The sequence below is a fragment of the Lynx canadensis genome, chromosome A2 (assembly GCF_007474595.2).
Source record: "Lynx canadensis isolate LIC74 chromosome A2, mLynCan4.pri.v2, whole genome shotgun sequence".
NCBI lineage: Eukaryota > Metazoa > Chordata > Mammalia > Carnivora > Felidae > Lynx > Lynx canadensis.
The window spans coordinates 110,061,610-110,205,788 of NC_044304.2; the positions used below are offsets into that span (position 1 = coordinate 110,061,610).

The 144,179-nt window shown below is 35.0% G+C and overlaps 1 protein-coding gene and 1 long non-coding RNA gene across 2 annotated transcripts; one reads left to right on the forward strand and one right to left on the reverse strand.

Annotated features, from left to right (window-relative positions):
* Positions 1–8,710: 8,710 nt before the first annotated feature.
* Positions 8,711–94,074, reverse strand: SNX13 (sorting nexin 13). The gene is given in 24 exon segments (XM_030308054.1): positions 8,711–12,253; positions 14,696–14,808; positions 16,439–16,507; positions 16,788–16,933; positions 19,883–19,954; positions 21,425–21,586; positions 26,190–26,300; positions 28,460–28,567; positions 39,484–39,623; positions 43,934–44,003; positions 48,690–48,727; positions 51,299–51,431; positions 52,028–52,132; positions 59,567–59,760; positions 61,540–61,639; positions 65,952–66,040; positions 66,406–66,544; positions 70,085–70,168; positions 74,836–74,924; positions 76,163–76,264; positions 76,357–76,478; positions 92,930–93,051; positions 93,987–94,041; positions 94,043–94,074. Coding segments are annotated over 24 exon segments (2,631 nt in total). The 5' UTR covers positions 94,063–94,074; the 3' UTR covers positions 8,711–12,005.
* LOC115508963 lies at positions 10,665–13,064 on the forward strand. The gene is made up of 2 exons (XR_003967173.1): positions 10,665–10,806; positions 11,671–13,064. It is a non-coding gene; the product is annotated as an uncharacterized LOC115508963 (long non-coding RNA).
* Positions 94,075–144,179: the final 50,105 nt, after the last annotated feature.

Sequence of the window (144,179 nt, forward strand, 5' to 3'; positions counted from 1 at the left end):
TCTAGTACGTAGAGACCTGGGATGCCGCCAAACACTCGATCACTCAAAGGACACCCTCCCACAGCAAAGAATTATCCTATCCAAATGTCACTTTGGTTGAAAAACCCTGACTGAGATGAAATGGACAAATTCCTTAAAAGATGTCAACTACCAAAATTTTCTCAAGAAGAGACAATGTGAATAATTCTCTATATAAGATAGTGAATTCATAGTTCAAAATTTTATACATAAGAAAACTCCAGGACTCTGACCCCACAGGTAATTTCTAACATTTTGGAAGAAATAATACCAATTTCACACACATTCTTACAGAATATAAAAAAATAAAAGGAACACCTCCCAACTCATTTTATGAAATCATTATCCTTGTTACCAAGACCAGACTTTGCAAGAGAATCAGTGACTAATATCCCTCATGATCACAACTGTAAAAAATGTTAGTAATAGCAGTTAAAATGCAACAATTTATAAAAAGGATAATAAATTGTGACCAACTGAGGTTAATCACAGGAATGGAAGGTCTATTCAACATTAGGAAATCATCTATTTAATTCACCAGTCTAAAAACAATAAGCATATCACTAAAAACCATCCATTTGTGATCAAACCTACCAAGCTCACCTCTAAATTTACTGGTGAAAAAACAGGCATGGACATCCTCTCTCATCATTCCTATTCAGCAAAATACTAAAGTTCTGAGCCAGAGAAGTAAAGCAAGAGAGAGAGAGAGAGAGAGAGAGAGAGAGAGAGAGAGAAAGAGAGAAAGAGAGAGAGAGAGGAAGCTTATAGATTAGAAAGAGTTTAAAACTGCCTATAGTAAAGAATATGTGATTATCATGTAGAAAATTCCAAAGAATCTTTAGTGAGTTTAGTAAGATCACAGAAAATAAGGTCAACATAAAACATCACATTTCTATATACTAACAATGAACAGCTGGAAGTTAAAATATAATACTATTTCCAATAACATTTTAAAAAAACATGAAACAGATTAAATCTAGCAAAATATGTAAAATACTTGGTCCATGAAACTATAAAACACTGAGGAGAGAAATCATACCATATTCATGGATTGGAAGATTCAATATTAAGATGCCAATTCTTACCTCAATGAGTTATTGATTAAATGTAATCCCACTCAAAATCCTAGTAGGGTTTTTTGTCTTTGTTTTGTTTTTCAAACAAGCTCATTCTAAAATTTGTAAGGAGAAGTAAAGGAGCCTAAATAGCTACAACTATTTTGAAGAAAACAAAACCAAGTCAGAGGGTTCATGTAATTTAATTTTGAGATTTACTCTAAAACTATAACGTATGATGTTGGCCAAAGAATATATGGATCCATGGAATAGAAATCTAGAAATGGAATCACATATTTATGGCCAACTGACATCCAACAAAAGTGCCAAGATAATTCAATGGGGAACAGGATAGTTTCTGCAGTGGTGGTGCAGTAATAATTGTCTATCAAAATGCAGAAAAAGAGGAACCTCAACTCATACCTCACATCATACACTAACTTAATTTGAGATGGAATGCAGACTGAAATATATGTAAAACCTAAAACTATGAAACTTCTGAAAGAGATTACCTTTGTGGTATTAAGGAAAGTTTTCTTAGATAAGACAGAAGAATAAAAAAGAAAAAACTGATAAATGACACTTTATTAAAATGTATTAAAATCTACTCTTCAAAAGAGACTGTTAAGGAAATTAAAAGATAAGCCACAAACAAGGAGAAAATCCTTTGAAAAATACACATCTGTTAAAAAGATTTGAGTATACACTTCACAAAGGAAGAGATAGGATGGCAAATAAGTATATGAAAAGGTACATAAAATATTAGTCAGCAGGGAAATGCATATTAAAGCCACACTAAGAGACAATGAGACACAACCAGTAAAATGCCTAAACTTAAAAAAAAAAAAAAAAAAGGAAAGCCACGGGCACCTGGCTGTCTCAGTCAGTAGAGCATATGACTCTTGATCTCAGTGTCATGAGTTTGACCCCATGTTTGGGTAGAGGGATTACTTAAAAGTAAAATCATAAAAAAAAAAAAAAAAAAAAAAAAAAAAACATTATAAAACCCAATGCTGACAAGGATGCAGAGAAACTGAAACTGTAACAAATCACTAGTGGGAACACAAAATGCTACATACAACCACTTTAAAAAAACAGTTTGGCAATTTTGGAAAAAAAAAAAAAAATATATATATATATATATATTTATCAAAGAACCTAGCAATGCCTCTCCTGGGTACTTACCCAAGAGAATGAAAGCATATGCACAAACACCTGTATGTGAAGGCTTATTCTGCCCCCAGTTGATATACTGCAATACAATTCTAACGCTAATCATTCAGAGTTATCATCATATTCTACAGGTTTAAAGGCACAGTCTCCAACAAGATTGCCCTTAATCCTAATGCCAACCACATTTGGGAGTGCCCAGGCCACTTGTACTTTTGATAAACTGGTTATGAATCCAGGAGTTCCAACAACCTCTTGTTTCAGTAATTCACTAGAACTATTCACAGAATTCAGAAAAGCACTATAATTATGATGACACTTTTACTATCAAGGATATAAATCAGGACAGTCAAATAAAGAGGCACATAGGGTGAGTTCTGTGAGGTTCCACAATGCCGTAGAATAAAGGTGGGTCAAACTACTAGCACAATAATATGTTTGCCCCCTTCCCGTAGAATAAAGGTGGGTCAAACTACTAGCACAATAATATGTTTGTTGTTCAACCAGGAAGTTCTAGTGAGCTTTGAAGTCCACAGTTTGTATTGGAGTTTCATGACAGAGTCATGGATGACTGAATCACTGACCATGTAATGAAACTCAATATCAAGTCCCCCCTCTCCTCACCAAAGGTCAGCTGGCTCTAAGTCCCAAACCTCCTCATCATGTGATTGATCTTTCTGGAGATCAGCTCCCTTCCTAAGTCAACTCATCGCCTTAGCATGACTCAGGTGCTCTAAGGGGCTCATGAATAACAAAAACACTCCTATTACAAGGGAAATTCCATGAATTTAGAGTCTTCCAGAGTCAGCAACAAAGGATAGATAGAGGTCAAATTCTTTATTATACAACCATGTTTATAGTAGCTTTATTTATAATTACCGAGGTCTTGAAATAACCCAGTGTCCTTCAACTGATGAGTAAATAAAACAATTGTTGTTGTCCATATATATATTATGGAACATTAACAACAATAAAAAGCATGAGTTATTGATACATGTAACAACATACATGAATTTCAAAAACAATATAAAAAAATTTTACATAGTCATTTTAAACATAGTAACTCTCTGTGTAACACTGTTTTATGATCTGAAGCCATCAGAAGATTAAAGTCTTTTTATAAAGCCATAATAATTTTGTTCAGCTCAGTGATTTACATCCTCAGTACTATTGATGTTTTGGACCAGAAAGTTCTTTGTCGTGGGCTACGATAGGATGTTTAGCTACATTCCTGGCCTCTACTTATTAAGAGGCTACTAGCAACTTCTCTGATCCTGACAATCAAAAATGTCCAGATATTCCCTTATGTTGCATGAAAAGGTAAACTCACTCCCATTTGAAAACTACTAAATTAGTCAAACACAACTTCTACATTTTCATAACCTAAAAGTTTTGTGGAGACAAAGATAACTTACTTGATCCATTAAATCAGCATAGGAAATTCAAGGCACTCAAATTGGGCTTTACATAGGAAAACATATCCAAATTTTTTAATAATTAGAAACTTCAGCGTAATATTACTTTTAACACTAAAGTGAAGACATGTAGATGTTTTAAACCAAAATTATTAAAACCAACATTTAAACCATAATTATTAAAATTATTTGTCTAATTATTCACTTCATTTAGGAATATTTTCTGACTTTTTCTACATTTATATACCTAATTATTAAAACAAGTTCTTAGCATTGTTCTTTTATTTGATAACTGATGCATGCTTTTGTTTCTTATCTTGTATTAAGGCCATTAACTTAAAGAATGACAAGCTTTTTGTACCCACCTTCTTCAGCAAGAATTTGAGTTTCCTTAAAGAACTAGCAAACTTATCCACTGGACTATTTGTTGACATTTTCTCCCTGAAACTTATTTGGTTCCTTTATTTTTAATTTATATTAAGTCCTAGTCAACTTATGCAATCAAAGTAGGAGCTTCATTAAATTTAATACTTTATAATTGAGTATCTTTCATATAGTCATCTGGTTCATTAAAGGTTTTTTTGGTTTTTAAAGAAATGATCAAGAGGGGCGCCTGGGTGACTCAGTCGGTTAAACGTCCAACTTCAACTCAGGTCATGATCTCACAGTTTGTGGGTTCGAGCCCCACGTTGGGCTCTGTGCTGATAGCTCAGAGCCTGGATCCTGCTTCGGATTCTGTGTCTCCCTCTCTCTCTCTGCCCCTCCCCCACTTGTGCTCTGTCTCTATCAAAAATAAATACAATATAAAAAAATTAAAAAAAATAATAAACATTTAATTTTTTTTTAATGAGCAAGAAAAATCAGGCTACTCAGCATTCTTCAGGTTGCATAGAAAGTCATGAAGCTCCTGACAAGCCAAAAGTAATCTTTCTTTCAATCTGCAGTCCCATTCTGTCATGCATACATACTCATTGAAATAACTGTTATAAAAACCAAGGAAAATTCCTAAGTCTCAACTCTTACCCTAAAGCCAGTGAAACTAATTTCCATTTTTTAAAAATCTTCGTATGTGTTCTCTCCTATTTGATGGTTAATCTGTATTTTTACATTAGATATTCCCAATAGTGCGATCAATTTTTATGCCCAATTAATTTCCAGAAGTTGAGGCAATGAAGTGGGTAAATGCCAGCGACAAATACAGTGTCACAAACAATTTGTAAAAGGCCAACTTTCTTTTATATTAAGAGAAAAGGCATTTTTCTTCTCCATCTACACACACACACACACACACACACACACACACACACAACTAGCAGCCTCACTTTTACTACTGCATCCTGAATCAAAAATAAAGAGCAAAACTCACCAATTCACTACAGCAGCTTTGGAAGGAGGGAGTTGAGAGGCAAGAAGGACTGCGGGAAGGTGCTCCCTTTCCCACAGGCACGAAAACATTTTCTTGTCTTTTTTTTTTTTTTCTTTTTTAAGCTTGTAGTACTGTATGAGTAAGACAAACAAGATGGAGTGGTCTACTTCTGCCAGTAGAAACACCTGTGGGCTTCAACAAGCTCGTCCTAATCTCACAGGTGTGACCAGCTCCCAGCCTTACTAAAATGTCAGTATGATACTAAGAATCCTCAAAACCGGCAAACAAAAAAGACAACTGGCTGCTTGATAGACAATCAGAAGATGAGACGGCAAAAACCAGCTTCTCAACATTGCTTCAACCAATGGAGAAATAAAGCAGCTGTGCACTTAATCAAAACCAGAACTGGACTTGACCAAGACCCAGAAAAAGAAGCAGAGGGAAAGAAAAAGAAAACAGCAGGGATAAAAGCTGTAATTGTTTAATGAGGTTCATCCCTAAAGGTGAAGTCAGTGCATTAGGTGAGTCACCTGGGCATCTCAGTGGGCTTTGCACCTGTCAAAGGAAAACTCAAGAAACAAGAGCATTAGGGAAAGGTGTTTACAAAGACTGCAAGGGAATTTTCAGGCCCTAGAAGGGCTGGCTCACAAAATAAAAAGGTCAGTAGGTATCTGAAAGAAAAATATCCCACAACATCAGTGTTCCTTAGTTAATAGCCTGATCATGGCAATTTTCTCATATAACCATTCATTTCACATCCTCAAGAAAAACGCTGTTTTCTCAGGTTGCAAAATCCCTTTATTTTCTTCCCCCACCCCTCAACTATTGGATGCTTCCTTAAGTAAAGTAAAATACTTGGTTTTGATGCCAGTCCCTGGCCTTCCCCTCCTCTTAACGCACACTTAGGCATCCCCTTTACAGTCTCCATACAAGGGAAGCCACACATTTGTTGGCTGTTTGCTTATGGAGAAAAGACTGTCTCTCTGACAGCATATCAGTGGCTCTCAACGGGGAGCAGTTTTGCCCCAGACATCACTTGGCAGTGTCTGGAGTCATTCTTGGTTATCATAACTGGGGGTGAGGGGTAGTGCTACTGGAATTATCAAGTGCGTAGGGCCCAGGGAGGCTGATAAAGATCCCATCGTGCACAGGACAGCTCCAACAAATTATGCAGCCTGAAGTATCAACAGCACTACTGAGAAACCGTGGCACACACTACAATCAGACCACCACCCAGACCACTACCGTGGAGATTTCATCCTCACACTTAACGGCTGTGAAATTTGGGGTAAATGACTCCCATCTATAAACTGGAGAACAGTATTACACCTCAAAAAGTCATTTTGATTATGAAATACTAAGTAACTGGGTGCTATGGGAGTCTTTATTGGAAATACACAAATCTGTTCCTCAATCTTCTTGGGAGTATATATCCATATTATATCATTTTGATCTTTTTTCCCTTTTATCTACATCTGCATTCTCTCTACTGTTTCCACCTCTAGGTATAGAGGCTTCTACAGGAGGATAAATCTTATTGACTTTCAGTGCAAATCTTTTTTTTTTTTTTTTTTTTTTACTATTAGCCATTTCTTTGCATCAAGATATATAGGTATGCAAAAAAAAAAAAAAAAAGTTAACATAGCAGGTAGGACTGCTGTCCTTTGAAAACCCTGCTTGCAAGATTGGCCCTTGTTCTCAGGTATCTGAGAAGTTAGATTTTGGAAGCATTCCTACCATTCCCTAAACTGATAAAAGTGGCTCATTATGCCTTAACTATTTGTACGAAATATATGGCTCGTACAGAACACGTGCTTTCCTGCAGGGAGTCCAGAATTTTGGTACATACCATGCAGAGGGTGCCTACAGGACCTCTCCCCAATAAAAATCAATCTTGAATGAGCAATGGTTCACGTGTTGTCACAATTCATTGCTGCAGGGGAATTAAGTGTATTCTGCAAGACTTCATTTGTAAGGGAACTTTCGAAGCTCATGAGGTTTCCCTCAGACTTTGTGCCAGGCATCCTTCTCCTTTGATCTTGTTCTACATAGCCTTTTGCTGTAATAAATCTTAGCTGTGAGTAGGACCATATGCTTGGAGTCCTGTCAGCTCTTCCAGTGAATCGCCAGGGGGTGGCCTTTGGGACTTCCAATTCAAAGTCCTACTTTTATTCCACCTGATACGTGAAAGGTCATGTTTACCCACTTACGTTAAAATACCGTATTTCATGCATTTCTCATACACTGTGAATTGGTAAATGAGTTAATTTTTTTTTAATGTTTTTATTTATGAGAGACAGAGCACAAGTGGGGGAGGGCCAGAGAGAGAGAGGGAGACACAGAATCCAGAGCAGGCTCCAGGCTCTGAGCTGTCAGCACGGAGCCCAATGTAGGGCTCAAAACCACGAACCACGAGATCATGATCTCAGCTGAAGTCGGACACTTAACCAACTGAGCCAACCAGGTGCCCCGTGTTAATTTTTTTTTTTTTTCTTGTGAAGTTCTGGGTTCTCAGCTGCTTCAAGTTTGCCCAGGCCAAATATCTGCCAGTATATATGGGCCAATGTCTGGTACACATTTTAAAAACTGAAATGTATCACATTCCTCTCTCCTCTCTGCACTTGCTAGTAATACCCTTTTGACCACACTAGCAAGATCCTTGGCAAGTATCTTTCCCACTCCTCACGGGACATACTATATTATCCCTTACTGAGTTCATTATTCTGGTACCCAGGGTCGAATTAAACTCTAAAGCTGCTATTTAACCACCTGTTAATTTTTCATATTCTCCTTAATCTTCCAAAGATTCAACTTTCCATTGGAATGATAGGCTACAAATAAAACTTTGTGGCCCAAGTCCACTGGTTTTTCTGTCTAGAGTTTATATTCCCTAATTAAAGATGCTTCACCTTTTTTTCCTCCCCATCTACGATTTCTCAAATCATGTTCCTTGGGAACATTATCCTCAAGCTATTAATTAAGGTGCATATGACAAAAAATTCTGTGGTTAAGTTTGGGAAGTTAGGTAAACAAAATTAAACAGACTCATTTATTACAGAAATTTTCAGAAACTTTGATATTATCACTTGGATTGTAAAGGAACATAGGGTTTTGAATAGTATGTAGACTTGCATAAGTTACATATAAGTATATTACTGCTCAGAAACATCGTAAAGGGGACCAATATTTTACAGTGTGCACTTTAACAAATACTATACCTGTCCCTAGTAGGGTAAAAGTACTCACAGTTGATGTCTGAGAAGTCTATACAGATATAAGAAGACTGAGAATATTATGACCACCCAGACATAGCCATGTTGAGTACTGAGTCTATTGCCTTTAGAACTGAAACATCTAAAATATTAGGAAGACTATGAATTAAAAATGAGATCAAATAAAAACTGTTAATGGATTACTTATTATAGATCTTTCTCAATGAGGAAATGACTTTCTAATTTTGTATGAAGTTTCCTTAACATTATGGTAGTAAATTACTTGCCCCATAAAATGGAAATATTAAATTCAATTAGTTGTTGGTAATCACTCAACAGCTCTTCTATCAATCTGGAACTTGAACTGCTTGGTTGCTAAAATGAAAAGAAAGGAAAATATACACAGATACTAAAAGACCACTGAGCAAGCATTTTTTTTTTTTTAAGTAATAAAAATACAACACTACTAAATAAATTCAACAAAAAGGTTTAATACTTTATTAGTATTTTCTAATGGACAGAACATAACGCAAACCAAATAAAAACTTTAATCTTCTTTTTAGTTCAATAAAAATAACTGACATTCTGATTGTTTCTTCTTTGTTAAAGAAGGAAAGTATTGATAGGTTAGGCACACAGTTGACATTTACTGTACAATGATATGCACAAGTTATCTTTTAACAACTATAATACTAAGATGTGCTCTTTATATTTTTCCCTTGTAGTACAGGAGCCATGCTCCTATAAGCAAAATTTACTAATAACAAAATAATTTTACAAGGAGTGACAAAAAAGACTTTTAAAACAAGTCCTTAAATAAAAGGATGCAGCAACAACGGAATGTAAGTTGTTGGGTTAAGAAACAGTTTAAACTAGATCTCAAAACATTAAAAATTCATTTATTTTACAATTACTCAAATACACATGCATTAAATGAAAATATTGCACAAAATTAAAATTTTAAATTGTGAAATTTATATTGTTCTTAATTTTTAAAAAATTGATACACTTTCTGGTAGCACTTAACTGATTTCCCCCAAACACCAGCAGCACAAACTTAAAATGAGCGAACTGAAATATACAAGAAAGTTTTTAACTTTTTTTTAAAAAAAAAAATTAAGGCTAACCAAGTGCATCCATTGGTCAATGGCACAATTTTTCAGCAACTATTCAGAACACCCTAATCATAGGAAATGCCCAGCTAAGCACTATATTTAAATCATACAATCAATTTTTAGGTGAATAAACTAGAAGTTAGTAGTGACGGTTTCTAAATAGTTTATATGTTACCTGAAAAATCAGAAAACCCAAACAAAATATGATTCATTTTGAAGGTTCTTGCCTAAAGGCACCACTGACTTAAAAACACATTCAAAAATCAAATATCCGAAGACTTAAAGCCTCTTCAGGTATATATTTATATATGCAATAAATGCATTAAATGTAATAATTTTATTAAATGTAGTACACTGTACTTGACATGGATTAAATATTTTACATACAGCTTGACCAAGTCATTAAAACGTATCTCTAATTTTAGCATGACCACAGCTCTCTCTGATGTAAAAACACAGATGTGCGTGGAGAAGACGCACAGCCATTTACATAGACTCTACCATTTGACATTTCTGCTTCTGAAATATAAACTCTTTCAACAAAAATTGTTTTAAAAACCCACTTACTCATATAGTTTTTGGTATGACTGCAGTTACCTTGCAGGGCTCTGTTATGAAAAGTTGCCATTTTGCACGACCTTTCTTTCCCTGGTTGATGGCCAACATTCCTCACATTATCTGGAAATGCTTTTCACAGGTACACACTAGGCTCTTACATGAATTCTTGTTTACTCTTAGACTTATTTATGTCAAAAATATACTTGAAATGGGCAAGGGTATATTTGAAAATCATTGCACTTGTGGCCATGCCGATGCTTCCCACAGACGTGTTTCACAAATCCTCACTTTGAAAGCCTGGGGCATCGGGAGGGACCTCAGCAGGGAGACACAATGAGAAGAAAAAATACTATTTCTTCCATCAGAGTCAATAAGGATCTTTTCTTATTTCCAAGTTGCAATGAAAGGGATTTCATTTATGTAATTCTTTAGACATGCAACACATACTGAATATATGCATACTGTAAGTATGCACAACAGCATCATTAATAAATATGATTATTATTATAAAGCTTTAAAGGAAGGCTTTATTCTGTTATTAGGCTTCACTCTGTAAGTAGGACCTCAGTGAAAACAAGACAGTAACATCTTGTTCCAATCTTAAATCTCCCAAATAACTGGGATACTGATACTCTGTCCCTTTATCTTAAGCACCCAGACGTTCTTTTAATACCAGGATCTTGGCTCAGTGGTCTGATGAGTAGCTTCACTATTTTAAGGTTGTAGTGTTAAGTATTTTTAAAACAAAAAATGCTGACATACCCAAACCCTTAGTCAGTGTAAGTATTTAAAACTATGCAGAAATCCTGCATACAAGGGATATGAAGACTTCCAAGATGGACAAATGGAGAACGAGAAACTATAAGAAATGCAGAGGCTCCAAAACTGGAAAAGGTAATTTGTTGTTGTTGGTATAAAATTATTTTAGGGATTTAAATGTATACACCCAGGGGTTTTGCCAACTTGCTTTATTTAGTAGAATTTTACATTATGCAAAATATAAATAAAAGCATATTTTAAAAAATATTATAGTTCTGTTTTCATTATTTATTTTCATATATACACAGTAATAGAATTAAGAATTTGTATGTTTACATATGACTACTAAGCTCATTTAATCCTTTGATTTGCTACTTTTGCAATCGCCTAAGGTATGTCTAGATCACACAATTTAAAATTATCATATTGTAACTTTCAAGAGTGTGTTTTTTTTAATTTCCATATTTTTTAAAACAACAATGTATTTGGCAGTTCTTTCAAGAGATTATACTCCCTATTGTATAATCCGTAATCTCTTAAAGATAAAGAAACCTGTAATAATTTTGAAACTTAAGTGAGAACGCCACTATACGCTTCTTTTTGCACACAGAATACCAGAAGAAAATTTATGATTGAGTACCATAAGAGCAAAATAGAGCCCCAAAGCACATAAGAATCAATTAAAATTTGTTTTATACCAATGAATAACAAATCCAATCAAATTCTGGTTTTGATTGGTTTTATTTTATGTCACAAAACTGTGATTAGGATATAAGGTTACTTCATACTTTAAGGGCATCCTGTCACTTTCCCCAGACCTGAAGCAGATGTTGCAAAGATCATTCGCCTGGCTAATCCACATTATATCAAAATTCTGATAAAGACCTATAAAATTATTAGGCAAAAAACAAATCCCTCCAAGTCATACACTGCTCAGTTTCCCAGTGTTAAACAAATTAGCCAGTTTATCTGTGAACCATTGTTTTGTGCTTTCCTTAGCTTTCGTATATACATTCTGGCACTTTGTCATTGCTGGAGAATGCTGATTAGGCTGAAATGGAAGAGACCAACGTCATTCTTGCTTGAGAAGGGGGCAGTATCCTCTCAATGCTGCAAAAATATGCACCAAATCATTTAAGACACAGAAATCTCTCTTGGTAGTGGCTGGATTACAGACGAGGATGAGAAGAACCACAGTCCTATGGATGTATTAATAACTATTTTGAGACACTGAAAGACTGGTGCGACACAACAGTATATGAGTTAAGCCCCAGAAGATCTGTCCATATTATTAGTCTTGGACAAAATGAACACCAGCTTCATAGATTGGAGTGTCACCTTTTCTGTAAAGAAGGCGCTTGAGTAGTCTGAAGTTTCTGTTTATATTTCTGTATCTGCTTTGACCGTGAATGCAGTTTGTTGAAAAGTTCACGAAATTTATACTGTGGAAATAAGGTTTCCAAAAAGCCTTCCAGGAAGACATAAACCATTCTCCTATTTAACTGGTTGTGCTGAAACATTTCAAAAACACGAAGAATACCTTTCCGTGTTGTCTCAGCCCCAATAATGTGCTTCAGTTCATCTAAATGAAGATGGGGGGAAATAAACATAATTCATTACTCATATAAAGGAAACACAAGGCCTAAACTATGCTCTAAGTTAAATAAAGTATATTAAATACACAGTTGAGTAATACAGGAGGTATTCAGTTAATGTGTTTTGGCTACATATTGTAACTGAGACTTAAAATTTAAACATCTGCAGGCATCCACCTACTTACTAGACACTGGGGATGATAGAGCAAAGGAAAAATCAGGATCTGGACTCAGAAACCCCACATTAGAGTTAGAATCCCTTAATACCTATATGGTACTTACCCATCCTGAGTTTGTTTCCTTATCTGTAAAATGGGGATTACAATAAGCAAACTCTTATAACTGTAAGAATTTAGAGAAGTTTAATGAAATAATGTGAAAAATAATCCACAAAGTCTTAAACACTGTACAAATAGTCTTAATGTATCTAATGCACAGTGAGAAATACTATAAGGAAATGATGTACAAAAGCTGATTAATGAAAAGCTTGCAATGGTCAAAGTGCCATGAAAATACCCTAAGTATAAAGATGTTTACAGAGGGGAGAATTTCACATGGTACACAACAAGGAAAGGCTCTCTTTGTGGAAGTGACGAGTGAGGTAGACTTTGCTACCTGAGCGGGATGTTGACAGGCACAAACAGATGACGGTTTACCTTTGGTGGAGAGAGCAATGAGCAAATGAGCCCTAAGTGGAAAAAAGAAGGCAGGTTCAAAAAATGGGAGTGCTACAATTCAGCTAAATTTTAAGATTCTTTGAAAAAAAAAAAAAAAAAGTGGAGAGAAGAATGGAAAAAAGTGCTGTGGCTACCGGAGTGAGCCAAGTTTGGAGTTTACTCCTAGGCAATGTGAAGTTATTACAGATAACTGAGTAAGGGAATATGTATGATTATCCTTAATGATTTATAATCAGGACCCTAATAGCAGTAAATGCTATGTAATTGTTTTTAAAAGAAACATACAACTTCCAAAAGGTATGTCTCTAAGTAGGAGTAATATACAATTTACAGCAAATGGCTTATGAATGTACTAAAAACAGGTGAGGGATTATGTATATATAAAAACATACACCTTTGTATTTTTCCTCACTTCCGTTGAGTCCTCACACAAGTGTCCTCTCCTCTCACAACAACAACTCACCAGCACTACTGGTCTCAGTGTTCAAGAGCTCACATCCTAGCTTTTCTTTATTGCTCTGCCTTCTGCCTGTGTCTCCCTAACAGAATGAAAGCTCCAAGAAGGCAGAGATTCATGCAAAGAAAGTGTGGCACGTGATACGCTCTTAATAAATATTTACTGAACAAATGCAATAAAGTTTCTTTCAGCTATGTAATTCAGTCTACAGCACAACTGGTTTACTAATAAATAGTACATTAAATAATATTTCATCCTAAGCTATTGTTTATTTCTATTGTCCTAAGATGTTATTTCTATGATTTGTTTTTTTTTCTCCAAATGCAATAGTATAATCTATAAGGCAGAATTAATAACCATTTGGCAGACCTCCAACTTAACTGATGGAAGAGAGATTTTTAAATCTATGATGAAAATATAGTTTTAAAGAAAAACAAAGAGAAAAAAAACGTTAAATGATGTTGAAGAACTTCACAAATACTCCTTCTCCATTCTCTATATTCATAATTAAAATGTGGAGAAGAAATATCTAAGTATTTTCAAAGATACTTGTAACTAAAGAAGGAAGCAAACATCCATCCAGTCACACAAAACTGCTTTTCATATGACATAGGCTCTCTTGTTGAGAGAAGTCAAAATGGGGACAAAGTGAGTCTAAGTTAGTGAGATAGCAGTGTTCTAAAGTAATGCAAATTAGAACAGAATGCCACTATGTATACTTTCTTTGGAATCATGTTTTAATAGAGATTAATGGACCAAACAGTTGTTACTATGTAAAAGGAATCTCTGAAAGAATTTGTTTTTTCTCTGAAGTAGGACAAATATTCTTCCTGGAAACCTCACATTTCATGTTCTTTTATTAGCCCTTTCATCTGTTACACAGGATATTTATCATCAACTTTATTCTCAAAATGGTTCAAGGTAGCAAATGAAGTGGTTAAAAGCACCACTATTTTTCATGACTGAAAGCAGTGGCTTTTCCAGTTGCTGAGCACAGAGCAGAAGCTGAACAGTCACTTATTATACTAGCTCTGAACCTGGGGTAGCTTCTTTAACCTCTTTGAGCTGCTGTTTCCACCCACAGAAAGCTGTGATGTTAACAGTGCCTAGCTTCTTAATACTGTTATGAGAATTAGTAAAGAATATATGAGAAATGCACAGCACAATAGCTGATATACGGCAAGTCATTAACTGGTAGTTACTATAATCAAAAGGCAGCTAAACCAGCATGCTCAATGCCAAAAATTCAGAAGAACTACAAATTAATAAGATTTTTATCAAACATCTTCACTCACCTGGCATAATTGAAAGTAATTTAGTTTTTCCTGCAACTCGTGTTCTCATTCGAATAGCTTTATCTCTGCATGGAACAGTCTCTGCTAAAATGCCATTTGGCCAAAAGGCATCTCTATTTAAGAAAATCAAATAAATCTTGTAAAAACTTTCATTTTCAAATGATACAAGTTAGCACAATTATTCCAATTTTCTACAGAAGACACAAATGTTAACAAAAAGTGGAAACATTATGAAATTTTATAGATGTATGATATTCAACAAATAGTAACTAAGAGCAGGGTTCAATTTTAAGTGTAAAGGGATATACATTGGAAAAGTAACAGATGAATTCTACCCTAGAATAACTTACAAACATTAACAAGTGATAAAGATAGCAAAATGGAATATATAGGTGACTACATTTAAACTCAAAGTAGGCCTTATCCAAATACAACCTCATAATATCTTGAATTTGGATACCTTATAGTTAATCTCCCTTGGTGCCCCTATAACTTAGCCAATTTGAACCAATCCTGCACACACACTTACAGCTAGCCTTTTTACAACATTCCTTTCACATTCATACCCTATTCTTCCTCACTTGGTGTGTCTGATTTCTATTCTCCAATTCACAGGCCAAAGATAGGAACTGAGCACAATACCTAAGGTTCCACCTGGGAATTTGGGCTGAGGGAGACAGACTTCCCAGAGCAGTTTTTCTTAACTTTGACTGAACATTAGAAACACATGGGAGCTTTAAAATCTTAATGTTTAGGCCTTCTACTGGATTAATTAGTAAGTTAGGCTCCTAAGATGGGACCCAAACATCACTATTTTTTAAAGCTCTCCAAGTGATTCCAACATGCAGCCAAGGCTGGGAATCAGTGCTCCAGAGTAAACATCACTACCCTACCCTGAAATGGAATGTACATGTGCCATAGCAGGTGGTCAGACTTTTCGAAACAGTGTGGGGTAGGGAGGAGAAACTCAGCTTCAGATTAAAGAAATTTGCTGTTCCCTACTTTACAGCATGTGAGCCTTTGGACAAGCCGCTGAACTTCTCTAATCCTCAGTTTCCACATAATAAAAAATGGAGACAAAAATTCGTATCTCATAAAATAGGATAAAATCAGAAAGTGTACATAAAGCAGTAGGTGCCAAGCAAATAATTAAGGTTCAATATTGACAGCTCCTTTCTTGCTTCTGTTACTTCAAAGTACATGATGCCATGAATATGCCTTATCTTTCACTTTTAGAAAAGAGGTTCATTTCTGGACTATACCATGCTTTCCTTAAAGGGACTGTATTTTATCTCAGTCCTGATGACTGGCAAATTACTAGGCACAGAGGAGAGGTGCAGGGTATTTGTGTAGGATGAACATATGAACTGGAGTACCACTGCTCTTGATTTATATTCTTTTCGGAGGTTCAAATAGTTAATAATAAGTCCAGAGCCAGAGATGTACATATTTTTTTTTAAGTTTCATTTAAAATCAAGGATTTCAATTATTTTCAAGTCACATTACTATGATAAAATGTAACCAGTATCTTAAAGATTATTCTTTAACACTTTTTTCAATTCTGGTTTTAAAGAAACACAGATCAAAGGGTCCATGGAACAAATGTTTATTATAATTCTCACAAGTCTTTCTGTTCATCAAAAAGGAAGAAAACAAAGAAAAGAAAAGCAGTGTAAGTTAATTAGTGATAACAATGCTAAACACTGTACTACCTGAAAGAAGTGACTGTGTCTTAAGATATACCTGAAACGTTTCACTAAGTCCGCTACTTGCTCAGGTGAGGTCATCCAATCAACATGGTCAACTATTTTTCTGAAAGTAAGGAAATTTAAATGAGTAGGGTGAAAATTTTAGAAAATATATAAAATAAGGAAACACTACTTTCATGGAGTAAGCAACTTAGTTTGTATGTAAATTATCTGTAAAAACACCAGGCTGTTTTAATGATCATAAAAGGCCCAGAGAAGAAAATTCTCCTACAAAAGTTGAGCAATCTACTTCCAGAAGTACAAGTTTAAAAGCTAAGTAAGAACAGTTCTAAGGGAAGAAAAAAAGAAAAAAGAAAAAAGAAAAAAACAAAAAACCCTGGTACCTGTTAATAGTATCACCATAAGTGGCTCTAATAAGCTGCTGAAGTAGGTTTTTGATATTCCTTCGCAACCACTGATTCCTCTCTTTTAAGTCAAATACTTCATCCATAAGAAGCAGCATTACTCTAAGTGGAATATTGTCATCCACCTGACAAAATATGGGAAGAAATAAAAAAATGTTTGAGTTACCTATCTATTATGAATGGCTACTTCTGCTGCTTTTACAAAATTATTGCCACTATTTCAGACATCAGAGAACAAGTTGTATTATAGTCTTCATAACCTAAGATTTCAGTCTAATTTTTAAAATATATATCTTTAATAGCCAAATTATGGAAAGAGCCTAAATGTCCATCAACTGATGAATGGATAAAAAAAATTGTGGTTTATATACACAATGGAGTACTACGTGGCAATGAGAAAGAATGAAATATGGCCCTTTGTAGCAACATGGATGGAACTGGGGAGTGTTATGTTAAGTGAAATAAGCCATACAGAGAAAGACAGATACCATATGGTTTCACTCTTATGTGGATCCTGAGAAACTTAACAGAAACCCATGAGGGGAGGCGAAGGAAAAAAAAAAGGGGGGGTTAGAGTGGAAGAGAGCCAAAGCATAAGAGACTCTTAAAAACTGAGAACAAACTGAGGGTTGATGGGGGGTGGGAGGGAGGGGAGGGTGGGTGATGGGTATCGAGGAGGGCACCTTTTGGGATGAGCACTGGGTGTTGTATGGAAACCAATTTGACAATAAGCTTCATACATTGAAAAAAATAAAATAAAATAAATGTTTTTAACAGTCATTTTGACACAATATAAAATTTCACAACCCTACAATTCCAAGGTGGTAGAGAAAAAAACTTCTTAAAGTGAATCTATGAAGTCCTGGGAAGAGAAAATTTGGCTCTTTTACTTTTAGTAGAGTCTGTACTAGTCTGATAAGGTAAATGCTATTCCCTTTGCCTATTTTCTGGAGCATCTTTTACAAGAGAACAAAATATTCTCAACATTTCTCCTTGTTTAATAGAACAAAACACAATCTACACAAAATAACATGTTTTCCTTTGTTAGTGAGTTGTCTGTATTTAGGTATTTTAAGAAGCTGAAATAAAATCCAGTATATAGCTAAGTTAATACTACAAAAAGCATATTTCACTACATTTCTAAAATTTTAACTTTTAACAAGTAAAAATCTGTACACTTTTGTTATGGGAATATGCAATTAATGGTATAAAAATAAAGGTAAAAGTAAAGACAACTAGAAAAAAGTTAAAAAAAAGTTTAAAAAAGGGAAAAAGTAAATGCAACTAGAATGTTTTGATTCCAAAAATACATACAAAGCAAAGATTTAGAACTATAATAAAACTGCATATAAATGCCAGTAATTTTATAATACTTTCATCACCAACATACTCTAATTATTTCCTCATCCATGTTGTAACTTAAATCTTTAGGAAATTCCATGAGTTATATATTTTTCACTGTCATGCTGTCAACATTTTCTTAGTGCACCTTTCCTTTCACATGTTGAAAACTCATAGCTAAACCAAACAAGGGGTGGCTGAGGTTGGTGAGGGGCATGGCTGGTGGGGAAAGAGACCAATTTCACTCCTGAGGTAAAATAAATATTGCTCTAGTCTCTGATCAAGTATACTCACGAGTTTGGAACAACATGGTAATTCTAATAAATACCTAAATTGTAAAAACCTCTAACAGAAGGTATGATGTTTTGGATATTATACCAGCATAAATCATAACAAAACATTCTAAAATGAATTTTAAAAAGCAAATAATAGATTATTTTTAATACAGTTTATTATAAGAATTTCAATGTGAAACTGAAGGGAGGTAATTGTAACTTGGAAATAAATCTGCCTAAGAAAACAGAATACAAAGCCCAGACTCAAACATATATGATAATCTGATTTGGCACAAGGGAGAAATATAGGACACATGGGAAAAGAGGGCCTTCTCAGTAAATGGTGCTTGGGTCAACTGGACCCCTACCCTCATTCCATACACAAAAATCAATCCTAGATGAATGGGGAATCTATATTTTTGCATGATAAAATAAAAAAAATATTTTTAAAGAAAATCATAGGTGATCTCTGTGACCTTTCAGTAGGCACAGATTATATATATACATTACACAACAGGACACAAATCAGAAGATATTCACAATACACAAATACTTATATCTAACAAAGAACCACTATTCAGATTATATAAAGCACTCTTGTTAATCAAAAAGACAAAGACAGCCAAGCCAACAGAAAAACAGAGGAAAGAGCTAGACACACAAGACAAGACACCCAAATGGCCAATAAACATATGCAAAAAGGTTCAACATTTCAACAGTCATCAGAGAAATGGAAACCCACATGAGATACAACCCGAGTGGCTAAAATTTAAAAGACATAACATATTGACTGTTGGCAGGCTATGGAGCATTGAAATTCTCATGCATTGCTGGTAGCAGTGTAAGCAGCACGAACACTGTGGAAAACTATTTGACAGTATCTATTAAAACTGAATTTATGAATACCCTCTAACCAAGCAATTCCATTCCTGGGTATAGACCCAACAGAAATGTGTACTTAATTTTTTAATCAAATGACATGTACAAGAATGTCCATAGGAGTACTACTCATAATACAACAAATAAATTATACTATATTAACAAAATGGAATACTGTAGGTCGACAAGAATGAAGAAACTACAATCACACAAAACAACATGGAAGAATATCACAATGTTGAGCAAAATAAGCCAGACTTAAAGGAGTACATACCTTACTGTTTCATTTATATAAAGTATAAAAGCAGGGTAGAAGTCAGGATAGTGATTATCCTTGGTGGGGAGAGGATAGTGACAGGAAGAGAGCATTAGGGGCTTTCTGGGGTATTAACATTCTGTTTCTTGTTTAGAGTGATTACATGGACATGTTCAGTTTGTAAGAATTCATCAAACTTAACACATATAATATATACACATTACTGATAGGTATACATATTATACTTTGTTAAAAAGTTAAAAAGATTTGCCAAGTATGATTTCAATTACAGTTGAGTACTACCAAAAACAAAATTAACTCACAGTATCATCAAGTTGAGCTGAGACCCGACAATGTTCAGGATCTGAATCAGTCTTCGGAATTAAAGGAGGCACCTAACGTTTAAAAACAAAAACAAAAACAAAAAACAACAAAGTAAACACACTAAAGAAGACAGTGAAAGAACACAATACAATAATCAATCAAAATGAGCACTAAGCATAATAATAGTGTTTAATTTTATTTTGGGGACAATACATAAGCAAAATTTACATAGTATTAAAAAGTATTAACAATCTACAATTAGAAACCAAATGTTAAAGTGTGATTACTTCTTTACCAAAAGATATTTTTTCCTTTAAAAGAAAAAATGGACTTTTGAGTTGGAAGGGGAGATTATTTAGTCAAACTCCTATACTTTTTAGAAGAAACTAAAGCTAAGAAAGGTTAAATGATTTAAAAACCAAATGTTCGCAGCACAGCCAGGGAACAAAATTCCAATCTTCTTTCTTTTACCATAGGGAGCTTAACAGTATATTAACAAGCTTAAAAAATGAATTAACCTGTTGTTAGATAATATAAGTTATGGGGAAAATGGACAAATTATCATTTGTCAGCATGACAGGAATCATCAAGATTACCTATAGCCCCTTCATGTTGCTAGTAAGGAAAAGGGACCTGGAAAAGCTCAGTGAGTTCTGTACAAAGTCATATGGGTAGTTATCAGCAAGACTGGCACTGGAAAATCCTCATTTTCAGTGTTAGTGTTATGTTCCCATGATTAGAAACAAAGATAAAGCATCAGAGAAAGTATGAGAATAAAGAGAAAAGTATGGATTGAGATACACATTATTTTAGGAGTTGTCTCTGAATGAATTTCTGTTATTTAAATATACATACATACATATATATATATGATATTTAGTTAGATCTGACACATGATCTAACAAATAGAAAACTCTAATAGTTACATCCTTTCTTTTATAGTCTTAATCATAACCTTAAACAAGTAGGTCAAAATTATAAAAACTATAAATGAGAAAGTAACAACCTATTTGGTCTGCTACCTGTATTTGCTAATGTAATGAAAAAGTTTCCTAGGAAACTCTTCTAATACCACTCACTGGTATATAAAAATAAGGTATGGCCTCAGAGATAGATGACTGTGAGACTTTTCCTCCCTCTGATCTAGCCACTTGATCATGTGAATCAGGAGAAATTAGGCTTTATGTTTCCTGATGAATACTAACATAGCTAATTTGCACAATAGCGCTTACTTGCTTTGTTTTAGAATTTAATAGCATCATAAAATAAAAAAGGCATAATAGAATATAACAGTATAAATAATGTTAACATTACTGGCTTTTACAATTCTACCACAGCAGAGCTTGAGGAATGACTGGATTATAGAGTATCCATTTCTGATAAGAATTCATTCTCTTTAGTTTTTTTATTATTTATAAGAATATATGTCTAGAAGGCTGTGGACTTCTGAAAAGAAATAAGGTAAATCTAAGCAGGAGCTCAATAAATCTTAGTTAACTTAAAAATAGTTTGCTGTAGTATTACTGAAAACATCTTCTTACCTTGAAAAATGATTGCTTTATGTCTTGGCCTAATCTTTCTGACATTTTGCCCATGTTGTCTGACATTTTAGTCATTCCCTCTGCCAAGCTATCAGGGAGGGATTTAACTGCATTTGAAACATTCCTCATAGAATTTCGAAGTGGATTTACAAAAGTGTCCATCTAAGGGGAAAAGATATCATACCATGACTTCATTTTATCAGATTTGTTACTTAACTGAGAAGCGTGGGAAAAACAGAATCAATACACAAGAAGAATGCAATCATTTTCTAGTCTATAGTATCTCATTGTATTTTAAAAGTACAGAACTGTTGTCTTCAAAATGTATGATCTTAAAGCTGTATTTTCACACATAAATATGATTAAAAGCTTGGGGGTGATGAGGCTATTGCTAGAAAATATAAGCTTTCACTTATATAAAAATAAAATACACTGTTAGAGATACTAAGTTTGGCTGCCTTATTAAGGAAATCCTGAAAAAAAAAAAAATTTCCCAAAGAGAAATTAACGCAAATGGAATTAGCCACAATGTACTTCTGCTACAATTCAAGGCAACAATAACATAGACATTTTGAAGAAACACTGAAAAATAAACAATTAGATAAAATAAGCAGAAAGCTCAAGTAATTAACAACTAAGATCTTTTTTTTTTTTTTTTAATAAGTTTTAGATTACATTACATGCTGTTTAAATCTATACAGGGAATATGGAATCCTTTAGTAAGACAGAATAGAAGAAGTATAAAAGAAAATGTGATGAGGAACATAAAAAGGAATAATCTCCAGAGGGCTAGGAAACATTAAAATTGACATTCTGATTGTACAAATGTTAGATAATTTCAATTAAGAAAGGGAGAAATATCTAGAAACCAAAATAGCCTACATATGGTACTGAGATTTTTAATAGAAACAAAAAAGAAAACAGGGACAGAAAACCAAAGTCATACAAAAAACTGAATATTTTCCAGAAAAATGTGAGTTGCATGAAAACTATTGCAGAAACAAATTATGTTCCCTGAAAAAAAAAGAAAAAGAAAAAGTAAAAAAAAAACGAACTCCATTGCTTCAGGAACACAGCACAATGTTAAGAGATGAGTTCAAGAAGACAAAATTCCTTTACTCTAATGTTTTCATGATTTTTTCATTAAGAAAAACTAGAAAAGATAAAATAAGTACTATTAATAAACAACAGCAAAAAGTGAATTTCAAGAGAACTGTAAAATGGGAGTTTTTAGTTACTCCTTGGATTAAACTGAGCCAATAGCGCTATAGATATGGTTGATGGAATATGCAACATTCAGGAGGGACACTGTCACAAAAGAACAAGTCAGAGGAGAACCAAAGGACAAAAATCAAAGATGAAGAAGGATTTGAAAAACAATACCACTGGTACACAGATACAGAGGTAAAAAGGATAAAAAGATGAAACTCACTCTGTGCATGTGCCCTTGTGTGTAAAATTGTGTGTTCTTATATATGTAGCCTCATGCTATCTTAACACTAAACTACCACTGATACTCTTTTAAAGTAACAGAACCTAAATCTATATCATGAGTTAGTTAATAATTATAAATAGTTGCCTGTGCACCATCCTTGACCTACAGAATCCATTTATTTTTCTATCCTTCTTCCTTTTTGCTTTTTAATTTCTGAGGGTAAAGTCCAAGCATCTGTGTTGGGGGTGCGGAATGGATAAACTAGGGGGATGGAAAAACCTCCACAAATGATTCTGATGCCTAATCCTGAAAAAAACAGAATTTTAGAAGCATAAAAACAGAGTCCATCACTTATGACAAGGTTTCCAAAAACAGGATATCTCTTAAAACATGCTTAAAACAAACAAACAAACAAACAAACGTGTAAATTACCAAGCAGAGGAGTGAATTATGGATTGCCATCATAAATGTACACGTAGCCTGACTTACCAAAAATGTTGCCTATTCATTATCACTTCAGATATGTGTATCAGTAACAACACAAATTAATTTTAACTTAAATTTAGATCCCTAACTATAGCTTAAAATGCCTCATACCATGATGTAAAACTGGATAGAGGGGTGCTTGGGTGGCTCAGTTGGTTGAACATCTGACTCTTGATTTCAGCTTGGGTTGTGATCTCAGGGTTGTGGGATTAAGCTTTGTGTCAGGTTCTGCACCGAGCATGGAGCCTGCTTGAGATTCTTCCCTCTCCGTGGCTCATGCTATCTCTTTCTAAAATAAAAATAGGGGCGCCTGGGTGGCTCAGTAGGTTAAGCATTCAACTTCTGCTCAGGTCATGATCTCGTGGTTTATGGGTTTGAGCCCTACATCGGGCTCTGTGCTGACAGCTCAGAGCCTGGAAACTGCTTCAGATTCTATGTCTCCCTCTCTCTCTGTCCTCCCCTGCTCACACTCTCTCTCTGTCTCTCAACAATAAATAAATGTTATAAATAAATAAATAAATAAATAAATAAATAAATAAATAACATACAAATAAAAAATAAAATAAAATAAACTGGAAGAAAGATAACTGTGTGCATAAAGGAAGACTGTTACTTATCTCTTCCTAGGAATCGCCTGCATGTCTTGCAAGGCTAGACAAATTGTGTGACGAAGTTAATGTGTTATAATGTATTATTTCTCAAGCTCTGAGAGCCACGGATAAAATGCTTGCAGATGATTTTCTCTAATAGCTATTTAATGTCCAGTAAAATATAATTAAGGAAAAAATATTAAATTATAATTTAGCCAAAAAGGATATGTAGCTGAAAAACCTCTAATTCTTGACATGCATAAAACTATTTTGCCAATCTAAAAGAGGTCAAGATGAACTTGGTAATTACCAACATGATTTATCAAAAATGTATGTTACTAAGGATTTCCAGAAATGATTTGGAAGGATCTTTAAACTCCAGTAGTAATATTTTTAAAAAGTGACACATAGCTGTTTGGATATACAACATATATGTGCTTTACACACACACACACACACAGACGCTACTATGGTTGATAAAAAAGAATTGGGTAGGGGAGCCTGGGGGGCTCAGTCGGTTGAGTGTCTCACTTCAGCTCAGGTCATGATCTCACGGTCTGTGGGTTTGAGCCCCACGTCTGGCTCTCTGCTGTCAGAGCCTGGAGACTCAGATTCTTTGTCTCCCTCTCTCTCTGTCCATCCCCTGCTCGCACTCAGTCTCTGTCTCTGTCTCATTCTTTTTTTTTAACGTTTATTTATTTCTGAGACAGAGAGAGACAAAACATGAACGGGGGAGGGTCAGAGAGAGGGAGACACAGAATCCGAAACAGGCTCCAGGCTCCGAGCTGTCAGCACAGAGCCCGACGCGGGGCTCGAACCCACGGACCGCGAAATCATGACCTGAGCTGAAGTCGGCCGCTCAACTGACTGAGCCACCCAGGCACCCCTGTCTCATTCTCTCTTAAAAATAAAATCAAAAAAAATTTTTTTAAAGAATTGAGTAGATCTGATGTAATGTTACTTTTATCTCAAAAAAAGCTGTCATCAATTCATTAGTTTATCTTAAAATTGATACAATCTTAAGAGAGCATATAAGGTAAACATCAAAAAGATGGAACACCAGAAGGAATCTCTACTGACAATAAAACTATTCAGAGGTGAAATTTCCACTCAATCCTGTCAATCATGAAATACAAAGACAATCCCACCACATCCCCTCCTTCCGACACTGTAAGGTACATAATACGGAGCTTGTTATTATAACACTCCACTTAAAAATCTTAACATCCACTTGGACGTTAAGACCCAACACCCTAGAGTAATCATAAAAGTTCTGATGCTTAATTTTTACTTATTTTGTACCAATTTCTTCATCTTCTAAAAAAAAAAAAGAGTCTTTTCTGTGGGGGTGGGGGGAAGGAGTGGCAGGGAGGTTGTGGGTTTTGTTTTGTTTTTTTTTTCATTTTGAAATAATCTGAGATTTCTGAAAAGTTGCAAGAGTATATAGAATTCCTGCACATTATTCACCCAGCTTTCCCAAGTGCTGTGACTTCTCCTGTTATTACTGCCACTACTACTACTAAGAACCAACATTCATTCCGAGGTTACTGATGTACCAGGTGCTATAACACATGGAGTATCACATTTGATTCGTACAACGCTTCAAAATGAGAACATCTTCATTACTTGAGAAAACTAAAGGACCAAAAGTTGAAGTAACATATTGCAAGTCATAGCTAGTAAATGGCAGAGTAAGGAGTTAAACCAAAGACTAATTCCAAAGTCTGTATTCTCACCTACTAAACTATCTTGCCCAATTTCAGTAGTCATTTATTGTCTTAACCTACCATCAAATTCCAAGTGTACGGCTCATATTCTTTGAAAGGCATTTAAAATAATAAAGTTTTCACTCAAGGGACATAAATACTTTCGGGAACATAAACTATTTAACATTTTTTCTTACCCTTATTCCACGTATAAGACATTTCCTCCCAGTAAAAGTTCCTTCTCAAGTTATTGAAAAGCTTGTGACCTATCTCAGGTAAACCTTCCTTATTGCATTATTTCAAAAAATCTTTTTTCTTTTTTTCAAGCTCCTGTTAGACTTTAATCTACATGTAAAAACAGGAGTTTATACTTATTAGGAATACCTATCAATAGTAAGTTTACTAATGCATAGAAGATAAACATGCCATGAAGTATTTAAGAAAATTTTCTGGTTTTAAAACATACATATACAAATTTATTTTGTTTTATTTAAAAAGAAAGTATGAAAACGGACCTATAAAGAAAACCAGTGTAATAGTCTGCTTACCTTGCGAGCAAAATCCCCTTTCCCTTTACTGTAGGCTTTGTTCTCAAGGAAATCATACACATAGTGAGCCAAAGCTGGGGATGCTTTCATCATTTCAGGAGTTAGTAGTAACTAACAGGAAAAAAATGGTATCTTATATTGATATGGTGCTGGAAATTTACTCCTGTCTATAATTTTATCTGCTAGAAAGTTAAGAATATACAGAATTTTAATTCTGTGCTTTAAAAAACACAATTATACAGTTTATAAATAAAGTCATCAATAATTCTATTATCATTAACAGTTTGGTGCATATTTTTCTCATTGTGCTATTTTTGACTTTCAGTGCATCTAATGTCAAAGCTGTCCGAATGGATTTACCACAGTAGTCCTCCCTCTCCATACCTGTGATAAAGTTTAACTTATAAATCAGGCACAGTAAGAGATTACCAACAGCTAAAAATAGAACAATTCTAATAAACTCTAACAAAAGTTGTGTGAATGTGGTCTCTCTCTCAAAATATCTTACTGTCCCCATCCTTTTTGTGATGGTAAGAGATGATAAAATGTCTACATGATTAGATGAGGTGAAGTGAATGACAATATGCGTGTGTGACATAGTATCAGGCTACTAATGACCTTCTGACAATTCATCAGAAGGACGATCTCTGCTTCTAGACCACAGCTGGCCATAGATAACAAACCACAGAAAGCAAAACCATGGATAAAGGGGAGACTCCAGTAGTCCATTTTCAGGCTTTACAGTTTATACTATAAAGATCCACAACAGTAAACTATTATGTTATTCACATTCTAATTCTAATGTTAATATTAATAGAAAGTACATAAAATAATCCAAATAAAAACTCTGAAGCATCATAAAGAAGCACGAAAACAAAATACGGCCTTCACAACTGTTAATGATATAACCTACTACTTAGTTCCTTCAGTGGAAGGTTTTGACATACACTGAGTTCATTAGATACAATATATACGGTACAGCCACTTTTAAAAGATTCATTTAAGGAGCCAGACTTGGAAGAAGGTAGTTATCTTCTATATCTAATAATTGATATAGATTTTTACACAATTAAAGCTAGTACATTAAAAAAATCAAAATGTTTGACAAGAGTCATACCAATCATTTCTGACGTTCAGTTTTAAGTCAGAAGACAAAGGTAAATAGTAAGAGATTATATGTTTTTACTATCCTTTCAGGAAATAATAATGCCATGGAATTACAATTATGGTTATAAATAAACCAAATTGAACTTATAAATGCTTTTATAAATGTGTAAGAGAGAGAGAAACTTTCCCAACAAAATATCCAGTATAGCATTAGCTAAGTTTCACTAAATACTAAGGCAGGGTCAGTAAACCTTTCATAAAGGTTCATATAGTAATTATTTCAGGTTTGTGCCCCACTGTGTTTGCTGAAACTACTCAACTCTGCTGTAGTAATGTAAAAGCAGTAACAGACAATAATAAACTAAACGGATAGCTGTGTTCTAATAAAACTTAATAAAACATGTGGTGAGCTAGATTTGGTCTTCAGTCTGCCATTTGCTGATCCTTGTTCTAGAGGATGGAGTGGGGATCTAAATAATAGAACATTATATACCTGGGCTGAGGCTGGGTCTACTAGTAAACCTTTGCAAATTATTCATTAGAATAAAGAACTATAATGTAATATCATTATTATATCTGGCATCTGGGTACCCATGTCTAAAACAAAGTTACTTCGGGGAGTCGTAACAGCTCATGCAGTAAGTAACTTGTGAGACAAATTTTGTTATTTCATGACAGAAATCTGTAAATCTAAGATACTACATGTCAGAAACAGTCCCTTGAATCTATTCCTCTCTTGAACTATCCTATAATTTTAGAAGCCTTAGACTCATTATGGACCATAGGAAGCATTTATCAGGAATGAAAATCTGCTAGCTTTGGATACACCTTGAAGAGCTACTATCCACTGAATTGGAAACATTAAACTGTTTGGTGTACCATCAAACACCTAGACTTTATAGTAATGTAGAAAAGATAGGTGTATGCATCTAACCCTGAACACACAAAATCCCGATCACTCAGTGTCCAGGAAACTTCTTTGTCAATAAACAGAGAAATAATGTTGATAAATTACTGAGCAGACTGCATGTCACATTGGACATGCTACTCAAAGGTGGTATTCTATTCCACTATTATATTAAAACATTACTTAATAAAGAAAAATCTACTATATACGCTATATTAAAATAAAAATCCATGAGTAATAATAAACAAGGACTTACCTGCAAATATGCATTTAGATCCTTTTTTCTCTTTTCTAAAAAATCTCTATCCATATTATTAAACGTCTTTTTACCAGGAAGCTTCAAAATGCTTGACAGATTTTCAAACTAGAAGATAAAATACATTCAATAATTTTAGTTTTATAGAAAAAAAGTATTTTCCAAATAACAATCCTCTATTTATCAAAAGCATCTTTAACAGATTATTTTGCAATGCATTATACTAAGCAAAAATAAGAAAATATGTCCAAAACACAGTAGTAATGCTATTTATTAATAAAGGAGTATTTTCAATTAAGAATGACAAACATGAATAACTAATAAAGATGGGTGATGTCCACATGGGATTTCATTTTAAAACTCCCGATTTTGTTCAGAATTATCAATACTAAAAGGTTTTAAAAGTGTTTTCTTTAACATTTTGACTTACGAATAAAGTATCAGCAAATATATTTTTAATGATCAAAGATCCATGAGTTTCTGGCTCTTTAAGAAATCTAACAAATCTTTTTTACTATTAATGACTTTAAATCAGTTAATCATTGTAATAGGTATTAAAAACAAAAGATAATTTCAAAATACAGATTGCAATTATACTACAACTCTATATAAACAATTATCGTGTAACACTGACACTTCTTCCCCACCAAACACATGAGAAATGAACTCGCAGATTACTAAGAAAAAGTCTAAGAGCCATTAATATGTATCTTATCTTTAAAGGCCACAAACACAAAGTATACACGCTCTAAGTCTAGCATTTATAGACTTAACATTTAGGCACACCTTCAAAGATCCACACATACAGTTTTAACTCTACCAGGGGCTAACAGAGTGTAAGAGCAAAGTCATTTAGCTAGTGACTAAGCCTGGCCAGCAGTCTAGTAATTGAAATTTCAAGCAATCTTAGTGTCTTTCCCATGTGATACATGTCCTGAAGTGAAATAAACTTTCTAAAACCATTCTTTGTTTAAAAACATCAACAATAATGGATCTATAGAGAAAATTCATTCCTGGTACAGATATTAAAGAGGAAATGAAAAGATGCAGGATGATTTATATCTCCAAACTGAAAGATTCAGATAATTTATTTTATTTTTCAATATTTATTTATTTTTGGGAGTGCAAGTGGGGGAGGGGCAGAGAGAGGGGAACAGAGGATTCAAAGCAGGCTCTGCGCTGACAGGCTGACAGCAGTGAGTATATGTAGGGCTCGAACCCACGAGCCGCAAGTTCATGACCTGAGCTAAAGTCAGATGATCAGCCTCAACCGACTGAGTCACTCAGGTACCCTATTCTGATAAATTTTTAAATGGAATGGCAAATCAGATAGTTGCTTGACACTATAATGTGAATAAGTTCATTGTATGTTATACATGAAAGGTAAAGGCAACTCTTTTGCCTCAACAAAGGCAACCCCCCCCAAAAAAAATCAACAACAACAACAAAAACAAAAAAAGGAAACATGCAATTTACAGGGAAAATGTTATGCTGGAGTGATATTCATAAATTTGTTTGGCCACAACAGTATTAAAATAGGTCCTCATTAGATCAAATGTCCAGTGGAGAGCTCCTGGTTTTAAGAATTTTTTTTTAAAAAATCATACCTTATGGAAATAAATTTATTTTTTCAAGGTGTCTTAAAAATATTTAATTTTCCAGAATATTACTTATCTACATTATCCTAAACTACTGATTTATTTTTAATATAATTTATTGTCAAATTGGTTTCCATGTAACACCCAGTGCTCAGTCCAACAAGTTCCCTCCTCAATGCCCATCACCCACTTTCTCCTCTCTCCCAACCTCTCAGCAATCCTCAGTTTGTTCTCAGTATCCAAGAGTCTCTTATGGTTTGCCTCCCTCCCTCTCTGTAACTTTTTTTTCCCCCTTCCCCTCCCCCATGGTCTTCTGTTCAGTGTCTCAAGATCCACCTAAGAGTGAAAACATATGGTATCTTTCTCTGCGTAATTTATTTCACTTAGGACAACACTCTCCAGTTCCATCCACACTGCTACAAAAGGCCATATTTCATTCTTTCTCATTGCCACATAGTATTCCATTATACATATAAACCACATCTTCTTTATCTGTTCGTCAGCTGATGGACATTTAGGCTCTTTCTCTAATTTAGCTATTGTTGAAAGTGCTGCTATAAACATTGGGGTATATGTGTCCCTATGCATCAGCACTCCTGTATCCCTTGGGTAAATTCCTAGCAGTGCTATTGCTGGGTCATAGGGTAGATCTATTTTTAGTTTTTTGAGGAAACTCCACACTGTTTTCCAGAGCAGCTGCACCAGTTTGCATTCCCACCAACAGTGCAAGAGGGTTCCCATTTCTCCACATATTCGCCAGCATCTATAGTCTCCTGATTTGTTCATTTTAGCCACTCTGACTGGTGTGAGGTGGTATCTCAGTGTGGTTTTGATTTGTATTTCCCTGATGAGGAGCGACGTTGAGCACCTTTTCATGTGTCTGTTGACCATCCAGATGTCTTCTTTGGAAAAGACTCTATTCATGTCTTCTGCCCATTTCTTCACTGGATTATTTGTTTTTCGGGTGTGGAGTTTGGTGAGTTCTTTATAGATTTTGGATACCAGCCCTTTATCCAGTATGTCATTTGTAAATATCTTTTCCCATTCTGTCAGTTGCCTTTTAGTTTTGTTGATTGTTTCTCTTGCAGTGCAGAAGCTTTTTATCGTCATGAGGTCCCAACAGTTCATTTTTGCTTTTAATTCCCTTACCTTTGGAGATGTCTCGAGTAAGAAGCTGCTGTGGCTAAGGTAAAAGAGGTTTTTTCCTGCTTTCTCCTCTAGGGTTTTGATGGTTTCCTGTCTCACATTTAGGTCCTTTATCCATTTTCAGTTTATTTTTGTGTATGGTGCAAGGAAGTGGTCTAGTTTCATTCTTCTCCATGTTGCTGTCCAGTTCTCCCAGCACTATTTGCTAAAGAGGCTGTCTTTTTTCCATTGGACACTCTTTGCTGCTTTGTCAAAGATTAGTTAGCCATACATTTGTGGGTCCAATTCTGGAGTCTCTATTCTATTCCATTGGTCTATGTGTCTGTTTTTGTGCCAATACTATATGGTCTTGATGATAACAGCTTTGTAGTAGAGGCTAAAGTCTGGGATTGTGATGCCTCCCGCTTTGGTTTTCCTCTTCAATATTACTTTGTCTATTTGGGGTCTTTTGTGGGTCCATACAAATTTTAGGATTGTTTGTTCTAGCTTTGAAAAGAATGCTGGTGCAATTTTGATTGGGATTGCACTGAATGTGTAGATTGCTTTGGGTAGTATTGACATTTTAACAATATTTATTCTTCCAATCCATGTGGATGGAATGTTTTCCCATTTCTTTGTGTCTTCTTCAATTTCCTTCATAAGCTTTCTATAGTTTTCAGCATACAGATCTTTTACATCTTTGGTTAGGTTTATTCCAAGGTATTCTATGGTTCTTGGTGCAACTGTCAATGGGATCAGTGTCTTTATTTCTCTTTCTGTTGCTTAATTATTGGTGTATAAAAATGCAACCAATTTCTGTACATTGATTTTGTACCCTGAGACTTTGCTGAATTCATGTTATCAGTTCTAGCAGACTTTTGGTGGAATCTGTCGGGTTTTCCACGTAGAGTATCATGTTGTCTGCAAAAGGTGAAAAGTTTGACTTCATCTTTCCCAATTTTGATGCCTTTTCATTTTGTTGTCTGATTGCTGATGTTAGGACTTCCAACACTATGTTAAACAACAGTGGTGAGAGTGGACATCCCTGTCACGTTCCTGATCTCAGGGGGAAAGCTCTCAGTTTTCCCCACTGAGGATGATATTAGCTGTGGGCTTTTCATAAATGGCTTTTTTAAATTTTTTTTCTTTAACATTTATTTATTATTGAGAGACACAGAGCGTGAGCAGGGGAGGGGTAGAGAGAGGGGGAGACACAGAATCTGAAGCAGGCTCCAGGCTCTGAGCTGTCAGCACAGAGCCCAATATGGGGCTTGAACTCACAGACTGCAAGATCATGACCTGAGCCAAAGTCGGTCGCCCAACCAAGCCACCCAGGCGCCCCAGCATAAATGGCTTTTATGAGGTTTCTATCCCGACTTTCTTGACGGTTTTCATCAAGAAAGGATGCTGTATTTTGTCAAATACTTTTTTGCATCTATTGACAGAATGATATGGTTCTTTTCTTTTATTAATGTGATGTATCACATTGATTGATTTGTGAATGTTGAACCAGCCCTGCAGCCCAGGAATGAATCCCACTTGATCATGGTGAATAATTCTTTTTATATGCTGTTGAATTCGATTTGCTAGTATCTTGTTGAGAATCTTTGCATCCATATTCATCAGGGATATTGGCCTGTAGTTCTCCTTTTTTATGGGGTCTCTGTCTGGTTTGGGAATCAAAGTAATGCTGGCTTCATAGAATGAGTCAGGAAGCTTTCCTTCCATTTCTATTTTTTGGAACAGCTTGAGAAGGATTGATATTAACTCTGCTTTAAATGTCTGGTAGAATTCCCCTGGGAAGTCAACTGGTCCAGGACTGTTATTTGTTGGGAGATTTTTGATAAGTGATTCAATTTCTTCACTAGTTATGGGCCTGTTCAAATTTTCTATTTCTTCCCGTTTGAGTTTGGTACTGTATGGGTGTTTAGGAATTTGTCCAATTTCTTCCAGGTTGTCCGGTTTGTTGGCATATAATTTTTCATAGTATTCCTTGGTAATTGCTTGTATTTCTAAGGGATTGGTTGTAATAAATCCATTTTCAATTGTGATTTTATCTGTTTGGGTCCTCTCTCTTTTCTTTTTGCGAAGACTGGCTAGAAGTTTATTAATTGTGTTTATCTTTTCAAAAAACCAACTCTTGGTTTAATTGATCTGTTCTACTGTTTTGTTTTTGTGATTCTATATTGTTCATTTCTGCTCTGATCTTTATTATTTCTCTTCTTCTGCTAGGTTTGGGGTGTCTTTGTTGTTCTGCTTCTAGTTCCTTTAGGTGTGCTGATAGATTCTGTATTTGGGATCTTTCTTATTTCTCAAGATGGGCCTGGATTGCAATGTATTTCCCTCTTAGGACTGCTTTTGGTGCATCCAAAAGGGTTTGGATTGTTGTATTTTCATTTGCATTTGTTTCCATATATTTTTTAATTTCTTCTCTAATTGCCTGGTTGACCTATTCATTCTTTAGCAGGATGTTCTTTAACCTCCATGCTTCTGTAGGTTTTCCAGACTTTTTCCTCGGGTTGATTTCAAGTTTCCTAGCATTGAGATCTCAAAGTGCACATGGTATGATCTCAATTCTTTTATATTTACTGAGGGCTGTTTTGTGACCCATTATGTGGTCTGTCTTGGAGAATGTGCCATGTGCACTCGAGAAGAAAGTATATTCTGCTGCTTTGGGATATAGAGTTCTAAATGTATCTGTCAAGTCCATCTGGTCCAATGTATCATTCAGGGCCATTGTTTCTTTACAACAATGTAAAGTCCCTTGCAATTACCACATTCTTATCAATAAGGTTGCTTATGTTTGTGATTAATTGTTTATATTTGGGTGCTTCTGAATTCGGTGCATAGACATTTATAATTGTTAGCTCTTCCTGATGGATAGACCCAGTAATCATTATATAATGCCCTTCACCTCTTGATACAACCTTTTTTAAAGTCCAGTTTGTCTGATAGAAGTATGGCTACTCCAGCTTTCTTTTGATTTTCACTAGGATGATAGATAGCTCTCCATCCCCTCACTTTCAATCTGAAGATGTCCTCAGATCTAAAATGAGTCTCTTGTAGACAGCAAATAGATGGGTCTTGTTTCTTTATCCATTCTGATACGCTATGTCTTTTGATTGCAGCATTTAGTACACTTACATTCAGTGTTATTATTTAAAGATATGGGTTTAGAGTCATTGTGTTATCTGCAGGTTTCATGCTTGTAGTGATGTCTCTGGTACTTTGTGGTCCTTGCAACATTTCACTCACAGAATCCCCCTTAGGATCTCTTGTACGGCTGGTTTATTGGTGATGAATTCTTTCAGTTTTTGTTTGGGAAAATCTTTCTCTCCTTCTATTCTGAATGACAGGCTTGCTGGACAAAGGATTCTTAGCTGCATATTTTTCCTGTTCATCACACTGAAAATTTCCTGCCACTCCTTTCTGGTCTGCCAACTTTCAGTGGATAGGTCTGCTACTACCCTTATGTGTCTACCCTTGTATGTTAAGGCCTGTTTATCAGAATCCTCTCTTTATCCTTGTATTTTTGCCAGTTTCCCTATGATACGTGGTGCAGAAGATTGATTCAAGTTACGTCTGAAGGGAGTTCTCTGTGCCTCTTGGATTTCAATGCCTGTTTTCTTCCCCACATTGGGACATTCCCAGTTATGATTTGTTCAAGTACACCTTCAGCCCCTTTCTCTCTCTTCTGGAATTCCTATGATACAGTCATTGTTCCATTTCATTGAATCACTTAGTTCTCTAATTCTCCCCTCATGATCCTGGATTTTTTTCTCTTTTTCCATAATTTTATCTTCTAATTCACCTATTCTCCCCTCTGTCTCTTCAGTTCACACTGTGGCCACCTCCATTTTATTTTGCACCTCATTTATAGCACTTTTTTAATTCATGATGACTCTTGATCTCTGTGGCAATAGATTCCTAAATTCTTGTTCAGTTATGTTGCTTGTATTTGTTTTGATCAATTTTTTAGCTGTCATTTCTTCCTGGAATTTGATGAGAATTCTTCCATTGCATTATTTTGGCTAGTTTTCTGTCCCTTATGAGTTTTAAAAGCTTGTCATGTGTGCTCTACATCTGCGAGCACTGCTATGTTAAAGGGGGTCATACACTGTCCAGGGTCTGGCCCTTCAGGAGGTGTTTTGTGGAGAGTGTTACTTTCTCTCTGTTGTTGTGACTTTGGTTATTTTATTTCCCTACTCGTAATGATGTTTTGGACCCTCCACTAGGTGTGGTTTAATTTTTTCCTTGAAATAGCCCTATGAACCCTCAGGTTGTCCTAGTTTCTCCCTGGTAAACTTAGTTACTTTTCCTCCCAGACTCTTGGGGTTCAAAGTCCTTTGGCTTCAGCCCTTCTTTGTTTGAGAGACGTGGGAAGTACAGATTCCCCTACATCTCAGCTATGTTGGCCACCCACCTCTCCTAAACTACTGATTTAATTTTACAGAATACATACTTTATTCTAGTATTACAAGTACGTTATGGGTGAAGTGTACTGTGCTCCCAAGTTCAGATGTTGAATCTTTAACCCCTAGTACTTCAGAATGGGGTTATATTTGCAGACAGGGACTTCAGAGAGGGAATTAAGTAAAACAAAGCCCTCAGGGTGGGTGTAATCTAATCTGACTGGTATCATTATAAGATGAGGAAATCTGAACACGCAAAGAGAAAAGAGACACCAGGGACGTGAGCACACACAGAAAAGGCCATGTGAGGCCATATTAAGAAAGGCATCCATTTGACAGCCAAGGAGAGATATTTCAGGAAAAAAACAAATTTACCAACACTTTGATGTTGGACTTCTAACCTCCAGAACTGCAAGAAAATTATTTTTATTGTTTAAGCAACTTAGTCTGTGGTATTTTGTTATGATAGCCCTGGCAAATTAATACATCAAGGGAATATAACAGTATGCAATAAAACAACAATTTATTTTGGGGGTGCCTGAGAGACTCAGTTGGTTAAGTGTCTGACTTCAGCTCAGGTTATGACCTTGTGGTTTGTGAGTTCAAGCATCATGTCGAGCTCTATGCTGACAGCTGAGTCTGGAGCCTGCTTCAGATTCTGTGTCTCCCTCTCTCTCTGACCCTCCTCTACTTGCTCTCTCTCTCTCAAAAATAAACATTAAAAAGAATTTTTTTTTAATTTCAGAAACTTTAAATTATTAAATGTTGTTAATAAAAAGAAATAAATTAAATGCCACAAAAATAGTTATTTTCTTAAAGCCTAAATTATCAAACTCCTTTTTAAACTGTCTAGAACAGAAGCATATAAGACTCATAGTTTTCTCAAATATTGCTATTATAAAAAGAAAAATGGGGAAATTTTATACTCTAATTAAACTTACTATAATTGTGGTATTTTAAAGATTATATTTAAATACAAGATAAAGGGAGCCCATTCCCTGAAAGGTAATATAATTCTCTCCGCAAAAATTCATGAATGTATTTTTTTTTAATATTTATCTTTGAGAGACAGAGTGTGAATGGGAAAGCGGCAGAAAGAGAGGTAGACACAGAAGCTGAAGCAGTTTCCAAGCTCTGAGCTGTCAGCACAGAGCCTGACATGAGGCTCAAACCCATGAATGGTGAGATCATAACCTGAGCTGAAGTTGGTCACTTAATGACTGAGCCAGCCAGGTGCCGCCCATTATTTTTTAAATATTTTTAAAATATTTTTTAAACATTACAAGGATTCAAAATTTGTTTATATCCAAGCACATAATACTTTTACTCAGTTACCTTAAAGCATACTTAATATTTTTTAAATCACTAGTATTTTATCTGTGCTAATATACAATTCACTCAATATAATACAATTGCACAGTGTCTACTAGAATGTAGGCTCCCAGAGGCAAAGACTAGGTCTGTCTTATTCACTGTTGTATTCTGAGCACTGAGAACAGTACCAGGCACACAGAAAAAAGTGTGTGTGTGTGTGTGTGTGTGTGTGTGTGTGTGTGTATATATATATATATATATGCTGTATAAATAAATGTGTAGTTCAGGCCATTTCTAAAATAACGTGATATTTAATATTAATTATTTTCTTTCAATTTTATAAATCTTTATCAATAAAACATCCAATGAGCCTAAAAACATCTTTAAAGAAAATAGTATATTTAGACTGGAAAAGCTTACATCACAAAGTTAAGAAAACAAAACCTGTTTTAAAATAATGTTAACACTTGAAGAGCTCTATGGAGTTAAAATTTATTTGTGTCAATAGGTTGTACTGTTACCAACTGATGAATTACTATGAATCACTGCATTTTTCTTCTGCTGTTTTATGAGAGATTTGAGTTTAAAAATATAGATAAGGCAGAGCTAAAAGGCGAATAGCCTGGGTCTTATTTACAAATGTTTAGCATTTTCCTTAAAGCTACATTTTCACTTAGAAGCTTTGTTTTTAAATTCTTAAGCTCTGTGAGCAATCTAAGTAATCATACACTACTGTGACTTGATAAGAAACACAAAGTCAAAACACATGCACTTTGCCTGCACTGAGCCCTTTTAAAAATGACTTCTCTTGGGGCACCTGGGTAGCTCAGTTGTTAACCGACTTTGGCTCAGATCATGATCTCACAGTTTGTGGATTCAAGCCCTGCATCAGGCTCTGTGCTGACAGCTAACAGCCTGGAGCCTGCTTCAGATTCTGTCTTCTTCTCTCTCTGCCCCTTCCCCATTTGTGCTCTGTCTCTCAAATAAATAAATGTTAAAAAAAAAAAAAAGTAATAAAAAAATAAAAATGAATTCACTTTATTAATTTAATTTTTGCTGTATTGTAAAAGGAAATTTCTGTATGGACTGTTCTATTAATAAAGGTTTTTTTTTTTTTAAGTATGTTCTTCACTTATAATTGTCAATATGTAAACATAAACATGATATTTACAGTCCTTGCCTAGAATATTTAAATTATGCAGTTGTTATTCCTCTTAATAGTAAAAAGTTAACACTATTCAAACAAAGAAAATTTCACATTATTCCAAATTCCCATTGATTTCCAAGTAAATAAAACTACTTAGCAATTCAAATTATTTTAAAATTTATCAGGTTTGGTTGATATATGAGGATGTGAAAAAAGATAATATAAGCTGTGGGATTTTAGACTCTAAAATAGGTAATATTTATAAAATTAAAGCAATTATTTCATCAATGTGGGACAGAAAATTCTTTCACCTCTGCAAAAAAATCAATCTAAGCTGAAGAAACAAACCAAGACAACGAAAACAGAAGAATAGACATGTCCAAAGTTGTTAATTTCCTTATGAATATAATTTAAAATAGCATTTTTCATATGGGCTTCTGGAGTCAACCCTAATCTGGTTTTAATCACTTTTAAGCTATTAATTGTTTATCTCACTCTATTCACAAAGTATTTTAATGAAATGATCATGGTGCCGACCATATTTTTTCCATTATCTTAACTGAAAAAAGATATTTTCTGATTACTCAAATAATACAATGTCATTTCAAAGCTTCTGTCCATTCAGATGTCACCATTAATTATCAGTATTTTTACTGGTTTAAAACCAGCATGTATAGTTAAAAAACTTTGAATGAAATCACAGATTCTCAAAAGTTACATTCCATAGATCACATATTCCAATTAATGTGATGATGATCTATTTTTTTTTAAGTTAAGGAAAAAAGTATTTAATAAAAAGTAAAATAGAGAAATAATTCATTTACATTTGTTGTCTTTAAGCGTCCATATACTTCTATAAAACAAGAGGGATGTATTTAGTAAGAATTAAAACATTAATTGGCTAATGTTAAACTTAATTTAGGTTGTGGTTCTTAAAACAACTTAATAGACCAAGGATTTAACTGTTACACTATTGGGTAAGGATACTATTTAAAATAACTGTAACTCTGGATTATATTGTCCAAAATAAAAACACAAAATGCCCTACAGTGATACTCCTCCATGTCTTAAACCAAACCCAAATCCCAAATACCTCTTGCAAAGCACAACACACACACACACACACACACACACACACACACACACACACACACAAAGTCAGAAAGATACATTCATTATAATTTTCCAAAGCAGACCACTGATATTTTGTCACTAGTCTACAATGGTTATAACTGGTTAAAGATTGATTTACTGGTTAAATGCTCCTAATCATTCTAACATTATGCTGACTATACAAAAATTCTTACCTTACTTCCTTTGGCTCTGCTCATTATCTTAGCATCCTCAGAGCTATTTAGAATCAAACATCAAATCAGGAAACAACAAAAAATGCACAAACTCGAAAATGTACGTTCAGTGGAGGATTACCTGTTCAGTGATTCTCATGTGGAAGTCGTGAAAGTCGCTGTAACGGCGATAGGTTTTCCACATCTCCTCGCTGTTAAGACCACGCCGGTGAACAGTGATGGCATATAACGCATACGTCTTGCCATGATCATTACAAACGCCTGCCACAGCATATGGGTCATAGTCAGCATATACTAGTCATTTCAAACAAAATGAAGAGGAGCAAAACACACACAGAAGAGGAAGATGAAGAACAAAAACAAACAAAAGAACATGAAGTGAAGAAGAATTTGAAATGACAGACTGAGACAAAAGGATGTCACCAAAGGATAAAAGACTCCCATCCTCTGGACTCACATTCACATTATAAGTTTATGATGACACTACTAGCCACACAGTGATACCTACCTACTTCGACTCACTTCCTCAAGAGCTTGTACCTATTCTTAGTATGACACCACACTACCACCTCATAATGTAACATTATTCTCTACATATTTAATTAAAAGAAAAGTAACAGAAATAAAATAACAACCTTTGATACTAGCTTTCACTATTCAATTGTATTTCAATTAATATCTCTCCAACCAAACAGAAAGCAAAAGCCAAGAACTACAATTCATGCACTCCGGCAAGTCTCTTTACTGTTTACAATTATCAAAAATTTATAAATGTAGTTCATTCTGGAGATTTTTTTTTTAAAGACATTTTCCTACACAGCATCCTAGTGAGGTAAACTCAAAACCTGTCCCGATTTTGTACTAAACTTAAGACATTTGTTGTGAATCATTTTCTCTAATTTTCTTTCCTATTTTCCAGTTTCTTTCCTCTTTGTAGTGTTGTATTCTAGATCGTTTCCTCAGGTCTCCACAAGTTTTGAGTCTCTAGTCATCTATATCTGGTCTAATTCTTAATCCATCCACTGACCTCAGTTTCAATTACAATATTTTTTTCTATGATTTTATTTTGGTTCTTTTGACAAAGTGTTGCATTCTTGCCTTAGCTTTTATTTCTACGAGTGTTTTTAATATCCTCTCAGGCTAGGAGACCCTGTGGTACACAATCACTTGAGGATGGCTATATCTAGACACACCCAGCTGGGAATCAAGACGGACTTTCAGTTTCTTGTGGGTACCATTTCCAGACATGATCTTGGCATTCTTTGTTTTATTCTCTTGACACCAGGCTAAGTTTTTCTAGTTCCTCGTTCCTATTAAGCCACCCTTGGTTACTCTGGGCTTCATGTGAAGTACTAGGTTCCAGGTTACTATGGCCTTAGCTCATCCTGCTACTTCTAAATTTGAGGAACATGAAAATGCTCTCAAAAATAAAAATAGCAGGGGTGCCCGAGTGGCTCAGTTTCAGCTCAGGTCATGATCCCAGAGTCGTGAAATTGAGCCCCACATGGGGCTCCATGCTAAGTACAGAGCCTGCTTAGACTCACTCTCTCTCTCTCTCTCTGTCTCTCTTTCTTTCTCTCTCTCTCCCTTTGCCCTTCTCCCCTACTCGCTCACTCTCTAAAATAAAAAAAAAAATCTTTTTTGATTAAAATAAAAAAAATTAAAATCAAGATAGCAATGTTTATGCTCCTGTGAGCTCCCTGGCTTCAACTCCACTTTGCTTTCCTAAATTTATTTTTCATCATGGCCCATGGCACCTGTACATTTCTCCCTGTAGCTATTTTTATTTTACTGTTTTCAGCCTTTCTATGTGTGGAAGGCAGGATTTCCAATAGCACTTTAGACTACCATTTGGCCCACAAGTATAAATTGCTCTTCTAATAATAGATTACATTAATCCATAATTGTGAGGGGAAATAGTGGCTGACTAAATATTTTGTATTTTGTATATAATTAGGCCAAGAAGGGTTTGCATAGCATCTTACTAAATTATTTTAATAGCATGAACGCTAAAAATCTAAACTGGCAAATGCAGTTTGGACAGAAACCTCTTTTAGGCTTTCATCAACATTTTTCTAAGATTTGCTCTGTCTACTCAGAATTGTCCTTTGTTCCCTTTTTATCTAATATCAATTTCCTGATTTGTTAAAATATAAGATTAGGGATAGACTTTGGTTGCTTCACTCTCTGAGACTTTAGCTCTATGTAACATTATTTATTATTCACTGTTCACCTCTTCCAATGATCCTTCTCACAGAGACCTGTCCAGAACAAACTGCACCAAACTTTTTCATCCTGTTATAGAACCAGCACCACTCAACAGAGTTAGCACAGCAATGAGGGAACAGTTTTATCTGTTGTGTTCAAGAGAGGTTTGGTGAAAGAAAACAGAAAGCAGAAGCCTATTAGGCAACAAATCATAACCAACTAGAAGTTAACAAGAGCAAGAAGACTAGGATGGAATAGAAAAGACATGAAGGGAAGAATGTTAAGAAAGCATTCTAAAAAACATTTCTCACAAATTGACGGGCAGAGGAGCTCATGACTCGGGTGCATGAACAATAGGAAGAACAGGTTGTGCAGAAGACAAAAAGGTAATTTGATTTTAAAAACAGATAATGAGGCTGCATATATTTATTATAAGATGACGGTGAGATATTACAGTGGAAATAGGTTTTGCTTTCATTAAGACAATGTTACTTATGGCAGGTGATGTACAAGCTATTTGTCATTAATCCAGAATGAGATAAGGAACTAGACCAGAATGTAAATCAAGCTCTCATCACTAAGTACATTGCTTAATTTAGCTAGTAATTTTAAAGATTTCACAAAGAGAAGTGTTCAGTAGCCCATGGATCACTCCTTGAGAAGCACTTCACTAGAATCTATGTTCTACTTCCTGTAATAAGATGTTAAAAACATAAAATCTAGACTCAGAGACTATGAAGTCTAACTGGTAAAATATTTATTGAACAAACACTAATATATAATGGCTACTCATGTAATTACTAATGTAATTAATTAGTCTCATAACAGCTCTGTGAGGTACACATTATTATTGATCCATTTTATGGATCACAGAAGTTAAGGAACTTGCCAAGTTCACCCAACCATTAGGTGGCCGAGCTGGGACTTGAACCCACGCAAATGGGAAAAAAGTTATGCTCTTAACAACTATATTATGTTGCCTCTTTAGTATTCATACTTAAGTTTGTCTGACAGAAATAACAATTTATTAAAAATGCTTTTAGTGCTTCCATACATTTTAAGAAGCTAATAAATACTTTTAAATAAATGGATAAAGGAGCTAGAAAATCAGAATGTTTAGAGAAAAGAAAGATCTACAAAAGAAACATGAACATGAGTATCTTCCTTGAGACATAAAGTATACGGTCCTCAAGAAAGAAATAAGGACAAATACTGAATATTTGCAGTTTGGAAATATCTTCCCATTTGGAAGACAAACCAACAAAGAAAAGAGAGACTTTTAAAAATAATTTTACATTTCAGGAAGCAAAATTGAAACAACAGTGAAACAACTATAACAAAAGCTAGAAGGAAAAGCAACAAAACTTCTGGTTTTATTGACAAAGGTGTCATCCAATGACCCTTAAGAGCAGGTAGTGTAAGCACCAACTAACTGTAAAGGATAAAAGAACAACTTAGACAGCAATTATAAATAACTTATTTCAGAAATATGGCAGGTAACACAGTGCAAAATGAGATTCTAGCTCCAGTGAGAAGCAAAAGAAAACAGAGATCTTAAAAAAAAAAAAAAAAAAAGATGCAAATTATCTTTTAAACTGCATTGGTACTGTAAGATCTCTTTTTAGTGCCTAAAACGTAAGCACGAAATTGAACTGAGATACCTCAATATGGTAATATTTCAAATGTAATCTGACAGACATAATCCTGTAATCTAGGAATAGTGAGAGGCCGGACAAGTAAACCACCATTATCTACTCATTAGCATTATCTAATAACCCAGTGGCAATGATGTAAATTGATTTTTTTCCTCAGTTCACTAACCATTTTGCATGTATGCTGACTGAATCACAAAATTTTAGAGGTTTCTCACCTTATCCAAGCATTTCCTAAACTTCCGTAAGCTCCTATACCAAAGTTTCATTAACCCAGTTATCTAGTCTGACTCTGCATTATGAAAAAGATTGAGCTAAAATCTACCCTAAGTGATTTCTTAAGAATTCTGCAGACAGTTATCAGCTAGACACAAACAAGAGGAAAAGACTGGGTTTCAAGCTTATTAGCTATGACAAAATGCTTAGAATTTAAGCTTTTCCAAGTGTTAACAGTAACAACCTTAGAGAAGGAAGATATATAAGTATATTCTAACATACATATAAGGTATCATCAAACATGATACAAAGTATATATCAAACCATATACACAAACATTTTAGAAGTTAACAAAAAACAATGCAGAAAAACACGTAACTTAAAAATACAACTATAGAACAGAAAAATGGTTTGTAAAAATATATGTGGAAAATAATCCAGGTGTAATAATAATCAATAATTTTTAAGCAATAATTATACCACAAAGTCTCTTACCAGTGTCTGAAATGTAAGCATGAAGTTGTACTGAGTCATCAGAAGATACATTTGAAAGGTCATCTAACGACTTGGAAAAAAAAAATAAAAAAATATATACATTTTTAATTTTATAGGATAAAAAGTGTAAAAGCATTTTATGTCACATATGCCTTACCCATCTTTGCCCTATGTAAACTTTATATTATTTGTATCCATCCCCCAACAATAATCCTCTCTATTTATACGAACAGGATAGAGAAAATCCACAATTAAAAAAACTATAAAACAAAGAAATTCGGAAATCAACTTAGTACATCAGATTATTTCTTCCTTCATTGCTTATCTGCACTTGCTACTTCTTGATTATATTCAATACATGGCAAGAAAAAAATATGGAAAAAATCAGTAGACATATTCTTAACATTTCAATTTTTTAAAATGTACTAGAACCAATTCCTTATTATTTAGCATTTTTATTAATTTAGAAATAATTTTAGATTCCTTATCTAACATGAGAATAATAGTACCTACACACTGGTTACATAAGGATTAAATAAGAAGACATGTAAACATTTAGTAAGACTGCCTAACACAAAAAGTTATTATTGTGATCTGTATGAAGTGAATCCAGACTCTAAGACAGATTTCAAATAATTTTGAAAAATAATTGCACAAAAATCATTACTGAGTGATTCAAAATGAATCTTTTTTAACTATGGCCTTTGGGTTTAAATTTAAAACTTTTTTGCCTCAGATACATACACCCACACATACCTAGAAGGGAACATAATCACATCATGATAGACTGCAGGAAAGAGTTACCTTGAGCCAATTATATTTATTGTAATAATAATAATAATAATAATAATAACAATACCACCGTATTATGTACTTGAAATTACTGAAGGTAAATCTTATATGTTCTTAATATAAAAATGGTAACTATGTGACGTGATAGAGGGGTTAGCTAACCTTATGGTAGTAACCATTATGTAATTATCAAATCAATATGTTGTACGTATTCAACTTATATAATGTTTTATGTCAGTTATAACTCAGTAAAGCTGGAGAAAAATAAACAGCAACAAAAAAGAATTAACTTGAAATTGCTCTCCTCAGAAAGGACTGCTTACAAGCCTGGCCCTTGGATGACAATTGGTGGGAAGGTTCCCACCATTGCCTAACTGCTAAAAGTCATTCATTGTACCTAACCTGTTTGTATAAACAATGTGGTTTATGTTGAACACCCGCTTTCCTTTTGGGAGTCTTGAATTTTAGTATACACTAACCAGAAGTTTGCCTATGTGACCGGCCTCCAATGAAAACCTTGGTCACTTAGTCTCAGATGGGCTTTCTTAGTACCAGCATTTCATATGTGTTGTCACTTTCACTGCTGGGAGAATTAAGTATGTCCCATGAGATTTCCATGGGAGAGGATTCTTGGAAACTTGTATCTGGTTTCCTCTGGACTTTGTCCCATGAGCCTTTTCCTTTTGCTGATTTTGCTTTATATCCTTTGTCTATAATAAATCCTATCTATAAGCATGACTATGCTGAGCCCTGTGAGTCCTCTTAGTAATCACTGAACATCAAAATGGTCTTGGGGACTTCTTGACACACAGACATTATATGGTTCAGAGACCTTACACTTTAAAAACCACAGTATCTAAATGAACTCCGAAGTCTTAACATGATATTACCAATACTACTAAAGAGTCAGTTAAATGACTTAAATGCAGCCATACATGTGACACAAAGCCATTTAAATTAAGGCAATTGCATTCTAAGGAGAAAGCCAAAATTTATCTACTGAAGACTGATTAAGAGAAGCAAAATATGATAATTCCATACAAATAATCCACAGTATTCCCCTGGTCAAGTCAAGAAGGCGAATCATTTAGTTAAAATGGGGCTTCTCCAGTGATACCCTAAGAGACTTTAGCCAAATCAACTGTTCTTTCTTGTACCTCAGTTTTCCCAATGATGTAATGGCATAATACTTGCTCTACAACTTTGCCAGTTTATAACGTAAATTATAATGCTTTGAAAAGAAAAAAAGAATCCACTTATTTAAGTGGTCATATGACCTATAGTCAAATATCTTGTTAGAAATATAACCTTTGTTTTAATATTACTTTTATATGAAAAAGCTTCAAAGAAAATAGAATTTTCTACAAAATTCAGATTGTTATCTACTATGATCTTCTTCCATATACAAACTATCACAGAGAATATATAACAACTGTTTTTCAAAAAGTATTATTGTTGTTAATTCCTATCATTATTATTATGATTAACCTTTCCTTGTAGGTAACATTTCAACAGCTAAATGCTACTTACTTTAAACATGTTAGCATCTTATACTATGCAACCCAGAAGTTGTTAGAGAACTTTGTACATAAATGTCTTTTTAGTACACCTAAAATATACAATTAATAAGTATTATTTTCATTAAATATGATGAAATAATCTAATGAAACATCTCTTAAACACTAGTCACAGGTATAATGCAAATGTAAAATATCAAGGAGACTATATAAAATTACAAGTGGTGAAATAATATTAATTACAGTCTGATTTAGAATTATAAGTATTATTTAGTAAAAGAAAACTATGATCAAAACAAGTACACTAATGCTGCCCTGAAATAAAACATAGTTTTTGTTCAGTGATCCTTGGGTTAAGATTCTTGAATCTTTGGCAAAAAAATAAGAAGATCCTTTTTTAAACTACTATGCTAAGTCAAAAACTGAAAATTCAGATTTACTATGATAACCCATACAACTATGATGTCCCTGCTAGAAATGTTTACAATTCATGTGCCAATCTCAATTGAAAAATGAGTAAACCAATAAATATTTTCTTTGCTTATTATACGGGAAAACACTATTATGACCTATTTTACAAACTTCAAGCTATTTTTAAAATGGAGCTATCCAGGGGCGCCTGGGTGGCGCAGTCGGTTAAGCGTCCGACTTCAGCCAGGTCACGATCTCACGGTCCGTGAGTTCGAGCCCCGCGTCAGGCTCTGGGCTGATGGCTCAGAGCCTGGAGCCTGTTTCCGATTCTGTGTCTCCCTCTCTCTCTGCCCCTCCCCCGTTCATGCTCTGTCTCTCTCTGTCCCAAAAAAAATAAATAAACGTTGAAAAAAAATTTTTTTTAAATAAAAAATAAAAAAATAAAATGGAGCTATCCGCTAACATTTATCTATATATTGGGATTCCTGGGTGGTGCAGTCAGTTGAGCCTCTGACTGTTGACTTTGGGTCCTGGGATCAGGCTCCCTGCAGATCATGGAGCCTGCCTAAGATATTCTCTCTCTCTCTCTCTCTCTTTCTCTGTCTTCCCTGCTTTCCTTCTCCCTCTCCTCCACTCACACACACTCTCTTCCTAAAAAAATAGTAATTTTAAAAATTGTCTATATATTTAAAAAGAATCCAAAAGACTCCACCTACTTAAAAGCTCAAATTTAATAAAATTAAGTGAATAACAAAATATGTCAAGTCATCAACCTCAAGTGTGACCTTTGTCAATCGAGATAGTGTTCTGGTTTCTATCACTATGTGATAAAGAAACTGTTATTTGAAAAAGCATTTATTCCAAATATGGAATAAAGGAAACAAGTATTTGTTACTAGTGTTCACACATTTATACAAACACTACAAATATGAATACCTGAAATTTCAAATGAAGGAAAAGTTTCATTGCATTTAGGCATTTTTTCTATATAATGAACATTATTACTAATACTTTCTTCATGCTCTAGGAGTTATTCCTTCTCGTTATAAGGCTATGGAGTACAACAAAAAAATGGTAGTGATACCAAATGACTTAGAAAAATATTCTAAATGCTACACCACCTCTGACATAACACTATAGCTCACTGCCTTGATATTTTGTTAAAGGTTATGTAATTTATAGAGCAATAAAACACTCAATATGGTCATTTTTGAAATAAATGTAGTAATACAGAAGACAACATAAGATAATGGACCTCTAGACCATTTAGCTATTACAAAACGTATGAAAGTAGTGTAGCTAGAATGAAAAACAAAGGAAACAATCTCTCCCTAACCCCCGCCCCCCTTAAACATTGCACTGAAACTTTCATAGAAGATATTTCTTCCTAGCAACATTTTATGAAGTTATTCATGCCAAGGATGGATATATAAAAGAACTGAAATGTTCATTATTTCACACTTTACTATGAATGTATAAAATTCCAATGACAGCTTATATTTTAAAAATATGTCATTCTTAAACCTGTAATCATAAGATAAAGTTGGTTAATTTACTATAAGGCTTTAAGCTTTTTTTATATATATACAAAAACCTGAATTTGTTACAGTGTACACTATAAGAAATACCTGGAATTTTTCAGATATCCTAACTAATTTTATATTTCTCTTCTACACACAAAAAGAGCAAATTTCAATGTACACGTTTATATGTCACAAGTTTACTATTCAAAACACCACTATTCAAAGTCACTTCAAAATACTAAATACTGGGAATGAAAATATTAAATCAATTTTTTATCAAATACAACTGAATTATGCAGGTGTGACTTAAGCACACTCTTATAAGTGAAAATAAATAAATTTCAGAGGCTCTTATATGTGAATTTAACATTTCTTTTAAAGCAAGTAACTTCTTAAAATATTAAAGCATGATCTGACAGCTTCTAATATATCATTTATTTATGTATGTTATGGCTCACTTTTTATAATATTTTCAAGCCACTTTAATAATTAAGGCACCCTAAGAGTACTTACCAAATTTATGCTTCCTGTAGGAGACCCATTAAAAGATTCTGTGGAAGGGGAAATTCAACTTAGTATACATTAATAACATTTTGGAAAGAGTTGTTTTATCTAAGGTTAAAACGCTAAGAATGAAAGTCACCAAAGCAAAGACTTATTAACAAAAGAGCACAGAAAACTGTGGTACGGTACTCCCAAACACCTGTTTCCTTAAGCCTCATGGTTTTCCAAGCCAGGTATTTCAGTGAAAATATTTATGTACCTAAGTTGCCCCATCTAAAACATATACCAAAAAAAAGGTATTCATGTATAGGAAAACAATTATTAAATATTTTATTTTCCCATTATCATATGAAGTTGTCTGATACAGGGTAAATATGAGGAAAACACTGCAGAGTGAAGTCCATTAAGAAAGGTCTCAAGTATTTTGTTAGTTTTTACTGGATTAAGACATATTACAAATAAAACTTTTCTTTCCTGTGAAGAATAAATAGATTATTAATATAGCTATTATTTCCACTTATTCTTGGTAGATTTGGCTCAAAAACATTGCAACCCTAGGTTCCTAAATATCTCACTAATAAAACAAGATAATATAAAACTTCATATACAATGCCATTTAATTAAAAAGCAACTAAAATTATTTTTAAACAGTAATGTTATAGAGCTAAGTCAATCATACATTATTAAAATTAATGTCTTTCCCCTCAGTTTTTTATTCTATATCTGAACACGCAAAGTTATCCATTAAGATGCACCACTGTTAAAAATACAAATTAATGTATGGTAAAGTAAAATTCATATACAGTTTTAAGTTAAGGTATGGTTTCTAGCACTGAAGAGATTATGAATAAAAGCTACAAGTGAATTTACAAGACTTTGGAAAAGTTCTTACACTATAGGATCAAAAACTACTCCCACAGGATATATTGCTACTATCGCCATTTTAAATTATATATCATTTAGAAGCTCATACAATTAGCTGATTATGATTCAACATATCTTCTTTCATTCTGGGTCATATAGCAAATCCACTTCACAAAACTAAGAAATTTCTAAAGTAGATGGAATTATAATAGATAAAAAAAATTCTAATAGTCCTTTCTGGAAATAGCGCTGCTACTTGCAAATTCACAGCAGCTTTGTAAAAGATTTTTCAACAGACACAGTAAGTACAGATAAACTAAAGTTGAGGTTAGCTCCTACAGAAGTACTCTTCAAAAAAAAAACAAAAACAAAAACAAAAAGTTCCTTAATTATGCAACCAAATCCAGTTAATGGAATATTATTCCAGTTTTAGAAATAAAACCAGAAAGAGTATTAACTAAAACTCCCACAATACTAGACCAACAACCAATATAAAAGTTAACAAAACTCAAATGCAAACTTCTCTAACTGGGTTTCTTAGATTATTTAAAAAGTAATACCTTATTAATGTAGACCAGGGAGTGGGGAAGGGGAGACAGAGGAGAAGGAAGGCTAAGAACCTTTTATAATGGAGATACTTTTTAAAGCAGTGCTTACTACCTAAGAGATCTACTGTATCTCCAACCCCAGTGGTCCAGCCCTTAAAACCTATTCATAAATAAATGATTAAAATTAAAGCATTCTCTTAAAATAATTACTTTGTCAAATCTTTCCCATTTACTTTTTATTTTCATTGCTTATATAGACAAGCAATGTCTATTTCAAACCTTATTGAAATAAATCAAACCTTATATATTTAATTAGTTTAATAAGTACTAATGAATTGGATCACAAGTAAAATGGCCACTAGGCCTCACAATATGGAGACTTGTGCTCTAAGGGCTGCGTCTCCCACTATTTTTAAATAACAGCTTATATACTACTGATAAAAACTGGTATTTGTGTTTGAGTCTATAAATCATTCTCATATACATAATTTCCCTTAAATCCGACAAATGATATCAAAATAACTCTGAAGATACGGCAAAAATTTTATCCTAGATTTACAACTAAGAAAAATGAGGCTTGAAGAAATTAAGTATTTGGCCAACATCACAGAGGTACTAAGTAGCAGAACAGGAGTAAAATCTAAATATTCTGATTCTCAAAATCTGCTTTCCTCATTATGCCATAGAGGTAATAGCCTCATCTGAAAAAATTCAATGTTGAAACAAATGACTTTTGTAGCTTCTTCCAGCTTATACTGTGCAGGGTATAATTCAAGGGAAAAAAAACCTGTTTTTTTAAAACAATGCTCTTTGGATTATGGTACACTCTCAGGATCACTACTTGTTATCTCATTTAATCCTCTCAATAATCCTGTTAATCATGAATACTATTAGTTATTAGCAAAAGGGAAACTATCATAAAAAATATCTGGGTGATACAATTCAAGAAAACATTCTTTAAGACTCCAAGGCTTTTATAGCTATGTTCTAAACTGTTATTAAATTTTCAACATTTTGATTTAGTGAGGTAACTAAACTTTGTCATTCATTTATAGAATTTTAAATATAATTTATAATTGGGCTTCAAGGTATTTTTTATCTTGTTTTAAAGATCATGTTTTGACAACAGAATATATGTAGGAATACGTTATGTGTACACACACACACACACAAACACACACACATGTGCAATGTGTGTCACCTTACCTCCATCACCATCATCTGATCCTCTGAAACTAGGATCTTTTAACATATCCAGCTCGGCTAACATGCGCACATAAAGTGCATTCTGTCTGAAGGAAGGATAAAATCTTTCATCTCGTAGCATCAATTCATAAACCTTATTGAAATAAATTAAGATATTCCACCATTAATACAGATAATATACTAATTTTCACTAATAAGATTTCACCAAAAGCTAGACAGAGGTCTTGCTATAAAGAATCAGATTCCGTATTTATATCAGCAATAAGCCTATATCACAAATAATGATTTCTCAAACTAATTTCACAACTAATGGACCCTCCAATACCTAAACTGCATTGAAAATGGTCCTACAGCAACACAAGTCACATGACAGGTTATATATAGTGTTCTAGGAAGTACTATATTCTAAGAAACAAGCCCACATAAAGGCTCCAGGATCACAGTAAAATACATTACGTCAGGTTACTGACATATCATCAACTCGTGAAAGTCTAAGACTATATATCTGGCCCTTTAGATTTAAATACCAACCCAACATAAGGATTTTCCTCACTTGTCAATTAAATGAACAAACTGGCCTATCCTTTTTGTAACTGAGAAATCTGGGTTCCATTACTCACCTTTTTAGTTATTTATACTTTTATGTTTCAATAACCTTAGAAAAACTGAATTACATGTACAAGGAAATACATATTTTTCATAAGAAAGAATGATAAATTCAACATATACCTTCCTTTGAATGTCATCAAAGATTTCAGGGGTTGGATCTTCATGATTCAAAGTATCTGCTAATTTTGCTACCAAATAATCATCAACAGTAACTCTTGGAGATGCCTAACAAACAGAGAAAAATAATAGTAGTAATGACATTTTGCGTTTCTAAATACAAGTTTATTCTTTATAGAAGAATTACATAGTGGAATTATATTATTGAAAGTAATTGGCAAAAAATCCTTGGTTTGTAAACAACACTGTGATGTTTAATAAGGCTGAAATAAGAACCAAACCTTCTTGTCATAATGTAATACAGAATGGGAGACAAACATGGAATTAAATCCTGGCATTTGCTGAGTAAGTAAGTTCCCTCTCAATAGGCTTAATTTCCACAATATGCAAAATGGATATAATACCACCTACAATTATTATGTAACCATGAGAGATTTATCTAAGGCATACAATCCCAGTGCGTAGCACATAAGAAACACTGTCATTAGGAATTAGTGCTTAACATCCAGTAGCCCTGGATGTCTATTTAATGACTGCCAAAACAATAAGACATTTTTTACTTGTCATTTAACACTAGAAATAGTCCTTTTAAGTTGCCTTTAAGAGAGACTATCCTTTTCCTAAATTTGGCTTTATATCGCTGTAGCAAAATCCCAGTGTGATATGGGAGGGCAAAAATATGAAAAGTTAATTTCTTTCAACGACTTTCATTTTAAAGTGCATAATATGACAGATATACCACAGAAATATAAAATCTGATGTTCAATGTGAAAAATTTCTTTATTGAAAGAAAAAAATGCTGAAAAACTAGAAATATGGTCTTCTTTGGCATGTCAACTTGAATTTTTAGTTCTGAAGCCTCTGAAGAATAAATGAGTGATAAGGATGTTAACTTTTAAAAAACTAGAACAAGAATGCATTGTTCAAATAATTTCTTTATACTATCCAACATAATTATCTAAAGAAAAGAATGAATACAGAAAAAGAGAAAGGTTTACAAATAAGTAAACAACAGAGTATAAAAGTATAGGAAAAGGACTATACAACTTCTAATGTTCCCTTGTTAATTCAACATTATAACTAGTAAACCCAAGTAGGTGGTGCAGGGTGGTTGGAGCTTTTTGGAGGAGGAAGGGGAGGGTGCTTATTTGTTGACTGTGTATGAGAGGATGTGGTGTGGTGGTGTGTGTATGTTTTCCCCTGAAACAACAAAAAAACTAAACAACTTCAAGTCTGTAAAAAAATATTAGAGAGGAACTGATGTTAGCTAGTTTTGTCCTTTTTTTGCCCTCTAAGATGACTAAATCAGTTTCTAGGAAATAAGAAGATGCAAATTTGAAAATTACAACATTTCACATTTAGCTTACTTTTTCCTATAATCTCAAATATACAGAACTGAATTAAGCCTCATCTTTGGTATAGGGTGACCAACGTTTTTAAAGAGTTATCACAGGACACAACTAACCAGATCTCAAAGAATCAACATAGAAAAAATATTTATATACATTTTTTACTATTTAACATAAAAATACAAAAATGTGTTTTTTCAGAATTATGTATTAATGTGTGTTCTGCACTTTTCCACTACACAAATGTGATTATTTAAACAAGAAGACTACTTAATAGTGTCAATTAGTAATTAATAGGACTAATTCAACAAATAATGTTTAAGAAAAACCTAACTATTTAGGTTCTATTTTCTGATACACAATTTAACTTTTAAGCTCTTCATTATATAATAAATATTGCAGGCTTTATTATTGTGTATTATTAAAGTGAATAGAAGACTTTTAAAAAGATTATAAATATAATAAGACTAAACAGGTATTATCTATATTTAACTTAAAAAAATTACTTTTCTTTTTATTCCATGATCTGATGAAGATATTTTTACTTTTTATGTTTCCTTTTTTAACAATACTTCTCTAATCTGCCTGCAGACTTTAGGACTTTTTTTTTTTTTTCTTAAACCAGGGGGTATAACTGAATACAACCAAATACAAAATTCACCTTGACTTTTACCTCTGTTCTTAAGTCTACATCACACTTATTTCCCTTATCAGTCCAATGTGATGACATCAAGTTAAATAAATACCCTTTCGGGGTGCCTGGGTGGCTCAGTCGGTTAAGCGGCCGATTTCGGCTCAGGTCATGATCTCGCGGTCCGTGAGTTCGAGCCACGCGTCGGGCTCTGTGCTGACAGCTCAGAGCCTGGAGCCTGTTTCAGATTCTGTGTCTCCCTCTCTCTGACCCTCCCCCGTTCATGCTCTGTCTCTCTCTGTCTCAAAAATAAACGTTAAAAAAAATTTTTTTTTAAATAAATAAATAAATAAATAAATACCCTTTCAATAAAACCATTTTGGCACAGAATACTAAGACTTTCCTTACTAAAAGCAGCAGCAGGTTTTTAGACCTATAGGCCCAGTGTATCTAAGAATTTACCATATAGACTTTATGTCTAAAATGCCCATTTTAAACATTTCAAAGCATAATGCATGTCATTAAAAGTTAAACTTCTCTTCCTCAAGAAAAATGGTTTTAAAACACACAGATCATTTAAACTTGTGAGAGTGAAGGTGAATTCCAAACAAATTATAGTTCTAGTAAAGAAACAGAAAATCCTATTAAAGCTGGCTGTCCCTTTCTGGTGATATTTTTTGAGTCCTCAATAGTCTCATCTCAAACAAACAAACAGAAACACTAGCCATTTTGTTCACTGAGTTTTTCTATAACCCACACAAAAACAACTTAGGTCAAACCATCCTTCTCAAGGTTCCTCTTAGCCTCTTCAAAGATCATTCAACAGTTCTGGAGAAAAAGGCATATAAATTTCTGTTTACCAAAAAAATAAATAAAAATAAAAATATTTGTTTACCATAATTCTTTCCACCATATTTATTTTTTTATGTATTTCCAAATTAGAAGACATTATTCTTCTCCCCTTCTTTGAAAACATGATTTTACTGCTATCAATATTTTAGCATGTTTTCTATGGCTGGCAACGATAGCCATAGCCATGTTGAAGCAAATGTCTAAAATGCTTATTTTCTGACACTTTTATAATGTCCAAAATCTCATTAAGTGTTTATGAATGTTTTGAAGAAACTAAAAATTGACCAAAAAACTTTTATGAAAACCTCGGTATCACAGGTAAGCAAATGGTACCCCATTTTAGCAGTATTGTATAGAAGGAATACATATTTAGCAGGTAAGATCTTTTCATTTTCTTTGGTAAGAAGTTTATAGGCTGAAAGAAATTTGTCAAAATTTACATTTGCACTGTCTGATAAATATGTATTTATATAAAAGCAAAGTTTCTTTTATGTTTTCTGCAATTTATTAAAATGTTAAACATCAAGATTATCTAAAACTCCCCATTTCTTCACATCAAAGAACCTAGTAGCTATGGGAAATATACCCTTCTTGCCACAATTTGATGTAACACAATACACTACCAAAAGCATGACTGCTGGTTAAGAACTGCCAGAATAAGTTCTAAACTTGAAAGGGCCAAACACGTTATCAAAACTTTCTCTCTTGTTTACCCACAGGATATTTCAGCTGAAACTTCTGAATCATGAAATGTAACACTATTCAGTTTAAAAGTAACTCTACTTTTACAAAGCAAGCAAGGGACAGATAGGCTAATGTGTGTTCATTTGTACACTGTGCCCAAGCTAATTCACTTAATACTCACTAGTTTTAACTGATCACTGGGGTCTTTTGGGGAGATGGAAAAAAACAAAAAACAAAAGCAAAAACTTTTTATTAATTTAAAATTATTTGCAATATTCAGTTTCAATATTTGCTTTTATATCCCCTTCTCCACCAAGACCAATCTCAAAACATTTTTTATACATCATATAGTATGCTTTATTTTGGTTACTCTCCCTAATCCAGGTTTAAGGCTCCTTCTCTTTGTCATTAAAACGACATAGTCATTTAGTCTTCTTTTCTGGCACTGTCTAGGTCATGCTGATGTTGGTACTGTAATTATCCTCATTTTCATGTCTTAACTTTTACAAAACATGGTTTTAATATTCATAATGTTAAAAATTAAAAAGTCCTGGGACACCTGGGTGGCTCAGTTGGTTAAGCATCCGACTTGGGCTCAAGTCATGATTTCACGGTTTGTGAGTTCGAGCCCCACGTCGGGCTCTGTGCTGACAGCTCAGAGCCTAGAGCCTGCTTCGGATTCTGTGTCTCCCTCTCTCTCTGCCCCTCCCCTGCTCATGCTCTGTCTCTGTCTCTCAATAATAAATAAACACTCAAGAAATTTAAAAATTAAAAAGTCCTATCACGATACAAAACACATGACAGGAAAAGTAAAAGACAGACTGCGAATATCCAGGATAACAAATCACTTAAATTGTAGATGCAGTATAGACAATAGAGTCCATTACTGTGAAGAGCAAATAATGGCTGCCAATATTATAAGCTAAGGAAAAAAGACAACGATGACTGTGAATAATCCACACCATAGTCATTTGACACTAACATGTTGCCTTCAGCCCTGAATTTCTGGCATCACATTGAGGTTTTGAATTTTTGTCAATCTTCTCCATCCAATGCTAAAATGTGGGACTTGCTGTGTCCTGGGGAAAGGTTTCCCAAGACTCAGGAGGTCTTTCAATGCTTTAAAAAGAGATGACCTTCAAAGAATAACAATTAAACTCATAGTTGATTTCTCAGTAGAAACATAAAAGCCAGAAAACAATGAAATGCTATCTTTAAAATGCTGAAAGAAATTAGCTTAAATAATTATTAATTTTTTATTTATCCAGTATTAACTATAATCCCCACACTGGATTACATAAAAAAGAAATGACTACAACCTGCTTTAAAAACTAACATAGAAAGACTTTGATATATACCTTAAAGCTGTGTTTTTAAATAGAAAACTCTTGAATGTGTGCAATAAGAAAACATGAACAGCAATATTCAGAGCAAAAGTATGAGAGAAAAGAAATGGAAAACAAACCAAATTGTTCATAAATATCACTGAAGGTAAATAAAGTCTTGTATATGTGTATGATAAAATACTTCAGTGAAAATGAACTATACTTGCATGAATCAAAATGTATAAATATCAATATAATAATGAGAATAAAACAATGCATATAGTATCAGACCATTTATATAAAGGCCAGAAACAAAGCTAAGGGGGCACCTGGGTGGCTCAGTCGGTTAAATGTCCGACTCTGACTCCTTGATTTCAGCTCAGACCATGATCTCATGGTTTGTCCATTGAGCTCTGCATTGGGTTCTGAGCAGGGAGTCTCTCTCCCCCTTTCTTTCCTCGCCCCTCCCCTGCTCACGCTTTCTCTCTCGAAAGAAAGAAAGAAAGAAAGAAAGAAAGAAAGAAAGAAAGAAAGAAAGAAAGAAAGAAAGAAAGAAAGCAGTGTATAAGCAATGTGTGCTTTAGAACACACATGTATATTAAAATGGTAGGGAAAAGCAAGTGAAAAATTACAAGAAACTGATTTCATCAGGAATTAAAGAAACCGGTAAACATGATAGGTGAAGACAGGTGAAGAATATATTAAGGATCTTCAAAAGCATAGTAAATGTTTTATTTCTTCAGCTAAATGGGGTGTATAAAGGTGTCTGTTATAGTATTATTCTTTAAAATGTGCACTCTGTTACGTATATTTCATAAGGCAAAAATATAAGCAAATGGACGAATGAGCAGGTTTCAAACAAAATTCACACTTAAATTCAAATCCAACTTTTGTGCTACTTAAGTATAAATTAAAAGGTATTATAGCATAGCCATTACAAGTACTGGAGTGTGAGAAATCTCAAGGATTGCTGTGTCCATATTAATGACATATTAATGACATATTAATGGGATATTGGTCGATAGTCTCCTGAGTGAGGTCTTTGTCTGACTTTGTTATCAGAATGACAGTTTGGCAATCTGTGTCTTTGAAAGCATTTGCCCATGTCACCTAAGGTGTCTAGTTTGTTGTGATAAAGTTGTTTATAATATTAGCTTATGGTCTTTTTGATTTCTATATGGTTGGTAATGATGCCTCATGATTTTGGTATCTGTGACTTTCTTTCTTGGCCAATCCTGCTAAAGTTTTTCAATTTTATTTCTCTTTCAAAGAAACACTTCTTGGTTTTATTGTTTTCATTACTGTTTTTCTGTTTTTCATTTCACTCATGTCTATTCTGATCTTTACTGCTTCCTTCCTTCAGTTTACCTTGAATTTATTTTGCTTTTCTTCTTCTGGTTTAAGGTGAAAATATAAATTGTCATTTTGAGATCTTTCTTCTTTCTAACTAGGCATTTAAAGCTACAAATTTCCCTCTAAGCACTGCTGTAATTGCATCCCATAAATTGTGATACATTGTGTTCTCATTTTCATTCAATTCAAAATACCTTCTAATTTCCTTCTGATTTCCTTATGACCTAGAGACTACTTAGAAATGTGTTAATTTTTAAATATTTATAATTTCTCAAAATTCCTTTGTTAATTTCTAATTAATTGTACTACGATAAATAGACATTCTTTCTATGGTTTCAATACATTTTTTAATGTTTCTTTACTTATTTTTGAGAGAGAGAGAGAGCGCACAAGCAGGAAAGGGGCAGACAGGGAGGGAAGAAGAGAACCCAAGCAGGCTCTGCGCTGTTACTACAGAGGCTGACATGGAGCTCAATTCCCCAAACAGTGAGGTCATTACCTGAGTCAAAATCAAGAGCCAGGCACTCAATCAAGTGAGCTCCCCAGGTGCCCCTAATTTCATCCTTTTAAATTCAGAGTTGTTTTATGGCCTAGTAAAAAGTCTCTCTACCCTAGACAATGTTCCACAAGAGCTTGAAAATAGTGGGTATTCTGCTGTTGTTAGTGCAAGTATTCTACAGATGTGTTAGATCTAATTGGTTTACAGTGTTCTTCGATTCTTGTATAATTTTGGCCATTTTTTTTTTCCCATTTGGTCATTTTCTTTCTAATCATTCTGTCAATTATCGAGTGGGTATTGAAGTCTTCAACTATTACTGTTAAATTGTCTATTTCTCCCTTCAATTCTATCAGGTTTCGTTCTATGTGTCTGTGGAGGTTTTGCTGTTTTGTTTATAATTATTTTATCATTTTGATCAACTGACCCTTTTAGCATTATAAAATGTTCCTCTTTTCTCTAATAACAAATTTCGTCTTAAAATCTATTGTCTAATATTAGTATAGCCGCTCCAGCTCTGTTTTAGTTGCTGCTTGCATGGTTTATCTTTTTCCATTCTTTTACTTTCAATCTTTTGTGTCCTTGAATCTAGAGTGTGTGCCCTAATCTTGATTCTATCATTAGTATCTGCGTGACCTTGGCAAAGTTAATTCAATTTTCTAAACTTGAGTTTCTTTACCTATAAAATGAAGATAATAATATACAATAAGACTGTTATCAGATTTAAATAAGACACTGTTTCCAAGCAGCAGTGCCTAGTATAAGTAATGAATATTCATTTATATTACAAAAATTATTACTAAAGATGCTACCAAAGAAGTTAAGAAAACAGTAACAAAAATATATCCCCACCTTTTCTGATAAATACTGTTCATATATTCCAACAGCAGCTGCTCTTAGAAGACCTTTGGTTTGGTTAGTTTGATGTTTTCCATCCTTCTGACGACTTAATAAAACTTCTAGTTGCTGTTGGGCTGTAACTCGGTATCCTTCCACTGTCATCCAGAAGAAGAGGTGTGCTTGACCTCCAGTTTGCTGCATGTAATCTAACAAACAAAATCCATAACAATGTAGTTATTCATGTCACATGTTTTTGGGTGCATGTAACCATATAACAAGTTAAGAAGGATTAAAGTTTCAAATACTTAAAACCCTATATTTTCAAACTGTTAGGCAAATGCTTGAGGTAAAGAATACTTACATCACAAATTGTTAAGCTAAAAAGACCACAGTTATGTAAAAAGCACAAACTGAAGCATATTTTTTTTTTAAATTTCATTTTTCATGATAAAATTTCTAGGGGATATAATTGCACAGAAGGCTTCATCAGAAATAAATTATTTCAATATTCAGCTTCTGTTCTCAATAAAGATTATTATAATATTAATATTTCCACAAATTTAAAAAATAAGGATTAGTATCTTCAACAAGCCATGTATTTATGTTTTTGGTCATGAAAATGAAGAATCAGGGAAGTTTAATGAAAATGTCCTCCAGATAAAAGCAATTTTGATGTATAGTTGACCCCTGAACAATGCAGAGGTTAGGGGCACTGACTCACCATGCAGTCAAAAATCCATGTGTAACTTTAGACTCCCCCCAAACCATAACTACTAGTAGTCCACTCTTGACTGGAAGCCTTACCATTAATATAAACAGTTAATTAACACATATAACATTTTGTATGTTAAATATATCATATGCTGTATTCTTACTATAAAGTAAGCTAGAGAAGGAAATATTACAAGTCATTAGAAAAACACATTTGTATTACTGTACTGTATTTATTGGATAAAATCCAAGTAAAGTGAATCTGCAGAGCTCAAATTTGTGTTGTTCAAGGATCAACTATATTATCAAAATTACTAAATATTTATATTTATTAAAATGATATAAAAAACCCCTTTCCCATTCATGCACTGAAAGATACAAATAACTTATCAGCACTGTGTACTGCTGATAAAGTACTCTTTCCCAAACAATTTAGGGGCACCTGGGTGGCTTAGTCAGTTAAGTGTCCAACGCCTGATTTCGGGTCAGGTCATGATCTTAACAGTTCATGAGCTCGAGCCCCATGTCGGGCTCTGTGTTGACTGTGCAGAACTTGCTTGGGATTTTCTCTCTCCCTCTCCTGCTCACTCTCTTTCTTTCTCAAAATAAATTAATTAATTTAAATTCATAGTAGAATCTCCTAGAGTTTATTTTTAAACACCACTGAGTGTTTCTTTTAAGTAGGCTGCACACTCAGCATGGAGCCCATGTGAGACTTGAACTCATGACCCTAAGATCAAGACCTGAGCTGAGATCGAGAGTCGGATGCTTACCCAAATGAGCTACCCGGGCGCCCCTCCTAGGGTTTATTTTAAAAGTAATTTAACAAACACACATTTGAGTTATGCAAAGCATTTCGTTCCTTCAAAACAAAATAAATCTCCACCTCGATGATTTCCAAAGAAGAGGACTATTTCAGAAAATGAAGAGTGGAGGAAAGACATAACTGGCATGCTTAATTTCAGATATTTAAATTTTAGTAATCTTTACAATTATTAAAAATTTCAAGGGGTGGGGCACCCAGGTGGCTCAATCAGTAAAGTGTTTGACTCTTGATTTTAGCTCAGGTCATGATCTCACAGTTCGTGGGTTAGAGTCCCACACTGGGGTCCATGCTGACAGTGTGGAGCCTGCTTAGGATTCTCTCTCTCTTCCTCTCTCTCCCTGCCCCTCCCCCACTCATGCTCGCTCTCACTCTCTCTCTCAAAATAAAAAATAAACTTAACTAAAAATTTCAAGGGCTATTATTATTTTCCTAAGGTGGATTTACCTACCCATAAAAAACTGTAGTGCAACATTGTCTACAAGAATGCTGTCCAAAGGGACTGTGCAAAGTTTCCCAAAGTTTGCTGCCAGTTTCACAGTATTTATTTCCTACAAATAAAAGTAAATATAGGTTAATATTTTATCTATTCACTCACTAGGTTAAAGATCATTACATAGATATAAAAACATTACACTAAAATGGAATAAAGTGTTTTTTCCTTCTCATTCATTTAGGTTCTCAAAACAGTAAAAGCCTGGAGAATTTCCTAGTTATTTTAAGTTGTTTAGTGAATACGCATTAAAAGTGTGATAAGCATCCATTTATTTCAATACAAAATAATTCTAAATTATTGGAATTTCAAATATTCTCTATCTCTACACATATTTCAAATGAAAACAAATATTTTAGGGGCTAAAGGGATGTATGGAATACCCACGATGTGCAATAATAAATAAATACCAACATTCTCAAGTATAGATTGAGGTCTATCCAATGAGAAAACAGAAAATATTCAGAGTCATTTTGCTTCTCACAGAGCAAAAACTCTACAGTCTTTATATAAAACGTTCTTCTCACACTACCTAAATAGTAAATTATATTCATTTTTCAAAGTAACACAGTAAGATAACTACCTACACACAGAAAAAAATGAAAAATAAAAAAATAAAACAAACATAGGTTCAAAATTTAGAGAATCTATATGTCAAGCACAGTGCTAGGTACATTATACACATTACTTTATTATCCACAACAATCCTATTGGATAAATAATGCCAATCCTACTTACTGGAGAAGAAAGCTTAAGATCAGAAATGCTGCCTATGATCACAGAGCTGGCAAGAAAGACTGTTTTCAAAGCCTGCAGCTTTTCCCATAAAATCCATGATGTTTCAGTGAAGTATCAGTTTGTCTGTATTCCTAAATCCATCCCTCATAACCATCTTTTTAAAAAAGAAAGACAGTAAGGTTTTTCTGAAAGTTAGGCTGCCTTAAGTAGGGGTGGATACTAAATTAGATATAGGTAGTACATAAAGGAGAAAGAAGATAACTTGAAAAAAGGAGGGAAAATGTCCTCTGTATTTAGTATCTCCCTTCATATAAACAAACTCAAAATGGATGAAAGACCTAAATGTAAGATAGGAAGCCATCAAAATCCTCAAGAAGAAAGCAGGCAAAAACCTCTTTGATCTTGGCCACAGCAACTTCTTAATCAACATGGCTCCAGAGGCAAGGGAAACAAAAGCAAAAATGAACTACTGGAACCTCATCAAAATAAAAAGCTTCTGCACAGCAAAAGAAACAATCAGCAACACTAAAAGGCAACCGACAGAATGGGAGAAGACATTTGCAAAAGACATATCAGATAAAAGGTTAGTATCCAAAATATATAAAGAACTTATCAAACTCAACATGCAAAAAAAAAAAAAAAAAAAAAAAAAAAGAATACACACATACACACACACACACACACACACACACACACACACACACACAATGGAGTATTACTTGGCAATCAAAAAGAATGAAATCTTGCCATCTGCAACTATGTGGATGGAACTAGAGGGTATTATCCTAAGCAAAATTAGTCAGTCAGAGAAAGACAAATATATGACTTCACTCATATGAGGAATTTAAGGCACAGAACAGATGAACACAAGGAAGGGAAGCAAAAATAATATAAAAATAGGGAGGGGACAAAACATAAGAGACTCTTCAATATGGAGAACAAACAGAGGGTTACTGGGGGTTGTGGGAGGGGGATGGGCTAAATGGAAAAGGGGCATTAAGGAATCTATTCCTGAAATAACTGTTGCACTATATGCTAACTTGGAAGTAAATTAAAAAAATTAAAATAAATAAAACAAATAAAACAAAATAAAATAAAATAAAATAAAATAAAATAAAATAAAATAAAATAAAATACAGAACAAAATTTAATGCAAAAAAAATTTCTTTAAATACTGTATAATAAACAGATAAGTGACTTAAAACGTTTGGCGTAAAGTTAACCCAATGCCAGCATATGATTTCTCCTATCTAAATCTTCTTTCTTCAAATTTATCCCTTTTTATCCTTCCCAGATGCAGCTCCACAGATAAGGGATGCAGAAGAGTATTCACTGCAACCTTATTAGTAATAAAAAAGATAAAGGGCCTTCTAAGACTTCAAGATGGGTAGTATGGTTAAAAAACTTCACCTCTGTGGGGATTCTGATTTTTCTTTCAAAGAAAAACTACCGTATGATCTGAACTACTAAAAAGGTGAAGCTTGATATTCAAAATAGAAATGACGAGCTTCAAACAAGACATCTAAATTTTAAAAGGATTTACTATCAAAAGGTGTCCCAACAAATGGACTTTAAATAATGATGATGAAGGATCACTAACTCTAAGGTCTAGATAAGGTAAACTAACCATAAGTGAAATCATACCATTCTTCCATTCTGAATTTGCATGGGTATATAATTTTAAAATAACACTTAACTAGAACAGTCATACATACACATATACTCAGGTATACGACAAATGTGGCCTCAAGTAAGGTCAGTTATAATTAATCCAGCAAACTAAACCAAGATTTACAAAAATTAGTCTTCTGTTCCTTAATAAATTTAAATACACTGCAAAATTACATGCCCAGAGAGTCACAATAAATTTCCAAAATAGAAAATCAGCCAAAAAAACCCTGACTACACTAAAAACTAAAAGTACTAAAAACTGCTTTTTTTCTGTTTTAAAGCCCCATTTCTCTGCTCGTCTGCAGGGCAAAACTCCTCCAAACAGCTGCCTATAATCACTATTTCTAATTCATCTTTTCCCATTTTCTCCTGGACTGGTTTCACTTAGGGTTTCTCTCCACTACTCCAAAATGCTATTATCAGATCACCAATATTCCCCTGGTGGCAAATCTAATGGCCAATTCTGAGTCTTCATCTTACTCAACTTATTAGCAGCCTTTGAAATATGTGATCTCTCACTTCTTTAAAAACTTTCTATGCTTGGCTTCTGGAATATCACACTCCCAGGTTTTCCTTTAATTTCATCAGCGACTTAGCTGTTTCTTTAGCTAGATCTTCCACTCTGTCTTAAACTCTAGTAACTATAGTGCCACTGAACTAAGTCTTTGGTATCTTCTTACTCACCTTCACTCTTGTAAGAAACCTCATCCATCCAGTCTCAACTTTAAATAACTGTCTAATAATCCTGAGGATCCTCAAAGTTTAGGCCATCACTGACCGTTCCCTTGAACTACAAAGTTTACCAATTAGTGGGTTGACTTGACTGTTTAACAGGGATCTCAAACTAAAACATGAAAATTTAATTCTCTCTGCCAAAACTCCTCTTCCCTGTATTATCCATTTTATAAATGTAAATAGCAACATTTTTCATGCAGTTGCTCAGGCCAAAAATTCTAGGAATCCTCCTTGAGTCCTTTTTTTTCTCTCACTCCATATTTAATCTCTTAGTAAATCTGTCAGTACTATATCCAGTCTTCAATTACCTCTCACAACCTCTGTAGACATCTCTTACTTGACTAAAGCAGTAGTCTCCTAAATGATCTGTCAGTCTCCATTCTTGTCCTCCGCAATTCCACAATCTAATCATCACCAAGAGTCAAAGTAGTCATTTTAACTCGTAAGTCAGATCATGTCAGTCGCCAGAACAAATCTCCAATGGGTTCCCGTCATAATTAGAATTTTGAAATAATTTTGCATGGCAGATAAAACTATATATGATCTAACTCCCAAGGTTCCTCTCCAGTTTCATTCCTAATATAATCCCTTCTCATTCATTCTATACCAGCCATACTGACCTGCTCTAACTCAGCAAACACTTTCCTATCTCAGGACCTTTGTATATGCTTTTACCTTTGCCTGAAAGATCAATAAAAGACAAAAATTCTCAGGACTTTCTCATTAATCTATCAGATTTCTCTATGCTCACATGTCACCAAATCAGTCAGCATCTATCTAAAACAGTGTTATACATTCTCTATCCCTCTAGTTTGCTTTACTTGTTATTTTTCATATTGTACATTTTTTAGCATTATATATTAATTTACTTAGTGGTTTATTTTTTGATTCTGCAACTAAAATGTTAAGTTCAATGAAGAGAGAGATTTTGTCTATTACATCCATCTAAAATGGTGCCCACTGTATAAAATTATGTAAAGGTTGAATTTTGAATAGCAAATGAATAGATGAATAAATAAAAAACCTTTAATTACTGTAGCATTATTCAGGAAGTTTTTAATCTCTTTAGCTTCATTTAATATAGGATAATACAGTGTATCCAAAAAGTTTTCTGCAAGGCCTTTTGTGGAGGGCTACACTGGTTAATATCCCAATTCTTGTTATTTGCTAGATATTTAAATGAATTTAAAGTATTTGTAACTAAACATTGATTAGAAAGTACTTACTTTGCCTGACTGTAACCGCTGTATTCTTGAGTCACATACTTTTTTTACAAATAATAAGCTATTTATTTGATTTTTGATAGTGTTGATATCTAAAAACAAACAAATTGATTGTGAGCTAGAAATCGGTAATATTTATGAAATACTTTAAACATGCACTTACTTTAACATAATAACCAATGAACAGAGCAAACAATAAGAGAAATAATCTGAAATTTTATGGTGAAATTATTTAATTAAAGTTAAACCATGCCAATTATTTTTAGAGACTTACAGTATTAATTGCCTCACATTCAGGAAATTATAATGCTTTTATTCTTAGCACATGTTAACATAATAAAGATTTAGATGCAGTTAAGGTAAAAAAATAGCATAAAATGACACTTAGGCAAATTAAAGTTTTATTTAGAGATATAGTAATGATTAAAGAAGACATTTTCATACTTAAATGACTTACCATCGCCAACCGTATCTAGAGATCGAAGATACTGTAATTCTTCTACTGCCTTATCTCTGACTGCTTCTAACTCTCCAATATTGTCACTCAATTTAATAATGTTCATAAAGGCCTCATAGTTGCAATTAGAATCACGGATCTATAAAAAAAGTTCAAACAATATGTGCGAGGGGGACTTATTAAGAAAAAAAGGAATCTTCAGTGCCTACCATGTGCTAGGCAGAACCTTACAGCAAGTGTTTATTCCAGTGCGTATAAGAAAACAAAATGAAAACCTCTGTACTCATGGTCCCGGGAAGAGGCAGAGGAGTAGAAGACGAGATTAGTGGCAATGGAAGGCACATCGGGCAGCGTACAATATGTGTTGTGGCTTTTACTCTGAGCGGAATGAAAAGTTACTGGAGGGTTTTAAAGAGAAAAGTAACATTCTGTGACCTAAATTGCACAGAATCAATGTGATGACATAAATAACTCTGTCATTTTGTCTTTTTCTCTAGCCACGTGCTGTTTAAGAACAGGAATGGGGTGGACAGTAGAGCTGAATTTAACCAGAGTGTGGTTGCACCAAGCAAATAACAAAGATAGAGGGAGAAAAAGTAGTCAAGGATATTATGAAGTGACTAACCACTGTGACTGCAATAAAATTTAAGTAAAGCAATAAGGGGATCTATGAAAAGGTAGCAGACTTGAGATATTACCCATTCTCCAAAGAGGTCAAAAAACTAGTGATTGTTTAAGTTCAGAACTAAGGAAAAACTGGCCAGTAAGTGTATGAAAAGATGCTCAAATATCATTTAGATATGCAAGTTAACCACAACAAAACAACAATGCCAAATGTTGACCAGAAAGTGGAGACACAAAAACTCTCAAATGGTACTACCAAAGCGCAAAATTAGAACACAACTTTGTAAGACCACTTGGCAATTTCTTTTACTTCATGTAAATTTTACTTGAGTGATTAAAAAAAGGTAGGTTATTAAAGTCTTGATTTTTCTAAGAATACATTAAGAAACAAATTAACAGCTGTCCATTCATCTGCTCTAGTTAGAGATAACAATATGAGCCAATTAAGTAATCTATTCCACAGTAAAAGATAAGACTTATCCTTAATTAGTTTGTATTAAAAAAATACATACTCAGAGATGAATAATGCAAATTCACCCATACTATTTTTAGAAATGACTTAAAACTGTGGGGTGGGGTGCCTGGGTGGTTCAGTGGGTTAAGCTTCCAGTTAAGCTTCAGACTCTTGATTTCTGCCCAGGTCATGATCTCAAGGTTGTGAGCTCCAGCCCTGAGTAGGGTTCTGTGCTCACAGCAGGGAGCCTGCTTAGGATTCTTGCTCTCCCTCTCTGCCTCTCTCAAAATAAATATTAAAAAACTTAAAAAAAAATACTGTTGGGCAACACTAACATTTTATACAGAGAGAAAATATGTTACTACTAAACTGCTTGCTGTTGGGGGTGCCTGGGTGGCTCACGTGGTTAGGCACTGGACTTTGGCTCAGGTCATGATCTCATGGTTTTTGAATTCAAGATCCCCCATCAGGTGAGCTTGAGCCCTGCTTCAGGTGAGCCCCACTTCTCTCCCTCTCTCTCTCTTTCTCTCTGCCTCATGGAGTTTTCTCTCTCCCTGTCTCTCTCTCTCTCTGGCCCTCACTCACTTGTGCCTTCTCTCTCAAAAATAAATAAATAAATAATAAACTGCTCTAAACTTTTCCTTTCAAATAGAAATGAACTGTACACTAAGTTGATAGAAATGAACTGAACTAAGAACTGAGCTTATTTTAATGTTTATAATACCTATGTATACAAGGTTTTCCACACAAATAATGTCAAAAGACTGTAAACCCGACCACAAGTAGGCTAGAGACCCTTTATTGATAAACTCTTCTCTTTTAAATATATTTTCTGATATTGTGTTGCAAGTAAAATAGTGATCAATTCCTGTTCATTAAATAGCAAAAAAACACAAGCATCATACACAATAGTAGAAGCCCAAGTGTGGGAAGAACAAGTAAAAATTTGGTGTTTTGAATTCTTTTTAGACTATCTATATGTTAAATCTCTCCCCCAAAATGTTTTCACCATACAATTAATTATACAGTTAATACAAGGTCAGCAAAAGAAAAATTGAAAGCTAAAGAAAAATATAAATAGGAATAAAAATATTTCCTAATCCCATGAGTGAGAGATAACATTCTGGTGAACATGCACCCTTTTCTGTAACACAGGTAAGATTATACAGCATAAAACATCCATTTTCTGGTGTTATAATAAAATGTTTTAATACCTTTTACCCTTATTTTATTACTTAAATGTTTTTAATTTTTACCTGTATTTTCCTATTTCTTAAAACATTACTTTTTTGTTATATACCCAATATTCCATATAAAATGAAATACATAAACAAAAGAGAAAAATTAAAACTATCATAATCCTACCTTTCTATTAACATTTCAATCAGTATATACACTATCAGAATTATACAATCATTAATAAATATTTACATATTTGTTTTTAAAAAGCATTATCTACAAACACACATCACTTTTAGTTATCCTTTTCAACTTAAAAATATAAACATGTTTTCATATTCAAGATACACTACCATCATCATTCTTTTTAATGGCTGCAAAATATTCTACTGTGTCAATATGCCATAATTACACAATCCTCTATGTAGAACACTTAAAAAGCTTCCAAGTTTTCAGTATTATAAGCAACGGCCATTAATGGCCTTTGTTTCAAACTTATTACTACTTTAGAATAAATTTCAGAGTAGAATTCCTAACCAGAGGATACGTATTTGTAAAAATTTTAATTAGACAGATATACATATTTTTAAAGCTTTTGGTAGAGCCTAGTAGGATAAAGGAAAAGAAGAATCAAGTTGTGTGACCTCCATAGTTTGATAATGGCTAGTTTGATAATGGCTACTGGAAACAAAGAACAATAAATAAAGTAACTCTCTCCTACGAAAACTAGACTGAGTTACTGGAAAAATTCCAATTCAAGAAAATGAATCAAAGATCTAGAAGTATTTATCAAAGTATTCCCAGCAACACCCCATTTACAATACTTCCTTGACCATGAATTTACTGAGGAAAGCCATATATAATCACACAAAAATAATTATAACTACTAAACTTAATAATCACTAACCCTTTGATATGTCTGCCAGGATGAGAAAACTATGAGTTAGCCACTTATATACACACTAAGCAACTTACAGAAACAAACCTAAAACACACAGGCTCCCATTCTCAGTCCAGGTTTCCTACCCCATTTCCTCCACTATATAGCATAAAACATAAAGTACATATATTTAAGTAGTTCAGACCACAGCCGTGTTTGAAAACCAAATAGCAGCTTTTAAAAGTACTCATAATCTATACACTCCGTCAGGAAAACATCCTTTTTTTAAATTTAAATAAGTGGTAACAATACCAAAATTGTGAGAGGATTATCATATCAACAAAATTCTTACAATGAATTTGTCTAGCACATTCAACCTATGAGCAAACAGAAATACCAGAAACATAAAGATTATCTATAAATATATTTTTACCTAATTTATTCAATAAATTATTGCTTGATCATCCTGATCCCCAGATATTATTTCTAAATTTTAAAAAAAATGCTTTAAAAACAGAGTTGTAATTTTAGAAAGTACATACCATCCATATGATATATTGATTAATATAATCAGGATCACTGAGTTGATTTATTAATGGAAGAAGAACTCCTCGTGCAAGGATTTCCTGGACCAAAAATGTAAAAAAAAAAAAAAAAAGCAAATTTAACTTAATATACTTCTCAAATCAATAGCATAATGTAAATAACATAATGCTGTTACTTAAGAAAGATATGACACATGTAAAACTTGATAATCAACACATCTTATAAAAAGATGACCTAATACACCTCAGTTAAAATAAATGAGATAAAGCTACCTGTATCAACTTGGCTGTATCTCCACAATGACATCTAGAGTTGAGTAGAAAAAAGCAGAAGGGTATCTCTAGTATGTTAGCATTTATGTCAAGTTTTAGAAGGCAAAACATGGCACCAAGTGTCTATGAATTCCTACATCTAATTAAAAGAATAAAAATGAAGGATAATAGGAAAAGATACACACCAATTGTAAAATAGTGGTTACCTTCGAGGAAAAGAGCAACTATAGCAAAACATTAACAGTGGTTAAATTTTGGTAGTTGGTACATAAATGTCTACTGCATTATTCTCTATACTTGTCTGTGTTTGAAATTTTTCCTAAGAGAAAATAAAAAAATAATATGGTAATATAATTATTCATCTTTCTCTAGAACGTATCTTCTCATTCTTTACAACTGTTTACTCTGCAACCTATTAAAATCCTGCCCTTGACTACAGAATGAAATCCAATCAAATTAAACCCTGATCATTCCAGCTGAACACTTTTTTACTTACATGTTTAAGATAACACTCATGCCCTGAATTTATGGCATTTATCACTTATCATTCCCCATGTAATTGTGTTATCTTCTACTTCTCTGAAACACCACAAATATCCAGGAACCTTCTGTATATAAGTGACGTTTATTAGTTGATCTACTGATTTATCTATCTTCAAAAATATTTACTCAAGGTCATTGTCTTAAACATGGCAGGCATTTGATAAATATTAAAGGAATGGAAATAAAGCAAATTAAGAATTTAGTGCTGATCCTATTTATATCATATTTTCACCCATTATTAATCTTCATCCTTTTACGCATATGATATCTAAATTTATAAAACACCATTTCTTAGCCTTGGAAAGGCTAAATAAATGTCAGTTTAACAGGATGTTTGACTTCTCTAATTAAAGGACCAATTTATTTATTCCTTTTACCAAGATCTCTAACTTATCTGGTTCATTTTCCAGTATAATAAGTTCATAAAGGTAGCCTTCACTTTATTTTCCTTCAGTGAGTTATCTTATATACATTCTACTTTTTGTAAGCTGTGCAAGTCTCTGACAACTATTACCTAAGGATGAATTAACATTTCCAAAAGGCATCCATGAAGGTTCCAATAACTTTGTTTTATAATTCCTTTCTTTTCTTCACATTTTTTAAATGTAATCTCTACACCCAAAGTGGGGCTCAAACTCACAACCCTGAGATCTAGAGTGGTATAATCTACCAAGTGAGCCAGCTAGGCACATCTTTTTTTTTTTTTAAAGTCATCTCTATGCCCAACGTGGGGCAGGTCCAATAACTTTTTCAAGCATCTTTTAAGACATCTTACAGTCTTAATTTAGAAATAACTGTTTATTCTTTCAAGATTAGCTTCAGTCTCCAAATTTTAAAAATTATATTTATATAATTCATTCCTTCAAGTTATGTCTCTGGCCACATATGCTCAAATTTTAATGTTTGCTATTTTTGAGAGAGCAAGCAGGGAAGGGGCAGAGAAAGAGGGAGACACAAAATTGGAAACAGCCTCCAGGCTCTGAGCTGTCACCACAGAGCCTGACGCGGGGCTCGAACTCACACACCACGAGATCATGACCTGAGCTTGTAGTCGGCCGCCCAACTGACTGAGCCACCCAGGTGAACTCATATGCTCAAATTTTTAAATGTACTATGTAAGAAGAAAATGCATAAATAAAACCAAGTTTTTTGTAAGTTTCTTTGCAAAATAAGAAAAAAAAAGCAGGAAAGAATTTTGAATAGATCTAGTGATTCTTATTAGTCAATGCAATCTGTCAATCTGTCTTAGAAAATTACTTTGATCTTCTAATTTGCCTCATGAAAGGGTCTGGTTAGTCAAGATGTAATCCTATGACTCAACAATTCCTATACAGGTTCTAGTGAAAGCTCTAAACATTCCAAAATAGGTAGCCTTTCCTTATAATTTCTACTTTGACAGAAGCGCCAGCTGTCCAATATGAAGGCTTAAAAGCTACAAAGTCACTGAGGCCATGAATCTTTAAATAAAACACGGTAATGGAAAGAAAGCAGACATGACTGAATAACAATTATTGCAGTCAAGTTCTGTGATTTGTACAATCCATATAAAGGATCCCTATAAAGGAAATAAGTAACAACTCTTTAATCTGTTATTTAATCTGATCAAAAGCATCTTTGGGGAAAACCTGAATTACCAACAAAAGGAAACTGATCAACCATCAAGCTGAAAGAAAAAAAGAAAAAACTGATTTGCTGAATATAGTACCCTATAATTATTCAAACATAAAGAAATGAAATAATGGTCTAAAAGAGCAATCTATAGCAAAATATATTTGCTTTTTAAACAATCCTACTTATTTAAACTATAACCTCATGTAATAAGGCACATCTTCATTCACATCTCCTAAAAGTCAGTTTAATCTTCAAGAAGCTAAAGTAGCATGTACACCACAGCAGCAAGAAGGGCAAATAGGTTTCCTCTTACTAAAACTAATTCTCCTGACTGGGTATCTGCTATGTGCCAGGTGTGATGATAGCCATAAAGTACATAATGATGATACAGATATGTCCTCTGTCCTTATGGGGCTCACAGTACTACTGGCAGAAAGAGGCAGCAAGTAAATAAACACAACAACCCAGTTATAATATTAAATATGGCAAATGCTATGAAGGAAAATAACTGTTTACTTACGTATGGTAATAGGGAATTATGAGGGAAGTTTAGATTGGGTGGTCAGGGGAGGCATTTCTGAGAAGGTGAGATATGAAAGATGTAGACAATTTACCCAAGAAAATAAGGGGAACCATTCTGAGAAGACAAAAAAGATTATAAGATGGCCCTATGGTGGGGAGAAAATGGCACTTTTGGAGAAATCAGTATCACTGGAATACAGTGACTGCATGGCACAAAGGCCAGAGAGGTAAACAAGGCCACATCACACATGGCCTTGCAAATCTCTGGAAGAACTCAAGATGTGAAAAATTTACTTGATGGTCATGGCATTAGCTAGGATGGAGAAAAGACTTAAAAGGCAAGAGAGGACATGGAAACAAGAGTAAGATTTCCATTTTGGACATTTGAAGTTTAAAAAGTCAATCAAATGGTGATTTCAGTGGGCAGCATGTCACAGTAGCCTGGGACTCATAAGTGAAGTCTGTACCAAGATATAAATTTGAAAGTCATTAGCACTTGGATGGATTTTAAAGGCATAGGAATGGGTAAGAAGAGGGCTTAGGATTAAGAACTTAAGTATTTAAAGGTTAGATATAAGAGGAGTTAAAGCATCTAAAAGGACTAAAAAGAGACCAAGCGAAGAGAAAAATCAAGAGAGCAATGACATGGAACCCAAGAAAAGACAGAATTTCAAGAGGGAAAAGATTGTCAGCCATAAGGAAGTAGCTGAGAGACTGCCTAGCAGTGGCTGTCTAATGTACCAGGAAGACAAAGATTCTGTGAATGAGTGCTAGGACTGACTACCAGTATCTTCCTTCAGTGGCAGTTGTGAAATCTGGCGATTGACCTGTCAGGTATTTTACCACCCGTGATACTGACTAGCCCAAATAATTGGTCTTAACAATCCATCATCTATCAGACATTTCCTAGTAAAGCCAGTCATTTTCTACCTAATTCACAGTACCACTACCCTACTTGAGAAGGACACTGAACTCAACTTAGGTAGGTACTAAGAAATTGTGTGGTATTGCTTAAATAATAACATATAAGCATAAAAGCACACCTCAGCAATTAGTATCTATTTTGCTGGATGATAGACTAAAAAGATTCTAAGCTTCCCTTTTCATATAAATTAGAAGCTTTCATTTTATCCATTCAACCAGCATAATAGTTGTAGCTAGCTAGCATTTCTCAATCATAACCAGCAGCCAAAACCAAAATATTATTCCTTTATATCCATATTTGGAATTTTACTCCAAATGTTTACATACAGGACATAAAAATTCCAAAACTACTGTTCTCATCCCACTTAATCATTTTCTAATTATAAGAAGCAGAATCTTAACTGTCTGGGTTTTTTTAAGTTTCTATCCAGAAGTATTATTTTAATTAGCCTCATTCCAGTAAGTTTATAGGTAAAGCTATATTAAATAAAATCTAAAACACATCCTTGTTATAACCCAAAATCCCAGTATCTGACTCTAAGGGAGTTTGTCTAAGTGTTGTCCAGAGACCTCTGAGGGATGGAGGAGACAAACACACAGTGTTATTTTCAGAAACGAACATGATGGTGTGATGATACATCAATTAACTAATGGAATGTGTGCTTCTGCATTCTTATGTTTCAAAATTTCTTAGTTTTAACTTATGATACAGTAAATATTGATAAATAAATCTGTAAACAAAAACCCATGTAAACAAAAACTCTTTGGGGTCCTCAATGAGTTTTAAGAGTTTCACAGGGTCCTGAGACCAAATATTTTGAAAATTATTACTCTAAGTTTCTTCAGACATTTATTTAATAGGAGTTTACACTTACCCTGACAAAGTATCGCATGATCTTGTTCTGGAAATCTCCAGGAGGTAGCAATAAATATAGTAAGACCTCACACAGATCCCTTAGGAATCCTAGAAATGAAAAAGGTGGCCGTTACATTAGAAAATATAAAATCTCCACCTACTCTTGATTAAAAAAAACACAAAAAGGCAGAAATAAGCAGCTGATTATACAAGTTTATTATTTCAATAATTAATTAGTCCATGTAGTATTCATTAAAGTTTTTTCACTATTCTCCAAACAGTAACTATTCATTAATCAAACTAGTATTTTTTTATTCTGCTCAGTTTTACCTATTTTTGAATCATCGAGAAACTTCAATTATAAAAGTGTTTTCCCCAAAACAGTTTTAGCTGTACCGTGTATTCTACACTTCTACTACAAATTACCGTGTATACGTAAAAGCTTCTTGCATATTTTAAAATATACCTGTAATTCTTCTTTCAAAGAAAGAACTTCCACTATTCTGTCAGATAATAACAAAAGAAAAAGTTATGCTCTTCTACGTTACTAATTTATGAGGGCTCAATCTACGCACATCACTCTATTCTTCTATTTGGTTATTATTTCAGGTCAGTGCTAAGGAAATGACAAATAAAAATTGCATTGCACAATAAATATAAAAAGGAAAGAAGAAAAAAGGATAAAAGAAGAAAACAAAAAGTTGAGCACATTGTAGAAGTCAAAGAAAACAGTTTCCACAACTACAAACGCTTTTCTGTAGTTGTTCATATGCTAACATTTCCTGGAAACGTAATTATACAGCCGATCCTGTTAACAACAACAAAAAATGTGTCAAGTAGCAAAGACTCTTTCTGACTCTTTCTCAGTGGCTATAAAACTAAAAAAAGACATCTTCAGCTAAAACTTATCTAGTCTAACCCTGACAAAGAAAGTACAAGTCCATTCAACTCCATAAATTTTATCTGAAATTATACTCATTCTTTTAGAAAATATTTTAGGGTAACAGTGTACTCTTGAAGTAGAAATGATAAACTCAAGGAGAAGATAATCTACTACAGATCATAAAAAGTAAATATACAATCATAAATGTTTGTGCTTGCTATATTTAAAAGAGAGGTAATCTCTAATCTCATCTTCAAATTTTAAAGATGACTTTAAAAAAAAGAATCTGGAAACTACTTTTAATAGTTAAAAAAAAAAATACAATGAATAGTGACAGTGTCTACACTATGCTACCTTTCCTGTAAAAATAATTTCACCTTTTACCCTTCTATTCGTTGTTCTGCTAACTTGTCTCTAACCATTCTGCACACTGTTCTCCAAAGACTTAAATTGAAAAGAAAACCTTCTTCATCTTTGGGAGAAGTGCACACTAGATCACGGCAAACATCCTTCTCCATTTCAACTTCAACTTCAAAGAAGGTATCCACAAGATCTTCTGCTGTACCTGGACAAAGAAAAGAACAATTCAAGAAATGCAGAATAAAAAAGAAAAACAGATTTTAAAGTCCTAATTTTCAAAGGCAATAAACATATTACCTTTTGCTTGATCATCTTTCTCTGTTATCTTCTGTTGAGCCTTTCTGAATACTCGTAGGTGTGTGCCAAAATCATCTACAATGCGTGTAGTAAAATAAGGTTGCCAGTCTATTTCTTTTGACCTTATAAAAAACACATTATATAAATGTTTTAATCAGAAAGTATAAATTCATTTTAATGACTCAGAGACAACATGATCATCACAGAGACTGAATTTATTTATAATGAGATTTTGTTCAGTTAATTACTATTACATCTTAGTCCTCCCTTTCACAAGACCCAAGGTATATCAAATCTACTTGATTAGGTCTTTGAACAATATTATTTGAAATATTTTATCTGCCACAGCTTAAAAATACTTTCTAAGTGCATAAAATAAATAGAAAAATAGTTTTTCCAGTTATATCTGAAATGAGTCTGACAACAGGTATATCATGTAATTTCTCACCCCACATGTAAGAATAAATTAGGGATTCAGAATGTTTTTGCTTGCTTTTAAAAGAGCATTTGAGACATTTCTTGATTCCTTCTGACCCTTACTGAATTCTCCACATTCTTCGCCTTAATCATACAGCCCAAGTTCTGAACCAAATACCGTCAGTAGGAGGCTGATTTCCATTTGCAGATACTAGCACTTAAAAACTTGATCATTTGAAATATAGTCCCACAGAAATAGTTTAAAGAATGATATACAAAGTCACTATCCATGAAAAAGAGGATTACTAATTTTATTAAGCTACCTAGTACTCTATTTTAAAAGTAACAAACCTCAAGAAACATTGCTAATTTAGTACACCAGTGAAACAGGTAACAAAACAGATAAGCCAAAACAGTTTACACCTGTCCCTGGATTAAGTGATATTTTTAAATAGTTTTTCCAGGGCTATTTTCCTTAAATTAGCATTCAACTTAATTCACCTTTTTTGAAACAATCAAGTAGATAAAAGAAAGAATCTACTCATGAAGATGCTGGGTGAGAGAAGAGCAAAGAAAAAGTAAACTATAATTCATTATGTTATTTACCCAAATATATGTAATAAAGAAGCTAATGAAGAAATTAACTTGATTACTGTTGCACTTCTGGAGAAATCTTAAAGGTGGCAATGGCATTGAGGACTGTAACAGACACTTGTTTTCAATAAAAACAGAAGTTATTAATACAGTATTTTTTTTAAATGAACAACCATAATTCTGATACATACATGGGAAGAAAAAGTAAACTTTAAGCACATGAACACAAAAACAAATTAACATTAAAAAGGTAACCTGCACTCAGGGATGTGAGAAGGGGTTAACGTTATTTACAGTGCTGTAAGAGCCATAGTATATACCATATACTACATGTAATAACAATACTCAGCCTCAATTTAAAAATAAAAATTAAATCTAGCAGTCTCTAGAGTTTTCTTTATTCTTTTTTTTTTCAACTTTTTTTTTTTTTTTTTTTTTTTTTTTTTATTTATTTTTGGGACAGAGAGAGACAGAGCATGAACAGGGGAGGGGCAGAGAGAGAGGGAGACACAGAATTGGAAACAGGCTCCAGGCTCCAAGCCATCAGCCCAGAGCCCGACGCGGGGCTCGAACTCACGAACCGCGAGATCGTGACCTGGCTGAAGTCGGACGCTTTAACCGACTGCGCCACCCAGGCGCCCCTCTTTATTCTTATTTAAAAAAGAAAAAAGGGCGCTTGGGTGGCTCAGTAGGTTAAGCATCTGACTCTTGGTTTCGGCTCAAGTCATGATCTCACGGTTCGTGAGTTTGAGCCCCGCATGGGGCTTCACACTGACAGTGAGGAGACTGCTTGGGATTCTCTCTCTCCTTCTCTTTCTGCCCCTCCCCCCCTTTCAAAACAAATCAACTTTAAAAACAAACAAATAAAAAAATAAATAGAAAAAAATCACAATCTGTATAAGCATATAAATAACTCAACCTTTGCTTGAGTTATTTATAAAAAAATCATCCATACCTCAAAATTTATAATAGAAATCAGTTGGTATAGGTCATTACTCATTTAATCGATACAGGTCCATTCTAACAAATTTAGAAGCTGAATATGTAAACTTTCAAATTATATCTGTTACATTTCATGGTACAATGCAATTGATATATTTTGCTGAATTTTGCAAACAAAATACAATTTACTAATTTAAAATTTTCTTAATATTATTTGAGAAAGAGAGAGAGCATGAGCAGAAGGGCAGAATGAGAGAAAGAGAGAATCTCAAGCAGGCTCCATGCTCAGTGCAGAACCCAGCACAGGGCTCAATCTCACAACCTGAGAACATGACCTAAGGTGAATTCGAGAGGCAGATGCTCAACCAACTGAGCCATCCAGCCATTCCAATTTACTAATTTTAGAAGGTGTTCTCAACTCTTCTCAACTCATTACAGACAGCAAACACTCAAATAAGTGAAAATAAGCAATTCAAGTACATAAAATTTATTTTAAATTTAAAATAGGGATTTCTACCTTAAAAGATAAATATGTTGAGGATGAAAAAAACAGGGAACACAGTATTCTATATCTCTAAGATCACTATTTTCTCCTCGCTTAACTCACTTCCACTGAGTATGTGCAAATTTAATGTTAATCTCAACTCAAAAGAACTCTTCTAGGTTAGGAAGATAGAAGAAGAATACACTGCTTCCCTTTGTAAATTAGAAAAACATCTACTAAAAATTTCTAGTACTATTATCTTTTAAAAACTTATGGAAATATTCTGAAGATAGTGACGTACTTTCTAAATTATGCAATAGGTAAAAATGGAACATGAATATAAAAACCAATTAAAAATCATTCAATTTCTGTGACAGCCACACTTCCTTCTATTGATCCACATGTAGTTTCTATTAGAGCTCTTAGTATCAATTATTCTTAAATTATATCTACAAGTCAAGGTTCTTTTCACTTTGTTTTAAACTATTCCTCCACATGATTCTTATTCTAATAAAAACACTTGGACTATTACACAATAAAATAAAATTCATTTTATTACTATTATAAGCTTTCATTTCTTGAATTTAAATAAGGAGAGAATTATTGCCTATATTACCAAGGGTATAAGTGATATAGTCAAACCTACCCTGAGATTCTAAAATTTACAGGCAGGCCGCTAAAGCCTTTCTGTCATATCTTGGCAAAATAGTTGCAAAAATTAAGAACGTTTAACTAGAATGCAAACAAGTAATGAAGTTTTACTAAGTATAAGAGCAAAAACCAAACGATCAAGTGTACCTCTCTGAACATAATTTGCATGTCTTTATCTCCATTCCTACGGCCAGCATTCTATTCCTGGCCTTTTATTTTAAACGGTTTCCCATGTCTACCACCTTTGTATCCCCATCATTCTGGATCCATACAGCAGCCAGAGCGATCTTTTTAAAAATACAAATATGATAGTACAAGATAAGAGATTCAAAACCCCTTCAATAACTCCCATGGATCTTAGGGCTAAGCTTGAACACTTTCTCTAAGAACGTGCATACCCACGATGACCCTGCTTACTTCCTCATCACCATCTGTTCCACCCTCTTACTTCCTTTCTGTTCTGCTGACTCACGGGCTCTTTCCATTTCTCAAAGTCAAATACGTCCTGTCTTATTTCAAAGCCTGTAGATACGCTGATCCCTCTGCCAAGTTTGTTCACCCCCACCCACCCTCCACACATTTCCCTTCTCTCCCTCACATTCACTTGACAATTCCCACTTACTTTAGAGTTCATCTAAAAAGTCAATTTCACTTGGCAGCCTTCCCTGACCCTCACTCTTCTCCCTCTCTGCCTTATTTCTTCAGACTAGGTATGGATCTGCAGTGATACAATGTCAAAGCACCAAATTTCCACTTTTTATAGCACTTACAACCTACAGTGAAATAATTCAACTGCTAGAGATGAATTTAATTGCTGAGATAAAAACCTCAGGAAGCCAGAGACTTTGTCTGTTTTATTCTGTGTTCCTTTTATTCACAAGGGTATCTCCCATAGCTAAACAGTGTGTTGAACACTGGAGGCACTCGACGCATACTGATTTATGGATTCCTCTTTCAGGGTCAAAACACTGTTGACAAGTGTCCCAAGAGAGACAACATGTGGCACACATGACGGTTCCCTATTTAAGTTCTGAAATAGGACACAAAGTGAGAAGTTCTTCTTGCCTTTCTAAATCCTACAGTTACTTAATGCTAATACCAAAACAAGACAATGAATATCCCAAATATGGGGGCTGACAATGAGATTATATAAATTACATCACTGGTTCCATCTATGCTAAACAGTGTACAGCTCATCATCAGTAATGCAAAAAAAAACACACCAAAATCAAGTAACTATTTCTGTAAAAGAGCACCATTACATTAGTTGTGAAATTCAGCAAGCCACATCACTTCCCAGGGTTTGTTTTCTCTAAGGACTGAAGAGTTTTAAGAGTCCATGATTATATAACCTGAATATGCATCCAAGCATGTACAACACACACACACACACACACACACACACACACACACACACAGGACATGGAAAACTGGTAACTGGTAAGAAAATGAAAATATCTGACCAAAAGGAGTCATAAATATATTTCATTTTAACGTAAATCATATAAACTTTCAACATAAAGTGAAGACCTTATATTTGACCAAGGTTTTGCTAAGTGATATATCAACGTGGCTTTTGTCTTTAATAAAACGTTCCTACACTGCAACAGTTTGGTGCCCGATTCCTTTTAAAGAGTATAACTAAAGACATTTGTGAACAAATCTGGATGCAGAGTCTTTCAAGATTTTCCACCAATATTTCTGGGGCGCCTGGGAGGCTCAGTCAGATAAGCATCCGACTTCAGCTTCAGGTCATGACCTCACAGTCAGTGAGTTCAAGCCCCGCGTTGGGCTCTGTGCTGACAGCTCAGAGCCTGGAGCCTGCTTTGGATTCTGTGTCTCCCTCTCTCTCTGCCCCTCCCCCTGCTCATGCTCTGTCTCTGTCTCAAGAGTAAATAAATATTTTTTTTAAAAAATTAAAAAAAAAAAGATTTTCCACCAATATTTCATTACTTGTCTTGTGCACACCTGATTCAACTATAATCCATTTAACACCTAGCTTTGAGTAAAATCCAATGCAAAAGGCAGTTTTCATAGAAACTACCTTGCCATTCTCATAGTTTTTCCAACTATGTAGGAATAAATTAAATGATGATTACAATAAGCTTAACTGGGATACACACATCTGGACAAATACAACTTTCTTTTTTAACATATTTGGTTATCTTTCTCCTCTAAATCACACCTGTTCAGCTCACAACACAGACCAAGTGGACCAGATATTCTGGAGGCCAAGCATACTTTTGAGAAACTTAAAACTCAAAAGATGGGAACAGGAGCGGACATAAATGCCAGAAAGTGGTCTTTTCACCTAGCTTTAATGCTAAGGGCATAAATCTGTATGTCTTACAAAGGGAATAGAGAATACTGGTTAACTGAAATAAGTTAAGAGAATTGCTACCACAGCAGTACAGAATTGGAAACATACCAAAATTAGCTGAAAATTTTACTGACAATAACTACACACAAAAGTAGAGGTGAAGTGTTATGCTGTAATTTAAACGGATTAAATAAAGAAGCTACATTTAAAACAAATCTTAATGAATGAGTGGTATTGAAATGGGAGAAAGATATAGGATATAGGAATGTGCAAAAGGAGGGAATAAGCATGGTGCGGTGGATGTGCCTGACTAAAGACGGGGTGGCTGTTGGGTAGTAAAGGCAATCTTCACATCCGTGGCAGAATACTTTCCTGGAAATGGTCTTTTATGTCAAAGGGATAAAAGTAAAAACTGATTTTCCCATACACACACAAAATCCTGTAATAAATGTTGTGTTCCTGATGACACATTTTTTTTCAGAAATAACTACTAAGACCCTATTTGAATACAGTAAGAATGGCACTGAATACTGCATAGTGTGTACGTGTTTAAGTGTATATGTATATATACACACACATACATGTACATATCTGAAGGCTTTTTAAAGATATATTAACAAAGCAATATAATAAACAATCACATAAAATTATAATAATATGTATTAATCTCCTATATCATCTCTTTTACCTTCTATTTTTAAAAATGGGCATTTGAAAAAAAATCTTTACTGTAGTAAAATTCCTACTTTTTCCTGGGTAGATTTTAATAAGCAAGAATCTTAGAGGAGATTTTGAAAAATGTTTTACTGCAGTAGAGGGCTTTTGATCAACTGATCCAAAGACATCTTTTAGTGAAGGTAGGTGGCCTGTTAAAGAAGAATCCCTTCTTGAGCCACTGAATCAGGCAGTAACTTCCCCCTCATAATTCACTATCAGAAAGGATACACACTTTAACATAAACCTTAACTTGTTTCCAGCCTTCAGGAGCCCTTGAAGGACTACTTTGTTACAGTGTCCAAAGCTTCAGCCTGAAATTGAATTTGAGCAGGTTTTTAAGGCACAGAACTGTAAACTTGCTTCTAAATCCATTAAAAGAATTACCCTTTGTGCCATCTCAACTTACTCATAAATACATGTGACCGGATATGAATAAAATAATGAAACTTTTTTTCACATTACTGAATTTACATTAAATTTACTATTACTCTTTACCATAATCCTCAAATACATATAAAAGAACTGAATCATCAACCACACAAGGAAACAAGTCTCACTGCTTCATCATTACAAATCTGTCTGCTCCCTTCATTAGAAGCACCTTTTCCCAGCAGGGGAAAAAAAAAAGTGGGAGAGCCAAATGTGCACATTCCTTTTCTAGTTCCATGTTCAGTGACTGCCTGCCAATAGCTTAAAATCAACCATGGGAGAATATTTACACTTCACAAAACTTAGACTTCTAAAACGACAAATGTATTGTTTTCACCATTCTATAAAGAATAGCAGCCATAAATAATTTGGATAATAAAAAAATTTTAATTTTCAATGATAAGACTTAATCATCGAGAAAAGATTAGTCCACTAAATGTCTTTTATGTCTAAAGTCAAGCATTCTTCCTAACCACATAGAAACATAATAAAAGTATAAACAAACTTTATTATCATTCTACTCTAAGACCTCCTACTAGTAAAACAACAGACTAGAGGAGCGCTTTAATTCCTAAGTAAATTAAATTTCATTAGCAACATTAGACACTATAAAAAGTAACTCCCCAAATGGTATCCAAAATGTAAGGTATGACAGAATATGTGAGTGCATGTTTTGAGGATGAGGTATGACTGGAAAAATAAAACAAACTGACACTAGTACAACCTGACCAAGGAAGTCTTAGTATTTTAGAATTTCAAGGGATCTGAAAGTCCCACCATTATAGAGCCAGACTTCAATTACTTCTTCTAGATCATACAGTTAGTGAGATCAAGGCTTTAGTTTTTTTAATTTTTTTTAAAAAGTTTGTTTATTTTTGAGACTGAGAGTGAGCACAAGCAGGGAACAGCAGACAGACAGGGAGACAAAGAACCTGAACCAGGCCCCAGGCTCCACACTGTCAGCACTGAGCCCGACGGGGGGAACCCACTCACTGTATTCTCAAGAATAAATGAACATTTAAAAAAAATTTTAAATTAAAAATAAATAAATCAGGATTCTTAATTTTCCATTCAGTGTTTTATTTACTGTGCCTTAATAACACAAAACCTCCTGACTCTTAAAGTTATAAGAAAACTAAAAAAAATGGAAAAAAAATTTAGGCATGCAGTTTTATGTAACCATATTAAGGGAAATTATATTTAGTGAACTCTAACACCACATAAGATGTTCAATTCTACATCCTGTGCCCAATGCTTCAAAGAGACCAAAGATCCAGATGTTCTAAAGGACACAGATCTCAGAATACAATGAACAACTTAGAGAAACACATGAGGCACACACTCAGCTATTTTAGAGGGTAAGTATAAAGAACACAGTGATGGAAGCCTTAATCAAGCTGCAGGAAAGGAAAAGAAATAACCTAGGGCTAAGTGTGCATCCTCTCAGATATAAGGTTAAGTATTAAAATATTAAATAAAAACTTTTCTAACAAGATGTACCTGACAAATGAAACATTCCTAGACCCCACAGTAAAATATATCAAAATTCTGTAGGGAAAAACAAGTCATACAAGTCATAAATGGACCTCAATCAAGAAGAATTTGACTAGTTACTATTTAATCACATATAAAAACACTACTTTGAGGGCTAGTATCTAAAATCTATAAAGAGCTCACCAAACTCCACACCCGAAAAACAAATAACCCAGTGAAGAAATGGGCAGAAAACATGAATAGACACTTCTCTAAAGAAGACATCCAGATGGCCAACAGGCACATGAAAAGATGTTCAGCATCGCTCCTTATCAGGGAAATACAAATCAAAACCACACTCAGGTATCACCTCACGCCAGTCAGAGTGGCCAAAATGAACAAATCAGGAGACTATAGATGCTGGAGAGGATGTGGGGAAACGGGAACCCTCTTGCACTGTTGGTGGGAATGCAAATTGGTGCAGCCGCTCTGGAAAACAGTGTGGAGGTTCCTCAGAAAATTAAAATAGACCTACCCTATGACCCAGCAATAGCACTGCTAGGAATTTATCCAAGGGATACAGGAGTACTGATGCATAGGGGCACTTGTACCCCAATGTTCATAGCAGCACTCTCAACAATAGCCAAATTGGAAGGCCTAAATGTCCATCAACTGATGAATGGATAAAGAAATTGTGGTATATATACACAATGGAATACTATGTGGCAATGAGAAAAAATGAAATATGGCCTTTTGTAGCAACGTGGATGGAACTGGAGAGTGTAATGCTAAGTGAAATAAGCCATACAGAGAAAGACAGATACCATATGGTTTCACTCTTATGTGGATCCTGAGAAACTTAACAGGAACCCATGGGGGAGGGGAAGGAAAAAAAAAAAAAAAAAGGTTAGAGTGGGAGAGAGCCAAAGCATAAGAGACTGTTAAAAACTGAGAACAAACTGAGGGTTGATGGGGGTGGGAGGGAGGGGAGGGTGGGTGATGGGTATTGAGGAGGGCACCTTTTGGGATGAGCACTGGGTGTTGTATGGAAACCAATTTGTCAATAAAATTTCATATATATATATAAAAAAAAAAAACACCACTTTGAGGCATTAGTTTCCAGATCACTTCCAAAGAAATAAAGGGATGTGCTGCCATCCTAGATATTTTTATTGCTCATTACCAAATGTTTCTATCTTCGGTCTCTGGCTATAAAAATAATACAGTCTCATTCTGTAAAATGTAATTCTTTCCTTCCTTTTTGTTTTTTAATATTTATTTATTTTTGAGAGACACAGAGAGACAGAACACGAGTAGGGGAGGGGCAGAGAGAGAGGGAGACACAGAATCTGAAGCGGGCTACAGGCTCTGAGCTGTCAGCACAGAGCCCGACACAGGCCTTGAACCCACTAACTGTGACATGACCTGAGCCAGTCAGACACTTAACTGACTGAGCCACTGAGGTGCCCCAAATGTGATTTCCTTCTTTTAATTTTCAGCATCAGCCTTAATCAGCCATAATCCACAATCCAAAGATCAGTTAATATTTTAGTGTATTTCCCATCAGTCTCTTTGGTATGCATACATATTATGGTTTTCTTACAATGGCTAAAATCATACACTATGTTGAATAATTTTTTACTCTAATGTATTCCTATTATTTAACAATGCTTCCTAAATATCTTAATGACTACAAAACTAATTCAAGAGTCAGAAAACTTGTTTTCTAATGAGCCAACGGCAATTTTTTTAGGCTTTGCAGACCACACTGTCTGGGTCACAACTAGTCAACTCTGCTATTGTAGCACAGGAGCAGCCATGGACAAAAATGCAAACAAATGAGTGTGACTGTCCAATAAAATTGTATTTACAAAAAACTGTCTACAATATACTATACTTAATAAAATTACTGAATAACTAATTTTAAAATGGGGAAAAATCTGAGTAGACATCCTCTAAAGATGCTATACAAAAAATACTCATAAGCCCATGAAAAAAATGCTCAATACCAACACCTCTCAGGGAATGCAAATCAAAACAATTATGAAATACCACTTCACACGCACTAAGACAGCTGTAATCAAAAAGACAGACAAATCACAGAATGCCTGTCTGGCACAATCAAAAGAGCACGCAACCCTTGATCTCAGGGTCATGAGTTCAAGCTCCATGTAGGGTACAGAGGTTACTTAAATAAATAAAACTTGAAGAAAAAAGAAAGAACAAATCAAGTGTAGGCGAGGATGTGGAGAAATCAGAACCCTCATAGTGTAGTGGTGAGAGTATGTAGCCACTTTGAAAAACAATTTGCAGCTCCTCAAAGGTTAGAGTTACCATATGACATAGAAATTCTACTCCTGTATATCCAAGAGAAATAAAAAAGTAAGTCCACAGAAAAACCTGTACATGAATGTCCACAGTACCATTCTTCATAATATCCAAAAGGTGGAAACAATCCACATATCCACCAGCTGATGAATCCACATGTCCACCAACTAATGAATAAACAAATGTGGTTTATTATCATACAACAAAATAAATAACAAATACAAATACTCATAATCCCATGAAAAAATGCTCAATACCACTACCTCTCAGGGAAATGCAAATCAAAACCATAATGAAATACTGCTTCACACCCACTAAGACAGCTGTAATCAAAAAGAACGACAAAATCACAGAGTGCCTGTCTGGCAGTTGTTATTTGTTATTTCTTATTCAGCAATAAGAAAGAATAGTAACATATGCTACATGGATAAACCTCGAAAACATTATGCTAAGTGAAAGAAAAAGAAGCCAGTCACAAAAGGACACATAATTAGGAGGAACAGAAATTAGGTAAGGGTTACCTAGAAATAGATACTGGGGGGGGGGGGGGGGGGGGGGGGGGGGGCGGGGAGGGGAATACAGGGAGTGAATGACAGTAGATACAAGGTTTCTTGTGGGTCATTTACGTGTTCTTGAAATGACTGTGATGAAGATTGCATAACTCCATAAATAAAAGCCACTGACTTTAAATTGTGTGATATGTGAATTATATAATATACAATTAACAACCCCTGTTCTATTCTACATATGTAAAAACATTAAGTTATTTTCCCTTCTTTTAAATACTTAACGGTTCCTGGGACACCTGGCTGGCTCAGCTGTTAGGGCGTGCAACTCTGGATCTCAGGATTGTGGGTTCGAGCCCAACACTAGAGATCACTTAAAAATGAAATCTTTAAAATAAGTAAACAAATAAATAATCCTAATTGTTTTTGCTGTACTGTAGTAAATAGGACAATAATCATTTTTTTAATTAAAGTCTGTTTTTCTTCATTTTTTATTGTTTATGTATATTAGAGACCGGGCAATGAGCAGGGGAGGGGGCAGAGGGAGAGAGGGAGACACAGAAGCCGAAGCAGGCTCCAGCCTCTGAGCTGTCAGCACAAAGCCTTACAAAGGGCTCAAACCCGTGAGCCATGGCATCATGACCTGAGCCAAGTCAGATGCTAACTGACTGAGCCACCCAAGTGCCCCTGATTAAGGTCAGTTTTAAGCTAAGTCTTCAAATGGCAAAGAATAGAAAATGGCAAAAGAGTGTACAACTTTACTGATACAAATGTCCATTATCTGAGTTGTGCTTCCCTTTGGGGAGTCTAGGAACACATGATCTATTACTTCTATGACAAAGGTTGTGAGAAAAAATGGCTAAAATAATCAGAACATATCTCCCATCATTCCAGAAAGAGCGCTATCATTAGTATCCACTGAATCCTGGAACATACATAGCCATACCTCCTCCTCCCACAGGAAAACCCTTTAGGAAGAACACAGCCGTGGCATTAGAATATATCTCTTTTCTACTGACCTTGGGGTTAAGGGGAACAGAGGTGGAGAACACAGTTACCATATTTACCTTTGAGCGCAACTAGGTTACTTGATCACTTGTTTTCCCTACGGCTTCTACTACACTAACCTTATCCCCCTTCTCAGAACTTTGCTCTTTCCTAACACGTCCTCCATCCCTCTCTCTATCCCACATATCCATTCTTGAAGACCAGTTTTAACCTTAATCCACAAGAGGTCTTCATTAGTTTACTCTGGTCCATTCTACCTCTACATAAAAGTGCTCTTGGGACCCTGGGTGCTCGCTCAGGCAGTTAAGCATCCACTACTTCTGATTTCAGCTCAAGTCATGATCCCAGAGTCATGAGATCAAGCCCTGCAACGGGCTCTGTGCTAAGCCCCTCCCACACTCGTGTGCACCCTCTCTCTCTCAAAATAAACTTTAAAAAAAAATTGCTTTTAATACCACACAAATGACTACTTTGTTGCTCTATATCTTAAGTGCTTTAATTTGATCTCCCCCCCCCACCCCTTGCCCCCCAAACAAAGGTAAAAGAATCTGTGTATATATTCTAGGAACATAGTAAGTAGCAAAAATTAAGTTACATACAAAATTAAATTAACATACACTGAACATTTACTGTGTACCAATCCTGTGGTATTTTAAATGCACTAGTACCATATATAAACATTACAATAACCCCATGGGATAATTATCCCATTTTACTGATGCAGAGATTGAAACAGAGAAAGTCAAGTAACTTGCTCAAAATACCACTTACTGGCTGATAAATATTCCATGAAATGCTTTCTGAACATCATCTCATTTGCCCCTCACAATTCTGAGTTTGCTACAAATGTTATTATTTTACAGAAATGGTAAGAAATCTTAAGTACACTATAACTCAATGGTACAGGTAGAACTGTAATACAGATATCCCAGAGCTCTCAGTGCTGTATCATAGTATCTTATTTGAAAGAGGAATAAAAATACAAAGGTTATCACAGATTCATCCCCTAAAGCTCCAGCCTAGTTCACACCCAGGTTCTACCACAGAGAACTCAAGTGTGCTCCATGAAGGTTCCCATCCCTAAACTGCTACTAGAGTAATAGATACTAATGTTAATACAAGGTCCTCTCTCACATGTGATGTCATTGATGTCATTTAAACCTAACAACCTGATAAGAAGATATGAGTTATCGCCAGACTCAAAGAATTTATATATTCTGTTCATTCAAGGTCTTACAGCTTAATAATAGCATTAAAGCTCAAAATCAGGACTTCAGACTCTTCATATGTCTTTTCTTCCTACTGTGTCTCAAAATTAGCTTTACATTTTATGCCGATACTCTGTAATTGTTTCCTCAAGGTAATGAATAAATATGACCACCAAAATGGAGGGCTTCAAATTTTTTCTGGGTTCATAGGCCCTTTTTAAAATGAAATCTGTAATCACCCAATTAAAAAAAAACAGTTGTGCATACACTTTCAGGGCTTCATGGGCCCCTATACAAGACTGTACCTTGAAGGGCAGAGGCAATAACTTAACGCTCCTGTTACATGCTCCAGAAACAACAGACAGCACAGAACAAGGAACAAAGTAGTATTCAAGTGACTGCAAACAGACCTAATTTCCATACTATCATTGAAAACAATCATGGAGACTCTGTAAGACATACCTTTTAGTAGTAAAAGAAAAGCCAACATAGAACAAAAATAAAGTCATTCACATGGATGACACAATTACTGAACCTTACTAAATACCAGGGACTTGACTTTGTATCATTTTTACCCTGAAAACAGCCTCAAAAGTAACTTCGTTATTATCAGTCTATTACAAATGAGGAAACTAAGGTTCAAAAGGAGAGGATTTATTTGTCCAAAAACTTAAGGTCAATGAGAAAGCAAAGATATAAATTCAGGTCAGTCCAGGATGAAAGAAACCTGACTCTTTCTGCAATCACCCAAATATTCACCTTGATAGCATACAATGTTACAAAAGGGGGAAAAGAATAAAAACAAAACAATTTATTACATGAAGGGTAAAGAAAAGGTGGTTTGGGGGATCAAAAACAGGGAAAGTAGTGCAATGAGAGGTAAAAAAGGGGGAAATTAGGATGAAAATCTAAAGTTTTTTTTTGTTTGTTTTTGGTTTTGTTTTGAGATAGGGAGCATGAGTGGGGGAGGGACAGAGAGAGGCAGAGAGGGTGGGGAGGGGAGAGAGCCAGTGAGCAAGCATCCCAAGCAGGCTCCACACTGTCAGCAGGGAGCCCAATGCAGTGTTGGAACTCACAAACCATAAGATCATGACCCAAGCCAAAGTCAGCTGCTTAACAGGCTGAGCCACCAAGGCACTCCTAAGATGAAAAATCTAAATCATGACGTATCTGGTAGGGAAAGAAAGAAAGAATACTAGACTGTGGATAATCTTGGACTAATCAATCTTTCTGGACCTTAGCTTCCTCATCTGTGAAATTATAAATGCTGGAGGGCGTTAAAAATTTAAATTTCAAATTCCTTCACAACTTTAAAAACATTTTCACAAGTGTTATTTTTATTACATTCCATCAAATGGGGATTCTGTTTTATTCACTGCAGTATCTGCAGCACCTGGTTGGTACAAAGTAGGCACAAAATATTAGTTGAATGAATTAAATAAATTTGATGCCAACAATAACCCTGTAAGGAACACAGAACAGGGAAGGTATAATTATGCTTATTTCACATACGAGAAAAACAAAGATTCAAAAAGTTTAAAATACTTGTTAATAGTTCCATAGCTAAGTAGCAGAGCAGAATGCAAACTCAAGTCTCCCAATTACTAGTTCAAAGTTCTTTCCAGGTCTAAAATTTGTTAGATTTCAATACATACTTAGGCAGTCAGATACATTAATAATGGACTCTTATTTCTACCTTTCCAAAGGAAGAAAAAAAAAGTCATTAGGATGATGTTACTATAGAAAGTAGTGAATGACTGATTCGGAAGAGTTACCTGAAAGAATGAATATCCAATACTCAATAATGTTATATATATATGAAATAAAGGAGATAAAATCCAATCTCTGACTTTTTATCATACCTTATTTTGGTGTTCCACAGGGAGCGTACACTTGTAATGATGGCTGGCTACTGGGCAAATGTTTGCTGTTAACACTGAGGGAGAAAGAGTTCAGATCTATCTCTACACGTAAGGTTATTATTCAAACCATACACATTACTGCAGGCTTCCCCAGTGACCTGAGGCTGAGGAACTAAGCTCCTACTCTGAAGCTCAGGATTAAATGAGTTACAGCTGAAAAGTCCTGACAGGGTAGCATGAGCTGGAAACCTCTATGTGCACAGAGATGAAAATGCCATACAAGCCCCAGGGCAAAGCTCTAATTCTCCAAGGCTGTCAGAAGTACAAGATTGTATTTCAAGAATTTAAGTGGGGAAGAAGAGGGGTTGGCTGAAAAACAACACCTTCAGATTTGCAAGTGTACTGAAGGCCAAGGCATGCAACTTCCTGCCTTGAGGCTACAGGCTGGTAGGAAAATCTGTGTGTGGAGTGGGTAACAAAATCCTTCAATAAAAAATTTTAAAAAATGCAAACTCATCCAAACATAAAATCCTTTCTTTCAAAAATAAGTAATTTCTGGATATGAAATGGCCACCCAAAAAATCAAGTAGTTTCAATACAATAGAGACCAAAATATTTTGTCATACAAAAGGTAGTATATAAGCAAGTTTTGTAAGGTAAGAAATTTAGTATATCTCCTAAAAATTTCTTAAAGCAAACTTATCAAACTACACTCCCTTCTGAAAATAAACTGAATATTCTCCACTGACTTAATGATCCTTTGGTTTCTTCCCCCCCTAAAAGCACTTCTACTAGGTACGTGTCAAAAGTAAAGAGTAGTTATACTGAAACTACTTCCATGGCACTAAAATAAAACAGAGTATCTGGATAAGAGGGGGGAAAAAAAGGTATTCTCAATAAGTGGGGTGAAAGTCACATGACCAGACCTGGATGAAGAAACTTACATCCAGACAGAAATCAAGGCTTAATCAAGATCAACATCCTGTAAATATAAAGGTTAAAGTTAAGGAAGTATAGGTTTTAAATTTTTTTTTTTTCAACGTTTATTTATTTTTGGGACAGAGAGAGACAGAGCATGAACGGGGGAGGGGCAGAGAGAGAGGGAGACACAGAATCGGAAACGGGCTCCAGGCTCTGAGCCATCAGCCCAGAGCCCGACGCGGGGCTCGAACTCACGGACCGCGAGATCGTGACCTGGCTGAAGTCGGACGCTTAACCGACTGCGCCACCCAGGCGCCCCAAGAAGTATAGGTTTTTAGAGCTCCAGTTCTATAATCCGAGCGTTATCTCACAATAACTACTGTTCTACTTACCTTTTTTTAAAAAAATTTTTTAATGTTTATTTTTGAGAGAAAGAGACAGAGTGAGAAGGGGGGAGGGACAGAGAGAGAGGGACACAGAATCTGAAGCAGGCTCCAGGCTCTGAGCTGTCAGCACAGAGCCCGACATGGGGCTCGAACTCACGGACCCTGAGATCACGCCCTGAACTGAAATTGGCCACTTCACCAACTGAGCCACCCAGAAGCCCTCTACTTACCTTTTAATAATCAATTTCCCCCTTCCATTTAAAAGTCATTTTCCTTACTGGTATAAACAATATATTTTAAATTTTCTGCATCAAACAGTGACCTTACCTAGTAGCAAATTGAATGAGTGCATTTTGAAGAGTCTGTCTAATTTCAAGAAGAAAAGATTCATCATCACTTAGTGTATAATACCAGTACTGGACATAATCCCTCAAGGAAAACTGGATAACCTAAAACAAAAATATTGGGGAAAAATACAGCTTTAGGATTTAAAAAGGATCAGTGGCGAATTAAAACCTGAAAGGATTTTTTATCAATTTATATTTACTCTCTACACACTAAACTGTGATTTAAAAAAAACTGCCTTATCTGTGGTCAATCCCCACCCATATTCAGGTAAAGACAGAGTCTGCAAAAAACATAAATTTTCAGTGCCATGATACAATCAAGAGTTTAATTAGTTCAATGGAATGAGGTGCAAAATAATACCAAATGACCCTAATTCTCAAAAAGAAACCTCTTTTCCAAGTATATCTTCAAATATACTGCAGTCAAATTACCAAAAAAGACAAAGGAGTTCACTTAATTCTAGGACCTTGGATACTGCAACAGTATTAAAGCAGCCTATAAATAGCAAATAATACAACTTGATGTGTATTATTTTGAAAATCAGGTACACTAAATATGGCTCATCTACAAAAGAAATGTTAGAATTTTAAAGTACACATAATATTCATATAATTAAATAAACATCAATGAAAAATATCTGGGAGGAGAAAAAAATTTGTAATCTAATTTTTAAATATTTTTTTAATCAAATCAGGTATATCCATTTAAAAAACAATAGGAAAAAATATCTGATTTACCAAACCACTAAGCTTGTTCATCAGCTAAAGAGCATTTTAACTTTAAAATAATTAGAAACATTATCAAAGAAACTTTTGTCTAAACGCAAATTCAAACAAAAGGCTTGAATATTACATAAACCCCTTCATTATGAATGATTTCTCAAATAAGGTACCATGTTTAAATACAGGATCCAAGGACAGCATAATAAATTTCCAGCATATTACATATATAACAAAAAATATTTCCTAGTATTTTCAAAAGAAATAAACCTTATTACACGATACAAGGTATGCAAATACCACAAAGGAAAACTCACTTGCTGAAGAGGTTCATCAATTATATTGGCACCTGTCAATCTTCTATCAATCTTTAGTCCTGGCTTCTCGTTTCATTTCTTCTAAGCACTTAAAGAAAATAATAACATTTTACTGCACAGTTTCTTAATTTAAAATCTCTATAGTTCACTTCTAACTGAATATTCATTGTAACTTTCCTGTCATCTTCAAGTCAGTCAATAATAGCCCTATTTCTTAAGGCTCTGGTATAAACCAAACACCAGCTCTCAAAGTTTCTCTAACAAAGTTAGACACCCAGAAAAAATTCTATTGTTATCCTCAAAAATTTTTAAAAAATCAGCAAGTATTATTTATAATGTGAGAAAACTGAAAAGATATTGTTGCTGTATTTCAATTAAACTTCAAAGCCCTAAGTTAGTGTTTCAGGTGAGTCAAATTAATAATTGTCTTTATTAAACTCTCCTCTTCTCCCTTCCCAGCCTATACACAGCTGCCAAATGAATATATTTTAATTAACTTTATTTAGGGATGATTTTTTAGCAACTAAAGAAAATGAATTCCTCTATTTCTCCGTAGTCTTCAGAAAGATCAGTGGACTCGAAAAACAGTGAAAATCAGTGGGACACTCTTCAATTAAAAATATGAACAAATAGCAAAGCACAAATATATATATAAAACATAGGCTTCAAATTATAACATGCAACTGCTAAGACTTTTTTCATAAAACATACTTATAAATCATTTTAGAAATAGCAAATGAAAATCACTCTTTTTATATGATGTACTAAAAAACAGATTATAAGACTTAGCTAGTCTTGACTGTTATTATTTCCATTTAGGATATTAATTTTTAACATATTTCCCATCCTATATTATGTACCATTCCAATGAATGAAAAGTAATGGATGGCTAAGAAACAATCCAAAAAGAAAAGGTTCATTTCCTTGAAAAGATTTGTGAGCAAACTCAAAAGAATACATATTAACAGGAATTCTAAAGGAGGGCAGAAGAAAGTCTCAAAGAGATTTTAAATGTTAAGTATTAGAAGAAAAAAAATTATTAATATGAAAGTTACTAGGGTGGGGTGAAATTCTTTTATTTCAGTAATATAAAATAATACTGTATATTACTATCTCTGCATCTCCTACATCTTCGCACATAATGGACAAGTTAATAAATGTAAAGTTAAAATACAGGTATCAACTCCAGACCATTTGTCTCTCTTCATACAAGATGAGACAAACCATCCTGAATACCCAACAATTGAAGGCAATGCAAATCTGAAGCTTATTTATAATACTGAATTCCAATTTATTTTTATAGGTTGATATAAAAAATAAATATACCAACATTCAAGATGTTGGATATATATATATATATATATATATATATATATATAAAACTGGGCCTAAATTATTAAAATTATAGATACTGCATAGCCTAACTGCAAGCTGTATTTTCCAAGTCAGTTAAAGAAAAGTGCCCATTTTCTTCTCTCCGGTTTCTATGTAATTTACTTCATTCCAAATTTTGAAATCTTATGTTAAGATAGCAGGATGAGGGCCCAAATTTCTATCTTTTCCTAAAACTTGCATTTCCACTTTTTAACATCTAACATTAAAAAAGTTTTCCAAGTAATCTTTTAAAAATGCATTTTCTAAGCATGATCAGGAAATCTGCCATAAATTGACAGTGAGCGTTAGTGAATTACAGGAAAATCTGCCAAGCCATATACAGGTGATCACATTATCATCACCGCATAGAAAAGGACTTTGAGGTTTCACACATTCCTTTACTCTATTTACCTTAGGAATCCCAGTGGATGTTGGAGGAAGAAATGAGTGTTCACACTGTTCTAGGTACTTCTCTGAGTTTGTTTTTCCAAACAGGAGAGTAACCACAAAACCCCTGGGGGAAAAATTAATTTTAGATACAAAAATAAAATTTTATTATAAGTTAACACATCTATTACCAAATGTATTTTTCAGGTTTAATAGATGCCCTGTCATTCACTAAAAAGTCAGTTTTTGACTTTGGCAAGGCAAGTAACTGACAATTTTGTTATGTTCTGAAGTTTAAAACAACTATAAATATTTTATGAATTTACACAAGAGTGCCTTTCAAAGTTTTTATACAATATACTTCATAAAGAATCCCGGGCAACAAGTTCAAACTTTAGGAAAGTCAGCCCTCAATAAGTAAGTAGGTTAGCTAACCAAAGACAAATAGGATCTAAATCCATAGCTAAAATCACACGTTTCTGTAGTTAACTGATTAATGTGAGATAGTAATATAATTTCCACTATGGAAATAAAATAAATAAAGGCTATACAGGAAAAAAAGAGATTTAATTTATAGTTTAAAGTCAGACTGGAAATTAAAGATACATATAAATATATCCCAAAGGCTAATTGTTTTGAAATAATTACAGATTTGCGGTAAGACAAAACTGGTTTAGAACTGCTTTACTGTATTTACTAAACGTTATCAATATTTTCTATATTTAAAATTTACCACTTAAATCTCAGCACCACTAAGTAGATAGGAAATCCATAAAAAAAAAAAAAAAACATCAAATTCTAACTTTACAATGATCTTGGAGTAATCTTCCAATGATTCAAAGGCTGTGGTGACAAGGGAACTGTGAAAAATTAACTATGGTCAGCCTCAACTACTGAAAGGAAGATTCTCAAAGTTCTCTGCTTTCTGTGGCTATCTGCTCCTTAGTATAAGCACCACAAACGCAGAAAAGGGAGTGGAGAAAAACAAGTCATACGAGCCCATGTCATCAATTCTATTTTTGTTTCTTTTTAAAAGGGCTGGCCTCAGAATTACCAAAAATTTCACCTGTCTTGCATCTGCTATTATTAGTAAGAATCAAGCTGGCCCCATATTTCAGTTTTATCTAGTGATATGTACATTTACAGACACAATAAAATGCTTACATTAAGTTAATAGTGCTAACAAAATATTATCATGAAACAGATTGATAAAACACTAACCTTTGTCCAAAGTATGATAGTAGGAAAGTAAGAGAAGGAACAGTTTGATCTTACAAAGAACCTAATTAATAGTTTCAGCCTTGAGGTTTAAGTAAAATCAGATGCTACAAATGACTGTATCATCCGATACAACAGAACTACATGAAATAGCCCATAATATATCAATAGCATCCCCCAAATTTTTTTAAAAACACACAAAAAAATCCCTAAATGATCTTCCTTCCAAAAGTTTTTTTATTAGAAAATAAGGAATTAGCTTTGACTATAAGCAAAATATATACATTAGCAACAATGTAGAAGGGCAAACTGCAGAACAAAAGCAAAAGGTGGTTGCCATAGGAAATGTATTAATTCCTCTCAAACTTGCATTTTTAAGGGGAAAAAATAACTTTAAAAACTTGCACAATAAAAAAGCACTAAAATTAAGAAATGGTTAGTATATGGAATGTAATTATTTTACTTAAGATTGATATTTAAAAACCTATTTTCGTTCTTACAATTCATAAAGCATTAAACCATACAAAGTTACATTAAAGAAAAGACAATCATTCTTTGTAGTTAAAGACAAAATAGGAAAGATGTGATTCAGGAATTATGGTACTCATTGACCATAACAGAGTTAATTGAGAAATGCTTAATTAACTAACCCCCTGAGACAATTTTGGGAGGCCCTTAGTATTTAAGTTAAAGTTCCCTTACTATAGCAGGGAATTTCATGGAGATCAACAACCTGGGACAGAACATCCGATCAATTTATGATATAATATCAACTTAGGATTTCAGACCCTACCATGTGACTCTTCATATTATCTACCCAAAGAGTTTTAGTGGCCTTCACACACCCTTCAAAATTCCATCTTATCTAAAAATTTACAGAACTTTAGAAGTGTCTAAAAAATATTTTGAGATTACTTGATAAATCTGCAGACTCACAAAGGGAACAAGAAAAGTTACCATGACTCTGAAAAGAATGGACTCATCACCCTTCCCCTTTTCCAAAACTTTATATGGAGCACTTTCGTGTAAGAGAAATGATTCTCCACTCCTCCACCTTCCAAAGGATCCTAGAGCTCCTGCTGACAAATAAAGTTGCAATTTCCTCCCTTTATGAAATATTGGAAAATATTCTGAAATCCTTTTCCATCACTTTTGCCAAAGTTTTATTCATTTAGTGAACAGAAGAAATCTCTCCTTTTCAGAGAAACATGTCAAAACAGTCTCCTTTCCAATCGGTAAAATCAATCATGAGCCTATAGAGAAGAGGTGCAACCATATAGTTATGCAACCATGCTGCTCTGGTCTTAATTTGTAACAAAGAAGTCTAATTTATGAAGCAAAGAAGGCTGTAGACCTATAAAGTCTTCAGTCATCTTTATCATCAACAAAGATATTCAAAATTTTACTTATCTAATTCCTATGGCTTATTTCTAATTGCTTCAGTATATAGTATCATATCTAAGCAATAATGATGAAAATATCAATCTGAAATATAGTTTTAGGAATAGTCCTTGAGGTAAATGTTTGATTCTCACTTGTTCTACAAACAGTGGGTGCACTCCCTATAAAATGGCTACACATAACTTTCAAACCCTATTGTGAAAGAGGTGGGTGGTGTTATGTACATTTAGAAGTCAGTTCTTGAGTATCTTACACGGTCTTTCAGGACACAGTTTATATATGCTATTCAATTCAGCTAAGTTCTCTAAACCTATAGGTTCAAATAGCTCTTCCAAATTTGGGGTCTCAAAAGATTTTTTAAAAAGAACTCAAGAGGGTGCCTAGGTGGCTGTGTCAGTTAAGCACCCAATTCTTGACTTTGGGTCAGTCATGATCTTACTACGGTTCGAAAATTTGACTCCCATGTCAGCCTACTCCACGATGACAGCCAGAAGCCTGCTTGGGATTCTCTCCCTCTCCCACCCTCCACACTGGTGCCCATGCTTGCTTTCTTTCTCTCAAAATACATAAACTTAAAAAAAAAAGAACTCAAAGGTATTCATTCCACAATTACATAAATGTATCTTAAAAATACAGACACACACAAACATATATGTACATTCACACACACATAGTAACAACAAAATACTCAGCTAAGCGACCTTGGTTTGAGTATCTAAATAAAAGCATCTACCTCTGTTTTCTATAGATTTTCTCATATACAACTCACATCTGATACCAAATGCTCCATATAGGAAGCTATACTAAATCATGACTGAAACCTCTCTTGTAAAGGATTATCAACTCAAGGTAAAGCATAAACACTGTTAACCAAACAAACATGAAGAGAAAAAGGCAAAATCAGTTGTTCGAATTTTCTATAACAAAGTAACAGCATTCTCCAAGGGAAATTAACATTGTTTGAAGTCTAATCAATGAAACAGTATCTTCTATACTATATAAAACTTGGATCATCTCAATATAACTTATTAATATAATAGATTTAAAATTTTTTCACACCTAAAAGGTAATAACACCAAAAGGAATAAAAACTCTTTAAAACTGCCAAATTATACAAAAAGTTTATATCATTGGAAATTGAAAGCTTTTTGAAAATGATTACGCATATTTCTGATACAAATTACAATCACCACTACTTTTTTTTTTTTAATGTTTATTTTTGAGAGAGAGACAGAGAGCGCACGCAAGCACGAATGGGGGGTTGGAGGGATAAGAGAGAGGAGACACAGAATCCAAACCAGGATCCAGGCTCTGAGCTGTCAGCACAGAGCCCGACACAGGGCTCGAACTCACGAACTGGGAGATGATGACCTAAGCCAAAGTCGGATGCTCAACCGACTGAGCCACCCAGGTGTCCCCCATTACATTGCTTTTATTTTATCAGGTATCTTAATTTTATTTCATTTAACTTTGGTAAAAAACAATTTGCAAAAAAAGCATTCACAAACCATACTTCCATTTCTCATGGTCATTTTTTTCTTCTTCTTGAGGCCTCATGGTCATTTGTTTCAATTTTGAACAACAGAGTATGACATAGCAATTATAAGATTATCTTTGAGAATACTTACCCACCCACAAAGCAGAGGATATAAAATGCCAAATAAAATATTACAAAGGGTCCAAAGGTTATTAGAGAAAGGACAATGCCAAGGCTTCCCCATCCCCATATGGATAGACTGGTCTGAAATAAGAAAAGGAAAATAATTTTTAATAAATTTCCATAGGAATTAGAAAAGAACAAACAAAACTTCTACATCCTTTCAACATATACAGTACTATTTGCAGTATTTGTTACATATTTGTTTTTGAAAATGTTAACTACATTCTTGGAGACTTATCTCTAAGAAACAATATACAGAATCTATATGTAGAAAGGGATTTATAGTACATCAGCAATGATTTTTTAAAAATCTAGTGGCAATGTAAAAGCACAAAAGCAATCATTACACAAACTGTTGAATGATATGCTGGCATGAGAAATGATAAAAAAAGTATTTATAAAAACATTTACATATGCACACATATATAAAAGGTTAAATAGCCTCCAAAGTTGTACATGTTTAGAGTATTTCATCTTAAAACTAAGTTCCAACAGAAATACAGTATAACAACATTTTTTAAAACTTAAAATTTCAAGGTAAGAAATCCACATCTCACTGAAAATTTTACTCAAATTTACACAGAAATTTATAAAATTATAATTGCACAACTTCCAATTTTCAGTTACCAAAATACCATGAGCTCAAAAACATCTCCAAAATTCTCAATCCTTAAAAATAAACAAAAAACCCTGTTTTGTTTAGAATTATACTGTATTATATTTAAAATACTCCTTTTGTTGAAGGCAAACTGGATTTTAGCAATTTAAGTCCTTACGAATAAATAAACGTATTCAATTCAGTAAGTTCCTACATGCATTTGCCTTGCACTGTGAGGTCTACAAAGGATGCACTTGTCCCATTCCTGCCATCAAGGAGCACAGAGAAGAATGTCTTACAGGAATGAAACAATTAGACACTGAACCAAAAGAAAATAATAGAAAGCATTATAAGATGCTAAAGTGAACAAAATTAATGACCAAAAAACTGGAATAGACAGTAAGTTCTATGGATTATGAGAGAAAGAACAGTTTTTTATTCATTCATTCCTCAGTCAATGAATGTTTCTTATGTGCTATAAGCTGAAGGTGCTTGGGGAAACCACAAGGAATAAAACATATCCTCATAAGGCTACTTTCTAGAAAAGAGAGCGATAAGCATACTCTCATAAATTTACACATTTGCGTAAGTTTACAGAAGGGGAAAAAACAAGTAATAAATAAATGTACAGTTATATCAGCCAGGGAAAAGTGCTATGGAGAAAAATAAAGCAATTACATATGATTGCTATATAAGTTATATATAGGACTATATAAGAAGCTTTCAGCTAGATGACATATGAACAGAAATCTTAGAAAAGATTTATTTAAGTATAATTTATAATGAGTCTTCCTACCCCAAGTAATGTTTTTCCATTTATTCATATCCTCTTTAATTTCACTCTGTGGAAGTTTTAAACATTTCTTCTTCTATATAAGGCTACTTCAATCTTGTTCGTTTGTATTTATTATCCTTTTTCCTCATTCTGGCCACTATTATCTTTTTAACCAGAGGACAGAACACCCACTGATGAAGTTTCTGCTCTGACCTCATGATTTCCTCCTTGAATCAGCTGGGGAAACTATTTCACCTACAGAAGTGGTCTCTGACTTCTAAGAGCTGAAAGTAAACCATGGGGATTTAAAATACAAAAGCAGTCCAATCCTTCTGCTGAACATCCAGTAACTGATCCACACTACAGTACTGCCAGAGGCCCAACTATGAAAGCAGATGCTATTTCCAAGATTCACTCAAAAACCTTATCTACTGAATTCCCGCAAAGAGTTCTCATACACTCGCAGAAAGCTGAAACCAGACTATGACCAAAGGGTAATCAATCTACCTTCTCCATTGAGATCTGGCCTAATATTACAATAGTATTCTTCTTTACATGTTAGATTTATGCTGCTAGCCAGTTTGTCAAAACTAAACAACTTACTGCTTGATATTTTAAGAGGTTTAAAATGAAACGACAAACTGGCTACCTCTGTAGATAAAGGAAGGGAGCATGCAATTGAAGGACAACCCACAGGAGCTTCTCAATATTCAGTAGGGTTCTATTTCTTATCAGCTGTTTGCCTTAAACTGAATAAATGTAATATTTCTTCTATGTGAATCATACTCTCACAATAAAAAAATTTTCAAAAGAAGAATCACAGTTAAATGGTGAAGATTAGTTAATGCAGCAGTTAGTTAAACATGGTAGAATGCTCGAAGTCTAAAACAGATGTCAAAATGTCAAAAAATAAATATTACTCATTCTTCTACAAACACTTGTCAATATCTATCACAATGTGCCAGGCACTAGTGACTTAACGGTGAACAAAATAGACATTACTGTCATAGTTTAAAATTCTACAAGAGAAAACCCTTTCTTTAATTGTGAAAGAAATTTTTATATTCCAGAGACTAATAAAATTAAGCATGTCAAATCAGCAAGTCAGGCGCTCATTTATAGTTAACGTCAAATTTTAAACTGTTCATGGAAACACCAAAATAGTGAATTGTCCAAAACCAGAAAGTTTCATATTATTCCAAGTGTTCCCAGATATAATGTAATTGGTTGATATTATTATGTTATTATTTGGTGAGATTAAGAAAACTAATCTTATACCATATAAAAATCCTGAGTTCTAATTATTTCCTAAGATGATAAAATTTAGGATAATTCTGTACCACATCAGAAACTTTTTAAAAATTCAAATAAGTATTAATTACCTCAAGAACTGACCTACCATGGAAGCCAAAAAATACAAACAGACCTCTATCACAGTGATTTACATTAAAATAATACTTGATATATTATCATTTTCTCCTCTAAATACAATAATCAACACCGAAATACCCATGCTATGTGATTCCCTAAACTCACGGACTTATCAACTAGGCATTGGAAGAAATTTTCAAAATCATCTACTCTAGTGCTTCTCAAACTTTAAGGACCTTAAATACAGACTCTTAAAATGCAGATGCTGATCCATTATCTCTGTGATTCTTTCATTTCTAACACGCTATCAGAACTGTTTAGAACTAAGAACAACTATCTATTTATAATTTTCCTTAATCTCTAGGTCCACAAAACCTTTTCCACAACTCCAAAATTCAAAAAGCTTTGAGAACCAAAACTGTACCAACATTCTAAATACTATCTCATTTATTTCGCAGAACATTTTATGAAGTAATCAAGAACTTAGTACAGCATAGTGCCCCAAAAGTATGGACTTTGGAGTTAGACTGAGTGCAAATCTCACCTTTACTATTTATTAGTTGGGTAATCACCAAATGCCTTAATTTCCTCACCTATGTGGCTGTTGTGGGGAGTAAATGAGTCCCTGGTCTTGTATTCAATTTTACCTTAATCACAATTATTCCTAGTTTAGCAAGAGAGAAACCAAGCCACAGAGAAGCTTAAAATAAAAAACTGCCCAAGGTCATGCAAGCTAGTAAGTATAAAAGTGAGATTCGATTCTAGGGAAATCCCAGCTCCTTATGAAACCTTAAAATTTGTCACTGACAACTACCTAAAGTTAAATCACAAAAAGAAAAGAATGTTAAAATCATCAACGAGTGCTTCCCTTTATCCAAAAATTAATCAATTTAATACACTTCCCAAGATATTAGTCAGAAAATGTCTTGTAATGAATATATAAATCCCTGGTCTGAATATAAGTATATAATTTTTATTATTAGAAAATCAACATAACCATGTATACCCTACGTAAATAACGGAAAGAATTTCAAGGGTCTCAATTTATGAGTATGTCCTGACACCTATACACATCAGTGTGGCTTTGAGCACAGGGACACATAGACATAAAAACTGACCCCTGCTTCCAAGATGTTCAAGAACCAAGAAAGGATAATGCCTCCTGACAACAGGAAGCAAGTGGAAATAATTTTCCTTGTAATATTTTATGCCTATCAAGTCCTATTGATATCTATTTCATCTGTTCCTCACCATAGTCTCTTATGATAGTAAAGGTAGCATCATATAGTAGAACACAAAGAAAATACAGAGTCAGTTTACCACTAACATTCTGTGTAACCTCTGTAAAATCACTCTCTTTGATCCAAAGTTCCCATTAGCACAGTAAGTGGACTCTCAAGTCAAATCTAACTGTAATAGATTGATTAAGTAACTTTCTTCATAATGACACAGCTATTTCAATGCAAAGCCAGACCCAGATTCTCCTGGCTATAGGAGAATGGGACTAAGTGGAAAGAGCTATTTTATTTTAGATCACATAAAAACAGATGGTCAGAGCTCCCACAACATGGACGTCAGACTGTGATGTAAGTCTCACTGGAATGGGTCAACCACCCTCAGAGTTATAATGACCTGGTATATCTGAACACATTATATGGCATAGGGCAGCCAGACAGATAGGGATGAGAATCTTAAAACTGATACTACTTCAGCGCCAATTTGGGTCACAGAAGTCATATGATTTCTTATGAAATCTTACTTCTTATGAAACTTTACTTACTTAACAAAAAAATAAGTACTCATAAGAAGAGTGGCCTTATTGTAACTATATGGAACTTTGTCTTATTCAACATTATATAATAATTTAACCAAAGCCTGGTACAAAGAAGTTGTTCCCTAATTATGTAACTATTTAATTTACCAACTAGAGAAGTAAAATGAAGGGGATGGAAGGAAAGGGGAAGGGAGAAAAGGAGGGAAAAGGGGAAATGGCAAGAAAGGAAGAAGGTCTAGGAAAAGTGAAAAGGAAAAGCAGCCTAAATTGAAGTGCTCCTCCCCCCCCTCACCTTATGGCTTTAAGTAGAGCTATACATTCTTTCTAGTACAACCATACCAATTCCCACTCTCAAAAATCACTCAAAAAGCGGGACTTTGTTCTTCCACGAGACTGATGTACAAAAAAAGCTTTCCTTAGGCTGGCCTTCAACACATGCTCACAGCATCCCACCTTATTATTTCCTTTTCAGGGAGGAAGTCACAGAACAGGAGCCCACGGATCATGAGTACAGTTGCTGGGCAACTGGTCCCAAACCCCGCTTTTCACACTCCAGGGACACAAGATAAAGATCCTCTTCCCCTCACTCTTACTTAAGATACCTAGTATAGTCTTGGGAGGATAGTTAAGACTACTGTGATCGGGTTGTATTGAGCCAGGGGAGATAGAGGGCCTGTGGAAAGGGTAACACCTCAGGCAATGACCCTGGTTCCAAGATGGCTGAATACCCAAACCTGCAAGGGAACAGCCACTGGAATACTTTGGAGTTTCTCCTACCTCTCCCATCGGGGGTGTTATTTTTAGTTCTCTGGTAATAGAACCTTCTCCCTTACAAGAAAAGTGGTATTGTTCACTGTTACAGATTTTCAAGATGATTATATACAACTATACAGATGACCGCTTGAACAAACCCTCACTTTTTATTAGAGCGTAGTTATAAAAGGTCAGAGACTACCCACACAATTATACACAATCAGGGACTCCTATCATCCAATGACAAAGATATACAAGCTACAATAATTACTGTTTTTAAAACTAGATTACTGCCAATTACCACATAACCTATACACAGTTTGAAAACAATAGCAGGTACATTCATAATATGCATTTGTTATTCAGGATACAACTACGTTATAGGCTGCAGACCCTCTTCTCATCCCCACAGGCCCATACACTGGGAATCACTGAATTGGAGTCTTGATGTAACTGTAGTATGAAAACAAAAGAGAAACAAAAGACTGTATTAACTGAACACTTTCTCTTATACAGGAAAAATCATAAAATTATTTAAAATGTGGATGAGGCACTATAGCAAAGAATAGTCCTGACAGGCTTCCAATAAATACTCAAAGCCCTCAAATTGAAAAACTACTTTATCAAAGTTTCCCGAATTTCTAATAAAGGTCTATAGTAGATACACAAGAATGAAATAAATTAATCAAAAGAGCTTTTCAGAGACTACATATTTCTAGTTACACATACTGTTTTGGAGTCTATGTAGTAATAAATCTCAAAATAATAGAGATATGTTTTAAATAATAAACCTTCAATCTCCATCAAAAAGAAGCAAAATACATTCTTTTCCTAATGTTTCCATTTGGCAGATAAAGGTCTATTTTTAATTTGTTTTGAAGGAGACAAACATACATATGTATATATATGACATATGTGTACATATGTCGTATAATATATGACATACAAAAAGGAAAAGTATTCCCTAAAAAATAACTGATTAATGCAAAAAGTTTAAACGTACCAAAGAAAAGTTAAATTTCTAATTATGTGCTACTAGAATCCATCAAGATATCAGAACGGAAAATACCGTTCTATGCATCTACACAAATGCATTTTTTTTTGTATCAGCATATTGAACCCTGAGTATTCTGAATTCAACTACATTTAGTAAAGTACGTATAGCTATCATTCACCTAAGAAAGAGAGTTATAAATAAACGACACATTTGCTTATTTTTTTAATATAAGTATATACAGATACTTTTTTAATGATTTATGAGGAATGAAGAAAATGGAGGTAGAGGAGACCAATTATAAGAACTAGACATCTAAAATACTTTGCTGTGTGGATCTGATTTTGTAATGGTATAAATACGTTATACCATCAAAAGCAAAGTAAAATCAATCTAACTATATACTAACTAATGTGGAATAACCACACAGAGAAACTATTTTAAGTGATTTTAACAATACAGTTATTCAACGTGGATCATTAGTGTATGCACTCTAATAACAGTAACAATGAAAATCTAATAGTGTGGCTTCAGTAGAAAATAGTGTTGACAGTTCCACTAAAGCAAACCAGGGCTATTGAAGCAATGGTTGATTCCAAGACTGGGGAAGGAAATAGTTTAAACTGGCCTAGCGCACCTTGATATACCAGAAGCTACTATACACTGCTGAGGACAAGTCAGAAGGACTCAGGAGAGGCGTTTGGGTGTTCAGTCAGGCTCTTAACTTTGGCTCAGGTCATGCATGATCTCACGGTTCATGGGTTGAGCCCCCCAACAAATAAACTTTAAAAAAAAGGACTCAAGACAACCTGAAAACGCTTTAATTGGTTAAAGATGGCATCACTAAAATTAGTAACTGCAGTGGACAGGAGCACTTCAAATATTTGAGTTCATGAAAATATGAAGACTTTTTTAAATTCCATTAATGACCTTTAAAAGGGTGCAACTCTGTTGAAAAGTGGCCACAGAATTAAGCATTTATCAGGGTAATCAGAAGTTTATGAAAATTTATTTCTCTTTAAGGAAATATTCCATATAATAAAGAAGAAATGATAGATCAGAATAGCACCATATTGCAATCCTTAATATATTAGAGGTCTAGCAGAGGAAGAAGGGGAAAGGAGGGAGGGAGAGAGAGAACGAAACACAAACCAGATATCATATGCTTCCTGAAAGAAAAAAAACACACCACCATCTATGAAATATTCTTGTATGGAGGTGGAATCAAACCTGAATCTGATTTCAGGAAATCAGAAGACTAGAGAAAATGTTATAGTACACCATGGAGATGACCTAAGCAAAAACTCGAGACTGTGAGAAACCTAAAGGGCAAAAAACACAGAGTTCCTTCAACAATGAAGGGTAAGAGAAAACCCATATAAGAGAAGGGGCAAGGGAGGAAGGAAGAGGGTTTGGGAGAATCTGTGGGTAAAATCGCAATATGTAGAGCTTATTCAACTTGATTTTAACAGAAATACAGTGGAGAAAGGAAAAGAGAAAAAAAGGATGAGGAAGGAAAAGAGAAATGGGTAATGGGTAATTCTTAATATTTCTGGATATTTAATGATATTAAGTTACTGCTTATTTTTACTTGGTAGAATGACATTATGGTTATATTTAACAAAGAGAATCTTTATGTTTTACAGACACATGAGGAATTACTTACAGATTAAATCCTATATCTAGAATACACTTCAAAATAATTCTGTAAGTAGAGACTGGGGAAAAAGTGAAAAAACATATAGATAAAACGTAACTGCCCATGTGTTGATAATGTCTAAGCTGGGCATGAGGATAGGGAATTCATTATATTAATCTTTCTACTTTTAATGCTTGAAATGCTTTATTAAAAAATTGTTAAGGGGCGCCTGGGTGGCGCAGTCGGTTAAGCGTCCGACTTCAGCCAGGTCACGATCTCGCGGTCTGTGAGTTCGAGCCCCGCGTCAGGCTCTCGGCTGATGGCTCGGAGCCTGGAGCCTGTTTCCGATTCTGTGTCTCCCTCTCTCTCTGCCCCTCCCCGTTCATGCTCTGTCTCTCTCTGTCCCAAAAATAAATAAACGTTGAAAAAAAAAAAAATTTTAAAAATTGTTTAAACATACACAATAATCACAAAATTTACATACATAGCAAATGTACTTGAATTTCTTAAGTAACCACTTCACAAAATAAACAGCCCACAAACATGCTCCATGTTTACACCCCAGAAAATATTTGGGATTAAAAATTTCCTATCATTAGTTCACAGGAGAGCAACATACACTTGGCTATTATTCTTTTAGGGGCCCCTGGGTAGCTCAGTCAGTTAAGCATCCACTTCAGTGCAGGTCATGATCTCATGGTTCATGGTTTTGAGCCCCACGTTGGGAACCGTGCTGACAGCTCAGAGCCTGGAACCTGCTTCAGATTCTGTGTCTCCCTCTCTCTCTGCCCCTCCCCTACTCACGTGTCTCTTTCAAAAAGAAAAGAGAAGAAATGAAAAGAAAAAGATTCTTTTAAATATGCACTAAGTAATGAGTTTTAACATCCTATTTTTTGCGTGGTCATGTGCACGTTTTATATAAGAACAACTATTCAAAATAATTATTTTGGGGGATTTCATATGATTCTATAATAATTACATAGCTAATGTACTGGGCCTTAATTATACAAAGACGTATCAGTTTCTGTCCTCAATATGCTCACAAACTAAATAAGTAAAATACACTTGTAATGACAACATAGAACAGTGATTAAGTATCACAATAAAAAGATTTACAAAGTGGAAATACAGAAAAGATAAAGCCTCTAGAGCAAACTCCTTTGAAATTGCCTCAAAAGGCAATTTTGCAGTTAAGAAAATCAATCTCTTTTCTTTACAGTCACCTACTTTTTTCCATCAAAATGGTATACCCAAAACTGATTACAAACTTTATTCACTAAAGTTCTGGTAATTTCCAAAAATAAAACCCCAACTGAACAAAGATTCACAGATGCTAAGGCTATTCAAGAGAAAGTACCCTTGGATTTAAAAGTAGGACAGAGAATATCATTTGTTTACTGAATTTAAGCCTAATGCTCAAGGCTATTTATAATGTTATCCCTAAATATATTTAAAGATTCCATTATAAATGGCAACAAAGTAAGTTGTGAGGGATAATGCACTATTCAAGAACTTCCAAAAAACTACACATAATCAAAGACATTCTTTCAACAAATGATACTGGGAAAAATAAACAGCCATATGCAAAAAAAAAAAAAAAAAAAGAATTTAAGACAACATATCTTATAACTGTCATAAAAAAGTAACTCAAAATAGATCAAAGCACTGAAAGTAAAAGACAAAACTATAAAACTCCAGAAGAAACATAAGAGAAAACCTACATGACCTTGAGCATGATGATGACTTTTAGCTACAACACCAAAGACAACCCATTAAGAAATAAATGATAAACTGCACTTCATTAAAATTAAAAACTTCTGTTCAGCAAAAGATAGTATCACAATAAGTAAAAGATCAGCCACAGAGTAGGAGAAAATATTTGCAAAAGACACATCAGATAAAGGAGTTATCCAGATATACAAAGAACTCTTAAATTCAAAATAAGAAAACAAACAATCCTAATTAAAAAATGAGCCAAAGACTTAACAGACACCTCACTGAAGAAGATTTACACGCAAATAAGCATGTGAGAAGATATTCTACATCATATGTCATCAGGGAGATGTGATTAAAACCACAATGAGATACCCCACATCTAGCAGAATGGCCAATCATCAGAATGGCCAATATCCAGGACACTGACAACACCAAATACTGACATGACGTGGGACAACAGGAAATCTCATACACTGCTAGTGAAAAGGTAAAATGCCATTCTGGAGGTCAATTTGGCAATTTCTTACAAAACTAAATATACTCTTACCATATGATCCAGAAATCATGCTCCTTGGTATTTACCCAAAAGGAATGAAAACATGCCCATAAAAAACCTGCACAAAATTTATTTAAAGCAAGTGTATTCATCACTGGCAAAACTTAGAAGCAACCAAGATGTCCTAAAGTAGTTGAGTAGATAACTGTGGTATGTTCAAACAATGGAATATTATCCACCACTAAAAAGAAATGAGCTATCTAACCATGAAAAGACATGGAGAACCTTAAATGTGTGTTACCATGTTAAAGAAGCTATATAAAAAAGTTACATACTGTATGATTCCAACTATGTAACATTCTGCAAAAGGCAAAACTATGAAGACAATAAAAACATCAGTGGTTGAGGGAGACAAGATAGGAAGATGAACAAGTAAAGAGTACAGAGAATTTTTAGGGGACTGAAAATACCCTGGATGATATTATGATGGATATGTTATTATACTTCTGCTGCAACCCACCAAATGTACAACATGAACAAAGGTGAACCCCAAGGTAAACTAGAGTTTGGGTGATTATCATGCATCAATTTAAGTTTAGCCTCCACAAAATCTACCATTCTTGTGAGAGATACATAGGGAGACTACATGTATATGAGAACAGAAAACAGATGGGAATCTCTATACCTTCCCCCAATTCGTAAACTGAAAATTGCTCACCGAAAAATCTTTTAAAAACTACATATAATCACAAGTACAAAATGATTTCACAAAGAGAGAAAATGATAACAAGATGTCATCAGTCATAAATTAAAAGAACAAATGCTAAAAGTCAAACTCAAAATTCATGCAACTTTTAATAAAATGTAAAAAAAAAAACCACAGAACTATTTTTATATATTAAAATTAACTATTTAAAATTCACTTCACAAATTTCATAATCTCTAATCTTAGTATAGGAAACTAGAGATCAACCACTCTGACACAGAAAACTCTAAGATGAACTACAAACATATAAAAAATATGTATCATCTAAGTATGGAAATTAGATCATCAAAATTTTGGTTGATATAATATACCAGCACATACTTCAATTCCACTTAGACTCCCCTCTCCACCAAAGAAAATTACACTTCCTTATTCAAGGCTCCTAGTAAATAAATACCTCTTATAATTTACTATGATATGGTGAAAAGCCAGTGAATTCAAAAATTAATCATCAAATTCTAATATTTTGTGGCACTACTTTAAATATATTTTTTTTTAATTTTTTTATTAGTTTTCTTTAGTTTTGAGAGGCAGAGAGAGACAGAGCATGAGTGGGGGAGGAGCAGAGAGAGAGGGGAACACAGAATCTGAAGCAGGCTCCAGGCTCTGAGCTGTCAGCACAGAGCCCTAGGCGGGGCCCAAACTCAGGAACCATGAGACCATAACCTGAGCTGAAGCTGGACACTCACCTGACTGAGCCACCCAGGTGCCCCTTAAATATAATTTTTAATTGTAAGTTCTAATTTTTATACCAATGAAACTTATTTACTTACATGAAAAAGCTGTTGCTAAAACATGCACATCAAAACTGTGACAGTTCCACTTGCAGAATCATTACTCCTCCTCCCATGAAGAAAAAGCAGAAAAGCCAAAGGTAAGCTCCAATATATCTCTCTGATTTTCCCATGGAATGAGTAGGAGACTTCCTATAAAAATTGACTCAACAAAAAGAAATAATCAAGATAATACAGTAAGCCCTAACAAATTAGGTGTTCTGAACTTGAAGCTGACAGAAACATTATTTATCTGGGTTGCATTCTTGGGGCAAAACAACAAAGTAGAGTGGGAAGGGTGTGAGAAAGACAGAGACAGATACAAAGAGACACAGAAAGAGAAAGAGAGAGAGAGAGAGAGAGGAGAGGGAGGGTGTTTTAATTCTGTACTTAAATATTCAGCATAAAATAATAGAAAAATATCCTCCCTAAGTGTTCAGAATCAAGACCTCAGCAAACAAGGAGCAGAGGGTAAGGAAAATTCACTGTCATAATACTTACTGCATATGGAGTAAGTCTCAGCCCATTTGACTTCATGACCCAATTATTATTCAATCTTCCAAACTAAGGGATTGAACCTGTCTCCTTTTCCACCATAGTCCTTCTGTGGCTTCCAGTCAAGTTTCCTCTCTTATCCTAATATGCAATAGAACCAAATATATCTCAAATATCTCAGTAGGTGATTCTGAGATCTTTGGTTGATCTCTGGTTGATCTTTGTTATAAACAACTTAAGGTTGGAGAAAGGGATCAAAAAGTGGTGTGTTTTATTTGGCCAACAAATGATTTTTTTTAATTCTTAATAAACATTTAAAACATCACATACAATCAGAATTTCAGGCTTTTCTTGAAAAATGAAAAATTTGGATATCAAAGAATAACATGCCTGCAAGGGAACAATGAGATAAAATTGAGTGGCAATAACCCCCATGAAAATGAGCCAGGAAGTCCTCAGTATTGCCACAGTACCAACACCTGCTAAGGTTTATCTGATTCTGGGTCCAAAATGTAATTTATCGTCAGAACTTCACAGCTGTTTTAAAGATGCCAAATGTTGACCTATAACTATGTCATTATCAAAAGTGGGAAAACAGAAGATAAACCAAGAGTAACATGTTTTAAAAATGGCAACAGTCTATTACTTAGTGGAAGCAAAGGTATAAATGCATGTGCCCATTTCATGGAAGAGACCTGAATTCACATATCTAAATCAGGCCTTTCCTTTTCCCTAGTTTAGTCTGACAACAAACACTTTAAAGAAGAATAAGCTAATAGTCTCTAGAAGAATCCAATGGGTAAAAAAAGGAAGGAAAAAAATTAGGAAATCACAAATAGGGATTACAAACAGGAAACTTCTGAAATCTATTAAAGTGGTTAAGGATAAAAGGAGGGGCAATGGGGTGGCTCAGGAGGTTAGGTGTCCAACTGGTGATTTTAGCTCAGGTCATGATCTCACAGTCTTGGGATGGACCCCCATTATTGGTCTGAGTGCAGAGAGTAAAGCCTGCTTGGGATTCTCTCTCTCCCTCTCTCTCTGCCCCTCCCCTACTTGTGCTTCCCTCCTCTCTCTCTCTCTCCTTCAAATAAGTAAAGGGATCAAGGAAAATTAATACTGCTCTGTACATATGCCCTGATCATCTTTAAGAAAAAAAAAAAAAGAAGAAAAAAAAAATCCTGCAATTCCCAGGATTCTGTTTTCACTATCATAGAATCTTCTATACATCCAATCCCTGAGTAACTTTGTTTTCTAATCCACCACTTTTCACTACCTCTTATGTACTGTGACTTTCAGAACTGTGCCTCCAGCCCACATATGCCTCTTGAGTTTCTAAAAGTTACATTGAACTGCATACTTAACATTTCTGCCTAAGGTTCTCATGGTACCTCAAATTCATCAGCCTAAAATTAAACTCATTACATACCTTAAATATCTCCTATATTCCCTTACTTAAAAGAAGCATCAGTGCCTATCCAATTACTGAAAAGATAAATCTCAGAGTTATCTTGGACTGTCCCCTCTTGGAACTGTCACATCCAACTAATTACATTTTATATCCTAAATATCTCTTGGGTTCTTCCCCTCTTCACCATTAAAGCCTTAGACAAGACCTTCACTATAGCCTGCAAGACTACAATTTCTGCCTCCCCTCTATTCTATCCTCCTTACTGCCAAAATGACCTTTGAAAAGATTCTGAAATACCTGGCTATTCCATGAGCAGAACTCATTCTCTTCTGTGTATCCTTTAGGATGGATTATCTTTCCTCTTTAGCAAGAATCTCTATCAAATTCCCCTCAAGTACCAGCTCAAACTTACATGTTCCATGAAACAAGTCCTCCCTCACAAGCACATCTCTCTCCATAGAGAGAATGTTCAGTCCCTGCATTCTCTGTCTACACAGCACTATTTAAAATTCTACAGGGGCAACCTGGATGGCTCAGTCAGTCAAGCATCCGACTTTGGCTCAGGTCATAATTTCATGGCTCATGAGTTTTAGGCCCTGCATCAGGTTCTGTGCTGATGGCTCAGGGCCTAGAGCCTGCTTTGGATTCTGTGTCTCCCTCTCTCGCTGCCCTCCCCCGCTTGCACTCTGTCTCTCTCTTAAAAATAAACATTAAATTTTTCTTTTTTAATTCTACAGAGTTATTCATATGTATGTGCCTTTCTAGACTGGAAGCTTCTTTCATTAATTGACTAAACATTTACTAAGATCTATCATGGTGCCCACCATAGCCAAATTCTGCAGTTTCAAAGATAAGTAAAGCACTGTTCATGCCTCAAGAAGCTCACAGTCTTATGAAAAGAATCACATATATACAAATACAAAAAAATGCAGTAAGTAAAATGATAGAAATGCATCAGCTATTACAAGGCAATAAGTGATCTGATCCAGCATGAAGAGAAAGGACAACAAATCAGAGGAAGCAACCTGAAACAGGTGATACCTAAGATTAGTCTCAGAGTAACAGGACATACCCAGATGAAGAACAGGGAACCTGATAAAAAGACTACAGGAATAGGCACTGAAGCAAGAAACGCTTCCATGGGGGAGTCCAGTGAAGGTTGTTTTTATAAAGTAGATTGTAAGAAGTATACACGATACTCAAGTTTAAACCATTCTATCAACTACCTGCAAGATTTCAAAACTGGAGACAGAAAAACCTATGAAGGGCATTACAGTCATATTATCTAAAAGTCAGAAACAGGGCAAAGGTAGGGTGGATGGAACCAAAGTCTATAGACTGGAGAAGTATCTGGATGACTCAACCAATAAACCTTGTGAGTAACTGCAATGGAGCATGAGAAAGAGCCATCATCATAGCTTTTTAAGCTTCAGTAGTAACTGGCTGAACAACCAGTCACCCAAAACAACACCGAGGACAACAGGGTTGGGGGAATGTTTATTGTTTTGTTTTGTAGATGAAGAAGTCAAGTTCATTAAGGGGCATGTTGAGGGTAATATACAAGACCTCAAGTGAAGATAGTCTGCAAGCAACTGAATATAGTAATACAAGTTAGTTTCAAGGAAATACTCTGGCTACAGATACAGAATTTGAAGTTATTGTCATACAAATAGTAATCTTATAAATTAGAATGAAGTAGATCATGAAGAGAGCATCAAGTCAAAACTGAAATACTAGTAACATCAACATTTTAAAGGGCAGAAAAAGAAAAATGAAGCCCATGATGAGGGCTGAGAAGGCAAGCTTAAAAAGACAAAAAGAACCCATAACTCAGTGGAGTCCTAGAAGCTAACAGTATCTCCATAAGAAGAAGTTATCAGCAGTGTCCAGGGGACTTGACAACAAATGGTAACTGATGATTTTACTGAGAGCAGCATAATAGAGTAGTAAGCATAGAACAACACTGCAGTAGTTTTAGGAATAAGTGGGAAGAGATTTGTATGTATGCCAGGCTCTAGGAAAAAACCTAGTAAAAAGAATACAGGTCAAACAGGTGTGACTGAGCACTAGCTGAAGGGTTCAAAGGTACGAAGACAGTCGGACCTCTAATTAATTGCAAGAGGTATAGCTGTTTCCAAAATTTAAAGTTCTTTTACCGCACGGAACTTAGGTATCATGTTCAACGTTATCTCCTCATAGCTACCAAAATTCCTGGAACATAATACAATTCAAGAGTCTGTGATATGTATGAATATGATATATGAATGAATTCAGGAGGAGGCTCCTTTTCTAATAGAACTGACCCCCCCCCACAAAAAAACCTAAAACGAAATAGCCCCTAGAAGCATGTGTCTAGAAGTGATAAGAATTATCAAGTATCTCAAGATATCATTTCAGAGATTCATTCACAATTAATGGAACTTAATGCACAAATGTATAGGATATGATGTCCCATGCTAAGATCTTTTCAGTCTTTGCCATCCAATTATTTAGGAGTGAACAAGACAAAGTAATTTTATTTGAAATATAAAGCCAGTAATTGTTACATATGTAAAAAGCAGGTTACATCTACTCATCCCATCCTCTCATCCACAGCTCTAAGAATCCTATTATCCTATTTACGTTTCCCTCCCCCAACCTCACCATGGTCTAGACCAGGTATCTCTAGGAAGTCAACTTCCTTTCTATGACACAAAGGAAGTCAACTTACTGTTTAGCAGACAATGTATACCTTGTGAGACCTGACTTCATCAGTGATCTGAGCTAGGCTCTCTGTCAGTAACTTAAAAAAGTACAAATTGTAGCCAGCCAATGGTGGGCAATGGACCTGAAAAAGAATATGTACATTCTGGGGCTGAGGTGGCTATTTTAAGGAACAGATAAGCCAATGAGTAAGCCAGGAAACCAACTGAGACAAAAACTGAAAATGAAGCAAACACACCCTGCAAAGCTGAGATGAGAGACTTTGTGGTTACCTGTGAGAAAAAGACAAAGTGGGAGAGAAGGAGAAAGAAGGATTGGGGAGAAGGAGAGAGGGTGAGGAAGAAAGGGAGGGAAGGAGAGAAAGAGGAGAGAGAGACTGAGAGAGTTGAGATCTCAGTCAGCTTTTCAGTTCCCACAGGACCAGCTGTGTTTCATTTTACTTCCCTGAATTCTCCTTTTATATGAGGTAACTGGGGTATATTTCTGTTTCTTACAATTAAGATTCCCAACTGGAAAGTCCTAAACAAGATTAGATTAATGCCAGGAATACAGAAGCCGTTTTTGTTTTCTAAGTCACTAATAGGCACTACACACTGTAAGGCAGAAGTAGTTAGGAATTCCGGTTTCTAATCATAGCTCTCCTCTAAGATACCGTGCAAATCTGGGCAATCAAAATGTCTCTCAACTTTTGTTTACTCACTTTGAAAAGATGGAATTGGATTATAGATCTCCCATACTCAAATGGCTTAAAAGTTAACTTGAGATGACAGTGTGAGGGGTGTGTTTATGTGTACATACACAACAAATTCAAACATGTATTTACTCTTAAAGCAACCCTCTGGAAGTCTCTTGCAAATTTTCTAACTACATGAAAGATGTAAACTTGGAATATAAAAGGGTTTTCTCCTAAGACCCCAGAAATCCATAAAGCAGCACCTAAAGCAAACGTAGTAACTATGTCAAAATACAAAACTTCCTTTCAAGACAAGCAAGGTATTCACCTGATATAATGCCTCCCTTCTTGGACTTTTCTCAAAAAAGTCCTACCTGCCTACCATACCTTAAAGGATCTTCTGAAGGATTCCTTAAGAATACAGCACCATGTTCTGACTCACATAATTGACCCCCACCATGATAGACCAGCGACAGCTATAATGGTGGATTTCTATAGCCGGTTTAATGTTCTGTGAGATGACCTGGCAGAAAAGCTCTATCAAATAACATAGGTAGCCTAGCGAAAATGGTGACTCTGATATGACTGATAAGATCTTCTCTTAAAACTGTCAATTGGTACTAAGAGGGATAAAATCAGCAGTAAGGCAGTAACAGAGTCAATATAATAATAGCAAAGCACTACCACAGGGGTTAACAAAAATCTAATGCTGAAGAGGGTCACAAGGTAACCAGGTAGCTAAATAGGCAAGGCATTTCTCTGTTCTATGAAGCATGACTATGTAATAACGCTCTTATTTTACTGATTTCATCATCTACCTTTTCAATAAAATTCTTGTCACCTAAGATAATTCCAAAATCGCTCTGTGCTCTGCATGTTAAAAAAAAAAAAAAAAAAGTCTAATTTACCTAATACTTTTCATAAAGTTAAATAAATGCATTCTATGTACCTGTTATATCTCTATCTTCTAAAACTGAAGTAAAAAAAAATAAATAAATAATGACCTCCAGAGTCTTTCCTCAAGTACTATAATGTAGGTTTATAATCTTATTTGGAATAAGTTTTCTCAGTTAAAAGGAAAACTCAATTAGGTCTTCCAGGGTTAACAATAGTTTAACACTTTTTTTTTTTCTTTCTAGGCAAACAGATAATTCAGTGAGGGCCATTTTACTATTAAAACCAAAGAAAAAATGAAATATATATATATATATGTATATATATGCACACTTCAATAATGACAGAGGGTCATTATTTAGTCCAACTAAATCAAAATCAGCCTTACCTCAAAAACAAGAGATTTGATGACTATTTAATCTACCTTAAAGCATTTACTTTAAATTTTCTACAACAACCATTCAACAAGTATAATATAAGGCATTGTTTTAATAAATACATTAAAGTGATACAATGGTCTCAAAATTTTTGATCAACACAGTAACTGCCAACCCCTACCAACTGACCCCAAAAACACAAGTGGAAGACAAAGAAATCTGACCTGCACTTAAGTCAATGAAAACCTAAACATAACTCCTTGAAAAAAGCCAAGACTATCTGTGTTGCTATTTCTTCTTTTCGATTATCTTCAGGTCGTTGTCCTAAACGACAATAAATAAATTTACTTAGACGTCTAAAACCATTCTCATGGGTTCTAGTAAGGAAAAAGAAATGAAGGAGTACAATTTCAGTTTGAATGAAAGGAACAAACCAAAATCAAATTCAATAAACCACAGGGAGCAAAAAAAAAAAAAAAAAAAAGGATAAGTGTGGTTGAAAATCTATTGCATAAAACATACCAAGAGCTCATACCTTTAAAATTTTTTTTTGGCTCACTTTCTTTTCCAAGTCACCATGCTCTTATCATAGTGGAGGAGAGAGGAAACAAAAATAAATAAGTAAATAAAACTAGGTGATAGGTAAAATGGAAAGACCCTACAATGAACAGTTACTATGTGACCCAGAAATTTCACTTCTAGTGAAATACCCCAAAGGACTGAAAACTCAAATACATGTACATATACATTCATGGCATCACTATTCATAATAGCCAAAAAGTGGAAACGGCCCAAATGTCTGTCAATAAGTGAATGGATGTAAACAAATTGTGGTATCTACATACAACAGAGCATTAATCAGCCATAAAAAGGAATAAAGTACTGATGCATGCTACAACATGTATACATTATGCTAAATGAAAGATGCCATATACTAAAGGTCAAACTGTATGATTCCATTTATGTGAAATATCCAGAATAGCTACATCCATAGAGACAGAACGCAGAATGGTCGCTGCCAACTGCTGGGCAGGGGAGGAGGGGAAAGGGGGAGGAGGAGGAGAGAGGAGGGAGGTGGGTTAGGAGTCTTGTTTGATTTTTTCTTCTCTTTTTCTTCTTCTTCTCTTCTTCTCTTCCTTCCTTCTTCTTCTTCTTCTGTCTTCTTCTTCTCTTCTTCTTTCTTCTTCTTCTTTGTGGGGAACAAGTGTAATGAATAAAGTCTTCTTTTTGAGGTGATGAAAATGTCTTGGAACTAGATAGAGGTAGTAGTTGCACAACACTGTGAATATACTAAATGTCAATGAACTGTTCATTTTAAAATGGCTAACTCGCTATGTCAACTTCAATTTCATCTCAGTTTTTTTAAAAACTTAAAAAAAAAAAACTGGGTCAGTTGTTAGAAGACACAATTTCTAGACTCGGGTTCTAGGCCAGCTACTTATAGCTGACCTCTCTGGGCCTTAATTTCTTCATCTGTAAACAGGTTGGAAACAGATGATATCCAAGGTTCCTCTCACTTAACTAGTGATCTCTATTTGCAGCTCTGAATTTTTAAACAATTGTATCATATAGGAATTTATCTGAAAAACAAAGCATGAAGTACTGGTTAATGTTCTCACAATAGTTACGCAGGAAAGTCATTAGAAAGTTTAACAACATTGCTTCTCATAATGACTTTAAATAAAAGTGGGGCATAAACATTAAAAGTCATTCAGTGAAGACAATTCTGCAAGGAGTAAAACTAATGTGTTCTAAGATTAAGGTTTTCTAGGGGTCAAACTATATATCCAAGTGCAAAAATTAGAGAATCTAACCACAATTATCAACAAAAAACTAGATGAAAGAGAGTCTAGAAGAAAAGTTGGATTAAATAACTGTTGGGGGATTTTGCCTCAGTATCAAATCTTTTGGGCTCTGTACTGAGTATCATACAGTCTGAGATGCTGGTAGTCTATATTTCTAATTTAGAGTTAACCCACATACACCTAAAAATCAGGTAAGTCTTAAAGACACTAACTAGTGTTCTCACAACCCTACTTTTATAAGGTGGCAGACAATAGCAAAAACAAATAAACAAAGCCAAAGTTTCCCACAGGAAGCAGCTTTTGATATATTCCAACATAACAAATGTTGACCTGAGTTACCAGAATTTCCCACCATACAGGAGAGTAGAAATAATTTTGGCTTAGAAAATTTAAGCCAAAAGATGTCAGCTGTCATAACCAAAGAAAAATCTTAACATTCCTCTGAATCACCTGAATCTGTCTTGTTTAAAACATTAAGATGTAACCAAAGATGACTGAGGCAACTGACTTGTCGTGTAGTTTTTTTAATAAATATCATCTGAGTTTTAGAACTATCAGTACCATTCATATTGACCTAAACATCAGATAAGTCAATGAACGCAATCCAAGAAGAGAAAAGGAGGGGCACCCAGGTGGCTCAGTTGGTTGAGCATCAACTCTTGATTTCAACTCAGGTCATGATGCCAGGATTATGGGATAGAGCCCCATGTTGGTCTCTATGCTGACCGTGAAGTCTGCTTAAGATTCATTCTCTCTCTCTCTCTCTCCTCTCTCTCTCTCTCTTTCTCTCTCCCTCCCCCCCTCCCCCACCCCTCTCCCCCACTCATGTGCTCTAAAATTTATAAAAAAAGACAGAAAAGGAAAACAAGCACTATTTAGCATAATTGTGCCTCAATTTTCACTTTGCTAAGTACATCTGAAAACTATGAATACAAAAGATATAAAAACGCATGTCATAACCTAGCTGTTACAACCATCTTTTTATGTACCCTAAATCCCCATGACCTATCACAGGCTTCATTTGCTTGGTATCATAGCCTCAAAAAATTACTTTTAATTCCACAATTCAAACACATATGAAATAAGGTCACTGTATGAAAAATCATCTAAGTTTAAAAAGTATAGGGGCGCCTGGGTGGCGCAGTCGGTTAAAGCGTCCTACTTCAGCCAGGTCACGATCTCGCGGTCCGTGAGTTCGAGCCCCGCGTCGGGCTCTGGCTGATGGCTCGGAGCCTGAAGCCTGTTTCCGATTCTGTGTCTCCCTCTCTCTCTCTGCCCCTCCCCCGTTCATGCTCTGTCTCTCTCTGTCCCAAAAATAAATAAATGTTGAAAAAAAAAAATTTTTAAAGTATAAAAAGCTTTAATCATGACATACATTTTGCCTAGTAAAAGCACACGGGTTTTAATTGCTAGTTAACATGATACACTATAATTATGCAAAATGTCTTGTTTTCCACTTAGCATACATTTTTTTATTTCTATATCAGGCTGTTATTAAATTTACTACATTACTACTTACCTTATTTTGACCGAAATATATCAAAATTTTTTTATAATGTTTTGAATGAACTCTTCATTCAAAAGTAATTTCATAGTATATTTGCATAGCTAGGGTAGCTCTTTCAGCCTTCAAGTATTATACTTTAAAAAGCTTTAATTTTAAAAGAAAAGTAAACTGGCTGCACTCTGTTGACAGGGAGGTCTGATTATCTCATTTCTCAAGTTTAAAGTTACATGTCAAAATGATTAAACGAGCTGCAACTAACCCATTTACTCTTGCCACAAATTTGAATCAGTTTAACAATTATAAACCTTTAGGCCCATATATGGTTTATACATCAATTAATCTAGGCTGAGTGGTTTCTTTGTGAAACTCACTTTGACTCTCTACACTTAAAATTCTAATATATAATAAGGGAAGTTTGCCTATGTAATACATAAGGTCCTTTTCACTATTTCTAAGTCTATGTCACATCTTGTACATTGGGGGAAAAAAACCCATCAATAGTTGCTCACAAATCTGAAACTGGAAACAAAAATTTTTCCTGAAAAGCATCAAGTGTAAAAGTAAAGAAATAGTGAAGGCTTTGCCAGTATTAGTAGGTACAGCAGAGTGCCAAAATCACATAAGCAGCAAATTGGAGTAAACAAAACTAGGCTATGCAGAACTGACCAAGCCTTAAGGCTCCAAAGCTGCCACCTGCCAGTAGCAGAACAAACAGACCACGCCTCTAACCCCTCCCCAGGGAGCCTGTAGACTAACCTCCCAGAACTCTGGGTCTCTCCATGGTTCTTGCTCAATCAATCCAAACCCTGTAACAAAGAGAAGGGTACAAGGCTACCATTTCCTATGATGTTGAACCCATCAAGGTTGAAACTAACTCCTGAGAACTATTAACCCATTACCAACTGTCATCCACTGTGGGACTAATGAATGTACTTTCCACACACTATGCCCTGTTGTTTTTGGTCAGTACCAGAAGACGAATTTATTCACTTACCAGAACTCACCTGTACACTAACCACTGTACTGTTCTTGCTTTTTTCCCCTCCATTTCCTACTTCCCACTGCCTCCTTCCCTCCCAAAGCTTTCCTCTAGGTTTACTCTGTTCCACAATAAAAACTAGCACACCTCAAAACCCTCACTGTTGGCTTTAAGTAAAAGCTGCTTCTCTAGCAACCCTCTCAAAGGCTGCTTATTTTTCATTTATCACTTAGTCCCACTTTTTGATGCTGGGTCATGATCCCAATCATAAGTCCCAGGCAGTTTCCTGTAAAACCCCCTGTTCCTGTGCAATCCCTGCACCTTGGAATCACCTGGGGCATTTAAAGTCTCACTACCCACGTTACACCACATGCAAATTGAATCAGAAAAGCTAAGGATGAGAGCTAGCCATTTTTCCAAGGTGCATCAAAGTTAAGGAAAGAGCATGAGGGGCGCCTGGGTGGCGCAGTCGGTTAAGCGTCCGACTTCAGCCAGGTCACGATCTCGCGGTCCGGGAGTTCGAGCCCCGCGTCAGGCTCTGGGCTGATGGCTCAGAGCCTGGAGCCTGTTTCCGATTCTGTGTCTCCCTCTCTCTCTGCCCCTCCCCCGTTCATGCTCTGTCTCTCTCTGTCCGAAAAATAAATAAACGTTGAAAAAAAAAAATTTAAAAAAAAAAAAAAAAAAAAGTTAAGGAAAGAGCATTAGTGTTTGTAAAGTTCCCCAGGTGATTCCAATATGGTCACAGGTGGTAACTATTAGTCTCCAAGAAATTCCTAACTATTCACTCAAAACTCTTTATACATGGTACACAATATTCTTCTCTCCCAAATACTACATGACCTTGAAGTATTTAACATACATATGGATAATCCAACCATTACGCTACTTTGAACATCATTAGCATTTGATCTCTGCCAACTTTCAATGCAACTCCACTTTAGCCACTATAACACCATACTCTAGACTTCATCATCACCTGTCTTTTTTGAAAGGGAAATGTGAAAATTATCTTATTCTCTGGCCACAATCTTCCAGCTCAAATTAGTTATATCAACTGCAACTATTTTGTCATTCAGAGTTGCAGACACTTGATTCTTCTACTTTCTCCTCATTTAGCCCACTTCTGTATTCACTTCCCTATCTAAATAGGACTCCATGGTTTACCATTTCAACCACTCTCTTGCCAATATCCTCATTTATCACATTATGTTGGAAGTGCTTGTTTATTTCTGATATATATACCATATGCTATAAGTCTCATGAGGACATAAATTGTGTATGTTTTGTTCATTGATGTATTCTTGGTGCCAAGTGTAACATTTGGCACATACAGTATGCTCTCAGTAGTACATACTGAACACACAGTATCCTGATCAATCATCTAAATAAACATTATACATATCAAGACTTTTTTCCCCAATATTAATCTTCAACAGTTTATCTTCCTTTCTGATCATCAACTGGAATCCAAACACTTAGGTTCCACTTACCCTTGGTTTCTGTATCAAATCAATTCATTGAGCAACTACTGTCTACACAGTAGAAGGAAGATAAGAGTTTAAGTGTACCAACAAACAAAAAACCATTGGAAAAATTAGATAAACATTTCAGAAACTTATCAAAGAAGGAAAAGGTAATTCACATCACTATCTTAACAGTAATTTTTAAAAATTTAATGAAAATTCTCTAGCGTGTTGAAATATAAAGGAATGGAAGTAAATACAGCAACATTTTTAATGGAAAAAGAAAATACTTTCACTTTTTACTAAAAAATGTTTCTGCACTGATTTACTTTTCAAAATTCATGTAATTTTTTTAACAAGAAAATAAAGCGCAAACAATACTATTTTAGATTGCATATACCACTTTTCCTACAAAAGATACACCATATTATTAACTGATTTTATTAATATTTGATTAACAATTCACTTAAAATATTTAAATGAATACACTATTACATTTATTTCTATCGAGCTAAGATCACAAAGGCTGTCATAAACTTGTACTTCACCAAGTAAAACCTTTCACCTTCTGGAGAAAGACAAAATAGGTGGTCAAATTATGGTAATAATGAGGCAATAGCTTAACACACATGACCTTTAAAACAGATTTGCATATGGAAAATCTTAAAGAAAAACTAGATATTTGTATATTGCCAAAGTCTAAGTAGTTAACAAGAATCTTACAACATTCAATAAGAAGTATAACTAAAAGGTGGGGCTGAGGAAGGCAGACACTGCTGCAAGTGACTGTGGAGAGGCAGCCGAACCATAACATAGATGATCCTCAAGAGTATCATGATCTGAGATAAGACTCCTGAACCTAGAGTGATGCTGAATCAAGCCAGCCCAATAAAGGATCTCCAAAGTTAGTACCTAGAAACTCAGATTATGCTAGGAGAAAAAATAATGAACAAGCACCGAAATTATCATGAGATAATACAACTAAGAATTTATCAAGGAGATAATGCATCCAAGAATTTAGTGAGCAGGAGTAAGCAAATTACAGGAGCAGAGAGGGCAAGGTTGGAAATATATGGTACCTTTGCTTTTCGAAGATTCCTCCTCCTCCAGGGGTGTTACTAACCATGACGAACACTCATAGCAAGGCAAATGAAGATAGAAACACTGCAGAATTTCAGGTTACTGTAGTTAGCTTCCCCACTAAAGAATACAGTGGTTGTTAATTATCCAACACTGCACAATGTAAACCCAACTCATCACCCTCAAATCTCAGTAAAGTCTTTTCTATAAACACATACACACCACCTAGATATGATATTAAAATTCACAAAAAATAATTTTTTTAACTCAAGTTGGAGAAAACTGCAACGATTTAATTTCAGTCCTACTTTTATCTGTTAAGTCTATCTTAAGTTAATACTATCTCCTGAAGTTAACCAAAAATGCATCGCAAAATGTAAACACCTTTTGACACCAGAAGCACTATCAACCAAAGAAAAGTACATAGATTGGACTATGTCAAGATCAGAAAATTTTGCACTCAAATGATACCACCAAGAAAATGAAACCCAAGACACAGAATGGGAGAAAATATTTATAAATTATACATATCTGCTAATGAACCTTTATATATAACATACAACAAACTGTTAAAACTGAGTAAGAAATATACAAATAGCCCAATTTTAAATGAGCATGAGATTCGTATACAAATTTTCCAGTGAAGATAACTGGTCATGAAAAGCACATGAAAAAAAGTTCAACAACATTATGCATAAGGGAAATGCAAATCAAAACCACTATAAGACACCACTTCTCACCCACCAGACAGCTATAATCAAAAAGAGAGATAATAACAAATAATCTGAAGGACGTGGAAATTAGAACCGTAACTATATTGCTGATGGGAATGTCCAATGGTATAGCCGCTTTGGAAAACACTCCACAGTTCCTCAAAGGTTAAATATAGTTAACATATGATCCAGAAATTCCATTCCTAGTATACATCCCAAGAGACATAAAAACATATGTCCATACAAAAACCTGCACACAAGTGTTCATACCAGCATTATTCAGAATAGACCAAAAATGGAAATGACCCAATGCCCATCAAAAGATAAAAGGATACACAAAATGTGGTGTAGCTATACAATGGAATATTAAGCAATTAAAAAAATTTCAAGTACTAATACATGCTACAAACATGGATGAACCGTGAAAACATGCTAAGTGAAAGAAGCTAATCACAAAGTCCACATATTCTGATTCCATTCATATAAAATGTCCCGATAAGGCAAATCCACAGAGACGTATTTGTGATGGTCTGGGGGCTCAAAGGAAGGAAGATTTGGAAATGATGGCTAAAGGGTGAGGGCTTTTCTATTTGGGGGTAAGGAGTTCTACAACTTATTGCAGCAATGGAAGCATAATTCTTATTAAAGTCACCGAATTTATACCCTTTGATGAATTATATGGTATATGAATAATATCTCAATAAAACTATTTTTAAAGTACCACTTACTAGTTAAACAACCAAGAAAAGTAAAATAAATAAGCAAAACAGGCTGGACACGCAGAACAATGGAACAGAATCAAGATAAAAAAAAATTCTAAAGAATAAGTATCTAAAAAACTGAAGTGCAGAAAAGGTACTACCTTTAATGCAGTGGCTCTCAGCCAGGGACAACTTTGCTCCCTGGGAGACATTTAGCAACATATAGAGCCATTTTTTGGTTATCAAAAGGTGATGGGAGGTAGAGGAGTAGGTACAATCATGGAGGCCCACGATGTTGTTGTGTGCATTCCACACAGCATCCTAAAACAGAATACTCACAACCATGAAGGGGAAACTGAGGATGAGAAAGAGGAGGAGAAAGAAAGAATGAGATTACCTATTCTGGATTAAAGATATTACTGGAGTAGATCCTGGTTCAAACTGGGGAATTTTAATACAGTGAATATTCAATGACAACAGAAAATTACTGGTAGTTTTATTAGGTGTAACAATAATACTGGGGCTAAAATTTTTAAAAAATCCTCACTTGGGGTGCCTGGGTGCTCAGTCAGTTAAGCGTCTGACTTCGGCTCGGGTCATGCTCTCACAGCTCGTGGGTTCAAGCCCTGTGTCAGGCTCTGTGCTGGCAGCTCAGAGCCTGGGGCTTGCTTTGGATTCTGTGTCTCCCTCCCTCTCTGCGGCCCCTCCCCTGCTCACACTCTGTCTCTCTCAAAAATAAATGAACATTAAAAAAATTTTTTAATCCTCATTTAATACAAGCCCCATCAAAATACTAACAACATTTTTCACAGAACCAGAACAAACAATTCTAAAATTTGTATGGAACCACAAAGACCCCAAATAGTCAAAGCAATCTCGAGAAGGAAAAGAAAAGTTGAAGTCATACAATCTGGACTTCAACTTACATTACAAAGCTGCAGGGATCAAAACAGTATGGAACTGGCACAAAAACAGACATAGAGATGAACAGAAGAGAAAACCCAGATATCCATAACTATATGGTCAATTACTCTTCAAAAAAGCAAGAAAGAATATTCAATGGGAAAAAGTACTCTTCAACAGATGGTGCTGGGAAAACTGGACAGTAACACGCAAAGGAAAGAAACTGGACCACTTTCTTACATCATACACAAAAATGAACTCAAAAATGGATTAGAGATCTAAATGTGAGACCTGAAACCATAAAAAATCCTAGAACATAGGCAGTAACCACTTTGACATCAGCCATAGCAACTTTTTCTAGTTGTCTCCTGAAGCAAGGGAAATAAAAGCAAATATATGAAACTACAATCAAAATAAAAAGCATCTGCACGGAGAAGGAAACAATCAGCAAAACTAAATGGCAACCGATGGAATGGGAGAAGATCTTTGCAAATGACATATCTGATAAAAGGTTACTATCCAAAATATATAAAGAACTGATAAAACTCAATACCCATAATAATCCAACTAAAATATGTGCAGGGGCACCTGGGTGGCTCAGTCAGTTAAGCGTCCAACTCATGGTTTCAGCTCAGGTCATGATCTCACGGATCCACGGATCATCAGATCAGCCTATGTCCGGCTCTGCACTGACAGCACGGAGCCTGCTTGGGATTCATTCTCTCTCTCTCTCTCAAAATAACAAGTAAATACACTTTTTTAAAAAAAATGGCAGAAGACATGAACAGACATTTCTCCAGGGACGTACAGATGGCCAACAGACACATGAAAAGATGTTCATCATCACTTACCATCAGGGAAATGCAAATCAAAACTACAATGAGATATCTCCTCAAACCTGTCGAATGGCTAAAACCAATAACACAACAAACAACAGGTGGATAAAAAGAAACACTTGCATATGGTTGGTAGGAATGCAAACTGGTGCAGCCACTCTGGAAAACAGTATGCAGGTTCCTCAAAAATTAAAAATTAAAAATGGACCTACCCTAAGATCCAGCAATCGCACATTGGGTATTTATTTACCCAAAGAATACAAAAACACTAATTCAAAGGGACACATGCACCCCTGTGTTTAGCAGTATTAGTCACAACAGCCAAGATATGGAAGCAGCCCGAGTGTCCTCAATTGCTGAGTGGATACAGATGTGGTGTATATATATACATGAAGAATATTATTCAGTCATACAAAAGAAAGAAATCTTGCCATTTGCAATGGCATGGATGGAGCTAGAGAATATTAGCTAAGCAAAATAAGTCAGAGAAAGATAAATGCCATATGAATATCACTCATATATGAAATTAAGAAACAAGACAAATGAGCAAAGGGGGGAAAAGACAAATCAAGAAACAAACTCTTGATTATAGAGAAATGATGGTTATCAAAGGGGAAGGGAACAGGGAGATGGGTTAAATAGGTGATGGGGATTAAGGAGCACACTTGTGACGAGCATCAGGTAATGTATGGACTTGGTGAATCACTATACTGTACACCTGAAACTGATAGAACACTGTAGGTTAACTGTACTGGAATTAAAATAGAAACTTAAAAAGCACCCCCCCCCCAAAAAAAATCCTTATTTTTGGAAGATTATGGGATGTTGTGAGGAGAAGTGACATAATATCTGCATTTTACTTTAAAATGATTCAGGCTACATGAGCACCCAGGTGGCTCACTCAGTTATGGGGTCCAACTGCTGATTTTTTGGCTCAGGTCACTATCTTATGGTCATGAGACTGGGCCCCGCCCACCAGACCTCTCCCCACTAACAGCACAGAGCCTGCTTGGGATTCTCTCTCTCACATAAATAAATAAACACAAAAAAAAAACAAAAAAGATTCAGCTACAATAACAACACACACAGAGAGTCAAAAATAAAGCAAATATGACAAAAAAATGTTAGCAAATCCAAGTACTTAGCAGGTACAATGGGTGCTAATGGCAATATTTTTCAAGGTTTCTATATGTTTGAAAACTTGCATTTCAAAAAATTGATTTAAAATTATTACTTTTTATTTTTATATAATTGTATATACTTCTGTAAGTACATTATTTTAAAAATTATCTTTCTGAATAATGGAGAGTGTTTTCATGTACTACATTTCTTGAAACAACCATGGAAATGTTTTAATGGGAAAGAGGGCATTATTCCATTATATTTGCAAGGCAAAGAAGACAACAAAAAAAATTACAATCTTGAATGTCCAGGTTTCTCACTAATTTTCTTCCCATTCCATAAATACCTTGTTCTCTTTAGATCCTGTCACTATGACACTAACTAAACTGAAATGTACTGTTCTAATACAATATTACACTTGGGCATTCTAATCCCACAATTGGTATACTGCCTACCTACCCTCTTTGGGCTACATAAAGATCCTCAAACATCAAAGACCATTCTCTTATCATTAACTCATACTGAAAAATAGCTTAGTTACATGGCAATTCATATTAATAAATACCTTTAAAAAAACTGAATTATAAAGAATGAATTCAATTAATACACCAGAAGACTTCCACTTACAAAAGTGTTCTGAAGTACACAAAACTTTTACCACAGCAGTTCCTGGGTGCAAAAGCAAGATAAAACAGGCCATATTCATAAATGGTCTCTCTTCTCCCTCATTTATATATGACTACAGCAATACAAGAATAAAAGTTTCAATATTCACAACTCAACTTCTGCTTTTCCCCATAATATATCATCCAAGGGGAAAATCAAAACAACACAAGCCTATCACAGCAGAGAGAGCTGTATTTCAACGTACAGCTTAGCAATGAATATCACCATCTTCTACCTTTCCTTTCTTTCTTATGAAAAAGGGCATCCTCTAAAACAACAGTAGGAGCCATCATTTATTAAGTGCTTAGCACTGGCTAAGACCTTTGCCAACCCTTTACGTATATTTCTCACAACAACTCTGACAGAAGTTGTATTACTAACTCTATTCTACAAATGAGGGAACAGATCAGTCATAGAACTGGACCATGAACTGAACTTTGTTTAAAATTCAAATCCTGACCATTATTTTAAACTCTCAAGTAGACTTTTTAAAAAAGGAGGGGATAGGCAAAATTCTATACCCGATATCTGAATAGCAAAATAAAAGTGATTTATTGAGTTTCAAAAATTCAATTTATCAGAAAATACCTAAAGTAACTAAACTGACACTAATATCTTAAAGCCCTTGGTACTCTTTAAGAATCTGATGTCAATTAGATCTGATGCAGCTATTAGAATTCAGATAACGTTCAGTGTATGTTCTAGAGTTGGCACAGAGTCACATAAAATTTCCTTCACATTCTGAAGGCTGTACAGTAACAACTTAATATCAGAACATGAACCTGAAGTACTACAAATCCTCTAAAATCATAATAAAAAAAAAAAAACCTCAGCAGTGTTAACTCAGAGATTATGAGTCTTTTTAATCAAAAATAAATTTAGACAAGAGCATACAACCATAAAAAGAAATTCTAATACAATGTATTAAATATATATAAACTGTTTTATTTGTTCACCACTTAAGTTACAACAGAAAATATTTTATATCCATAAGTGTTGTGTAATTTAAAAATCAAAGTTAAATTCTCTATCATGGCCTGTTTAGGGTAGGAAGGGAGGGAGGAAAGGGTAAAGATTGGGGAAAAGCCCTAAGAGAGCAAAACTGCGAGCTTACAGACACAGAGAATAATAAAAGACAGAAGCCAAGAGAAAATAATCAACACATCCAAAAAGCATCAGTAATAAGAAACCAAAACTAAGTATAGAAAGGAAGATAAAGACATCTAGATTCACCCACAAAGGACTGTGATGGCATAATCTCCAGCTAAGTAAAATGTTTTTATAACATGAACACCCCCTTCTTAAGTATAGCAGTTTATTATATTATTGTATGAATGCAAATAGGCAGCTGTTGTATAGAGACTGAAATTATTTATATTTCGTATCCATATTTAGACTTGTAAGTACAAATTTTATTTGTAATAGCGTAGCCCTCAGTCTTTTTCTTAACCTACTGCACAGTATTAGTAATACTAATCAAGCCAATTATATATGCGTGTATATATGTATATATATACATATTTATATCTTAAACAAAGGATTCTTGTGTTCCTCACCTATCTATCCCCTATAAAAGGAACAATCTAAAAGAGCTTACCTAAATTCAAAGCTGCTTTACATAAAACTTTATCAAACTGACAAGAACCAGAGTACTTCCCATAATAGAAAACTATACAACACTGACATGTTTTAAAAAAATTTTTGAATGTTTAGTCATTTTGAGAGACAGAGCATGGGGGGGGCAGAGAGAGAGAGAGAGAGAGAGAGAGAGAGAGAGAGAGAGAGAGACATGGAAACCAAATCAGGCTCCAGGGCTCTGAGCTGTCAGCAAGAGCCTGATGTGGAGCTTGAACCCATGGACCAAGAGATCATGACCTGAGCTGAAGCTGGACGCTTAACTGACTGAGCCACCCAGGCACGCCACAACACTGGCATTTTTAAAGCTTAATATGAAATTGTACTACTTTTCCCTTTCACTTCATCTACAGTAAAAAAACTTTAATGGCCAGAAGAGATAAATTAGTTAGTCAAAAGTTCTAGTTATGACCAATTCATAATGTAAGGGTAGCACCTCTCTATTTCCTCCTGAAATTCAGTCTTAATCTAGCACTAATGTAATACATAAATTAGAAAGTCAGTAAAAATGGAGACAGAAAGGGAAGAATTAGATCATCTAGGTCAAAGAGGATTTGTTATTTTTGACATTTTGAAACCTTAATGACACAAAGAACACAGAAAACAACTCCAAACACTAAATTGTAAGTTATGAAAATAAGGCTACTTGCTATTTACATCTGAAGAATCAATAATAAAACCTAGTATTTACTGAGTGTTACTGTGGGAAACACTGTTCACAGTACTTAACATGTGTTATTTTACTTAATACTTCTAACAACCCTGTGGCATGAGTACCATTAACTTACAGTCACCAGATGAGAAAACTAAGGGTAAAAAAAATTAATAACTTTTCAAAGCCAAAATGCTCCAAAGTGACAAAACTTTGATTCAAATCCAAATAATATGACACCAGCCATCACTCTTAAACCATCCATATATGACACTTAAAACTAGGAATGTTCAATTTGTGATCAGAAGATACACACATATATGTGCTGTACAGGATAAAAAATATATAGATATAGAAAAATGATGATTATCACTGCAACCCCACTACAAAGATAATCACACTTTGTAGTCCTGTAAATTTTGCGTTAGTGTCTATTATTGATTGAATATCTGAGTTATCAGACATTAACTTGCAGAGCTTTTTGGTTCATAAAACACCACTTTTAATAAATTATAAATACTCTTAAGCCTAATTTATATTTCTAAATATAAATTTAGAGAGAGTAAACACACTCTCTCTTTGTAAATACATTATTTCAATGTTTCTTTTTCTCTTACTGTTACAACACCTTTAAAACTGCCTCCAACAGCCCTTGAGCCCATTTCCCCTTATCTGTCTGCCCACTTTACCAGAATTAGACTACTCCACAGTTTAAAGTGTTTAAGCACTTAGGTACTACCCAAGAAAATGCATGAGATTTAGTAATTAACTTCGGATGTAAAAATAGCTGATTATATAACAGCTGCAGTCTGATTAAATATCCTGAAAAAAATATGCCATCTCAAATAACTCGGGAAGAGAAATCAAGAACAAATCTGAAGTACAATATTAGGACTTAAAAAAACAGTACATAACACAAAGATCATATCTTAACATCAGACCAATTACTTCTCCCAAAAATTTATGTTAATAACTAAAAATGAGATGACATTTTATTTCACACTACACTTAACTCTTCCATTAGCACTGTACAACTTCAATCAGTTTTATGATGTCTAAGCCTCAATGATGGTGATCCAAAAGCCATTCTCCACCCATGCATAGTGTCTCACAATACAGGGGTGCCTGGGTGGCTCAGTCAGTTAACTGTCCAACTTTGGCTCAGGTCATGATCTAATGGTTTGTAAGTTCAAGCCCCATGTCAGGCTCTATGTAGACAGCTCAGAGCCTGGAGTCTACTTCAGATTCTCTATCTCCTTCTCTCTCTGCCCTCCCCTGCTCACTTGCACATGCGCTCACTTGCTCGCTCTCTCTCAAAAAAAATTTTTTTTTAAGTCACAATACAAAGAATCACACACTCTCTCAGGTGCCAAATCACAGCCAAGCTACTTAAAAGTAGTCCCAGGGCTCCAGGAGCAAAACCAATTCAGGTTTAAGTGAAGTAACTTGCAAGAACTCCCCCGTAATGCAGAGCTAAGGACAAAAGCAAAAGCAGGATTCACCTTGGGGGTTTCATAGATGCATCAGAATAAAAATGTTCCTCGTGAAATTGGAGAAAACAGTACAATAAACCAACAATAGTAAATAATTCCAGCCTCCTTATGTGAGTATTTCATACTAACTTAAAGATCATTAAAACAGTTCAATTCTCACAGTTGAACATAGAATTACTTTGGGAATTTCTCTGGTACATACTATTTCTAAATTTACAATGGAAGTATAGATGGGTGAAATGATCTAACAATGCTCTGTATCCAATAGTGACACTGAGAAGAATTTTAGTCAAGAGATTAGAGCAACAGCTGCCCTCCTTGAAGGTATACCCCCCAAAATTTCCAACTTTTTAATATCCATGCCCAAATTTTTACTCATACTTGCAAACTTTCAAGATAGCATTAGAGGTCATGCAAACTGTGAAACACTCAACAAAACACAAAAATCAGCACTATTATACTATTAGATACAAAGCTTTAAGTTTATCTAGTTCAGGAATATAAATTTTAAATAGTACACATAGGATCATAATAAAAATCAAGTATCGAGGCTCCTAGCTGGTTCAGATGGTTAAGTGTCCAACTCTTGATCTCAGTTCAGGTCTTGATCTCATCAGGGTTGTGAGTTCAAGCCCTACACTGGGCTCCACTCTGGGTGTGAAGCCAACTTAAAAAAAAGAAAAATCAAGTATTAAAAAGATGCAAGATGAAATTCTAAGTTGTTCCTGCATTTGTAATTGGTCATACGAAAATAAGATCAATCCAGGAGCACGTGGGTGGCTCAAGTTGGTTAAGCATCCAACTTCGGCTCAGTTCATGATCTCGCAGTTCATGAGTTTTGAGCCCCACGTGGAGCTCTGTGCTGACAGCTCAGAGCCTGGAGCCTGCTTCAATTTCTGTGTCCCTCTCTCACTCTGCTCCTCCCCTACCCATGCGTGCACACTCCTCTCTCTCTCTCATAAATAAACATTAAAAAAAAGAAGAAGAAAATATCAATCCAATCAGATTTTTGCCTGTTGGAAAAATCAAGACAGAATTACATTCTAACAAAAAAGCCTGGTGTTCAACTTTTTCTATTTTTTGTTGTTGTTGTTTTGTGATCCCAAACACAATATTCAACCACAATGCCCTACTGAAAAATGTCTAATAGACACTGATAGTAACTAATCCTTGAAGGATAATTAATGTGACAGCTTAAATTTATGGTAGACAGCTTTTGTCTTTTCACTTTTACCTTAACCTTACTGAAGGAAATATTTAACATTCATTCATTTAATAGATATTTAGTGAGGACACTAGGTGTCAAGCTCTATTCTAGGCACTGAAAACATAAATGTGAGCCACATCTTCAGTTTACATTCTAGTGGGGAAGAAACACAAAAAAAGATAAATAAATGAATATATAGCATATGAGGGTGGAGACCAAGTGTTACTTTCACCAGGATAATGGAATTCAGCTGGATCCTTCAGTAGACTATAGAACTCTTAAGGAGATTTAGAGTATTTTTGGGGTGGAGAAACATGACAAATTCACAGATTTTTTTTTTTTTTTGCTTCTCTGTTCTCTTATATAAATATATATGAATATATATATACACACATAGACAGGCAAGATGGTTGATGCTTCAATTGCAAGGAGAAACTCATTTTAGAGCTGCCATCTCATCCAAACTGGTAATTCTACCTGGAGTTATAAAGCTAATGCAAGTAATTACCTTTTAATTACATATTCCAACCTTTTATTTCTCTTAATTTTCCATCCTTTAATTATGGTCCTTGTTTTATTTTGACAAAAGACTTCAAGGCTTCAGCTGAGTGACTGCCCAAATGGCACAATTTAGCTCTGATAGTGAATTTTCTGAGGGCAGGTTTCAGATCTGACTCACCACTTCAGCACCAGAACTTCTTATGTGCCTACCATATAGTAGGTATATTTGTGTTTGGTGAACAAATTAATCCACAAAAATGAAAATCCAGTACAAGTTAAAACCAAAGCTTAATGAAAATTATCCTAACAGCTTCTTCTTTCAAGAAATAACTAAGACTGATTAAAAGTTTTCTTTTGTCACAAATATTTAAGAACATGTACAAATGACTACTAAACCTCAAATAAGTAACCTTTTTCAAAATATTTTTTTAGAATTTGTTTCAAAAATTCTTAATCAGTTTACCAACTACAAGGGAAACTAACCTCATTACTAGTTTGCAAGACATGCTCTTGGTCTACTTTTTTTTTCTTTCACCTCTTCTAACCTATTGCCTGACTCCCCTATAACTACACCAATGGCCAGGGGGCACCCTCTTTCTCAGGAGATCCATTCATCCCCCCACTGAGCAGCTAGTGAGCCATAAACCTGGATGGAGCCTAGGACTTGAATTCACACTAGTGCAAGGCATACAGAGAAAACACCTGATATATTAACTACTAATATTTGTATAATGATTGGCAATTTACAAAGAGTTATATTCTCTGTACTCTCATTTTATCTGATCTTCACAACAATGTGAGAGCAGGTAGAAAGTTGCTATTATTATCCAATTTTATAAAGAAGGGAACTACGACTCAAAAATTTCAAACAACTTCTCCAATGTCACATCATAAATAAGTGAAGTTGTGACTCAGCCTTATATTACTTAAGGTTATTTGTATGTTGTCTCACTACCATGGTAGGTGTAACTTGTTTACAGACATGAGGATGCATTACCACGAGTCCAGCCTATCTATTCACTCAATATTAACCTCTTTTTAAAGGGGTTAAGATAGTTTAAAAGCTGTCCACTTGATTTAATTCAAAGTTCCCTCTCCTCTCAGATATTTAAAGCTCTGTAATAACAGGACACCTGGGTGGCTCAGGCGGTTAAGCATTCCCCCCCCAGTCATGACTTCACAGTGATTGTGATCAAGTTCCATGTAGGACTCCGCACACAGCAGGAACCTGCTTGGGATTCTCTCTCCCTTCCTCTCTGCTCCTCCCCTGCTCGCAAGCTTTTTCTCTCAAAATAAACATTTAAAAAATAATAATAAAGTGTTGTAATATCAAAATTAAACCTGAGAAATGGAAAGCCAGTTTTAGATTACCATCAATAAAGAGAGCAATTAACGGTCTGTGAAAGCACAAAATTTCAAACACATTTAAAAAGTCACTCAGGGAATGCCATAAAGTCATCAAATAGCTAGCTAGTTAGTGACCAGCACTGAACACTCCTCCCCATGATAGAACCTATTTTCTCCCTCTTCCAAAAGTTCATGCTCCCTCCTTTCCCATTATAATTCGGCTAACACGGCTTAATTCCACCTGAAGCAAAGATCCTCTCATTCCCCTTTTCTTCTCCCTTTAAGAGATTTCTCTTCATTCCATAGCTAGAAATGAAACTGACCATAAGCAACCATGAGCACATTTAACATAACCAGATTAATACAGAAAGCACACTACATAATCTGCAAAAGGCTATATATGTACTGGTAGTTACTACGTAAAGAGATGAAAAGCCAATACATTTTACAGGGACCATATGACATACAACCAATACCTGTAATCTTTAAAACTACAAACACTTCTACTTATTTCTCAGTTCTTCTCCCAAATTTAATTCCATATTTCCTCAAATAAAATAATTTTATAAATGTGTAGCAATGAATGTAACACTTTAACCATAAACATACCATAGACTAGTTAAGAAAATATTTTTTATCAATGTCTATGGAAAACTGGTCAACAAACTTTAGAACAATCCATCCAAACAACAGAGTCATATACACTGATATCTCCCTATTTAGGACCCCCAAGGATAGTTATGAACATCTAAAACCTGTATTTTAGTATTTCAAAATACCAAATGGAAGTCATGTTCAATATAAAGTTACAGGGCTTAACTAAAATGTCACATATATTTGCTTCTGCTTGCAATTCGATCAACTAGCTAGCTACTGATCAGGAGGGAAGGGGTTTATGTGTGCTGGATTAATAAAACATAATGAAAGTAATTATGAATGTAATTTATTTATAAGCTCTGAAAATCTGGAATCAAAAGGGAAAAAATAAAACAAAAGCCTTTTAAATTTCTTTTTCTTTTGGCGGGGGGGGCCGCCTGGGTGGCTCAGGCAGTTAAGTGTCCGACTAGCTCAGGTCATGATCTTGTGGTTCGTGAGTTCAAGCCCTATGTCAGCTCTGTGTGACAGCTTGGAGCCTGGAGCCTGCTTCAGATTCTCTCTCTCTCTCTCTCTCTCTCTCTCTCTCGCTCTCTCTCGCTCTCTCTCGCTCTCTCTCTGCCCCTCCCCTGCTTGTTCACCCTCTCCCTCCCTCCCTCATTCCCTCCCTCTCTCTCTCTCTCTCTCCCTCTCAAGAATAAACTTGAAAATTTGTTTTTAATTTTTTTTTAAGATTTTATTTTTAGGTAATCTCTACACCCAATATGGGGTTCAAACTCATAACCCCGAGATCAAGAGTCGCACACCCTACTAGTGACTGAGCCAACCAGGCATCCCATCCCTTTAAAATTCTTGAGAAATGGTTGGCAATATTCAATTTGGCTTATCAAAAGATGCTAAACAATATTGTATGTACAGTTACAAGCCAGTCTCATTCTAGACAGTGATGTCCTTCCACTCCCCTTATAAAATCTCTTTCCTACTTTTTAACATCCTTTAAATGCCAATTGAGGCTACAGTTCTTATTCTAGTTAGTAGCCTTTACAATATCATTAATTAATCATTTTAAAAATTGCTCATGCAGTTTAAAGATTAACCCATCCCAAGAATATTTCTCTTAACCAAATCAAGTCATAATTTTTTACGAAACATTTATGATGGGCAAGAAAGTGTGTGTATGTGTCTTTCAAAAGAGCCCTGAACGTCCAAAGACCTTTCCTTGCTGTACAACTCATCACATCTCAGGATTTCCCATACAAGAAATTCTCTAAGTCTCTGCTATTAGGGTTCTCCAAAGAAACAGAAACAACAGGAGATATAGATACAGAACTTTTTAAGGAGATTATGAGAATTGGTTCCCATGATGACAGGGGCTGAGAAGTCCCACCATCTGCTATGTGCAAGCTGGGATCCAGGAAAATTAGTGGTAATTCAGTCCAAAGGCCTAAGAACCAGGGAACTGATTTAAATCCCTGGGTGAAATAAGATGTGATGCCCAGCTCAAGCGCGGGGGGGGGGGGGGGGGGCAATTCCTCCTCCCTCCATGTGTCCTATTCTGGCACTCGATGGATTACATAGTTTAGATAGTGAGCATCCACAATGGAAGAGCAATCTACTTTAAAGAGACCACTGACTCAAATGCTAATCTCATCCTCATCCAGTACACCCTAAGAGACACACCCAGAAATAATGTTTAATCTTGACCCTCTGTGGCCAAACTGACAAAATTACCCAACACATGGTTAAACAACTTTGCCATATAATGCAAATTCTATCACGTTCTTTGAGAGCAAATCACCCATCAAAAGCTATGAGAAATCCTGAAAGAACAAAGCAATTATCTTCCTTTGTGCAAATATCTTCAAAATGAATTTGAAACACAAAATTTTATTCCGTTAACAACTATTAACCTGGAACTTTTAAAAGTGCTACAGAGTACATCTTTTCCCATCTGTATCATACTTGTTAACCACAAAATCATCAATTTAGTATTAATATCTAAAAACCAACAAATCAGGGTGGCAGTGACTTAACACCAACGTAAACCTTTTTAACATGTACTAATGCCTCACATTTGCACACAACTCAAACTATTAAGTTTAAACAGCTACAACTTTTCACTCCATATTTTTAAAAGCACACGACAAATGTTAACAGGCTGACTGATAACTGGGTGTTATGCAAAAACAATCTCCTGAGTATACCACAGCTCTGGTTCAAATTCAACACATTTTCTTGTATCTTCTATAGCTTTAGTTCTCTGTTAATAATAAATGCTCAGAATAACCTTAATAGCTTTTGAAAAAAGTTTAAAAATGCGTTTAATGAAAATTCACTGATAAATATTTCATTATATCCTAATGATGTGAAAATTCAGATTTTAACAAATCCTTAAGTAAACATCCCAGACCCTAATTATGATATATGGAAATTTACACTTATTTTTAAAAAGAGAGTGGTGGAGGAAGAGTGGGTATGAAACAAATAATTTTCAAGTATACTATGACAAATAAGAGTAACATTAAGAGTAAGACGTCCTAAAGGGCAAAGACAGAAGGGGAAAAATAATTTAAACATTTAAAACAAACAAAGCTGTCATCCCTATATGGAAAATGCAAAAGACACACAGATATGTCTAGCAAGTCTCATAAATATTTCAATTATATTGAGAATGAAAATAACACAAATTGAAGTCAAAAGGTTTAAATCAGAAACTATGTTACGTCCTCTTTTAAAAAATAAGGGGGGGGGGGAACGGGGGCAGAAGAACCTACCGGTGCTCTACTTTCAAATCACACCAATCTATCATATCACAGGTTTCAAAGTTCAATGTACATATTAATTTGCTCAATTGAGTAATTTTTCCTTGTAGCTTAGTATGGCCCTTAATTGCTCACATGAATGGTTCCTCATTTCTGAAAAGGTTTCAAAGATCTATTTTGACAAAATGCAAAACTGAAAAGTTTCATATGAATGTTTATCACTACTGTTACTATTATGTACCTATATACTTGGCATCCCTGCTTTGGTTCAAAAACAAAAACCAAAAAACCTAAACCTAAAAATAGTATACTGATGACTATCGATTACAAAAGAAAATCAATGACACATTCCATACTGAGCCACGAAAACAGCACACAATTTGGAATAAGACGACCTAGGTATGATTCCCAGCTCCACCATTTGTTATATAATTTTAAGCCAACTGTTTTAACTCAGTCTCTGTCTTCTCACCTGGCTAATGAGAATAGTATCTCCTACCTCAATGCTGAGATGCAAAAGACCCAAGCAGATAGTACCACTCACCACTTTCTAAGCATAGTATACACTTGTTGAACAAGAATCTTCTGTAACACAGCTCGTAACTAAATATTTTGAAATCTAACATGAATTAAATCACCTCTTCACCTCCCCTAATGCCTCCTGATCTGTGTTAAAACTAAGAGAAGCAGTAAAATAAAGTACTACACTACTAATTTTTTAGTAACCAATATGGAGTACAATTTTATATCTACTATATTTCAAAATAGGACTATTTTCCAGACTTAAAAAAAAAGCTAAAGCAAGAAGTCTTTCTTAAGTAATGATAAGTCTCAGTTTACCTACTGACAATATTCAGACAAGAAATAGTGTATTATTAACATCGATCAAGAGAGCTGAAAATTACTGAAAGCTAAATAGAATTCTGTACTGAGTCAGGAGATGGGATTCAAGTTTCGTATTTGCAACTAATAACTGCTTGACCTTGGACAAGTCCCTGGGCTTCAGTTTTCTAATCTATAAAATGAATACTAAAAACCAAAGATAAAATCCAAGTGCCGTTTAATCTGGGCCTTTCTCCGGACAGGCAATCCCACATAGTAGTTAAGAGAATGGACTCAGTAGAACTGCCACTGGCTCTGCCACTTACAAGTTGCACACTGGTAGACACACAACGCACCAGGGGACACCTTTTTTTTTTTAATGTTTAAAAAATTTTTAATGTTTATTTATTTTTGAGCTAGAGGCAGAGCACGAGCGGGGGAAGGGCAGAGAGCGAGGGAAACACAGTATCTGAAACAGGCTCCAGGCTCTGAGCTCTCGGCACACAGACCGACACGGGGCTCAAACCCACAAATCGTGGAATGACCTGACACAGAGGGACACAACCGACTGAGCACTCAGGTGCCGCAGCACTACAATACTTCTTACTAGCATCAATGGTTTACTGTTTAAAATATTTCCCTGAGGGCGCCTGGGTGGCGCAGTCGGTTAAGCGTCCGACTTCAGCCAGGTCACGATCTCGCGGTCCGTGAGTTCGAGCCCCGCGTCGGGCTCTGGGCTGATGGCTCAGAGCCTGGAGCCTGTTTCTGATTCTGTGTCTCCCTCTCTCTCTGCCCCTCCCCCGTTCATGCTCTGTCTCTCTCTGTCCCAAAAATAAATAAACGTTGAAAAAAAAAAATTTTAAAAAAAATAAAATATTTCCCTGAAACACAAAATCGTTTTACAATACAGAAACTTAGAAGGCACAGTCCTTCCACATCAAGACACTAGCATTTTACTAGCAGACACGGAGCTCATATGACAGCATTACAACTTTTTACAACATGCTAACCTAAGCCAAGTTTCATCAAAAGATCATAATATATCGTACTTTAGAGACACCACTGAAACCTTGTTAGAAGGCTAATTGTTCTCACCAAAATATCACAGTGAAGGTAAAAATAGAACTGCTACTTAGGTCTTTTTTTTTTTTTTTTTAACCTAATACTGCTAATGAAAACAGAAACTTATACCATAATCTCCGGGAATAAAAAACTCCAGGATGCAAAATAATGTGGAATTTAAAATATAAAGTGAAATGCAAACTATTAGAGATAATTAGTTCATTAAAGTCAGCCAGTAAAATATTTACCAGATACATCATACTCCACGCTCTGTGCGTACATTATGTGCAAATACCAAGTGTGAACTTCCTCAGAATTAATCAAATGGTAAAGGCAAGTAAATGCTTTTTCATCACATTTTCACGCCACAAAAGCCACTCATCCACAAACGTTTTTATTTCCTTTAGGCCCAGGTAGGAAGGAAGACTGCCCATTAAAACTGTTTCCTTTCCTTAGTGCAGCCCACAAAGATGCCCAAACTAGTAGTCCCTGACAGCTGATACCAGAACCTTCACAGGACTTCAAGCGAGTAACTTCTAAGACATTTCCTCAAATCCACAAGCTGCACAATTTATCTTCAGTGACGCCCACACCACCACATAGCACTACACCTAACTGTTAACCGGGGTCAAGTATCTGATGAGATCAATTTAATTCCTCCCCTGAACGTATTGCTAGTAAGGAACTCTACTTCTTCAAAAAGTCTGCTTTTTGCAATGGACATCAAGCACTAGAAAAGGGAAACTGACTGGCTAGTCATAGTTGCCCTACTTCCATTTCAGGTCCAAACGAGGGAAAAAAAAAAAAAAAAAAAGCTGTTCCACGGAGAGTATCAAGGGAGCCTTAAGCAAATCAAGAGTGTAGATGCTAAAGTGAACTTTCTGATTCCTACGATTGAAAAAGGTGACAATGGGTGGGGGTTAGAGGGGGAGGTGAGATAACTGGGCTATCCAAGTGTGGCTTGAGAAAAAAGGTCCACTTCACGAAGTAGTCAAAGTAGGGGGTAGGAAAAACCGGTCTGGCCAAGTGACAAACCCAGGATGCTGACCGAGCTTGGAGGTGGAGGGCCCTGGAGGCCAGGGACCGGAGAAGGGAGATCTCGGGCAAACCGTAGGGGAAGAGCAGCACCAACGCAGAGACCGACGCTGCCACGGAGCAGCGTGTAAGGGGACACCACGAAGGAAACGATGAGTTAGGAGGTAGCGACAGCAAGAGGGTGGCCAGTGCCACGGGCGACAGGCAAGTGGCAACTACGAAAGAAGAGGCACAGCAGCCGGAGGTGGTGGGACTCTGTTGAGTCAGCACAGCTCCTATTCAGGGGGCACTTGTAGGATCCCCGTTGCTCTTCGGGCCCCGGGGCCCGCTACGGAGGGTCGGGACCGCGGTCAGGAGAAACGCTGTTCTCAGAAGAGCTGGCGCCGGCCCCTTCCCCATTTCACAGGTAAACACTGGCCGCCGTCGCCGCTTACCTCTGTTAACATTATTACACCCCGGGGAAGTGAGCTCCTCCCTAGCCTCGCCGCATGGCAACAGCCGTAGCAGCAGCGAAAACTGCCCGAGCCGCCGCCAACGGCCGAAACAGCTCCTTCAGTCGTCTCCCGGGCGGCGGCTTTACTCGGCTTCGCTGGCTTCCCCCCGGCCCGGCTGCTCGCGACGGACGCGCCGCCATCTTGAAGAGCGACGTCCGCGTCTCTCTGCGACGTGCGCTTCCATTGGTGGGCGCAGGAGCCGCCGGCGACTCGTGACCGTCTCCATGGCGCCGGCGCGTGGGGAAGCGGAGGCGGGCGCCTCGCGGCCCACTCGGCCACCGCGGTGAGGCCTCCAAAGCTGGGTTCCCAGGGTAACTTGCGATTGCCGGTAGTAGAGACGGGGCCCAGTGTGAGGCCAGCCCGGGAGCGGGCGCGCTCGCCCTCCGGGTTGGGTCGTCCTCCGCGGCTCGCCGGCGTAGGCCGGCCCTAGGGTGGAGTGAGATGGGCAGAGGCCGAGCCTTCGACTGATGGCGCTGCGGACCTCGCGCGTCTCGGGAACTGGGAGGCAGATGTCCTGTAGACAAACTTCCCTCTGGCATTTCCTTTGCACAGCGGCGACCGAAGAGCAC